The sequence below is a fragment of the Leptosomus discolor genome, chromosome 3, assembly GCF_034619465.1.
Source record: "Leptosomus discolor isolate bLepDis1 chromosome 3, bLepDis1.hap2, whole genome shotgun sequence".
In the NCBI taxonomy this organism is placed as follows: domain Eukaryota; kingdom Metazoa; phylum Chordata; class Aves; order Leptosomiformes; family Leptosomidae; genus Leptosomus; species Leptosomus discolor.
Genome location: NC_141393.1, coordinates 53,331,312 through 53,470,366, shown reverse-complemented (window position 1 = coordinate 53,470,366; position 139,055 = coordinate 53,331,312). Strand labels below are relative to the sequence as shown.

The window sequence follows — 139,055 nt, the reverse complement described above, 5'->3', positions numbered from 1 at the left end:
CCTCATTGCTACCCGGTGAATCCTATCACCTCGTTTCACCTGGTGGCAATCCTATGGTCTCTATCTAATCTCTGGATCCTGCCTACATCAGGGACAAACTCTGCATCTCGGAGTTGTCAAAGCCTCTGCTCAAGCTAATTTCCTCCTGTCCCAATGGTATGTCCTTAAGACACTTTTGGGATAGAAAATAAAGCCATCTAGTGAGATAAACTTTTAATAGGACCTTTGTTGCTGAGATACCCTGAAAATATAGCAGCCTTCTGCACGTGTGTCATGGCCTAAGTCTTCCTCCTTGGAGAGGTAAATTTGGGCATCTCAGGAGACAACTAAAAAGATGTAACTACATTTTTTCCTTCCATTGGATTGAAGAGAAGTTATGGCTACCTCAGCTCATCAGGTTAGCTTCCAGTTAGCTGGAAACTCTTGTTTCACTGCCTTACTGATGTCCCTAAAATAAGTCAGTTAATTTGGGAAACAGAGACCTATTCGGCAAAGCAATAAATGACCTGTTACACTCTGCTCCTAATTCTGCATGGTTGCAATTGCAGGTCCTCATACGAAAGTGGTTCGTCGCATTTTTACCAATAGCCGTGAGAGGTGGAGACAGCAGAATGTCAACGGAGCCTTTGCAGAGCTTCGCAAGCTCATCCCCACTCACCCACCAGACAAAAAGCTGAGCAAGAATGAGATTTTGCGCCTGGCTATGAAATACATCAACTTCCTGGCCAAGCTGCTCAATGATCAGGAGGAAGAAGGAAACCAAAGGGGCAAAGTGAACAAAGACTCTGGGATAGTCCAGGAAGACCTCCTGCAGGACATGTTGTCTCCTAACTCTAGCTGTGGAAGTTCTTTAGACGGAGCGGCAAGCCCGGACAGCTTCACGGAAGAGCATGAAACACTAGATTCGAAGCACACACGGAGCCTGCACCATGCCATTCTCCCTGTAGAAGGCAATGCGCAGCGGTGATGACCTTCCACATCGCTCCCAAAGCACCAAGGGGGGAGGCGAGACCTGAGTGTGCCAATGCTGGAACTTATGCCCGTGGTATTTGTGACTCTGCCTTTCTCCAGGGGCTCGGGCTCCCCATCCTCCCCAGCCTGGGACGGAGTGGCCAGCACATTGGCCAAGGACAAGACCAAACCAGATGGACATTCGGTATTTAGGTACGTGATCGTACAAAGAAGAAAAGCATTGAAGTCATCTTCATTGTACATACTGTTCGTGATGTGACTCTGCGGAGGGAAAGGAAACGCAGCCAGCACCTCTCCAGAGTTTAGAAGGTTTTCAGACCATTTGACAACCATTGCTTTTTAAACAGTCACCTGGTTGAGACAAAAAACTTGTATTTCGCTGCCAGCGGAGGCCACAGATGCTTTCCAGCTCCACATGGCGCTGGAGACTGCTGAAACCTTCCAGTGCTGCAGCATTTCTCCAGCCTGTGGCAAATACAACTGGTCTGAGCAGGAGCTGGGGCCATGTGTTCCTGTTGTCCGAGAGCTTTTGACTGTATCTTTTTAAAGAGGTGAAAAAATACCCTCAGCAAAAGAACTATTAAAAGGATTAAGACTATTTCTTTTTCTCTCCTTTTTTTTTTTTATTTTTTTTATTTTTCCCCTCCCTTTCTTCCTTTCCCTTCTACCTAACTTTGGATCGTTTGCAGTTGTATTTATGACATGGGATTACTTCTGTTTAACACTGTCATGCAGTATCCACTGAACAAAAAGGTACATAGGTGTTCTCTGCTGCCCTCCCAGTCCCTGATTCTTCTACTGGTAACGTTCAGTGGATGAGCTCCAAGCCTGTTGTGGTCTTCTAGAGTTTTCCCAGTGGTTTCTGTAGGGCCAGAGCTTCTCTCAAGGAAGATGAGTTTCAGAATTGGTAAGGGAAAAAAAGTATTTGCTAGTGATTTTTAAATTCAAAAAGCAACAAAAAGGCAAAAGGAGTCAATGATGCATCAACAGTGTGTGTGTACATAGGGTTATAAAAGAGTTTTAATGGTATGCTTTGAAGTTTTTGGTTTTATTGTGTGAAAATGGTTGTGGTTCAGCTCTGCCAGTGCCCACAGGCTGGACTACAGTGCTGGATTTAATTCGGCGTTAGGAGGGTCCTCGCCTGCCCAAGGCTGGTAGGAGCCCACAGCTTCTCCGAATCTTGGAGGGAAGCACTAAAAGCAGCGGTGGGATCAGCCTCCACTCCTGAGTGCTCAGATTGCTGCAAAATTGATGTCTGTGACTGAGCTGATCCTCTGATCCCTGCTGTCCCCCGCAGGAGGGCATTTGGGAAACAGAAGGACTGGGGAGCAGGAGGCTGCTGCTGTGAGGGCTGGGAGCTGAGGACTGCACTGTGCCATCACCGCTGCATCAGGCCCATCTCTCACTCATCGCCTGATGCCCAGTGGAGCAATTGCCCCAAGACCATCCTCTCCCTCTGCCGAGATGCAAGGCACAGAAATCTCTAACGTGCTACAGTAAAAAAAAAAACCACCCACAAATATGCTTTGGAAGGGAAAAAGTCCTCTAAGCAGGGACACCTTCCACTGCACTCGCTCATTTTCAAGGGTGCTGAGGTACAAGGAAACACAGAGGATTTGGGTGGGTGTCTGCAAGCCCCTCAAGGCTTAGTTCAGAGCCCATGGTTTCCACGCCCGCTTGGTTTTAATGTCTCGTTGTAAATAATAGGTGGGAGGCTGGCATGTGGGTTGGGACATTAGGTGGAATTAGTTGCCTGGAGAGAGGTCCTGGCCCAAGCAAGGGTTTCTAGCATAGACCCCAAATCCTCTGAAACCACCAACCTCCCCCATCTTAAATTGGGGAAAAGGAGGAAAACTCCTTTCTGGGTCTAGATTGCCTGTTCCATGGGGGTTTTTACCAAAGGGGGTTGGCTGCAAAGCTGGGACAGGGGAGAGGTGTCAGCAGGTGATGGGGTGATGCTGAGGAAGAGGTTTGGGCTGCTCCTGGAGTCAGGGGTAAGAGAGGCAGGTGGTGGGGGCTGGCAGGCAGAGGCCCTCTGGGAAGGGAGGGGGATGCTGTCACACAGATAAAGCCGTTCTTGGTTTTCAACATTTGAAATAACATGGGGAGGTGTGGGGGTGGGCTTCACACCCTTTTCATTAAACTATTGCAAGAAAAACTCACCGACACTCAGAAGTTCCTTATTCCTCATAATTTCATTGTTATTTGTTTTTATCTTTTCGGTAGCTAAATAGTTGGCAAAATGGTACAACCTTGGCGGCACCTCCCCTAGCGCCCCCATGCACACACACGCCTGCTCGTAGCCCTTAGGAGAGCATGCCGTAGGCCTCCCGGGGTATGTACAGTTGTACTTTAATTGTGATTTGAATGGTACATTTCCTCTGCCCACCTCTCCTCCTGCCTGTTTCATCTCTTGCTGTGTGGACCATCGCCCCTGGTTTGTGTTGGAAACAGCGCTTCGGGGCAATGTCGTACTGTGTGAGTGAATTCCTGCCTTACAACTTTGGGTTTTTCAGCCTCATCCCTTTCTCTGCCACCCTGCCTTTGGATTTCTGCATTTTTTCTGCAGAAACAAAGTAACCAGACCTGGTACCCTGAGTCTCAACCCACTGTGGATGTGCTATTTAGAAAACACATTTGTTGTAATGTGTGTGTATATATAAATATATATATATAATGAATATATCAAGAATATTTCTAAATAAAGTTTTACAAAGCAGCCTCCACTTGCTGTCTGCCTCTCTCCCACCTTGTCACTTGGATCCATCACTGCTTTGGTATTTCATTCCTGGGCATTGTGGGGCGAGGATGCCAGGATGGCCCATTCCCAGCCATCAAAAGTCATAAACAGGCAACAAAAACCTTGCAAAAAGATCTGCTGATTTTTTTCTTGCTTGACTCACCCTGTCCAGTCTGGGCTGGGCTTTTGCAGAGGCAGCAAGCAGGAGGAAGAGTGTGTGGGGCCAGCAGGAAGGAAGATGGGCGGTGAAGCAATCCTCCGCTGCAGGCGAGCGTTACCAGCCACTGCAGCGTTACCCCCAGCTCGTAATTTGCAGGTTCTCCAAAGGCTCTGATGGCCTTTTCCCCACTTTTAGGGAGAAGGACAGTGCGGGGGAAAGAGGGCTGCTGGGGGCAATGGGTAATACTGTTTCCCTTCACGCACCGGCAGTGTTCGTTCATTATTTAATAGGCAATGACAGTAATTCCTCTTTTTTTTTTTTTTTTTTTTTAAATTTATCACAGCCACGCGCACAAATACTTTAGAAACAGATTGAGCTGGTAACACTAGTGAGGGAGTGTTTACAGGCTAAGTTCTCACTTGAACATGTATGGGTATTTATGTACATATATAAACATGTAAATAACTGCAGCACCATGCTGCTGATGGTGGCCGGTACCATACCCATAGCATGGAGCAGGTGAACAGGAATGTCTTTAATTTCTATGATTTTCAGAGTCGTTACCTACTTAAACAGGGTCTTTTAGAGCATCCCTTGCTTTTTTTAAAGCATCCCCCCCAAAGCCTAGCTGCTAAACACCTGCCACCCAGCAGCCCATCAACCAACGCTTGTTTTTACAGTTTCTGGGTGACATTTCCCCCCGAGTGAAAGAGTGGGGCCCTTCTCAGACTCCAACCTGGGGGGTGTGGGGAGCCCTATCCAGGAACAGTCCCATGCTAGAGACATGGGAGACCTCCTCCCAGTCAGGCTAAGCAAAGCCCCTGCAGCTGGGGCTGGGCTGGTTTCCATACCAGGCACTGAGACAAGGCGTGGGGCAGCATGGGGCTGCTGGGTGTTTATCTGAGGTTGGGCGATCATGGCTGCACAGCTGGTTTAACCCCCATCCCCTGTCCTGGCGACAGCTGATAGCTCACCCACTGTTTATCTCTCCCTCCCACCCCCGGCCTTTTCCCTCCCCCCTTCCATCACCAGGACAATTCTTCTTTCACCACCTCTTCTGCTTTTTGTTCTTTCTTCAGTTAAAAGAAGTCTCTTCTTCAGTCTTTCACAGCCATGTGGCCTTTGCCACCAGCAAAGGGAAGAACATCCTCAAGGTGAAGGTTTCAAACCACTCCCTGCACATACATCTTTCATATATAGCTCCATAGTCTCTAGAAAGGGCTGGGAGGGTGCCAATGCCATCCACTCTGTGGTGGAATGGCCAACGTGCATCACTCCTCAAGGACCCCAGTGGTGGGGAGACCTTGGGAGCTGCTGCATGAGGACAGGCTCCAGAGATGTGTCCCCAGCTGGGTGGCTGGTGGCTCAATGTTGGCCATACTAGAAGGAGCATCCTCCTTTCAGCACCTTCCTTTCTGGAGCATCTGGACCTTGCTGCTGCTTGGTCACCAAGATGCAAATGTCACAGAAGGTCACAGACATCTTCTGCCTTTTTTTTTCCTTTTTTAAAGTTATTTTTGAAAGTCTTTTCCACTCTTGTCTTCTGATGAAGATTGCATTAATCTCCTATCAAATGGTAATTTTCTTCACAATCATGTTGCATTGCAAGTGGTGATGAGCACTGCTCTGTGAATTCAAATATATGGGGAAAAAAACTTCAACTTGTTTTTTTTCTCTGTTTATGCAAAACAGAGGAGAAAGTTGAGAAAAGCACTTTCGGGTCCTGGTCTTCACTGCACTGAAGTAACCAGTGCAGTAGGAGGGCAATAGCCTGGGTATCGTGAGTGGCATTGCCCTCAGCTGGGACAGGGCTGGGGTTCGTCTCTCACTTGGTGGCATCACGAGGTGATGGGGTTTCTGGTCTGCTTCCCACTGTGGGAAATTTTCTGGCAAGTAGTGCTTTACAAATTTGAAGCAGGTGCATTTAAAGGTATTTTATTCACTCACATTTCGACCTGGTGACATTCAGGCTCCCTGTGGCAGAAATTTCCCCTTACCATTGCACGGATGACACCAGGGAGCCAGAACAGAGCAGAAGTGGCATTGAGATAAAACTGAATTTAGAAAAAAAAAAGAAAAGGTGAGAGGGATGCATATGTCGGAGACAATGAAAAAAGAAACACAAACCCCCTAAAATCAGCAAAATTTGGGCAGCTTTTGTTTTCAAGCCCCATTATCTGGTTTTAATTACAGCCTTTCTGGCAAAGCCATGTTGAGGGCAGCCTGCACTGGCACCCCTGCCTGGGAACACCACCGAAGCCAAGAGCAAGGACCTGCTTCATTAGGGGCATTCCCACATTATTAAATTAAATATGCTCACAGAAAAGACAGGACTGAAACATTCCCACCTTGACAGATGATGAGAAAGCTTTGCCTATTCACTATGACAGACCAGCGACAACAGGAGAGAGTAATTTATGGCTCTCTGGGACTGCTCAATACACTCCTTGTCCCAGGGCTCATCCCCGATGTTCCCACCGCCACACAAAGGCTGCAGCCATGCCCAGGGGACACTGTGCTGTCACATGTAGCAAGGAGATGAGCAGCAAGTGGGATCCCCTTTCTCCTCCCATCTCTTTTTTTCCTCTCTGGTCCTCCTGCCTCTCCTTTTGCCTTATTTCTTATTCCTCATTTTTTTCAGTTTCCATTTGAAAATTGGTGCTGGTGTGATGGCGGAGCTGGGAGAGCTCCGTGGCTCATTGCGGCTGGGGTGGATGAGAGATGAGAATGCTCAGGAGGAGGAGACCTGCACCAGTGATGGGGATGCAGGAAACCTCTCTTGTGTATGGTCTGGCAGGCACTTCAAACTTGTCCCCCCGGTAGAGATTCCTTTTCCCCTGCTCTCAGAACTATTCTCAGCCATGCCGATGACCTTTCCGGGGAACAATTTACTATTGTGTTTTGGTGCAGCCCGGCCTCTATTTTTACACTCTGTTTTGCTGATGTGGGCACAGGGAGTGAGACGGGAATCCAGCAGGAAATGGGAGGGAGCGTCTGGAGTTCGGTTAAAACTGCCCCAGCACTTTGATGTGCTGGGGCTGAGCCCGGCTGGCAGCACGTGGTGGGGCTGGGGGCTTCGCTCCCTGCCCATCCCTCCAGTAAAGCCTGCATGGCACCAGCTTAACCTGGCCATGCCAAGGTGGGAATGGGACCTGCAGCAAAGGGCTGTTGGCAAAGAGGCCAGCACAGCTGCGGTGGTACTGTGTTCCTCGGTGCATGCGTGGTGCAAAATCATAGAATCATAGAATCGTTTAGGTTGGAAAAAACTCTTAAGATCATCGAGTCCAACTGCAAGCCTAGCAATGCCAAGTCCACTACTAAACCATGTCATTAGCACCACGTCTACACGTCTTTTAAACACCTCCAGGGATGGTGACTCCACCACCTCCCTGGGTAGTGTGTTCCAATGCTTTTGATGAAGAAATTTTTCCTACTATCCAATCTAAATGTCCCCTGGTGCAACTTGAGGCTGTTTCCTCTTGTCCTATCACTTGTTACCCGGGAGAAGAGAACGACACCCACCTCACTCTAACCTCCTTTCAGGCAGTAGTAGAGAGCCATCCCTGAGCCTCCTTTTCTCCAGGCTAAACAACCCCAGTTCCCTCAGCCGCTCCTCATAAGACCTGTTCTCCAGACCCTTCACCAGCTTCGTTGCCCTCCTCTGGACACGCTCCAGCACCTCAGTGTCTTTCTCGTAGTGAGGGGCCCAAAACCAGACGCAGTACTCGAGGTGTGGCCTCACCAGTGCCAAGTAGAAGGGCACCATCACTTCCCTACTCCTGCTGGCCACACTATTTCTGATATAGGCCAGGACGCTGTTGGCCTTCTAGGCCACCTGAGCACACTGCTGGCTCATGTTCAGCCGGCTGTTGACCAGCACCCACCAGGTCCTTTTCCCCCAGGCAGCTTTCCAGCCACTCATCTCCAAGCCTGTAGCACTGCATGGGGTTGTTGTGGCCCAAGTGCAGGACCTGGCACTTGGCCTTGTTGAAGCTCATAGCATTGGCCTCGGCCCATCAATCTGGCCTGTCCAGGTCCCTCTGCAGAGCCCTCCTACCCTCAAGCAGATCAACACATCAACACTCCTGTCCAACTCAGTGTCATCTGCAAACTTACTGAGGGAGCACTCACTGATAAAGATATTAAACGGAACTGGTCCCAATACTGAGCCCTGGGGAACACCACTTGTGACCAGCCACCAACTGGATTGAACTCCATTCACCACAACCGAAAGGCAGCTTTCTGCTGGCATTGTGTTGCTTGATGGGTGCTGGAAACAAGAGGAGGAGGTGACAAAGGTGATTAAGGGGGTGGAACATTTCCCTTATGATGAAAGACTGAGGGAGCTGGGTCTCTTTAGCTTGGAGAAGAGGAGAGTGAGGGGTGACCTCATCAATGTTTAGAAATACATAAAGGGTGAGTGTCAGGAGGATGGAGCCAGGCTCTTCTCAGTGATGTCCAATGACAGGACAAGGGGCAACGGGTGCAAACTGGAGCACAGGAGGTTCCATGTAAACATAAGGGAAAACTTTTTCACTGTGAGGGTGACAGAGCACTGGAACAGGCTGCCCAGGGAGGTTGTGGAGTCTCCTTCTCTGGAGACATTCAAGACCTGCCTGGACACGTTCCTGTGTGGCCTACTCTAGGTGGTCCTGCTCCGGCAGGAAGATCTAGATGATCTTTCGAGGTCCCTTCCAACCCCTAACATTCTGTGATTCTGTGATTCTGTGGTTCTGTGACTTTCTGACCAGGCTGGGAGAGGTTTTGGGACTTGTCCAAGGGCATCCAAGAAAGCATCCTGGGTTGCATCATGTGAAAGGAGCAGGTTGACAGCAGGCACAAGCGGCAGGTCTTCGTGTGAGGTGCTGTTGAGCCATGGTCTTTCCTGATGTGGGACCCTGAGCCAGGCTTGGGGGGAGTGAATAGCTCAAAAAAATGCCAAGCATCACAGCCTAGAGTGGCTAGGAGAGTGTGGCTGCCCATGTGCCACGTTCACCCTGTGTCTGTGACAGGGAACACCAGACTGTCTGACCTCAAAGGTATAGAGGGGAGATGGCAGAGCCCTGGGGAAGTAAGCAGGCCAGCTCTGCCCTGCAGCTGTGCTGCTTCTGCCATGCCACCGTCACCACCCGCAGCACAGCCCCTAGGGCAGCAGCAACACCCCACTGTCCCAGGGCTTGCCCAGAGCCCACCAAAACCAGAGGCAAGGTCCTGCTGCAGTCTGAAGGGTCCAGCCATGGTCTCACCCATTGCCCATCGAAGGCTGTCTGGGAGGGCATGTGAGCAAGGGGAAGCTTTACAGCAGTTGTCCCATCTCCAGAGCTCTTCACTTGCACCTCACTAGCTATACAACCCTTCACACGCTGCTGGAGCTGAAATAAAACACAATACCCTCCCAGTCGTGTGTCTTGCAACCATCCAGCAACGCAGTATCGCTCCTTTGAGCACCCAGTCTGCCCCATCCCTGGGAACGGTGTTGAAACGGGAGCTGAAGGCTGGCAGGAGTGGCCTGGGGGGTGGCTGGAGCTGGTTTAGCAGCGTGCCGCTGTGGGTACTGTGCATGGGAAGCTCCCGCTCATGGTCAGGAGGGCTCTGTTTGTGCAGTTGTTTTACCAGTGCCCTGCAGATGCTGGGAGAAGGAGCAGGTGAGGAACAAGCCTGGCTGCGGCTCCAGTGTGGGGCATCACAGGAGGTGTGTTAGAAATCATACATCGGCATAGATGCTTGTGTGCACAAACATACTCACAGACTGCAAATACCTGTCCACGTGTGAGCTCACGCACACAATGGGGAAGTGTGCACGACTTGCTCACAAAGGCATGGTCTATGTGCTCTTACACATGTGATGATGCACAAACAGGTTCACAAATGCATGCGCTCATTTTTGCACGTCCTGCACCTGAGGGCACATCCGTGGATGCACCTCTGAGGACATAGTCCTAAATACATGTATTTGGATGGATGTGAACATGCAGTACTGGATGTGTCTTCAAGCCACCCAAGCCCATGACATGCTCCCCTGCCTCTTGCACACTGCCCTGCTGGTTGTCCCCACCATATAAATCACCAGAGTGGTTTTGCTTTCGGTTGCGTCAGCAGAGGTCACTCCCAAGCTGCTCCCTGCCTCATCCCAGAAAACTCTGAGTTGGTTTTCCCCTTCTTCTAGGTCAGGTGGCACCAAACCATCCTAAGCAGGTAACAGCTGCTTTTCCCAGGGTGTTTTCTAGGGTGTCAGGAACGGCTGAGCTTGCCCAGTGTGCCAGAGGTGACAGCCGTTGCTCCTATCTCGGCAGGCGCTGGGTGGGTGGGCTGTCTGCTTGGTCCCCAGGGGGCACCCTCCAGACGGCTCCGCCCCTGCCCCGAGCTGCCCCTCTCTATCTCGCTGCGTGCAGGCGTGGGGGGGGCTGGGGATAGAGCCCCACAGCTGCACACCCCTCAACCCTCTGGACAGAGAGCACGAAGGGCGTGTGAGGAGGAGCATGTTTTGTCCCCTCAGATGGTGACACGGTCCTAAGGATGGTGGCGTTGTCCCAAGGATGGTGACATCCATCACCAACACCCTGCGTGCTTGGGTCTGCTCCCCAGCAGGAGCTCGCAGTTGCAGAATTGCCGTGCCACGGCCTGGCGGGGGTCCTGGCCGGCCTGTCCCACACGGGTGGCGCGGTGGTGCCGTCCTCGTCCCCTCACCGAGCCCACGCGGCCCAGACAGCCGCCGCCGGGCGAGCGCCTCCTTTGAGCAGGTCTCGGGGAACTCCTTGTCGCCGATAAACGGCAGATCAAAGCCGACCGCAGCGCGAGCGCTTCCTGCCAGCGCCGCGGAGCCGGAGCCGGAGCCGGAGCCGGCGGGGACGCTGCCCCGCGCCGCGTCCGCCCCCGCCGGCACCGCGCGCCCGGCCGCCGCCCCCGGCCGCCAGAGGGCGCCGCCGCGCGAGAGCGCAGCTCAGGGCGAGGGGAGCGCCGGGCTTGGGGGGTCTGAGGAAACTGGGTTTGTTGAGGGCGTTTAGTGTTTCCGTGGTGTTTTCCAAATACAGAGTGTTAAAGGCTGTCCTTCCCTTCCCTTCCCTTCCCTTCCCTTCCCTTCCCTTCCCTTCCCTTCCCTTCCCTTCCCTTCCCTTCCCTTCCCTTCCCTTCCCTTCCCTTCCCTTCCCTTCCCTTCCCTTCCCTTCCCTTCCCTTCCCTTCCCTTCCCTTCCCTTCCCTTCCCTTCCCTTCCCTTCCCTTCCCTTCCCTTCCCTTCCCTTCCCCTTCCCCTTCCCCTTCCCCTTCCCCTTCCCCTTCCCCTTCCCCTTCCCCTTCCCCTTCCCCTTCCCCTTCCCCTTCCCCTTCCCCTTCCCCTTCCCCTTCCCCTTCCCCTTCCCCTTCCCCTTCCCCTTCCCCTTCCCCTTCCCCTTCCCCTTCCCCTTCCCCTTCCCCTTCCCCTTCCCCTTCCCCTTCCCCTTCCCCTTCCCCTTCCCCTTCCCCTTCCCCTTCCCCTTCCCCTTCCCCTTCCCCTTCCCCTTCCCTTCTGCATCACCATCCCCATTCTCCCCTTCTCCTCTTCTCCTCTTCTCCCACTCTCCTTCCCCCTCTTCCACCCACACCAATCAGCTCTCTGGTCTTCATGAGGTTACCATAGACTGACAATCGTTGTGTTATAACAACTATATTTAAACACTACAGCTGTTTTCCTGCAGATTCTGCCATTTTGGGGTAGGAAAGCATGGGACAGCTGGTGTTCCACCCATCTCAGCCAGGCCCTGGAGGTCTCGGTGCTGCCCTGCAGGTCCCTGCTCCCCAAAATGAGGGGGCAACGGGCTCTGTTCCTGTGGTCACTGGCTCCCCATTGACTCTGCCAGGGGAGCACAGGCTGCCAAGCCCCCCGGGATTTCGGCAGGGGCAAGGCAACCCTGTGAAGGCTCACGCTTCCAGGTGGGAGCCCCGATGGCTGTGCCAATGCCCTGCTATTTATTGAGTTTTAATTAATAGCCTGCCCAGTCCTGGAAACAGCCTCTCTGCCTCAATCCCAGGCAAAGGCATCTCTCAGGGGTCTTCACCTTTTGTCCTCAAAACCTATTCAGGGCTGAATTTGAGGGCTGCCTGTCCTCAGCTGCCACAGCTTGGTATTCAGCCCTTTCCTATCCATCCTCTTCCTTCTGTGGGAGCACTGGCTCCCTGTCCCCGTCTCATGGTACTCATGTCCTGCCAGGACAAGCAGCCTCTGAGGCTTCAGGAATGGGGTAAGGCTCCTGAAAAGCTCCCCTGACTTCAGTGTGCCCTGAGAAAAGCCTCTTTTGCCACTTGGACTTACATTAAATCCCCCTGGCCTTTCCATATCCCTCCCACCCCCTTCCCCAGCAACAGAAGTCACTGCTCAGAGCAGAAGATGACGTGATTTTTCCCATCTCCTCCACTACCTGCATCTGCTTGCTTGGGTGGAAGCCAGAAAAGTGACTTCATACATCCAATTTTTCCCCCCCTCTTTATTTTTCAACCAGCCCAACACTCTTGCCTGTTGCAGAATCAAGGGTGAAGCATTCAGGCCAAATCCTGCCCCTGTGTTATGGTAATCGCGGCTGTCATCCAGCAGATGCAGCTCACTGAAATAATAAGGCTGTTTAACAGGCACAGAGGAGGAGAGGGGAGCTTTTGTTTGGCACTTGCTGGGGTTGGAGTACACTTGTAAAGCAACAACTGGAGCTCATTGAGAAGTAGAGGTTATTAGAAGCGTTTTGCTCGCTGCTGATGGCCCTGTTATTTTATTCCCTTCAGATGCCATGCAAAAGCTCTGATGCTGAGAAGGAAGAGGAGAGAGATGGCACCTGAAAAACATGCTGCTTTTGCTGATGAGTGTGGAAATAAATAGGGCTGGTGCTTGCAGGCAGGGCTCTGAAAGGTTGACCCCCATGGTTCAAGGATGCTCAGGTTGATCTCCTGTATTGGAATGCTTCTCCTTCTGCTCAGGGCCTTTTCTTTGCCCTGGTAAGCTACAGGAGCTGGAGGAAAGAAAGTGCTTTCCTCAGAATGTGCTGAGCGAGGCTGTCCTACTGAAATCAGGCTCTTTACCTGTTGAGGACCCAGAGGGTTATGCAGGGTTGTCCCCCTCATGGGCCATGGGCTTCCCTTATGCTCCTCTGCTTTCCATAAGTCTGGGACCTGTCTGTTGTGAGACAGCAAATCCAAGCAGGACTGAAGGGTGCACATAATTGCACTCGGAGCTGTGAAAACACAGGGCTTGTCACCAGCAAAGGTGGTCCAGAATTTGTCAGGGCTTGGAGGGCAACAGATTGCTGATGGGGTGAAAGAAATTCAAGTGACTGCAGGAGCTGGGGTGACAAAAAACCCTCATCCTTGGGGGTTATAATCGTATTTTGAAGTGTTGCAGTTCTGGATGGGAAGGTAACAGAGGGTAAGTCCGGGTGCCATAGCATTTTTATCTTCATTCAAGTAAGTGGGGACCAGAAAATGATTATGTGGATTGAGATTCTGTCCATCCATCCCTCTACCTACCTATTTACCCCTCTGTCTCAACACTTCTGTCTCCAGCCCTATCTTTGCTCTGAAAAAAACACTAAACCCCTTCAAAAGCCAGGAATAAAATCAATATATTCCCTCTCCAATTCAGGTAGTTCCCCATAAATCTTCCCAGCTTCAGTTTGGTCTCCTAGGACTCCCAGATCCGTTGGGAACCTATTTAATCAGCCGAGATGATCAGCCCTGTTTGTTGCCGAAAGGCCCTTTGAACTCTTTGTCTCTTCGTTGAATGATGCTTGCATCCTTGGAGGATTTAGCCAGACAGGCCCATTCTGCATGACAGCCTGCAGTTTAATGATGCCGGGTGCTGGCAGCACCCACCAAAGTCCGGCTGTGAGCCTAGGGCACAGGGAAGAGTCACAGCCCCTCTGCCAAACCCTTATCACTGCATCTTCCCGCGGCCCCTCACTTGGCTCACTGCTAAGCTCTATAAAACCACACCAAATTGCAAGCCCAGCATGAAGAGCATCCAACCTGGTGCCATGGGAAGAGAATTATAGCTCCTTTTGGGGAGGCTCATCAACGGCTGGAGAGGGTGTGTGAAATCACAGACACCCCTGTCATGGAAGTGCAGGCTTGGTTTTTAGCATATTTTGGTGCATTTTAGTTTTAGCTAGTTGGGAATCAGCCCCACACGGGTACCTTTGCTGAGGGATGGTGGCTTCTGGAAGAGGTTTCCCATGTTGGTTCAGCCCTTGGGAGTAGGGGGGTCAGCATCTCTCAGGATCCAGCCTCCAGGCAGCAGATCCAGAACTGCCTCAAACCAGCACAACACCTTCCGCTGGCTTGGACCAGTTTTGAACCAGGGAAACACTGAAGTGTCACTTTCAATAGCCAGATTTCTCTTCTAGGCTGTGTTGAAGTGGTACTGGAGGTGGCTGCTACCTGCCTCCCACACAGCCTCCAGCAACCCAACCTGGTGAGAAACAGACAGATCCCCACCTTGTCTCCATCCTGGTCTGGCCCAAGGGGTTGGTGTTTCTCCTTCCAAAGGCCGCTGCTCTTCATAAACCACAACTTAGCATGGACCACCATCAAGACAGGCAAAGCAACCTAATCTATGAGCACATTAGGGTGTTGGAAAACAATAATCCAAGAAGGAAACACATTATCTGGCCTTGTTACTTTACAAAGTAATTTAAATTAATTTTTCCCTAGAGTGGTTAGGGAGCACTGCAACTTGCCCTTGTCTATTCTCTCCAGCTAATGAAGCTTTACCAGAGACTGCTCGTGAATTCCTATTAAGACCTCATCTTAGAGGTTACAGGGCAAAGCAATTTCTGCTCCTGGGAAAGATGCCTATGAATTTGTAATTGTGAGTCCGTGTTTGACAGGGATTAGCATCTGAAAGGGGTAGAGTGGCGGGTAGCAGAGAAAACATTATTTCAATTAGCAGAAGAAAAGCAACTTAACATCTGATTATAGTTTACACTTTTTATTTTCTCCTATTCTGGTATCTGGGATAATTATTTCCTGAAATTAACCACCCCCAAGCCAGCCAACTCTTTCCTTCTCCTCCTCTTGGCCGTCTTGGTTGAGATTCACATGAAAATGGCGTACGAGTTGGGTTTTTTCCTTTCCCTTCTCCCAGGCAATAGCCAGACTCACAGAATTTGGGGCTGGAGAGGAGGATACTGTACCAAGCCAGACTGAAATGATGTTTCTCTTCACACCAAAGAGATGCAGGACAAGGAGGACGGGCCTTTGCTCCACAGCCAGGCTCATGGTCAAGCTTGTGACCAGCAGCTTGGCATGGTGCTGGTGCCTGACTCTCCCAGGCAAAGCCCCAATGCCTAGAGATTTGCTCTGTGTTCAGAAATCACTTCCAATCCCCCTTTTCCTTCCACCCCATAAAGGCAGGTGCCATTTGCTCTACAGGGCCTTGGCCCTTGAGCTAACCTGTCCTCCAGCTATTTTTTTCTGGCTTCTTGGCCTACTATTTCCTAATGACGATGCAATCAGTTTTTGGGTGGGAGATTCCTCGTGAGAAGGCTTGTTGTTATTTAAGGAAGATCATGAAATCCATCCTTAATGAAAGGACAGGAGAAAACCCTTCCACCAAGTTACACTGAAGCCTGAGATTATCATTTTTATGGGCTTACAATCTTTCCTGCCTCATGTCTTATCAGTGAATGCAGCTGGAGGCTTCAAAAACCCTCCCAGCTTGCTGCTGATTTTGTGGGATGAAGATTAGAGATGATCGGATAGTAAATTATTCATTCAATTCGATATTGCTGGGCAGGAGGGAATATCCAGAGTGAAGTCAGCTCCCTTCTCCCTTTCTGAGGATCACGTGTTGGGATCCCAGCTATTTACCACTCCAGCAATGCAGCAGCACTTTCCCCTGCACTCAGAGATGATTAGGGGTGCAATATGACCTCTGAACAGATGGGAAAGCCGAAGGGAAACCACAGATGCAGGCTCATCCCCTAGAAATAAGGCAGACCAGAGACAGGTGGATTTTTTTCTTATTTCAGGGATTTTTAGTTTGATTCATTCCAGCCCAGGACAAGGTGGGACAGATCAGGTAGCTGTTTTCTCAGCTTAATTTTCCAAGGTTGCAGGGCCTGAGGCTGATCTGAATGTGCTGTCAGACCCCTGGCAGCTATTGACTCCAGGGACAGAGGAGCAGGGAGCTGAGAGAGGTCAAATCCTGGCAGCTGTGTGCAAACGGACAGCTGGATAGAGGAGAGAGCCTATTGCTGCTCTTAGATGTACGGAGCAGCAGCATCAGGCCCCAGCACAGATGGTGGCCAGAGTGAATGCTGCCCAGCATCCAGAGGGTCTCATGAAATACACATGGGCCACGGTGATGCTACTGAGCAGACCTTGAGGGAAAATGAAGGGCATACCTGGTGCTCGACGCTGATGCCATGTCTGGGCCCCATCTCAGATGGCTGCTGGGTACCAGCTCTCAGTGAGTGTCCTGCCAGGAACGGTCCTGGCTGACCCCACCAGCACATGCAGGCTGCCTGGGAGGAGAAGGGGAAAACCCACGTCCTCCCCAAACAAGGGTCCAAGAGGGGTCACAGCCACCACCATGACACCTCCCTCTCCCTGCTGCTTATTCAATACTTGCAATTAGCATCAGCACTCAGGGACTCATGAATGGTTTAATAAAATGCTGAGAGATGTTCTTTTTCTTGGCCCTGTGTGTGCACAGGAGGAGAGCAAATGGTCCAGCTGAACCCTGGGGCGGGGAGGGGGGGGGATGGACGGGGACGGGGCTGGGGTAGGGCAATATCCCATTGCCACACCATTGACACCAGGGTTTTCATCAGAACATAAATAAGAAAATATTTTGCTGTTTAAACACGTTTTTAAAGAGGGGAGGTGGGGTACAGAGCTGTGACGGATGAAAAGCCTAGGACTGCCTTTTTCTACTGCTGTTTATCCACACTGGCACACTGGGCCAAGAAAATGCCCTTTTCATAGGAGCTATAGCTCCTGGCTCTTCCCTGGCAACATCCGTCCCAGGCAGGATTTGAAAGACAGTATCTCTGGGAAATGAGAGAATTCTGAGGCAAGCAAGGAGTATTTGGTTTTGATGGCAAATGACAAAAGAAACAAGAGATTAAAAATTCGGTTTGGTTTTGGCGTTTTGTTGTTGGTTGTGGTTTTTTTTTTTTTTTGAGCAGCTATTGAAATGTAACAAATTCATAATTACTTTTTTTTTCCTATGAATTATACAATCTCTTCTTTAGATGATGTTCAGGCTTGCTCTTATATATTTATTTTTGTGTCTTTCTGAGACAGGGGGAGGAGATGGAGAGAATGAAGGAGAGAAGGAAGGAGGAAGGAAGGAAGGAAGTGAAGGAGAAAGAAAAATAACCTCCATTAAAACACAGAGCCCCACGATGTTTTTCGAAGAGGAACTGGCATCTGTACTCTGAGCTGTATCACCCAGGAACACATTTTAGGCTCAGGAATGTTGCTTTGAGTAAATGTTAATTTTGGCTAAAACCAACATATTTCTTAGGGGAAAAACCTGCCAATTTTTGGAGGATATCAGCATAAATCCTGAAATTCCAAGACCTGCTTTGTGCAAGACCTGTTGTACAGGCAACTGCTCACATGGGTCCCTGGGAGGGAACTGAGCTGGGTCTGGCTCCACTTGGGTTTGACTAAATGCTGCCAACATGGTTTGCCCTTCTGTGTCTCAGTTTCCCTCACCTGTAAAATGGACCTGTAGGGCTTTGGCTCACCATAGTTGAGTGATGCTGAAGGTTTGGGTGAGAGAGCCAGCAAGATTCCAGTGTGCTGCAGCAGGAACGCTTAGCTTCTCATCTCTGCAGGTCCCAAGCCAGAATGACAAAAGGAGAAGCTGGATGGCAAATTATTTGCTGAAATTTTGGACTTTGACCTTGCTGTTTCTCATCCCCCCAGGCCAGACCCATCGATATGCAACCAAGCTGGTGCCACAGGAGCTTTTAGCCACAAGAGCACATACCTTCCTAATAGCTGCTGTGGGCTAAAGAAGAGGCCTTAGAGCACAGGGGAACTTTGAGATAAGCAAACAGCAATTCCCTGGCCTCATCAGCAAGCCCAGAACAATTAAACAATTACATTTCCTTAAATTTCATATATGTGTGGGAATGTGCAACACTAAAGTGTTATTTGCTCCTCAGGACAGCAAGACCCTTGCCTGGAAGGCACAGCAGCCCTGCCTACATCTTGGGGTCTGGTCTGTCATGTACTGTCACCCAAACACACTGTAGGATGCAGGTGGATTCTTGAGACATCCTTATCCTTGGAAAATCAGCCCAGGGCCCCTGGAGCTGGGCTGGGCAGAGCCCTGGGGGGAGAAGATAACCAGGACTACGTGTGGAGAAGGACCAGAAGGAACACAGTGAGCAACCTGCCACAGCCCCAGGCATGATTGGGGGGGATAACAGTAGCAGAGAGATGTCTCAGACCTTGAATTTTCCAAGAACAGCAGCAGGACTGGCTTCTCTAGGACTTCTGATCTGCTGATAAAGCCTTCTGCTCTAAACAGCTAACATCTGTGCTGGGCTTTTGCTAAGAGACAGGGAGCAAAGATTGCAAGATCTGCATGCTTTCCTGAATAGATAATGTGGAAGCAAATCACGGGGAACCCAAAGTTCACTCTCGTTTTTATTTCTTAGCAAGCCATTCCTTTTTCTGTGTGACAGAATTAGATTGCTTTTATAGGGATTTATTACAGGCAGGTTCCTGTCGTGCCGCTTCCTTGCCAGGTGCAGTGGGAGAGTCCCTGACCCAGGAGTTCTTAAGCAAAGCCTAGCAGGGTTGGGAATGGGATTATCCCACGTTGCAGGTGAGGATTTGGCCATGGAAAGGAATTTGGGAGATAGCCAGGAACTGGTCTGCAGTCTTGTATAGCTCAAGCCAGATTCGACTTGTTCTCAGGGTAAACGACGTTATTCTAGATAAAGGGGAAAGAGGAAGGATGAAGGAGGGCAATCTTGCACCTGTGGGTGTGTATTCCTGAGGGTGCTGCATGTTCCCGAGCATGGATCCCTTATGGGTGCCCGTGTGGGGACCCGGTACCCAGGCAGGGTCCCTGGGGGGACCACAAGACCCAGAGGCCGGGAGCTCAGATGCTGCACAGGGGGATGCTCAGCAGCCCTGCGGGTGTTATGACACACTGCGAGAAGACTGACGACAAACCCCTGGCTCACAGCTTTAAAATTTCCTTCAGGAGTAACTGAAGTTGCACAGCTGGAAAGCCAAATAGGTTTTATTCGTCCTGCGGGGTGGATTTGTCAGCCATCCGAACCTGGCAGTGGCTGGGAAGTTGCTTAACTTGGGACCTGCAACCTTCCCTGTCCTGCAGCATCTGCTTAGCTGATGTGAAGGGGCCAGCCTTGCTACCTGCTGCATGTCTTTGGGTGTTTCTACCTCTTCTGATGTTGAAGAAATTTTGGAAACAGCCTTGAAGACTCAATAAAATGAATGCTCTGTTTAACAGTCTCTCCATTATACAAGGTGTGGGAGGTGGGAGGCAGTACTTGACATCAAGTCTGTTTCGTTAAATGGATGTTTTTAAGCCACAGATCTGTTTTGCTGAGTTGTTAATGACACTTGCTGAAAAGAAAAGAGCAAGGAAGAGAGTAGGGGCCATGCCAGGCAGCTCCCCACATCCCCAGGACCTGGGGTCCCACAGGGTGGGAAGGGATGTCAGAGCTGGAACCCCCAGGTCTCCTGCTTCAGGGAGGGGAACTTGAGGGGCACCAAGGTCCTCTTCAGCCACATTCCCCAGGTGCCACAGCAGTGCTGGGGAAGAGATTTACCCATCTGGGTGTCATTTCTTCCTCCTGGGCAGCAGCAAATATTTTGTGGCTGAGTCCTCTTCCACGCCCTAAGGGGACTGTCAGGTTCAAGTCACCGTGCCCCAAATTTCCCGTCAGTCTCCTCAGAAGAAAGAAAAAGGCACCTCCTTCCAACCCTTCCCGCAGCAGGATTTGAATAACCAGGTGTGAGCATCAGCCTCCCTCGTTAATGTGTTTGATAATTGACCAAGTGCTCATTCCTGTGGGAGGGTGGCGTTCCCAAGCACAGCGTCCTGTGAGGAGGGGCTGTGCTCGGCTGCTCCTCTGCGCCCCAAGAGCCTGTGGCTCTGCCTGCCACCATGCCTGCCCGCTGCCTCCTCCTCCTCTTCTTCTTCCTCCTGGGGTTGGAGCTTGCCTGCTGCCAGGAAGGTAAGTTCAGGCAGCTGCCTGACCTCCCCGGGAAAACTAAGGTGGGGGAAGGCAGGAAGGTGTGCTGAGCCTCGGGCAGGAGGGAGCTGCTTGGTGAAGTGGCTCTGGGGGCAAGGGACAACTGTGAAAGAGCCTCTTAAGAAGAGAAAAAGCATTCTGGCTTCACATCAGGGGGCAATGAGGATGGGTGGATGTCTGGTGGGTTGGGAGCTGTTGCCAGAGCTGGGGCATGGAGACTTTCTACCTGTTTTGCTGAAGACTGCTGTCTGGGGTTTATCTTACCTGCTTATACAAAGATAAAGCAGCTCTGATTTACCTCTGGCAGGACTGTGCACTGGGATGAGCAATCTGTTTTCTTAAGGCTTTTTTTCTTTCTTTCCTTCTTCTTGTTCTAGTCCCTTGGCAAGCATGCTGGGTTGTTCCCTGAGCTCGCAGATTTTCCTGTTAATCTGTAATTTTGATCATTGCTGAGGTGAGGGAGCAAACATTTTCTTCTGCAAATTGCCCTCCCATTCCCTTCCCAAAGACTTAATAGAGAAACTTCATATGGCTACGGTATTATTTTCAGGAAATTTGTGGAAGGACTTGTCTAACACTAGAAATAATGAGGAGCAAAGTCCTGGAAAATTCCCTCCCCCTTTCTCCTTCTGATGCTCCAGCCCTGACTGCTCTTCCTGTATTTGTTTACCAACTCACAGAGGATTTAACAGTCTGGGGTCTCTGCTGTTAGCAGGATTGAAAGTTTTGCTGTTGCCTAGAAAGAGAAAAGAAAAAAAAAAAAACCTTTTAATGAGAATTCAGAGCCTGGCACAAATTCCTTGGAGAGGGGAAAAGACAGGGGGCTAAAAATGCTTTCCAAACACTGAGGGAAGATGTATCAAAAAGCAGATCAGTGTCTTAAAACCAGCCATTGAGTATGGAAACAGAGTTACAACACGTGCAAAGGCTTGTATTGCCATCGTCACTTCCCTTGAAGTGGACCCACAGACTCATGGACCCACATCTACTGGGGGTGCAGATTCCAGCTTGCTTAGTTTGGCTTAAAAAATCTTGTTTAGGAGGGGAAAAACCCATTATTGTCATGGAGTGAAACAGCAGGGTGGTGACAGAGCCAGAGGGACAGGTTGTCCCAGGAAGGACATCCCTGGTAGAGCATTTTTCCAGGAGCACAGTCCTGTTTCCACAGGCAAGACTCATCCTTTCAGCCATCCCTCCTGGTGGGGCAGTGAGGTGTGCTCTGGCGGGGCTCCAGCCAGGCGGTGCCCCCCAAGGCTGCCATACACATACTCAGTCCCTATCAAGCTCTTGCCTCTGCCTAGTTCCCATTCCTCCTTTCTTATGCCCATGCAAGTTCCCTGTGCCCATGGGGGTATTTAAGTCCGATGCAGAGGCATTTGCTGTTCTCCCTGTCATCCCCATCTCCCTTTGCAGCTGCGCTCTACATGGTCTATCAAAGTCAGAGTCGCTGGATTTTGATTTGGGATTTTTCCTTTTGGCCTGGGATGCTCTGAAAGCTGGTGGAAACAGTCATCTGAATGAGGTTTTGCTTGCAAAACCATACACTACCTCCTGATCACAGCTGCTTGGAGGATGTTTCTTACCACTTATCTTCTCGCCTCCTTTGCATGAAGATCATGAGATGAAAATCTGGTGATTTCAGTCATCGCTGACTTCGTTTCCCTGTTGACCTTGAACTCCCTTAACCCCAGCAGAAACCTCACCAAGGGCTGGACCTGATCATCACCTCCTAGGCTTAAGCAGGAAAAATAAACCACAACTAATAAATAACTGTAGCTGAGATTAACAGCCAAGGGCAGAGAGAAGGAGGAAGCAAAGCGGGCCAAAGAGGGTGGTGTGCAGCAAGGGCAGGAGCATCTCCTGCCCATCGGGTAGGGCAGGAAGGGACTACGCTCTGCTCTCCCTTGCTATCCTGGTACCCCCACTTGCAGCTTGCTGATACAATGGGATTTCAGCCAAAATACATTGATATAAGAGGGAATTTCCGCCTGAATTCCTCCCACTTGAGTTTTGGCCCCGGGACCTTGTGGTAAACATGGCAATTGTCTCTGTGGGGAGGCGGTGGGGCTGAAGGCCGTTGTTCAGGGCTGCTTTCCCGGCCCCTTGCCCCGGGGGTGCCACCACTTTCTGGATTGGTATAGGTGGTGAATCAGTCAGCCAGGCTGATTTCACTTCTAAGAGGGGGGAAAAAAGAGCTTTGGTTTAGGTTTTTATTTGTTTTATTTATTTATTTTTAAATAAAAGCCTCTTGCAGTAAGGATTCAAGGAGCTGAAGGTCTTACCGAAGGACAGTCCCCCTCCCCAAAATCAGAGAAGGAGATGAGGACTGTCAGCAGCAGAGTCAGAGTGGAGCTGGCTGTGAATGAGGAGTTTGTACACATGGAGCATACAGCCCACCTTTATTGCCGCTAGTAATGATTATCTGCTGTTTATAGCAGAAATTTGTCTCCCGTGAGACAGATGAAGTGTTCAGCCAGTGTAAAGCTCCCAAGTCAGATTGAAGTCCCAAGGCATGCATCCTGGGGTAGCTCCACTCTGTGAGTGGCAGGGGCTGGGTTTGAGTGGTCCTAGGCTGGCAGGGATCACCTTCTACCTGCCCCATCTGCCCACACAGAGTGCCCTCATCTATGTGCAAGGACTGGTGTTTCAATTGGCAGAAAGAGGAAGAGCCATGGTTGAATAAATAGTAATTAAATCCCAACAGGATGTATCTGCATAGACAAGGTCTCCTTTTGGTGCTGATGTGACAACACTTAAGGACGGGTTTGACTACCTCTGAGTGATCTGTTGCTTAAAAGCCAGTGGGAGGTGGGGAGCAGCTGCCCCAGCAAGGATTGGGACAAGGTTTTCTCTTCTCATCACCCTGCCCTTGAGTGCCTCCTGGGCTTTCACCTGTCGCTTTGGGCAACATCCTCCCTCCCTCCCTGTCCCCCAGCCATTTGTCCTCCCATCCCAGAGTCATCTGCACCCCACTGCATATGTATATATATGGGGCCCCAAGGCTGCAAGGTGCCACGCTCCACATGCAAATGCCAGTGAAACTGCCACTATTTGCACTTTATTTCACTGCTATCACTCAGGTAAGCCTGTCTGGATTAACAGCAACCTACTCTGCTTGGCTTTGCAGGACTGATCTCTTGAGTGGATGTTGCTGAACCTGGATGGGAGAAGCTTGGCAAATAAAGCCTGAGGATGTATTTCTAACATGTCCTCTTTATTTTTTTTTTTTTTTCTGCAGCCCGGGGCAGTCTCCAGCCATGGTCGCAGGGTGTCATCGCAGTGGTTGTGTTTCTAGTCCTGGTGGCCATTGCTTTTGTGGTCAATAGATTCTGGTGTAAGGAGAAAGTGTAAGTGTGAGAGTCCTGAGCGTTGCTTCAGATTGGGCTTAGCTGCCTCTGCATGGGTTACTTCCAGCCACCTCTGTCCTGTGCCAGAGCTGGGAACACTGTGATCACTGTGCAGGGAGACAGGTGGGGAGAGCAAAGGCTCCCTGTCCTGGTCTCCCTGTCCTCTTCTCCCTGTCCTGGTCTCTGCTCCCTGTTACTTATTGCCAGGTGCAAAGTTGCACCATCCAGATACTGCCGTGAGAAAGTGCTGTGCTGTGGAAAGAAGAGTTGCAGCATTGTGGCTGGTTTACTTGGGTAGGTGTCTCAGGGGTCTGGCCTGAACCTGATTTCCTGTGGATTTGGAGATGCAGTCCCCAGATGCCTTATATCCATGAGAAAACAGACTGACCCAAGTCAACAGAAGGCACTGAGAGGAGCTGGGAGAAGAGGGAGGTAGCTGAGTTGTGGCAGTGCCCTCCACCTGGACCCCACAACACAGGCAAAGAGGGTGGCCTTATTCATCAGAAAAAAACTCTGCAGGACCCATTACCTCTTGCCCACTGCCAGCCAAGCAAAACCCCAGGCTGCTGCTCCTGCTCAGCTGCTCCTGCTTAGCTGACTGGCTAAGTTGCAGTAACTTGATCTTGAATCTGAGCCCAAAGTCAACAGGGGATGAAGATCGAATGTGCTCTATATCCTGATTCCGAGTTCCTTCTCACTGGCATGGGCGCTTTGGGCTTTGCCCCCAAGGTGCTGGACTCTTCTTGTACCTGCATATCCCTGCAGCCTCTCCAGACCCAGGAGGTGGGAACTTGGTGTGTACCCTGATGCTCAGCAGGTCAGCTTCTGTCCCAGATGCATTTAAAGGGGGGCCTTTGGGATGCACTCAGGGCCAATGCATAATGCCATGTATGTGTGTATATCTATCTATCTATATTTGTATGGTCTGATTTGCAACTGCAGTCTTTGGGAAATAAAGAGGAACATTTGTCCTCAAACTGGAGGAGCCCCCCAGCCCATAGAGTGGGAGGCAGGGATGGTGTTTCCCACCTCTGCCCATGCCCGGCTGCTTCTTCCCAGCCGGGAGGCAGAGGATGCTGAGGAGGGCTTGAGGAGGGATGGCAGCTTGTTTTAATTAATCTGGTCTCTCTTCAGCAGAGCGGGCAGCGAGGCTCGGCAGCCTGGCACACTGCCATCTCCGTGCTCTCACTGTGACAGCAGCTATCAGCTCAAGCTGATGCCTGATGCCTGTATATACCATGCTGTTCCTTGAAAAAGCCTCTGAAATTGCCCTTGGGTGAGCGCTGGAGGGGGCAGGGGTGTGCACAAAGGGTGGACCTGCATCTACCCTCCTCAGCTAAACCTCCCCTGGCACTGTTCTGGCCATGGCCTCACTCCAGAGCAGAGATTTTAGGCTCCAAGTGAGGTTGAAATCATGGTCCCTGACGCATGGTTCCCTCTACCTGCATCTGAGAAAGCAGCTCAGCTTTGCAGGCATGGACGTGCATGCATGCACCCCTCCTGCTCCAGGGCTGCGGCACTAGCAGAGCCTCGGCGTTTCTTCCGGTGTCAGTTGGGACCCATAAGGGACTATTTTGCAACAGATTACATAGAAGATGACTGGAAAAACCAGTTAGTGGGAGAAAACAATCCCACGTATTGACAAATGAGTCTTGCTGGCTGCCAGCCTGGCACTGGGAGTACCAGCTCCAGAGACAAGGGTTGGCACTCGGCATCTGGGCATGGCCCCTGCAAATCTGCTGTGAGGGCATCCCTCCTCTCCCATGTCCTGCTGGGAAGGGGGCTGAGCAGGGTGTCCAAGGCCAGGATTGCACATCCAGGTACCTTATTGTCCCTGTAGTGTTGGAGCAGTCCATTCCTCTCTGCCATCACCATTGTGAGCTTCTTCCAAGCACGGCCCCTCTGTTGATCTGTCTCAGCTTCTGTCTTCTCCCCTCCAGGGAAAATGTTGAGACGGTGGTGAGTGTCGAGGACAAGCGGGAGGCTGTCACATCCAATGGCCATGAAGGGAGATACCTAACTGCTGCAGCTGACTTCAGGTGAAGGACTTGCTCAGACCTCCTCCCCACGTCTCCCAGGCTCTGTTCGATTCCCCCGGGGACAGCTCAGGCATGCAGAGCTGCAGTCTCCCACTCGGGGTCTTGCATGTTCTGTGCACCTGGTTTTGGGGCTTTTAGCATCTCCATGGCTAAGGAGAAGGCAGTGAGAGAGTATCCCCTTCTCCCTGTTCTCTCCCCATTCCTGCAGTTGAGGCTCATGGTCCATGTACCACCTTGCAACAGGCTGCACCACATTTTTCTCACACCACATCACACCTTTCAAACAAGGGAAACCACCAAAAGTGGCCACTGGTCACTACGCAGATGTTGACTGTCAAAACAACACTTGCTAGAAACTAGAGCAATTCCCACTCCGCACTTAGGTCTCCTTCTGGCAGAAGGACCCCTTCCACCCTCCCCACTTCATCCCTTACTCAATATATGGCCAGCACCAGCAAGGTCAGGGCCTTGGTAGTAGCTGGTCTTGGTAGGGGCAAGCTCACTGCTGTGCTTTGCCTTCCTGATGCAGGTCCAAAGAGAGCCAGCATGCCTACGAGAACACCATAGAGCCTGAGGAGAGTGTGATGACCACCGCCATGTAGCAGACACACTAGACAGTCACCCTTCTTCCTCCTCTCACTTGTTTCCTGCTGTCACAATGGCATTTTTGCAGGGACCTTCTGCACTGGCATCCCGTGTGTGCAGCAGTGCTCTGACCTCTGCACAGCACCACCATCTCCTGATCTTTTCCCTTTCCACCTGTGGGACATGATCTTCTGCCTTGGGGGCTGGTGTCCATGCAGGCATTGGTCCCCCAGAGAGGTCCAGAGGTGCACATCTCCTGCCTGGCAGTCACCCCACCTGGTTGGTGAGGCTGATGTCCACAGTCCCAGGGAGGTGCTGACCTGCTCCAGACATGTTGGGGTCCCTTCTGGTTGCCTGAGACCTCACTGCACCCCCAGCCACAACCTGGGGAGCTGCTGATGGAAAACGTTTCTCTTCTCCCAATTTTACCCTCCTTTTTATGTCCTACACCATGCATTTTAATGACAGAACAAACTTCCTCCCCTGTATATATCTTCCTTGTGAACAATAAAGAGAATTGTTGCCCATACAACAGCAAAGAGAGTTGTTTTGCTAATCACCCAAAGGACTTTCTGGCATCTCGCAGTGCTCCCTGCCTTCGGGCAGTTTGGGAAGGGAAGGACAGGACGAGAGGGGAAAGTGGCATGGGGTGAGAGGGGAGCTTAGACAGAGGTAAGCACCCTCATCTGCCCCGTGATCCCTCCTGGGTAGGATCTGTACTTTATTTCCTCACTTGGATGAAGCCAAGAGCGCTTTTGCATGTGTCTGTGTGTCAACAGGGGAGAGAAAAAGGTGGAGCATTTTTTTGCTCAGCATTTGGACTGCCCCAGAGCTGTGAAGGGCTGTATGGGTAGGTGAGCATCATTCCCCTCCATTTGCCAGATGGGGAAACTGAGGCACTACACCAACCCAGCACTTCCCAGTACAGCTTAAAGCATGAAAGGTGGCACGTTCTGAATTCCACTGGCCACAGAGTGCAGACCTACAGCCAACTGGAGATCATTCCCAGGGCTGGAGGCTGCAAGTGGCAATCACTTACTGGTATTGCCAGGATGTGGCTGGGGGCTGCTCTAGGCAGTGTTGAGGCTCCTTAGGGTAGCAGGCCATGGTGCAACCTGCGCCTGCCAGGCTGTTTATTAACCAAGGTCTGTTTTCTGCTGTGCTGGGGCCACCGCGGGAGCAACAAGCCCTCCCAAGCCGTGGCATTTGCAGATTGAAACAAGAAACTTGTAACACCTTGGCTTCCTCTGGGACATCAGTTGCCCAAGTGGCATGCAGGGTCCTCCTCTTGATCAGTGAGGAAAGGGTTAAGGGGTTCTGCCATCAAGGGCAGCCCAGGAGCTGCAGGTGGAGAAGATTGGGAGGGATAGGATGGGGTGGGTGGGTTTATGAGGGGCATTTTTGGCAGTTCCTGAGTTTGGGGGGAGCAAGGTGGTTTTGGGGTTCTGCTGCACTTAGGGCTGTGCAAGGGGGAGGAGGAGGACATCAGGTGCCTGAGCCACCTCTTGCTCTCACTTTCTGTTGAGCATTGAGGCAAGGGGAAATGTGAAACAGTAGCTGTGATGGGTTTGGATCTTGGAGGAGCCCTGGCATCTGCTCAGGAGGTGCTTTGGAGGCCATTTCCAGGCAGCCATGCCAGGAACAGGCAGGGGGTGTTGGGGTTGAAGGCACTGCTTTGCCACTCCCCAGCAGAGCTCCTGCTCTGTGTGTTTCAACCCTGAACAGGCTTTCCTGCTGCAAGGGCTGTCCCCTGCTCCTCTGCCCTTGCCAGTGACCTTAAAAGCCCTGAGCTTCTCCTGCAGGAGGTGCTGTCCAGGCTTCTTCCCCAGGCAGGGGCTTGCAAAACACTGTTTTCCTAAACTACCAAAACCTGCTGGATATTCTCCAAAGCGAAGCTGTGACAGTCCTGATGAGGAGCTCAGCCCAAAATAGGCTACTTCCCACTGCCAGAAGCCCTCCAGCATGGAGCTGGGGGCTGGAGCTGGACCCTGGTGCTGCTGTGAGCTGCTGTCATGCTTCCTGCAGGTGAAGCTGTCAATGTCCCTAGTGGATGGTGACTCAAAAATTCAGACTTGGCAGTAAAAGAGGAGCCTTCCAGTAACAGACCCACTCTGAAACACATCCTCCTGAAGAGGCTCGCGTTGGCAGGTGTTTTGAAACTACCCTCAAGACTTGGTGTTGAGAAATTACAGCTCCAGTTGAGAAATTGCATGGGGGTAGAAGAAAACACAGAAGTGTTGAAGGGGTCAAGCCTTTGGGTGCAGAGGCTCAATGGCTGTCGTCCCCAGCATCGTGAGAGAGCTTTTCCCTTCTACCACCTTCCCTTGAGCACTGGGAGGCTGAGCCAGCCCCAGGCTGGGTCTTGAGCCTCCCCATTCATGCCCCTGGTGGATGCTGCTCCCTTGACTTTTCTCTCAAAGGTGCCAAACATCACGCGGGTTTGGAAAAAACAAGCTCCCTGGAGTTCAGCAGTAATGCTTTGCTCAGCAGGGTTTAAGAAGGATTAGTCACTGTGTGTTCCCGCTGAGTCAGCACTCAGACTGGGGCTGGGGGTGTGGTGAGGGGAGGGGAACTCATTAATTTTTACCTCTCAGTTGCAAAAGGAGTTAGAAGCGGCATCGTTATAATGAGTAACAGCGGGAGTTTATTCGCTGCCCTGTGCACACCCTGAATATGTGATGAATGCCCAAGTTGCTCCCCCAGCAGTGCCTGGGTGCGGGTTTGGAGCGGAGGTGCGCTGGGGGCTCCATGAGTCCCTTTCTCCATGGATCCCTCCCGGTTGTAGGTCCAAGCAAGCAGCTGGATGGGTCTTTACTGCTGCACCTTTTGGGTTAGCCCAGGAACCTTGATGCTTGGTCTTATCCCAGCTAGTGCCCCTTCAGAGTTCACTGTCCTGGGCAAAACATCTTTTGCAAGAGCCACTGTGTCACCTCCCTGGTGGGACCTCAGCTCCTCGCAGTCTGTGATGCTGTCCTGCCTCAGTCCCCCTTGTCCATCAAGCACGACCCAAGTCCCCCTTGTCCATCAAGCACGACCCAAGGCTGGCTGTGTGAAGCAGGCTGCCTTCCTGCAAGCCATGCAGTCGGCTCGTGGCTGCTTCTTGGTGTGATCCTAAAAAGAACAAAAGGGAGCAAGCATAAATGAAGTTTATTGTTGGAAAATCTTAATTAGATTTTAAACCCCAAAGGGAGAAAAGTGAGGTATTAGCTGACACAGCTAATGAGTGTTAAGGGTCCATTGTTACATTTCTTGTTTACCTTTCTGTGCTGGCTGATAGGCCCTGGATCCTCGCCTGTACTGCCATAATTAGGATATCTCATCTCTCACTGATAGTGTTGGGGATGCTCTTTAAGGCACAATGCTGTCTCATCCCTCTCTGGCAGGATGAGCGTGATCAAGAAGGCAAATTCTGGTGTCCTGGCACTCGTGCCCGCTGCATTGACCTTGTGAGCTGGGGGATGCCCTCCAGCACCAGGGCTGTACCTAATAGCCACCAGGTAATGGGCACCTCCAATGGCCCTGGTGAACTCTGAAGGGCCCTGAAGCCAACGTGCCTGGGGGCCAAATCCTTCCCAGCACCTCTCTCTGTACAGCACAGGGAGTGACTGTGTCCTCCACAAGTCAACCCACACCCACCGATGAAAGGGAAGGACACCCATGGGTACCCCAACCTACCCCTCACTCCGTAATGGCAGTATCCCTGAAGCTTGGACTTGAGGAAGATGTTCAGTGTTGGGATCCGCTGTGGACTGGATAGTCCCCTTTTGGGTAGAACATATTCAGGATGGTCTTTTTGTGTTACAAAGATGATACAAGAGGTATCACAGCTTTCCTTTGTGGCCTAGGAGGGTGCAACTCATCCCTTGGACCCCCAGATAACAGGGCATCTTGTTGAAAGCCACCTTTACTCTGAGGCTTCTCTGATCTCCCTGAGGTTAGAGAGGCTCTTAGGTCATGGAGGTTTAAGAAGTTTCTGATCCAGCTGTGACCACAACCCTGGAGCAGCTTGGGCAAGTGGGCACCTACCTCATTCCTTGGATGTCCATGCACAGCCTGATGGGTGTAGTTGCATTAAACCACCGGCAAAGGTGGATTAGCACTGCCTGGCCCTGAAGATATGTGAATTATTCCAAGGTGGGTTTAATTAAAGACTTGCCGTACACAGGTAAACCGTTGCTGGAAGGACCGCCAGCTCCAGCTCCTGGCCCTGAGCAATGTAGCCTGGGGTTTATGGCCTGGCATTGGGCATCTTGACACCCAAGCAATGTGATCTGGACCTCCAGAAGCAAAAAGGGAGCCTGTCCCGCCATCGCAGTCCTCCAGGCCGGGCAAGGAGCCCAGACACCCAGGTGGGAGCCAGGAGTGCAGTGTGTAGGGGTGGCTGTGTGTGGGCAAGGGGGCTCCAAAGTTTTTGGTCTCAATTCAAGCCACTGAAAGCCAGAAGTAAAATACCGTCCATTGTTGGTTTATATACCCATAGTAGCCAAACAAACATCCCCAGAGCCTGTCCTTATCGCTTTATTACACCTGCTAGAGTGAATAGATTAAAGAGGACGGGGGAGGGGGGAGAAAGCAGAAGAATCCAGCAGAAAAACTGGGTTTTGGGATTGTTAATTATTCTCTGGGGTCTCTAATCTTTAACTGGCAAACAGCATCACTAACTGTCTTAAAGCCCCTCCTGGAACATCCTGATAATAAGCCATCTGCATGAAGGCACCCCGTTATCTGCCCTCCTCCAGCCGCCTGTGACATGGCTGGAGTGGGAGATAATGAATGTGTGGTGTGTAATAACGACACGTCATTCATGATTATCGGCCCGATACCCAACCTTTTAGCTCCATTGTTTGTGCTTCAAAAAAAGAAGAAATAAAAAGAAAAAGGAGGAGGGAAAGAAGAAAAAGGGGAATTTTTGGTGCTATGGGCTCTCCCAGGGTCCCCGAAGTGTCTCTCTGCCAAAGGGGCTGGCTCTTGTAGCATCTCCCAGAGGATTTGGTGGTACCCTGGAAGGATTTGTCTGTGGATTGGTGGCTGCTGTAGCCATGGTGATGGAGGGAGAGAGCCGAGACAGCACAGAAATGTCACCGCTTGGCAGGGAGACATTTGGGGCAAATGCTCAGGCGATTAGATCTGTGTCACCAAGTGCTGCCCGGCTCCTCACGTTGCTTTTTGCTGTGCTCAAAGCCGTTTAGTGATGGCTTGGCAGAGGAGGTTATCTTGTACACGCTGCTGTCCAGAAACTGCCAGCGTTTGAAGGCGGAGGGGGGGGGGGATGTTTGCGTTGCCCAGTTTGACCTGGATAAGCTGAAAAGCAGAAGAATTTTCTCCTGGTTGCTGCTGTGTTACAGCTCCATGATGCGTTACTGCTGTGAAACCTTCCCCCAAAAGATTTGGTCCTTCAAACTGCAAACCTGGGTTAAATATGATTCTTAATGGGGAGAGACTTTAAAGTGTTTGGCTCAGGTTACCTCAATTATTGTCAGAACTGCCTGGAATAATGATCCTTTTTTGGCATAAAAAATGGCAGTAGTTTCTCATCGCTTTCCTGAGCAGATTTCCCATAGCAGTTTCCTCTGGGAAGGTCTCTGCTGGAAGTGGTTGGGGTTTGGCTGTTTGTAACAATCAGGAGGGATCTTGGAAACACAACGAGCAACCTCTCTCATGGCAGAGAATAGGGTGACGGCCTCAAAACACAGGGCTGGGAGGCCAAGCAGGGCACCATACAGACACAGGGGTGGGCAGCAGCTGTGGGTCCTCAGCAGATCTAACTTTTCCTGCACTATCCCCCCCATGCTCAAACCAGAAGGTGCAGTAGCGACATCTTCAAGTGTCATCTAGTTTCCTTTACAACCCACCACCAAGGAGACTGGGCTGGATCTTTGTGGCCAAGCACTCCCCAAGCTCATTGCTTGGACCACAAGCTGGAGAGTGGACGAGCAGAGCTGCAAGGTGGCTTGCTTGTTCCTGGATGGGTGGCTGAAACATCTGACAAATAGGGCCTGCAATGAAAAGCTGTATCAAACTCTTGTCCTCCAATGGACTTGCTGTGCTGGAGCTGAGGAGTAGGAGAGCTGGGGGTCTGACCTTTGAGACCAACCCGAGTCCACCAGTGGTGCAAGGGTGGTGGCATAGGCACCTAGGAAACCTGTACCCAGTCTCTTCCTGGGAGTGAGCAGGGGAGGGTTGGGAGAAGAGGAACTCAGTCTCTAGCTGCCTGGTGAAATAAATACAAGCTGCACCCTGTTGGTTATTCACAGCATCCCTATCCCGTTAGGTACGGAAAGAGCCAAAAAGAAGGTCTGGATCCAGCCCTAGAGAAGTTTTGCTTCTCAATCTGGGGATGCAGCAGCAGCAGAGGTGGGGAGCAGAGGGCTGCAGGTGTTTATTTAGATGTGGAGACGCTCAGATTTGGCTGTCCTGGTCTGGCCATCAGCAGAGGTGAGCTGCCCAAACAGATGGACATGGTTTGGCTATGTTAGTGCCTGCAGTGATGCTGGTGACGCTATTGACACGGATGAAAGCTGGACAACCAACCTTGTCTCTCACCATGGCATGGCATGTGTGCATCTCTCCATGCCTCTGTTTCACCTGATGCCTGCTGAGTGCCTGGACGCTCGCAGTGGCAATCTTTCCCTGTGCTGGGGGTAACACCACCATCATGCTGGGGACTGCGACAGAATGGTGCTTGCTCTGCTGCCCCGCACACCTGAGGGTGGGGATGGGATGGGGACTGGGATGACACCAGGGACGGGGGGACGGGGCCCATGCACTGCTCTGCTGGGCCTGACCATGCTCTCTGTCAAGACCAGTGGGTTTTACCAGAGACCAGAGAGGACTTTAGGTTTTTTTTGGGTGTCTCACTGCCACCTAGTGATCCATTTCCCACCCTAGACCTGCAGCTCACCGACATGCTCCCCCTTGGCCTGGGAGCCCACCTATGGCCGGTGATGGGGCTAGAGCCTGTAATGAGACCCTGCACCACCAAAACAAGCCTGGCCCCAGGGCCAGCACCCACCTGCACCCCCTTGGGCAGCTCACTCGTGTACTGAGTGGTCAGTTCTCAGCCTCTGCAGAAAAGGGCTTGAGAGAGAACTGAGCCCCCTCTTGGGACTTTTTTTTTGCAAGATGATTTGGTTTTGCCACCAGCATTGGGGGGGGGGGGTGGGGGGGGGGTGGGAGTGGGGTGGATGGGGGGGTGGATGGTGGTCGTGGTGATTTCTGTTCTGCTTTGTATGACCCCAGATTATTTCAGTTGTTTCCTTACCATGGAAACTCACAGAGGCAGAGATGAGGGCTGGGTGACCCATGTCATGGGAGGGGTGGAAACAGGCTTTTCAGGCTCAGCAGGAGGGGGGGGGGCAGGGGGGGCAAACCTGCTGAAACGGCCCTTGCAGCTTGAGAAAACACTCACAGGGCTGCACCCTTGGGCACGGCCTTGCCTCTGGGCTGCTGGAACTCATCCTGTACCTACCTGGCCCCCGAAACGCAAAGGAAGCCAAGCTCGGGGAGCATCTCCACGAGGCTTTATTCTCATTTCAGAGAGGAAGACAAGGCTGATTACACCTTTTCAGAGTGGTGAGTGCATTCTCCAGATTAGCTGGTGACATGTCTCTTTGCTGGCTCTTGAGCACCCTCGGCTCAAGGATGTTCAGTGTTGGGACAAAAAAGCCTGCTGGCCTTTGTCTCCATAATGGCAGGCACAGCGCCAGCCCCAGAATGGATTAGGGGGAATGATTTGATTTGGAGAGTGGTGTGTGGGGATGTAGTGTGGCTGCAGGAAGGAGCTCTCCTGCCCCAGCACACCCAGACAAGAGGCAAAGGAGGGGCATTGTGCTCAGGCAGTGTCCAGGCCTTAGACACCGGTGCAAACCACGGCAGCATTGCTTACCACCATGCCTGAGCAGGGAACTGGCAATGCTGCAAATACACAGGCAGGTGGCAGAAGTCCTGCCAGGCAGAGTGCAAGGGCAGGCTGGAGGTAAGGAGACTAGTAAGACACGGGGAATGCCCGAGGAGATGAAGGCTGAGCCACAGCTTTGCTGCAAAACTCCCTTGGCAGTGCTGTTCTACATGCAAAGATGGGATCTGGACCTGCTGGTTTTGGTGTGTGTGTGAGGGGGCTCCTTGGATGGCCATAGGGAGAGAGTTTAATGTAGGAGAGGTCCGAGGTGGCCAAAGTGGGTCTGTTTGGTGTCTCCTTCTTAAAATTCTGGGTGGAGGCTGGTCCTTGGGAAAGCGCTTGCCCCCCACTGTGGTACCCCATGGGGTCAGTGAACCTTCTTCAAAAGCAGGTGGATCCCATTGTTGGACCTGAGGATCATCTGCGGTATCAGTGTGGGAGGCTTGGATGGGTCAGGGCGGACCTCGAAGCGGTGCAGGATCAGGGCCAGAGCCACCTTCATCTCGTTCATGGCAAACTGCTGCCCGATGCAGTTCCTGGGGAGAGAATGACAAATGCTCTGATTGCTGCCTTCATCCCTGATTACCTCTGAGCTGGGCTCAGGCCATGTGTGAGCTAGGAGACTCCCAGCTGCTGTGAGGATGATGCCATAGCTTATCTAGGAATCCCCTGATACCACACCAAAATGTATTCAGTTCTGTGATGGATTATTGCTGGTTTTTATTAATAAGCATTGAAAAAAGATACAAGATTGAGAGAACAGGGGATTACTTCACTAGAAACTGCTGCATGCATCCAGCTAAAAACCCAGATACCTCATAAAGCTTCTTTTTGGCTCTGTGTGGACTATCTCCTCCTGCAAGTTTCTGGGATCTCAGTATCCTGCATCTGTCTATTTATACAGCATGGGAACCACAGACACGTGGACCCAGCTTGGCTTTGAGGTGTACTAGGTATTCATCCTGAAACAAGAGAGGCTGTGTTTCCATTGCGGGCAATAGAAAATGTAAACATCTCCAGAAATCCACAAGGAGAGCATGTGAAACCCTACAGCAACCACAGAGCTTGGGGTGTTGGAAACACTCTGGATCTGATGGAGCATAGTGGAGATCCTGTTACAGAAAGTCTGGTTGAGTTGGCCAAACCAACTTGGCTTGTGGGCAGTGAGGGAGGATTAGCTTCAGGAGCTCAGTTCTGAGCTAGGTCTCCCGTGCAAGGCAGCGTACAGGGAAGGAGAGGGATGATGGGATCTCCCACCTGGATCCAGCGGAGAAAGGCAGGAAAGCATGGGAGTGCCTCTGTGCTGAGTTCTCTGGAGAAAACCTCAGGGGATCGTAAATCTGTGGGAGCAACAAAGGCTGTTTGGTCAATGTTTGGTTTGATACGAGTAGCACCAGGTTCTTCCCCGGTCCCCAGGGTAGGGCTGGATATGGCCTTTGCTTTCCTGGGGGAGCCGCATCTGACAGGCATCTCTCTACAAAACCACTGGGTGGATGAGAGGAGGGCACTGGTGGCTATGCTGATCTTCCCCTTGGAGGTATCCAGATCACTCACTACAGCACCCAAGATGCCTGCAGGTGTTCTCTCATCTATGGCAGCAATGACCAAGTCAGACTCCCTCCAGTCCAGAGAATCCCGCTCCTGGCTTTCCAGACAGTCACTGGAGAGAGACAGCTGTGGACTCTCCTTCAAGTTTCTCAGATATATCTTTCTTCAAAGCCTCAATGGCACACTGCCTGGAGGGCTTGGGACTTCGCATGCCATGCTGGAACCTAAGTCTATCCAGGGCAGCTGGAAGCAGTCACAGTATCTGTGTCACCATTCATGAAGATAGACTATTCAACACCCTCTCCCAGCACTTTTGTCATGTTCAAAACCTTTGGGGTGTTTGGTAACTTAATTGAACTTTGCATTTAGTTACAGACAGTTGGAATAAGAGGAAAAAAAAAAAGCATGGCAAAGGGGTACAGGCTGCATTGTTCAAGGGGAGTGGCTGTCTGGGCTCTCAGAGACCATCTTCCCCTTCTTGTTATAAAAGTGAAATACCTCGGGGTCCTTCCACACATCCCGGTTCCTGTGAATAGCGAATATGTTCAGTCCAACCTGGCAGCCTGTAAAAGAAAAGAAAAAGCTCATGACATCTCAGAGTGAAGACCCAAGAGAGGTGTTTGTGGGATGCTGTCCCTCCCTGGGCTCTGCAGGGGCTGTTGCAGGAGATCTGGCAGGGACAATGTCCAGCCTGTCCAGGCAGGTTACCTCCTGAAATCCTCATATGGAAGAAACAATGGCCTTAGAGCTGGGCCCCAATTTGGTACCAGTGTATGAACTTCTAGTCTTGGCCAGGATTGACACTCTGCAAGTCCCTTTTGAGCCATGTGAACACTGTAATGCCCTGGATCATGTCCCTGGACTCTCTCCAGCCACGCTTCCAGGAAAGCTGTGATGGCTCTGTACAGCCCTTCGGAGAGAGAAGAGAGGCTGGAAGCCTCACCAGCCCCTCCACACAGCAGTTCTAGCAAGGATGCCCTGCTTGTTATAGACAACAGCGTGAAAGATGAACAAACCCAACAGACCTGCTGGCAAGCTGCGTCCATCGAAAAATGTGACAGATTTAGAGAGATATCGGGACACAAAAGGAGCTGGTGGGAAGAGGCGCAAGCTCTCTTTGATGCACATTGTCGTGTAAGTCATCTTCCCAAGGTCCTCCCTGAAAGCAAACCAGGGGGGTCAGGCTGTGTTTGAGTGGCAGCAATGAGGTCACCAGCAATGGGGACTGGGTGGGCCGGATCACTGTGTATCCCACCTCCTGTTGGGCCTCAAGTTGCACCAGGGGAGGTTTAGATTAGACATTAGGAAAAATTTCTTTACTGAAAGTGTGATCAAACATTGGAACAGGCTGCCCAGGGAAGTGGTGGAGTCACCACCCCTGGAAGTGTTCAAAAAACATTTGGATGTAGTGGGGGATGTGGATGTACTTTGGGACATGGTTTAGTGGACATGGTGGTGTTAGGTTGATGGCTGGACTTGATGATCTTAGAGGTCTCTGCCAACCTAATGATTCTATGATTCTATGATTCTGTGATTCCATGATTCTACTTCTCCTAGTCCTCGCTTTGCTGCCAGCATTGCTACGTGAAAAGCAGAATGCCCCAGTGCAGATGCAGTATAAGGTGAATGAAGTTTCCTTCTCAGAATGAGTAAAAAGAGTTCAAAGTAAAGGAATAAGAAATCCTAGCTCACCACTCAATGGTATCTCGGTCTCCCAAGATCCCCTGGATCTCCTCCCTGCACCGTTGCTGGTACTCAGGATGTAATGACAGGCAGTACAAGAGCCAGGAGATCCCACTGGCTGTGGTATCATGACCTGCAAACATGAACGTGTCCACTTCGGCACGCAGGTCCTCATCGGATAGCCCAACTCCATTTGAATCCTAACAAAGAGGAGAGTATATAATTCTCAAGCATACATTAATTGGACTTGCTCCTTTGGGTGTAAAAACAAGCCCAGATGCTGATGAAGAAGGGCCTGATTTGATGTCTTTGTATCTCCCTGTGCATCAGGAAGTAAGCCAGTAGAAAATATATCCAGTACATGTGAGAACAGTCAGACCTGCTGATTGCTGACTCTGCAGTAAATAGAACTACAGAGTTGGGCTTTGGTATGATACCAGACCCCCGCCCTTCAGAAAGACACCCTATTTGAATCCCTACCAAGGGTCCCTCTTACATTTTTCAGGAATTTGGTTTGGACAACTTTTGTTTCAGATTGAGACACAAAAGAAAGCAATGGCTCCAGAAAGACAGAGTGAGCACAGAGTGCATCTCCTTCCCGAATACCAAATGGCAGATTCTTTCCAGAGTATCTGAAGATGTCTGTGAAGGTAAAGCTACAGAAGATAAGAAACAAAATCTCTTGATAGCCAAGGTGGCCCACTTGTAACTTTTCCAAAGATCTCACTCTTCTCTGGTTTCTGACAGCTCATATTTTAAACTACTAAACTATTTAAACTATTGATCAATGAAAATTAACAAGGAAGATGAAAGTGTGCCCGAGTTAGTTATGTTTAGTCACTGCATCTCATGCCTTTGTTTTTCCTTCCCTTTCAATCCACCTTTCCCAGGGCTAGGAAATCTGGAGTGGGGAAGCTGTTGCCAGCAACTCCAGCCAGGGGTGGTGAAGTCTCTACTGATGGATCCTTGGTTCCATACAGGTATGTTCTTTGGCATTTGATATGGTTATTTCAAACGTTCACCTTGGTACAAAGAAGAATGTCCAGAAAATCCAGGTGTCTCTTCTTCTGGATCTTGTCAAGTTCCTTCTCACTGGAGAGCAACATCTTTCTTTCCTTTATTACTTTATCTGCATAGAAGAATAATCAGTTATATGCATCCCATCCCTCTAGAGAACTGATGTGCTTGTCTGCTCTGTTAGCAGCTTGGACTCTGTTTAAGTTGTAACCCTCTGGCCAGTGCATGCTGAACTCCCCTCTGAGCTGCTCCAGATGCAAGTGGGGGAGAGGTTCAGCTGGGAGAAAGGTCAGAGGAGAAAGGGGGAGAAATACCTGTGTGGGTATGGGCCAGCTTGCAGGCATCCCGAAACTCACGGCCTTTGCGAGTCAAGTCATAGAAGATATCCATGTAAGAAAACGTCTGGACTCTATTGCTCACAAGGTAGCTTAGTTCATAAACAGCTCTGATGTAATAGTCTGAGTTGCTGTAAGGAGATCAAGGTTAAAGCTGATGTTAGCAACATGAGCAGGGAAACAGGAGCACCTGCTTTCCCAGAATTTGAAAATTCAGGCACTGACCTCTGAGTCTGACAGTTGGTATTATAACTGAAAGCGCATTTCATGATGCTGTCTAGCGTCATCAAGCTGATATCTTGAAAGACCTCTACTGACTTCCTCTCTGTGTTCTTCTTTTCCCACTTATCCTAGTAGTGGAAGCATGGGCAAGAAAGGACAGACTAACATCTATGATCAGGGCGTATTTTCCTGTCCCTCTTCCCAGATGCACACTATTTTCTTCTCTGCAAGCAGAAGCCCTAGTTCGCTATATATTCTGTGAATCTAACCAAACTCTTCTACGCCTTTTTTTTTTTTTTTTCAGGTTTACCTTTGCTGGCCTGGGAAAGGATATTCCAGCAGTGGTTGATTTTATTGGCAAGCAGATGAAAGAGAGAATAAGTGGAATGGCCAGAGGAAGGTGAGGGGAGCAATTTCAGAACTTCAAAACTACCCAAAAAGTTCAGTGAAACTCTAGGAATCATCTAAGTCCTGTCTCTTTCCCTCAGTCATTCCCAGACCTGGTTATTTTCTCTGGTGAACAGCTGAAAGGTAAAAGTAACAGGAGTGGTGATTCTTACCAGCATCACTTTGACAGAGTCTGACATCAGGGGCACATAAGATTTCAGCACATCATAATGAAAGGCTGGGGTGAGCAGCTTCCGATGCTGGAACCATTTTGTTCCACCCAAGATCAACAGCCCCTGCCCTGGAGACACAAATAGCAAAGGTGCAATCAACTCTCCAGACTCTGATCATGGCTCTGACAGCCTTGCTACAGCTTTTGGCCAAGTACAGGCTAATATGCAGGGTTTGGGAGGAGGAGGAACTGGTGGTGGAGCCTTTTCTCTACCCTCTCTGAGGCTGTTCACAGCAGCACTTTTTGGATGGAGGACATGCATGCCCAAGTGTCCTTCACTGCAACCAGCTGTGCACACAAACCAAACCTGTGACAGCAGAGGCACAGGACTTGCTCTCTCAGATGAGTTTTTCTGCCCTAAATGGGTGCCTTTTGCAGCACACCGACAGTTGTTAGCAGGACCCTGGGGGACTACTCCAAAGTTGTGTGCAAGCCGTGAACCTCCCTGTCCTTAGTGTATCTAACCCCGGTTTTTCACCGTAGCATTCAGTCCCTGAGCAAACTGAAGGTTGCTTTGTGCAGGCCAGGGTGTGTGATCCAAGGCAAAGCCACCTGATGTACTCCATGACTAGGTGGGCACTGCTGGTACTAATGTTCTCGCTCAAACAAATTCTCTAATTTTCAAACTCTGGTTTTAGAATGGAAGAAAGCAAATAAAAAAGGAAGGCACGAGAGAAGATGCTGAAATATGCAATACAGCTGAAAGTGATAATGGAAGAGAATGACTTACCAATCCAAGGAACTATGAATTTGTAGGGTATATTTGGCTTGCGATCTGTAAAACAAAATAGATAGCAGAACAGTATGAATGGCTAATGAATTCAACATAACAAAAAAGAAAATTCAGGATAAATTTACGTTAGAGTTCATCCTCTAAATCTCAGTGTAGAATTAGTCTTATTTCAATATGCAAAATACTCTAACACTAGAGGTAGAGTTTAAAAGTGGTCTTCTACAAATATGACCTTAATGTACTTGAGAAAACTGGAGAAAGGTGTAACAAAAATTGTTTGTGGAAAAAAATTGGCCATGGCAAATCTCAGAGTTGAGAACAATGGAAATTGCTGGAGATGCCCATGTATGTACCACTCACAGGCATCATGCTCCACAGAAAGGAGCAGAGGAGAAGGCTTGAGATGCCTTCTGAGAGTCATTGCTATGCCAGGTCACCCACAATACTGGGTGTACTGGGAAACACAGATATTGTGGTGGTAGATGCCACAGAAGACAGTGGACTGGGAGGAACAGGCATGTGGTCACTGTTTTGCATGAGAATACAAACTGCTCCATGAAACCTGGGACAGGCTGGGAGTTTGCCAATGGGAACAAAGGAGGAATTGCAATAGCTGTGAAGGAAGCCAGCAGAGGGGATGACTCCAGGCAAGTTTCCCATAATTTTCTTTTTAGGGAAGTGTCAAGGACATGATTTCCCAAAACCAAATGTACTGACTTACCCGTTTGGCCAAGTATGCTTTTGGCATATTCAGGATGGTGGATTATTAGAGAAGGCAGGACTGGTCCAAACCATCTGGAAAAGGCATAGGGGTATTCTTCTCCCCATGACACAATCTGATTTAACATTTTATCAGCAGTTATCTGCAATGACAGTTAAGCAGGGACTGAATTCAGGGAGGGACGTGCTGGGGAGAACAGAGGCTAAACTTGCCCTCTGGTGGAAAGCACGTGCAAGGTACCCTCTCTTGGGAAACGGGGAGAGAGTGGGCGGACTTGTCACAGGGGGGCTTTCCATGCTGCAGATGGAGGAGATGCTGGGCATGGCAAAGGGACCGTGCACAAGTGACAAAGCTGCCCCAGCCACCAGGTCCCTGCAGCACAAGGCAGCTCCATGGAGAGTCCCTAGCCATGGTCCAGCTGCAGTTGAGCTGTGTCAGGAGAGCCGAGGCTCAGAGTGGCTTGGTGTCACACTTGGGAGCTATGGCTGGCATGGGCAGTGCCAGGATATCTGATGAACAGGGCAGGGGAACCAGGCCATTACAACCCTGTTCTCTAAATTCAGCAATGGGTGAAAACATCTGCGCTACAGAATGATGAAAATGCCTGCAATAAAATTTCCTGGTTTTGTGGTGATGTCTTCTTAAGTGGGTGTAGGGGGAGAGATCCTTATTGGTAGAAGGTTTAACGCAGAAGAAAGACATTTTATGGTTGTTTATATTTAAATAACTTCATGAACAGCCCAGAAATCACCTAACTCCGTGTTTAAGCAAGTGATCCCAAAAAGCGTGGCTCTGTTTTTTACCAAAATGATGCCCATCTCATATCCAGGCATCCTTTCTGCCTAACCTGCAAAAGTCTTGGCATTCGCTGCACAAAGAGATCCTCTCCTGTAGGAAGCAACATGAGCAGGGGACATGCACACCCTACCTGGTGCCCCCTCACATCTTGTCTGATACCTTCCACGCTTGTTGGGATAAACCCACCCTGATTGAGCCCAGCTCCCTCCTTACCAGGTGATTGTGGCCATAGAGCCAGTGTTTCGGGGGACCAGGGAATGCCTCCAGAGCTTTGATGAGTTTCTTCCTCTCCCAGTAGAACTGGGCCACCTTCAGCAGCACAAAGATGATACCAAGCACCACAGACAGCTGCAAAACGACAGCAGAAGGTCTGGCTATGTTGTCCAGCACAGACATCGTGCTGGCCCTGAGCCTGGGGTGCCTGACACTGCCTTCTCCTGCTTCCTCCTCTTCTGCTCGTCCTGTGCCTGTGCCTGATGGGGAGCTAGGTGGAGGTAAAAATCCTCTCCCCTCTGCTCTACTGGAGTTGAGCCTGGTGAAGTGCTGCTGGCAGCAATTTATAGCAGAGGAATGTCATGGTAAACAATGCGTCAGTTTGGCTGGCAGCCCAATTGCCTGCTGCTCCCACTCACCCTTTGACCTGCCTCTAGCAACCTGCGGATTTAGGCGGCTTGTTAAAAATCAACCTGTACATAGTTCCTACTGTGTGTTTTTGGCTGAGGTAGAGTTAATTTTTGTCATAGTAGCCAGTATGGGGCTGTGTTTTGGATTTGGGCTGGAAACAGTGTTGATAATACAGAGATGTTTTCAGTATTGCTGAGCAGTGATTACACAGAGTCAAGGCCTTTTCTCGTTCTCACACCACCTTGCCAGCAAGGATGCTGGGCATGCACAAGAAGTTGGGAGGGGACACAGCTGGGACAGCTGACCCCAACCAACCAAAGGGATATTCCATGTCATATGATGTCATGCTCAGCATATAAAGCTGGGGGAAGAAGGAGGAAAGGGAACATTCAGAGTTATGGCGTTCGTCTTCCCAAGTAACCATTATGCATGACGGAGCCCTGTTTTCCTGGAGATGGTTAAACACCTCCCTGTCAATGGGAAGTGGTGAATGAATTCCTTGGTTTGCTTTGCCTGCATGCACCACTTCTGCTTTACTTATTAAACTGTCTTTATCTCAATCCATGAGTTTTCTCACTTTTACACTTCTGATTCTCTCCCCCATCCCATCAGGGAGGCGTGAGTGAGTGGCTGTGTGGTGGTTAAACCACGCCAGCAAGCCAGGAGACAAAACCGCTGCCCGAAAGAATTACCATGGTCAATAGATAAGACAAGGAGAGGCAGAGCAGCAGAGGAGTAAAATGAGCTGCAGCAAGATTGAGGACATGTCTAACCTGATATGGAGGTGTGATGGTCATGTTCCCTTTACAGTCCTGGTGAGTCCTCCTTCCCCTGTCTACATGGCAGCTCATCGTCCTCTAAAAAGGGGTTGACATCATCGCATTTACCTCTCCAACACAGTGCTTTGTTGGGCACCAGGTAGAACTCCTTCTAGTAATCCCTGAGCAGATCCTGCTTGTTACCTGGCCTCACATCCCGTAGGCACAGAAGCCTGTAATGGCTTGGAGGGAATTGTGGGGTTGGTGGAGGACTTGGGCTGGAAGTCTGCCACGTGTGTGTGACTTCCAGGCATATTGTGAAAAAGAGGATCCCCAGATGTGCTGATATCATTTCTCATTTGGGTGTGGGGATATTATGAGGATGAAAAGGGTTATCAGCTGCTGAATCTAGTAGTCTGATGGGCTGCTACACAGGGGATGCTGAATTTTGTGTGTTTCTCTTCAACTTAGCACATCTCTAAGACAAAGGTCTTCTGATGTTTGTGCACTTTAGTTTTTAGTCTAAATTATGACATGGCTAATTGAAACCCATATTTTCTGCTTGTAGAGTAATTTTATTGAAAAAATTACTGTTTATCTGGTATTCACTGTCCATATCTATCCCTTTTATGGTGACAAAGACATGGAGATTTTTGGCTGAAGTGAATCTGCACAGCCCCAATGAAAATATATAAACTTTTTAGACAGAAGGAATATATGAAAAACTCTTGCAAAACCTACTCTCTGGGAATTACCTGACTCCGCAAAAATCTTTGAAAGTTAGTGAAGAGAGTAACTGTACCCTCAACTGGCTTGTGGCTTATTCGTTAATTAATGATCGCAAAGATGAAGCTGTAGGTACAGACAGTACCATTTATATTTCCGTCTCAGGGAGATTTAAAGTGTCTGGCTACTACGAACTCATGCAAGGGATTGTTGATATTTTGCTATCTGTTGTGATACGTTGCTCATGGCAAATAGGCTGAAGGTCACAGTGTGTGCCAGTTTGGGTGTAGCACGGGAAGGTGCTCAGCTGTGAAAGCTGGACTCATCTTGGGGTCTTTCAGAGAAAAACCAACAGACTGGAAAAATGCTTAGGTGTGGTGCACAGCCCTCCTCAGGAAGAACTGTTGTTAAATCAACTCAATTTCACATGCAACTTCTCCAAGCAGGTTCCCAGTGTGGCTGTCTCCTGAATTGGACCCCTGCAAATTACATTAAGATGGTGTCTCTCGTTCTTCAGCCTGGGAAAAAAGGGAAGAAGGAGTTACATTCTCTGGCTGGCATTTGTCATCATGCTTTCTCCCCATCAGTTGCTGACATGCTGCAACCTTTGGGCCAGAGCCTGGTAAGTCATTACAGCCACATTCATCAACAGTTTCAAAATTCAAAGAACACTCTGACTCTCCTTGTGTTGCCTTGGAAAACACCCCTGGCAGGCACTGAACAGTGCTAGCTTTTCACACATTTGACCATCTTCATGGAACCAAGTGTATCTTGTTATGCCAAGCCAGCTGGATCTGTGTGAAAGTTCAGAGGAGAGTTAAAGTTTGTTCTTTAGGAGGCAGAAGGCTGAAGTCTGTCAGGTTAAGCATTTCTTAGGGAAGGCTTTGGCTGTAGCCAGAGCAAGAGGCACCCAATCTGCCATGACAACTTCACACTCCTGAGCAGTAGCACCTGACTCCAGGGACCTCATGGCCATAGAAGGTGTAGGAGACACACCTAGTACCTCTACCTCTTCCTATGATCCTCCACCTGTCCTGGAGCACTGTGATTAACAGGCTTCCCATCAGTAGAGGAGGCAGTGCAGGCTGGTTGGCTGGCTGGCCAGTTGGCTGATTGGCTGGCTGACTAGGAAGTATGTGGGTTGCAGTTGGTCGAAAGGACCCTGCTGTTGCTTTTCAGCTACCTGAGAAGTAGAAGGATGAATATGCAGCACAAGGAGCCATTTTTGGGCTATCTGAGCTAGATCTATGGCTCTGCAAACTGCCTACAAGATGTGGGGCTGACCTAAATAGACTGGGCAGGTGAAGGGTGTGAGAACAGCAATGTTACCATGCGCTTTCTCTTGTTATCAGATGAGGTCACAGAGACAGTTTGGACAGGTCTGCCATGATACTTGGGATTAACCTTGAAGTTAGGTTGAAGTGGTGTGTGTTACAAGAGACCCCATTCCTCATCTCCAATGCATCACGGACTCTGCCCTGGATCTCTCCCTCCTCCAGGCTTTTTTTCCTCTCAACCAGACCTAAAATGGCCATTAGGCTCTTTCAGAGACCCCCCTCTAGGAAACAGTCCATAAACAGATTCTTGTCTGGCCTTGCCCATGACTATGGAGGGAGGAGAAGGGAAACTCCGTGGGACTGAGGACATTGGAAGGTGGGATTGCTACTGTGAATCCCTCATGTGAAGACCTGCAGCACACTTGTGATTCAGCAATGTCATGTAGTTGGGTGCCTTACAAGGTCCATATAAGATAAAACCAGGAGAGTTGGGGGTTGAGCCTTTGTTCAGGGCCAATGGAGCTGTTTTGGGATGCCCTGTGGCACTTACCCAATTACCAGACTGTCCTGGTTTGGCTGGAATAGAATCATAGGCCAGCCATTGACAGGCTCAAGCCAGCCAGGGCAGCTGACCTAAGTTAGCTACAACTGTAGCCAATACCATAATGTCACGCTCATTATAAAGGGACAAGGTTTACTGAGGAGATGAATCTCATGTGAGGTTATTCCTGCTGGGGTTCCTTATGCTTCTCCTCCTTTTCTGCTGAGGACTACTCTGATGACAGCATATTCATTCAGCTAAGTATTTTCTGTTTGTACTGGTGGGGGTTTCATTAAATCTGTTGTACTTCCACCTATGGGTCCTCTCCCCTTTTTCCTGGTTCACCTCCCTGACTGGTGAGGGTTCCTCAGGTGATAGAGCAACTGTTATGTTTAGCCCCAGGTGCAAGCTAAATGTAGGCACAGACTATCCGATCTGGATCCCGCTGGCACCTTTTGGCAATCACATACAAAATAACTGAGAAATCCCACAACAGCCACAGGTGGAGGGGCTAGGCCAGCAGAGTTGCTGGCATGGCAGCAGATGAAACTTTTATAACAGCACAGAAATTCTGACTAGTGACAAAGTCCCTGGACAATGAGTTTGACCATGGGTTACTGATCAGGGTGGATTTTTAGCAATCTGGCTCCCTGGCAGTTATTTAATAACTGGTAATGACTGTTGAACATGGAGACAAGGGGATACGGCTAGTCTTGAAGGTCAAGTGAGATGTCAGGTGTTGAGCTGATAGGGAGGGGACATAAGGGACAGAGTGGCTAAACCCACATTTATGGGGATTTGGAACAAGAATCTGAGCCTGGGTGATAGCAAAACTGGGTGCCTAATCCAGCCTCCAGCCTCTGCATTTTCTGTTTCACTGGTGGAGGGGAGAGAAATGGCTTTCTCATGTATTTCAGAGATTTCATGGTAAGAGGGGCCATGAACATTTGGTCTGATGCTCTTTAGCACAGCCTGGGGAAGATAAGTCAAGGATTTTTGCAGGGGATGAAATTGTGTAAGTCAAAAGGGAACGTGAAGTGGCCACAGAGCTGCAAGTGGCGAAAATGAAAGGGGACTGCACTGGTCTGATTGTCGTAAGGGGTTGGGACAAGGCCAGAACCCACCTGCTTAGCACTAGGAGAACCTATAGCCCTGTTGCTCCCAGGTGTCCTGACTGAAGTACAGAACCTCCAAAAGAAGATCCCAGCATGACAAAGCAGCTACAAGAATCTCCTGAATGCCCGAGAGGTCTGAGGAGGTTGGCAGGGTGAATAGAGACTTGGCTTGACCTTCTGGACATCTGAGGCTGGCAAAACTGCAGTTGGGTGTTAAAGGACACATGGAAGGTCAAGTATTTACCAGGAGCCTCTGCACGGTTGGCTCGATGCTGTGGATATCCACATGATGGCAGTGTATGCCATGACAGGTCAGGCCATAAACATTAAAAAACCCCAACAAACAAAAAACCCCAACAAACAAAAAAAACCAAACCCAACGTTACACGGAAGAATTCCCTTCCTGTACCACAACCAGAGACACATCAGGCTTTGGGAATTACTTTCAGGGTCTTGGGAGTTACTTCACCTAATTTAGACACCTGCACAGAAGGTGGAGAGAATCTTCCTCATGGATTTAACTCTCACTGTTGGCATTCATTGCAGAAGAACTAGTTTAATGAGCAGGTGCAATTTAGGCAGTAAATCAGTACTCTGCACCAGAGTGTGACCTTGCAGCAGCTGCTTCCTTTGTGGTTGTGCCTGTATTTATTTGGATAGGAAGAAGAGTCCAGGCCCATTTGTCCCTGTGTGTTCCTGCAGTGCTTCGTGCTGACAGATGAAATGTAACTGTAATACCAAAAAGGAATAATAACATTTCAAGCTTCTGAACGCATGATATAAGAGGAAATCACAGCAAGAGTAATGTGAGCTGCCTGGATCGCATCTGACCACACATCTCAAGGATGAATTTGTGTCTGGAAGCATTTAATACAGCTGTCTTACAAATATTATTTAATTTACAGGCTGCTTCCACTGTAAATCCTAGTGGGGTTTAGATGGAAATTGCTGGTACCATCTGATGATGGGTTTGCCTGGAGAGTGGTGTGGGTCCTGCATCCCCCGGGAGTACAAGCAAGCTGCTCTTGCCACTGGTTCTGCTGCTCATCTTCATGCTTGGCAGCATGCAAGAAAGTACCACCACTGGACTGTGGTGGATGGGTACCCATCGCATGACCGGGATGTGGCTGTAGAGCTATTGCGACAATTTCTGTGGGGAAAGGAATAACTGCATGAGTAGATGGAGTCTTTTTTCTGCTGTTATTGAAAGAACCAGCTGTAGCAATGACAAAAATCCAAGATCTTCTAACCGAAACAAAGACTTACCCTGTTGCGCCCTGCATAGCCCCTCCCATGAGCTCTTATTAAATTAGTTATTTGAAGGTCTGAATCAGGCAGTCCAAGGTCAGCTCATCATCTTTGCAATTACCCTTTCTGTCGAAAGTAGGGAAGGATTAAAGAATGAGGTAACCTCTCTGCATCTGGTCCTTGACTGTGTTTATTGCTCCGAGTTATATATCCCATGTGATCAGGACTTTTTATTACTGCCAAGACTCTGCTGTCTAGGAGGGGAAAGGTAACTGGGGGAGAGGTGCTTTCAGAAACTATGTTCTGGAAAGACCTGTCTCTCGCTGGTACTGGAACGCAGTTGCCCCGCAAGCCCTGTTGCAGCCTCAGCCCAGGTCTCCAGTTCAAATGCAGAGCATCCATGGAAGATGTGGGATGCAGGATACAAGATGTGGGATGATGCAGGATGCAAGACATGAGATATGGGATGCAGGACGCAGGCTGGCTAGCCTGGCATGCTGTGCTGGCCCACATGGCTCAGAGAGACTGGGAGCTGGGCTGCCATGCGTGGCATTATCCAGAAGAGTGTGACTCCAGCTCCTGGCCTTGGAGGGTGTTAGCACCAAGAAGAGATTTGTGTGCAGGTCTGATGTTTGGCTTGAGTATGTAACTGCAGGTGGAAGTGGGCTCCGCTCCCTTCCTGTGCCAAGAAGCCACAGGCACAATGCAGAGAGGAGGATGGGAATGCTGCGCATCACCTTCCCTTTTCCTCTTCATATATGGAGAGGCAGATTTTTAGTGAATTCTAAATGTCACAAGGAGGCCAGTGGCCTAGCAGGGTGAAGGTAGAAGCAGCCTGGCTGTTCAGTCCCAGGGCCAAGACCATTCACATAACAGACAAGCCAGTTGGGAAAGCAGCAGTGCAGTTTTTCCTCTACCCCTGATTCTGTCTACTCCCAAAAACCAGACCAGAAGTACCCTGCTGTAGCCTCATACCACATTCATTGCCTTCTTTAGGCTTTTGGATTATGCAGCAAAAATGGTGACCTGCTCTTAAAACCTCTGAAAACGCAGATACCCCTACAGTATCTGCATACCTATGATCATGGCTTAAGAAACCTTGGGAAGCACTGTCATCTATATCTACCCAAATGCAATTTAGCAGCTGCCATTTATTTACATGAGGACTGTTATTCCAAGTTCCATTAGTTTGATCCCCTTTTACCTACTCCCTTTCAGTGGCTACACCATGATTTCAGTTTTGTGCTTTGTTCATCACATGTTCTTGCTTTAGTCTTTCACATTTGCCTGCCAAAGTTCATCCACCCCTTTTTTAGATATTTTTTTCAGATCTTATCTTAAAAGAAAATTGAATCTAATAGAGATGCATGTCATTTGCTTCCAGTGATTTCAGCTATTTTGATTAAAAATGTTCTCATTTTACACTTTAGGCAAGGTACATTTTGGAGTAGATGTAGTTGCCTTTATACTGAAATTCCCAAACAGAGTTGAAGGACACTGTCTCATTTCACCTAGTGAAAGGAGATGCAAGAGAAAAAGTTTTGAGAAATATTTGTACTTATGTATCAAAGTATGATGTTTGCTTTGCTTACAACAGCAGCATATTATTGATTCGTACGACCTTGATCAGCCTCTCTGTATCTGCAAAATACCTTTTAGAGAGATTGCTGCCTACCAGTTGTTTCTGCTCTTGGTTTTGTGCAATGGCTGTGCCTGCTCTTGCTCTTTGTGCTTGTGCTTATGGACTCACAGCTCATTTACTTCTGCATTTTTTCATATTATCAAGATAATTTTGTATCCTAATACTGTCCTCCAAAGAGCTTGTGGCACCTCATAGTTTTCTAACATTTTACATTTAATAAGCATACTCTGTCTCTCTCTATTGTAGGCCTATCTCCAATTTCAGCTCGAGAGCTGTACCTCGCGTCTGAAGAGCGGACAAGCAACTGGAGCGCATGGGCATTTGCCTGGGCTGCGCTGGCGCAGAGGCTGCAGCTGCAGTGAGCATCCCCTGCAGAGAAGGTGCCATACCATCGTGCTGACATTCCTGCTTCTTTGAGAGGAGCTGGCTCAGGCTGAAATGGATTAACTCAGAAGCGAAAATAAGTTGAAGTGGGATTCAGTTTTCCTGGCATAGGTGGAAAGCAAATACTGCTGAAGGGCAGGGAATAGACAAAAAAGCATGTGGAAAAGCTAAGAAACCTTATTTTCATTTTAGTTTCTAGAGTCCTGATTCTTATGTAGATAAATGAGGGCAACCACTAATACTGTATGCTGATTGAGCTGCTATATGACAAGGACTGCCTTTACACATAAGCTTAAGTGTATTTTCAAAATATCTCTCATTATTCAAATTTGTTCTTTTGGTGGCATTCATTACCAAGGAAGGGAGTAGCATCATCTTTCAGATTATAATATGAGGTTCAAAAGTTCCTGATTTTTTTTCTTAAGAAAATATTTTTCTTCCTGGGACACTTTGCATCCAAAAAGTCCTGGTTTTCAAAGGAACAAGAAGTATTAAAAGAGAACTGGCCTTTTGAATGCCTTCTGCTTTTGAGCTTAGGAAATAGTAAGTGGACTAGCCTGAAGTCTGGCCTGGCATTTTGGTTTTTTAATGTACTTTTTTGCCAGACAGTATGGCATATAAAATAATCTCCTATATTCTGAAATCCCTGCTGACCCTCCCTGACCAGATAAGGGAAGTGGGGTAACCCCAATGGCTCAAGCTGGCCCCTGAGCTCCCCACTTTTCCAAGCTTCATTCATGCTCTTCCATGAGAAGCTGCTGTAAGCTTTATTTTTTAAATTATTATTATTTAGTTATTATTTATTTTTAATTATTCTTTTTTTTTTAAAAAAAAAAACAGTTCAATATCACAGATTTTCAAGACTTTTGCTTAGAAAATAGCAGGTCTTCCTGCAACCCCTTTCCAGGCAGCCGTAGTGCTCTCAATAAGCAGGATGGACTTGTGAAGGTGCATGGAGGAGGGATGAAGCTGGGGGATGTTTCCAGCTCTGCTGACAGCTCCTGCTGCTTTCTCAAAGTGATGATAACAGTGAAGGGTTGTCCTCTCACCTAGTCGGCTTGTGCTCTGCACAGCCCTGCACATCAAACTCAGGTGCTGAATCCAGGTACTTGGTGCCACTAAGCCTCTCTTTAGCTTTAAATCCTCTGTCCTTGGCAAACTCTAAATGTGAATTTTGAATTGCATTTGTAATTTGCTCCTGTTCCCACTGGTGGGATGTCTGTGCATTTCCATGGCCCTGCAAAATAGTTCCCATGGGTACATTTTCTGTGGGCATAAGAAGCAAAGAAGTTTGTGGTGGGTCACGGCCCAGGGTTGGCTTCATTTGAGGCCAGTTTTGTTCATTCAGTCTCTGGCTGTAGTAGTCTGATGACAAACTGCTTCAGGTCTCAGCATAGGAGGAGAGAGGAAAGGGGCTTGAGTAACACCTCATCTTTCCCAGAGGTTCTGTACTGTCTCAGCTCACTGGGTGACAATCTATAGCTCCGGCCTCACTTGAAATGGTAAGTTAAGGGGTTACAGTTCATTAAAGGCAGGGAGAGGAATGGCAGGTACAAGGTAATGCAACCTTGCTCCACCCTCCTGCCATCAGAGTACAGGTCTTCTGCTGGTGAGTCAACTGCACTGTTGCCTTCTTGGCACAAGGGCCACCTGCCTTGACATAAACAATGCTTTCCTCAGCATTCGCCAGTTTTACCACTGTCACTTGTGTCCTTGGTCATTGAGAAGGGCTATCTTTGCAATCTTTGCTTTATGTCATTCCTTCTGGTGCTTTCATACACAGCCATTTCCATTTGTGCTTCATGCACACCACTCCTGCTGCGGCTGTGACAGGTCTCTGCATGGCTCTGCTATGCTGACCTCCACCACACGGGGTCTGTTCAGTGTGCAAGGACAACTGTGGGTTTGCATGGGAGTATTGGCATCACTGCTGATATGTAGCTCCTCAGCTGCTGTAGCTGGAACAGTCCTAGTTTCATAACTGAGGTGAGGTGAGTTTGCAGCTGTTACCCAATGAGCTTTTACCCAGTGACCTTGAAACACAATTGAACATAACAGAGGAAATTGGCTTTTAATCAGCTTATTACTTGCTGTATCACTAGAGGCTCTGACTGAGCAACTTTGAGCCAGGTGCGTTTACTGCTTTCCTCCTGGACCAAAGCCTCATCATGAGGAGATAAATCATTGCTTTCCTTTAACTTATTCCAGGATATGGAGTGACCCAAGTTTTTCTCCTTGTGACCTATGGATGTAAATCCATTGCACAGTGGGAAACTTTTGGTATTTTTTTGTGTACTCAAAGTTGTAACTGAATTCAGGGTGAAGCTGGATGATGCAATTTTGTCCTTCATGTTACCAGTGCAGACAGGTGATTTCTCTTACCATTTCTTCTGAAATGGGATATTACGGAATCATAGCAGTTGCTTTAGGGCAAGCCAGGGGTTTTGCTCATAGGAGGAACTAATCTGTGGCTTGGGTGCCTGGTGCACCGTGAGGTATGGAGATGGAAGGCGAAGCTGGCTGATAGATGTGTCTTCTTGAGGTTGCTTGGCTAAGTGAAGACACCATGGCAGGCAGGTTTTATCGATGGTGACTGGATGTGCTGGCACAGAGGTAAGTGGAAAGGACAGAGGAGGGGTTTTGGGGGGGCTTGGTGGTAGCTGCGGATACAGCTGTGGTTAGAGGAGATACAGGTGATGTGGCAGAGGAAGTGCATGGGCAACCCTATTGGTACAATATGCTGGCCTGGTTTTCACAGCTTCTCAATTGTAGCTGTTCTGAGGACACCTTTGGTGTGATGTTTGCAGTGGGTTGGTAATATGCTCAGAGTGAAATATGGCACAAGTTATTTGTATTATCTCTATTATTTATTATGGGCACCTTTTGTGTAATTAAAATTGAAATTGGACAAAACCTTACGTTTGATATAACCTTCCACTACTGGAGCTCACCAGAGACCGAGCTCACAGTGTTGATAGTGTAACACAGTGCATCCCACAAAAAGGTCCTCCTGTTTCTCTCACTGCTTTCTATCTGCCTTATCTCTGCAGATAAGAATGTATGAAGTCAGCTGCCGCCTTACTGCACAGCGGCCTGCTCACAATGCTGGAACTACAGTCGACATCACCGCGACACTAACTGCAACAGCAGCATTTGGGATTTCCCAATTTGACACTTTCTACCCCAATAAGGTAGAGGACAGGTTGCTAATATCCTCTAGTATACCTTAAGCATACAACTCTCATAACTTTACCAGCTCAGGAAAATTAAAAAAAAAAAAAAAGGAAAAAATGCTTTCTAGCTATTAGAACTCCTCCCTTGCAGCTTTAAATGAAGATTGCATGTTGGACCCCTGTTAAGGGGTTGTCCATGGAAGGAGATGCTGTATTGGCAGGGGCCCAGCCAGATGACCCTAGTGTTGTCTTGTGCTGCTTATGGGTTTCCTCTCCATGTCCCATTGCTAAAGGGGTTTTACACCATATTTGTGACGAAGCAGGCAAGCATCAGCAATAAAAACGATGCAGCTGCTGTTACAGGAATAATTATTGGTTTATTAACACAAAAATTACAGACTGTTTTGCAGTTTAGGCAGAATTTCAGAGCCCAAACTGGAATCAGTGCTTTCAACAAAACAGAGACACATTGAGTGTGAGACAAGAGACAGAGGTCTGCCATGGGCTGTCCCTGCTGCAGGAGGGGAGGGCTGACCTCTAGGCACTGAGGAAGGCGTGAAGGATTGTGCAGGGCTGGGAATGGTCATGAATTGGGCCAGGACATGACTGCGAAGGCAGGATTTGCTAAGGAGGAAGCTGGTGGGACCTGCAGATGTTCCTAGGCCAGGCCAGCACTTGGCAGGGCAAGGGGACAGCCAGCAAAGAGGCATGGCCATGCCCGGCTGCTCAGAGATCAATGCTCATGAAGCAGATGGCAAAGGGTCTGTGCAATGCCATCCAGGCTACCTGGGCCCAGGCTGAAAAGGGCTTTCAGCTGGTGGAAGAAGCACAGAAACCAGGAATCCTCGTTCCCAAATCCTGCCCTGCACCTTTTGCCCTGTCATCTGCTTGGTCCCTCCCTTTGGCAAAGGTAGGACATTTTCCAGCATCAGTGGATTTTTTTTACATACAGGTGAATCCCATTCATGGAGCGAAGGATGATCTGAGGTATCTTGCTGGGAGGCTTGGCAGGGTCAGGCAAGAGCTCAAAGCGGAGCAGGGTCAGGGCCAGCGCCACCTTCATCTCATTCATGGCAAACTGCTGCCCGATGCAGTTCCTGGGGTAAAACAGAGCAGCTCAGCCACTTCGTCTCAGTGCTGTGCACAGCAAACCCTGTGGCTGGATCCCAGCCCTCTCACACAACCCTTCCCCTCTGCAGCTCTGGGCGGCCGAGGCAGCATTTTGGGTAGCAAAAGCAGGGGCACGGGCTGAGCAGGAGGAATCTGAGGGAGCTTTGGGAGCTCCTGGATGTGTGTTCAATGAGTACAGAGAGGAAGGGTAGATGGGGAAGCCAAAGGAGAGGCCAGCAGAGCTGAGGTGGTAGGTGTCCAAGCAGAAGGGTCTGCAATGTGTTTGCATTGGTGGGGTAAGCACAGGGCAAAGGGAAATATTGGGAGCAGGGGAGAAGGTGGAACCAAAGGGCAGGGGGGTGGGGTGGGGTCTCTGCATCAAAGACAGGAGGGAAGCAGGTGAGCCCAGGATGCTGCAGGCTCCCCTGCATGATGCTGGAAGGATGCTCCACAGTGTTGGGGCCCAGTTTCCTGTACCCAGGAGGGGCCCAGTGATGTTTCCTTCCCATTTTGCCTGCTGGTATCAGAACCCCGCTGTGGCACAAACACTTGTTATGCACTTGTGAACTGTTTAACGCTGCAGGGCCAAGACTTCAGGCAGCAGTCTCTGAAAGCACTTTGTGAGTGCTTCCCCCATAGCAATTATAACAGCAGTGCACACTTCTCGGGCTGAGCAGTTTCCAGGGATGCATGTTTTCTCTCCCCACTACTCCTTCAGCGTTCAGTACACTTTACCTCATTCCAGCAGAAAAAGGCAGAAAGGCATGAGAGTGCCTGCCAGAGAGGTTCTCTGGGGAAAACCGCAAAGGGTCAAACACCTGGAAACAAAGAATATGCAGCAAGAAAAAGTGATTATTTAAGGAACACAGTACTGACCAGCATCTTCAAAAACATGACACCCCATAGTTTCTGAATAACCCCATTGGAGAGAGAATTCATTTTGAGATGGACTGAAACTCATACACCAGACTCCCTTGCTTTCTCCACTGAGCTTGGCAGTGGTGTTTCCCAGATAAACCAGACATAGACATCATGAAAACCAGGGAGTTGGGATTCAATTCTCCACCTTTAGGTCTGAGTAAAAATCACCTTTTTGCCTGTTAATACACCAAGCTCTTTGGAGCGCTTTGTCTTGCTGTTTGGGCAGCACCCAGTCCCAACACTGCTGTCTGACCACCCTGTGCTGCAGCTGGCCGAGACTAACGGAAGGCGGTCACTTCTCAGCACAATTCCCACAGGCAAAGGTGTTCAGGAGCAAGTGGGGGCTCTGCTCTCCTGCTAACAGGTGAAGGGGACATCGGAAGAGGCACAGTACAAAGGGAAAAAATTATCAGAAGGGCAAAAGGAAACTCACCGAAGGGTCTTTCCATACTGCAGGGTTTCTGTGAATGAGATAAATGCTTATCGCAGCGATGCTGCCTGTAATGCAATTGAGGAGGAGAAAAAGGCTCAGTGACAAAGAAACTAAAGGGAAGGTTGCAGTGTGGTCACACAAAGGTCTGTCTAAATCATCACGGTCTTATCTGTCAACTGGAAACCAATGAGGTTCTGCCACTGGCTTCAGAGAAAACTAAACATTTTCCACCTGTTTAGTTGTAAGCAGGCAAAAGGTGGAAATGAGGAAGGCACTGGCACTGTAGGCACATCGTTCCCACCCTGACACTGCTTGCTTGTGTGCCAAATCAGAGAAGGAATAGAGCAGTGCACAGCAATTCCCATGCCACAAGTCAGGACGGGACCAGTCCCCACCCCCCTGCACCTGTAGCTTGACAAAATGGGTGAACCATGAGCTTGTGCTTGGCCAGGATGACAAGGGGCTTTTGGCAAAGGCACGGCTGCCCTATAGTAATGGTGGCAGGAAGGATGTCACAGGGATGCCACTATCCAGTCCAGACCTCAGTCTATCAATGGGATACCAACACAGTCCTTTCTGAATGTCTGTGCTGGCGAGGAGCAGGTCACAGACATAAGGCTGCCTCCTTTGCTCTATGGCAGGCAGCAAGACGTCCAAAAGCACAGTTTTGTGAAGCGGGAATGGGATTTACAGACCTTCTGGCAAGGTGCGTCCATCGTGGAAGGTGATGGGTTTGCTGAGCTGCCGAGACACACCAGGCACTGGTGGGTAAAGGCGAAGGCTCTCCTTAATACACATGGTGCTGTAAGTCATCTTGCCCAGGTCCTCCCTGCCAGGACAGAGGCAGGCTGAGCCCCATGCTCCCCCTACTGCCCTGTGCCAGGAGGCCCCTTGCTCCACGGCCATCAGTCCCCTTGGCAGACCCACTTGCAAAAGATGGGGTGTATGGAGGGACCCACAGTGTCCAACCATGTGCTGCTGCAAGCTGGGGACCCCAGAACACCTCTGAACAACCTTAACAACTTCTGAACAAGTTCAAGCGCAAAGTGACAGTGAAGGATGAAAAGCTGTGACTACCAATGTCCTGAGGCGAGAAAACAGGAGAGAGCAAAGGGAAATGTCAGTGGCCCAGGCCTTGCCATGGCCTCCAGCATGTCCCTCCCAGTCTGGGATGGTTTTTTCTTGTGTCTGCCCTGGCAATTGGAGCCCTGAAGCCCTGAAGGGCAGAGAGGCAGGTTTAGCTGAAGGATGCAGTATCTGCTCCATCCTGTGTAGTCCCTGTGCATGCAGCAATCGTACAAACTAGTCCTTTAGCCCTCCAGCTTTTGAGCCTTGAAGACATTGCTCACTCAGAAATACCAGCCATGGGAAAAAAATTTACCAGCTGAGGAAATGTGCAACCTTACCACTGAAGTGTCTCCCTGTCCCCCAGGATCCCCTGGATCTCCTCCCGGCACCGTGCCTGGTGCTCCGGCTGTGATGCCAGGCAGTACAAGAGCCAGGAAATACCACTGGCTGTTGTGTCGTGGCCCTCAAACATGAACGTGTCCACCTCGGCACGCAGGTCCTCATCGGACAGTCCAGCTCCGTTCTCGTCCTAACAGCCCAGAGACACTTTCAGTAGCCCTTATATACATATATATATACACGTATACACACCCACATATATAAAAATAAAAAGTATTTATTATAGTGGCCCATATATATATATATGTATAAATAAAAATATATAATATCCCAAGAAAGGATGTTCTATTCCTTCAGCTATTGCAAAGGGAAGTGGTGATGCCCCTGGGATACATATAAACAAAATCACTCTCTGTTTAGACTTAATTCAGGGCTACTTCCCCTTTCCTTATAAATCCCTTTTTTCCCCCCCAGCAAGACTATGAAATCCCTCTGCATGTTGTTTTCCCCAACAGAGACCACCAACATCATTCCTCACTTCTCACTTTGGCACACAGCAGAATGTCCAGGAAGTCCAAATGTCTCTTCTTCTGGATCTTTTCAAATTCCCGTTCATCTTTAAGAGACTCTTTTCGCTCATGGATCACTTTGTCTGAGGAAGAAAAAGTTAAGGGTTCAGCAAGGGCAGGAGACACTGAGCCGCAAAATTGTCCTGCTAGTGCAAAGCTCACTGATGGAGACTGACCACCTCTCAGTTCATGATGCATTTCATGTGTGCTTCTGCATCCCAGGCAGTTTGGCTTTTTCGGCAGCACGGCAACAAATGCCATGTACATTGCCATTCTTTTCTGCAAACTTCTTTGTCCACCACAGACTCCTCAGCCTATTTTACCCACCCCTCCTGCACAAAAATCACGCCAGGGCTGAAAAGGAAAATCACCCCTTGTGTTGGTGTTGCCTGCAGCACCCATCCCTTGTCTCACCAGTCTCTCATCATTTAACAGGAGTGTTTCCAGAGGGGAACTCCTCTGTTAGTCCAGTTTAATAATCCAGGAGCTTGGATTATTAACCCCCTTGCTTCATGCCTAGATCAGACCACGCGGCAAGCTGATGCTCTGCCTGGATCCTGACTCCAAGAGTCTGGGCAGGATCACTGCACGGGCAAGGAGGTAACTCAACCGCCTCTGGTCACCCATCACCCAACCTGCTTGAAAGCTTTGGGACAGGATGAAGGCAGGGAATACCTGTGTGGTCATGAGCGAGCTGGCAGACTTTCCTGAACCGATACCCATGGGGGCTGAGCCAGTAAATGATGTCATTGTGGTAGGGGAAGATGCGAAGGCGCTGGTGCACCATGTGGCATAGGTCATAGACAGCCTGGATGTAGGTGTTTTTCCTGGTTAGAGAGGAATGGTAAAGGTTGTAAATTTGGGAGCATCATGACAAGCAATTTGTCCACTTCCCTTCAGAGCTGCAAACTTTCTGCCAGAGTTTGGGGCAGCCAGCACTGACCTGTTGGTCTGGCAGTTGCTGTGACAACCAAAGGCACATTTCATGATGCTATCGAGAGTCATCAAGCTGACATGCTCAAAGAGCTCCACTGATTTCCCATCTGTGATCAGCTGCTCCCATTTATCCTGGGGCACAAAGGATACAGAAATGAGAAGGCAAGGGACAGTTCTGTATGATCTGAATTCACCTTCTGGTTAATGAGTGCTCAGCTAGGGATACGTCCCAGAGAAATGGCAAAAAGAAGAGGATCTCTTAGTTGCTGTCAAAACCCCAGAGGAGGGAAGCCAAGAGCAGGACAATTAATACAAGATTTCCCTCAGGCAGCTGCTACTCTCGAATCCTGGCAGTGGTGAGCCCTGGTACACCCTACCCTGGGGGAAAGACGCCCTGGAGAAGCCCAGGGTGTGTGTACTGCTGGGTGAGGGGGCATGTTACCAAAGTATTTTTTAGGGTGCAGTGTGTTTCCCTCACAATAGCAGCATATGTTGGCATTGGGCTCCACAGAGTCTGTGCTTTTTGCCTGTGTCTCACAAGCACATATGACTTCGGTGCCTTTGATGTCTAAGATGCAAGCTTCCATCTCACGATCTCTCTCACACTGTTTTACCAGCATATAGGAGCTTTGTCTCAACTGTTCCCATAGGGGATCCCTAAAGAAACTACAAATAGTGTCTCTCTTGCCTGGAAGCCATGAAAGGATGTTGAACCCTTTGTCCTTTCATGGCTGTAAGGAACCAGCAGACTCAAAAGCTGAGAAAGGGAGGAGATGGAGGAGCACAGTCACGTCTGAGCTCCCACAGCATGAAACCAGTCTGAGGAAGAGGGCTTATAAGGACAGACTTGTGTCCTTAGCACATACAACGATTGCCACCTGGTGGCATAGGCTCCCACAATAGGCACTTTGCACTACCTGCAAGGAATTATAAACTGCCAGGCCCTATTATGCATTGCAAAAGCTCTCCTGGCTCTCCAGCCCCCAGCTCCTGCCTGCTCCCTCAGCCATTGGGAGGAAGGACAGCCAGGATCCATGTGGAGCTGCTGGGGAGGCTGGATGGAAGGAGGCAAAGGAGAAGGAATAGATCTGGCACCCAGACTCCTGCCGGTCCATGTGCACAAAGCCTGGTGCTCTTCAGCTGTAATTCACACTGGTTTCCAGCATGCCCAGCACCGATGGATGGAAAGACAGTGCAGTTTCACTGTGTATTAGGCAAGACAGTGATTGCAATCCAGTCCTGGGTATGTTGGCAGCAAATGCTACCCTTTAACCTTAGGTCACAGTACAGCTCTGGTCCAATCTTTGTATTTTTGGGATTTATTATGAACCTTTATTTACTTCAATTCTTCATTAAAAAAACACCCTATAAGAAATTGCAGTTGGGATTGAGATTATGCACAATTTGGGGATGGCAGTAACACTAATCCTCAAGTCAGCCACAAAGCCCAAAGCAGTACCAGAGGCAAAGTCCCCACAGGAAGGCTCAACCTGCTCGTTTCTTCCAGCCCACGCGCAGGGATTTGTGGTGGCTCAGAAACCTTGACCACTACAGCCTGTCCTTACAATTACCAGGTTGTGAGTAAGGGCACTGCAAGAAAACCCTGCTCCAGCATTTACCTACTACACAGTGAGGATAAGGGAAAAGAAAACAGGGCAGAGAGAGGAGCATCAGATATGAGTCCTACCAGCATCACGTTAGTAGACTCTGCCATCAGGGTGACGTACGGTTTCAAGACATCATAATGAAACCCTGGAGTCAGGAGTTTTCGATGTTGATGCCATTTTGGCCCATGTAAGATCAGCAACCCGTTCCCTGGGGAAACACAGTCAAGGCATGTTTTGCTAGTCACAAGCAGGCGGCTTTCACCTGCCTGCAGACATAGCCTCCACCTGCAAGAAGCATGATTAAATCTGCTGTCTGAACTGCTACAAGAGAGTTTTTCCAAATGTTGCTGTCAGCTCCAGTGGTTCCAGGGCTGAGATGAGTCCTGCTCACCAAAACAGCATGGAGCTGCCTCCAAAAAGAAACAGCAACACTGCTGGAGCTGAGAAGTTCAGATCAGCAGATGCATTTTTTACCAGTCCTTCACTGAATCTGAGCTTCTCCCATCACCACCCTTTGCTATCTATGGATGTGTACGTGGTTATCATTTCTACATTTGACTATGTCTGAACTTTCCTTGAATCACAAAAAATAGCATTATTTAGTACCTTTTTCAATAAATGTAATAATTTCAGGAAGCTTTTAGCTATAACTGCATCAAGGAACATGCACAATGCTGTTTATTTATAGCATGTTCTTGGCTAACTTCAGTATCATTCCTGGTAGGCAAAGCCCTGGCAATACATACCAATCCATGGGACAAGGTGTTTATAGCTCATGTTATCCTTGGGATCTGTAAAAAAATCATCAAGAAAGAAAAAATAAAATTATAAATGTTTCAGTAGCATCAACCCACCAGTTTGCACCTGAAAACTCCCTCTGGGCTCTCTCTTTTGGCTGGGTATGAAGTAGAATCAGTGGCATCCCTGCACAATTCATCAGTATTTCACAACAAAACAACACCGTTTGGCCCAGCTGCAAGACACGTATAAAAGTAGATGCCCAGACTGGAATAAACAAGAATACTGGCAGTCTAAAATCTGTGCTGTGACAAATGATTAACCCTCCCAGAGAGCACTGTTTAGCACCTTTCTCTCTGCATGCACTAGAGATACAGCTCCACAGCAGGAGACAGGGGTCTGAGCTGAGAAAGAAGCTTCCAGCTGTCTTCTTGCTGGGGTCAGCACTGAGAAGATAACTTTTCAAGGAGCACTTGAGGAAGTTTGATTTGCCAGATTTGGAGGGGCCCATGTCACCCCTGCAGCCCTGTGCCTGAAGCACTGAGTGCATGGCACGAATGAGAGGTATCTCTCCATGCCTTTAGATAGTTTCTGCAAGACAACCTCTCTACAAAACCCTGCCTTGCTGTGAATTTTTAGGCTGGCATGGGAAATCTGCAGGCTATGGTTGCTGATGTACAGCTGAAGGCATCATATTCTCACCTCCTCTGGCCAACAGAGCCTTGGCATAGTCAGGATCGGTGACAACCAGGAATGCTGAGAAACTCCCGAACCAGAAAGGGTGAGCGCATGGGTACTTCCGGGCCCAGATTTCCACCTTGTCCAGCACCTCTTCCTCCTTGTGAAACTGTAGTTGTGGGGAAGTAAAAAGACAAAGAATACTTAGATTCAGAAGAAAAAATAATCTCCCAAACCACTGTCTTAAAAAGCTCAAGGTCTTTCTGTATCACAAAACCAGGTAATGGCAAACAAAGTGTCCCTCCAGGTTTGCAGAACATCCCTAAGGACAGTGGTGGTGCCTATCAGTGCACATAAGTTATCTGGGGTTTTTTCCATGGCTACCCCAAAGAAAACTCAGATTTGCTCCAGACAGCATCTGCATTTTGTGGAGTGCAAATATGTTCTCACTTGTGCATGGCTGAGGAATTAGCACCCTGTATTTGCTAGAAAATACAGCAGCACTTTTAGGGCAGTCAACAGCATCGCTGCTGCCTCTGCCCTGCTGCAACAATGCCTCCTGACCGGGAAACCTGGGCCACAGCTTCCTCCAGCCATTTAGGTGGAGAAGGCCAGTGTCCAGGTAAAATTCAACAGAATGAGTCCACAGTCACCATGGAGTATACAGAGGAGGGGACACTGGTCAATAATGTTAGATTAAGATTTCATTGATTTCCAGAAATTGAATTTAATAGGCAATGAAGAGCTGATGCTCCCAGAAAGGTTCATCTCTGGTCCTTGGAAGCTGCATGCTGAGGAGTAACGTGAGCACCAGTGTACATACTGGCAGCACTTGTGGGTTCACTCTTCAAAAGTGATCAGTGGTTTACTGCTTTTACGGACAGTGCTGTTGTATATTAAACAGGCAATAGCCAAAGAATAAGTGGCAAGATTGGTGGAAAGATCCAAAGTCACAAACAGAAAAAAAAAAGACAAAACTGTGTAAGAATTCTCTTTTCTTTGAACAGAAGTGACTCTCTCACAATAGGCAGGAGGAAGGACTTTGGTGAGCTAGGGCTGACATAGCTGCTGCTGCTTTTGACTTGAAGCTTGAAGTTTAATTACAGCTGCATACTGGTGCAGAAATCAGCCACAAAGTCACCCTATTGACTGAGTCAAGTGAATATTTGTGCAATCGCTTTGGTGCTCAGTTAGCTCAGCTCAGCTTTTAGTTCAGCTAGTGTTTCTCAACCCAGGAGACGGCTTATACTCAAATAATCATGCACTCAAACAATCAGGCTTGTCTTGGAGAGGATGCTCGGGAGCTGCGGAGCTTCTGCCAGGGGACTGTGCAGGCTGTGTGGGCGCATGGCCAGGCTCCAAGCGCCAAGGCTGACCCCCCTTCCTTGTGAGCTGGAGGTGTCCCTCCAGCACATCCTGTGTGTCTCTCGCGTTCAGCTGAAACATGAACTACATCCAGTTATCATTTATGAGAGAAAGTTATCATTCCATTTCTTTTGCTCAAGTCCAAGATTTTGGACTTATCAAAAAGAACTGTCAGTTTCTCTGGTTACAGGGATCAAGTTTTGGGGTAAAAGGAGGCAGCCTTCCCTAGCACCCACCCCTTCAGCAATGCCAGCAGAAGTGGGGCTTGGCACAGTGCCTTTGGCTGAGTAGCACTTGAACACATGAAAGTCCCTTTGATATGTCTGCTTGTGCTTCCTTCCATCATGAAACCACAAAAAGCATAAATGGAAGTAATTGGGAGATGCTCAGCAGGCCTCGCTGGCGGAAGTCGTAATGCTAGAAGCCTCTGCATCCAACCTTGCACCAGCCTCAGTTTGTGCTATCAAGAACCATCCCTGAGCTGGCAGAAGGTGGGATAGGTTTATGTGAGAGGAGAGGTTACACCCAAGGTGAGTAAAGCCTACTTGCTGTGCCGAGCACTCCCTAGGCAAAGGGTGTAAAATCCCATGGGCTGGGGAGGAACAGGAACAGAAAGCTCCTGCTTCTTAACCAGGGCTCCAGCTTCCAGGCTTTGCATGAAAGACCATCACTTCTACTTCTTTCTCCCCTGGGGGCTTGAAAAGAAAAGTATAACCTCCACTTGGGTCTAAGGAAGAAAGGTAATAGCTTACTCTCATGCTGAAATGCAAGTTTTGAAATGGATCCAACACTAAAAGCATCTGGGAAGAGGCTCTTAAAGGTGCTTTTAATGACTATGCACCGATAGCAAATGAAACAGAAAACGCAGGAGTTGAAATCTGAGCATGAAGCTGCGCCATGCTCAGTCAGAACCAGGCTGGCTCCCCTTCACCAGCTGCCTGCACAGCACAGATGCAGGCAAAGGGCTGCCGAGGGACTGCCAGCCCCACTGTGCCTGTGGGGCAGCAACCCTGCTCTCCTCTGCTTCCCGCTAACCGTGGCCATGTGAATTGAGTTTGGCCAGCTCGGGGCTGGTACTCTGGGTTTTAACTAAGTTGTGCTGCTGCAGTGAGACTGAATAGCTCTACACAACCTGTCCTGATACTTTAGTGTAATTTCTACTGAGTGATTTGGATAAGCAGACTAACACCTAAGAATGCTTTAAAACAGAGTGATGTATTCCCAGGAGACCCACCCAAAGCATGACAAATATATTTGAGACACTAAACTGACTTGTATCAAAACCGGCAATTAATTACAGAATAGGAAATGTCTCCCTGAATACAGCTCTCAGGTCCTTCTCCAAGGTGCATGTAAACTTGTATTCAGCATGTGCCCACAGCATTGCCAGTTTCCTCACTGGCTCAATGAACTGTTGGGCTCTGGGGAATTCAATCAGCAAATGATTGAATTTGAAAAACTGGGATTCTTCAAAAAATGCTGTCAGAGGAAAAAGTCAAGTTGTGAACAACCTAACCATGATGGGGGCGAGCGACTGGCACAAATGGTTAAATTCTGTTCCAGGATAAATAGTCACAACTGACAAACAGGCAAACACACTTTAATTGCGGTTTTAAAGTCTAACTGGCAGCACAACAAAGCCCGGAACTGGCCCATCTTCACGCTTACATTGCCAAAAGACTGCCTGTCCCATCCAGTGCAGCAAAACTGGGGCTGCCACAGCACAGAGACAAGCCCTAAGAGGTCCCCTGCAGATTTCACAGCTACTTTTCAGGCTGTCAGTTATTTAATGTGCCACAGATTTGGCCAGGGCATCAGCAAAGCCCAGGAGAGGTCAGGGCCATCTGAAGCAGCCTTTAGCACGTATGGAAATGCCTTTCACAACAGGCAGCTCAGTTACTCCTTTGCGAAGCTGCCGACCAGTTTTGGAAATCTGTTTGCCAAGGCAGCCAGGCTGAGCTGTGTGGGCAAGTGCATACCTCAAGGAATATTCATCCACTGCCCAGAACAAGGCTTGCTTATGTGCACGGGTTTAGTCAATCATGGTTTTAATGCAGCCTCAAAAAAGATCTGTGGCCCCTGTGCCGGATGCTATAGCTGAGATGTGTTTTGTGGCTTAAACATGACTCGGAATGATCAATGCCCTGTCAGGCTCACCCAGCTGTGAAGCCGATGCAAGCTGGCAAGGGAAAGAAGGTGCTTCCAGACATTGGGAGCAGCATGCACCTGCTTAGCATTGCAGGGACTGCTGCAGCAGCCATGCCCTGACTTTCACAGGAGCAGCGCGGTGACAGCAGAGCCTGCCCCAGGACAGAGCAGTGTGGCTCTGCTGCCTCCAGCACCAACGCCGGGTTACACCCCGGGATGACCTTGCCTACGCCACGTTATATTACTGTTTTCTTTACTTGTGATCCAGCTACCACCTCTTTCCAGTGTGCAATTCTGCAGCAGCCTACGTGTGCAGTCCTCTAGGCACCGCGAGCAAGAGAAAGCGGTTTGTATGGCTGAGAAGAATTATGCTCACCTTTCCCTTCCCCCGGGGACTGGGAGAAGCAATTCTCCTGGACCACAAGGACAAGTCCCACTAGCAGCATTCCCCCCACCCCCCTCCGCCCCCGCTGCTCGAGGAAACCTCTCCCCGCACTCCCTCATTCTCCCCCGGCAGTGCAGACCGGGCTCTCACCCTACCTCATGGATGTGGCCGAGGAACCAGTGGGTCGGGTGGCCGGGGAAGTCGGCCAGCGCCCTGAGCAGCTCCCGCCGCCGGTGGTACAGCTGGATGGCCTTCAGCAGCACGCAGGTCAGGCAGAAGACGGCAGCCAAGTGCAGCACCCGGGACACGTCCACGCCCAGCCAGGAGAGCTTCATCCCCACCGGCGAAAGCAGCAGCCGTCAGCCCGCCGCTGCCGCCCGGCTCAGTGTCCCCTGCGGGGCGGCCCAGCCGGCACCCGCCGCGCCCAGCCAATGCAGGGCGGAGAGAGGCAGGTTCAGAGTCCGAGCGGCTGCCAAATCACGGCAGCGCTTGTTGGCAGGGCAGCATCCTGTGGGAAAGGCACCGTTTCGCCCGCAAAATGGGCTCAGAGCTGTTGCCCGCCCTTCTTCCCTGCTGCCGGCAGCGGTTTGCAGCTCGCCGAGAGCCGCGGGCGCCGGCAGCGATGGGGACCGAGGAGGGAGGAAAAGAGCTGCCGGCGGCAGAGCGCCACGGCGAGCATCGCCGGCTGAGCGGGACCCGGCCGGGGCCTGCCCCGCCTTCCCCTGCCTCGGCCTGGTGGGCTGCGCCCGCTCACGTCCACCCCCCGCCTCCCCCTGCCCCGGCTGCTGGCCTGTGCGCTGCCACCGGGGAAAACTGCAAGGACCGAGTGTGATCGAGGCTTTTAGAGAAAAAAAAAAAAAAGCCTGGCTGAGTGAGGGTGTGTGTAAGAAGCCAGCATTTGGGAATGTCGCTCCTTTATAAGCAGTTCTTTAGGCTTTTAGGGCACACGAGCCTGAAGGAGAAAATAGACTATATATAGAAAATACCCTAGGCTTCCTTGCCTTGAGGTCTTCATCACATATTCCTGCCTCCCACGGGTTCACCCCCCATCTCCACCCGTTCGCACCCCGGCTGACAGCTCCCCCGCGCCGCCTCCTGCCCTCCCCACTGACGGCACCCCGAGAGAGCGATCGTTTCAAGCCGCATCTTAAAAACGGCCGGGACAACATCTCCTCCACAGTGAGCGCGGTGAAACCCGCACCGGGATGGTTTTGGTAAGCCGAGCGGCTGGGTAACGCTGCAGCTTTGGCCCAGCGTTAGGGCAGGCAGCTGCCAGGCAACCCCGCTTCCCTGCCGCCGTTATCTTTGGGAGCAAGGGGCCTCACCGAGCCTGCTGGGCGAGGGGATGGAGTATAACCGCGGAGGGAGGTACCAGCCGGGCCGTGTGCCTCATCTCGGCTGCTTCCAGCAGCCCCCTTCACCGCTGGTCCCACCCGCCGGGGACGGGACTCGAACTCGTGGTTCCTCCGCGCGTTTCCAGGCCTCCTTGGCGGGTGCGCCTGGGCCTTTAAGCCCCAGCCGGGACGGTCCCGCACTGCCCAATGGGAACGCGGCTTGCTGGCAGGTGGAGGGGGCGGGACGCGGCGGGGCCGGGAGCAGCCATGGCGCGGGCGGGGCGGGCGGAGGTAGCGGGGCCGGGCGTGCCGCCGCGGGGCCGGCGGGGGAGCAGTGGCCGCGGCCCCGCGGAGCGCCTGTAGCCGCGGCCGGGCCGCAGGCTGGCGAGTCGGGGTGCGCTGGCGGCGGCCGCCGCGGCGGCGGCGGAGGAAAAAGAGGGAGGCGGGAGCCAGCCGCCGGCCGCGCCGCCGCCCCACAAGAGGATGAAGAAGCGGAAGGAACTGAACGCCCTCATCGGCCTGGCCGCCGACGGCCGCAGGAAGAAGCCTGCCAAGAAGGGCTCGGGCCACCGGTTGCTGCGCACTGAGCCGCCCGCCTCCGACTCCGAGTCCAGCTCCGAGGAGGACGAGTTCGCGGGGGCGCGGGGCCGCTGCGGCAAGTGAGTTCTCCGCGGCTGCTGCCGAGTCCCCGGCCCGGTCCTGCCCGCTTGGAGCTCTGTCCTCGGCTCCGGGCCCCGGGCACACCGCGGCGGGGGCCCTTCGCCTCAGCACCGGTCTCTGGGGCGGAGCTGGAGGCGGCCGCGTTGCTTTCAGCGGGTCAGCTTCGCGGTTGTGGGGGTTTGTGGGGCGCTGGGGACCTCCAGGGGAGAGCTGGAGCTGCACTGAGAGTGCACCGAGAGCCCAGCAGGTCACCTGGATGGGGGTAGAAGGAGATCCGAACCGTCCTCTGGCTTTTCTCTTCTTGTTTTTTTCTGTTTTACAATCACCGCAACTGAAGTCCTTAGAGCAGCTCGGGGTCAGTTGCTTGAAATGTTGAGCACACTTATCCCTGTGTTTAGCGTGGCCTAATCCTGTGTCTGCGAGCTGATGCAGTGCTGGTTTTCTCGTGGACATGACGTGCTTTTGCCAATAAATAAACTTTTCAGTTAAATAACAGCATCATTTATGGGCCTCTAAGAAAAATTGAAAGTAGGCATGTTGCAGGGAAGCTTAGGCTGTTACAGTTTAGGATAATCTAGAAATATTTGTCATAATGACATGGTAGTACCCTTTCTTGAAGCCTTCTTTCTAAGCTATCGAGCAGATGTTCCTAATGTAAGTTTATGTGAGCAGAGCAGGAAACTTTAGTATGAGAAACCTGACAGCTGCTCTTAAATAGGCTAGATGTACCTCCTGAGGATAAATTGAACAGAGAGTAATAGCCCTGAGCTCGCTGGATAGTCTTATTTGTTCTGGAAAAGCTCTTCATTAGCTCTTGTAAGCCAAAACATGTGCTGTTCCAGCACTGTCTCTTACTTCCATAGCATAGCATTTAAAGTAAAACTTTTCTAGGTATTGTTGAATGTTCACAATCTGTTGTTTTTGTTTTATCCAGGGGAGACTATCTACGATGCTGCAAGTTCTGTTACCCATTATGTGCTTTTGTCATTCTTGCTGCTTGTGTGGTAGCGTGCGTTGGCTTAGTCTGGATGCAGGTAGCTCTCAAGGAGGATCTGGATGCTATAAAGGAAAAGTTTCGAACTAGTAAGTATAAATGTAACTACACTATTTCACATTTGCTTTGGGCAGTATGAAGAGCTTTAGTTGCCTACCTGCTTATTCAAGGTCTGAAAGTACTGAGTAGATAGACTGCCCCTGAACTGAGGAGTCCTCTGAACCAAAAACACTTGGAGGCTGGGTGAATCTTGGGCAAATGTTAGATAGTCTCACCTGCTCTGTATCTTCTGAGGAGCAGGGACACTGGACTAGGTGGGCCTGTAGTTGCTTGTACATACGTTTCTAAAATTCCTGACTTTGGTCTGGGGAGTGCTGTCTTCCAAGGGAAGCCACTATTTAGAAATAAAAAGTTCTGATCAGACCTGTAAAAGCAGTCTAGGGGATTTTGATGCAACCCTTAAAAAATTAATGGAAAACAGTGTTCTTGTCTTGAGCTGTTTTAAAAACCTCTAGTACTTGCTATGATATTACTGCAGTTTGAATGTTGCTTTGGTGTTATGTTTTTTTCTTTGTATTCTCTGCATGTTTATCTTGCTTGCATTGACCTGTTCTTGTTCAGCTTTTGTATCATGTTGCATATGGTGTCGAGTCATATCATGTTTAATACTTTGTAATGTGGAGTTAAGGTGAAGCATTTTGCTGTGTTTTCACTGTCCATGTAAGATTTCAATATTGCAAGTTCTGTAGTGCTGAGGTATAATAAATGGTGAGGTTTGCATGTAACATATGCTCTTGGTTCTCTGTGCCTCACCTCTGGACACAATATATGTTTTGGTGCCTTCCTTTAGTAGTGTTTAAAATCCTATATATTGAAAAAGGCAAGGATAAATTGAGGAGCTGTGTGAATGGAGCAGAAGAGAATGAAGCTTAAGCATTCAGATGGTCTCTATTTGCTTCAGGAAAGCTAGCTGGTTCCATTTTGCCTGAGGAGCGCCGCTGTTGACTGCGGGTTCTGACCCATAGCTTTGGTCTTCATCTTGTGATTTTTGTGCCCAGGACTTGGAAGATGACCTTAAGAATAGGCCTGGTGAAATCAATTACAAAAATTAGGAGGCTGCTAGGGCTGGAGGTAGGCAGAAGGCTTGATTTGCTTGTGGTAAAAGAGGTATTGAGGAAATGTGTATGGAAATTCTTTGCTGTTGGTGTTCAGGGCTTTGTGTTCAGATGTGCAACTCTGCTATGAGGTAGGAAGTTGTCTGCCAGTGTAGAACCTGCTGGCTGGCTGGGAGTGAGAGAAAGTGTTGCTGATAGATGTGCTTTTATATTAACTCATACAGAACTCTGAAAGTTAGCAGTAACTGGTGTCCACCAGTTATGGAGGATACCTGCAGTTACAGGCGCTGCTTTGTGGCTGTGAGTATACTGAACAGCTCTGCAGTAGCTGTTTCTGTGTTCTGGGTAAGCTGACTGCCATCCTTCATGGACCGGTCTGCTTTAAGTGTGTACTGGCAGTAAAACCTTGCATGATGACACCATTTGTTGGCTTTGGTGTAGTTGAGTTTCATCATTCCTGTTCTACATAGACCTCTCTGTCAAAGCAGTTGTTCTCTCTGAGCTTACTGTGTGGCAGATGTGCTTGTCTTCTCCTTAATAACTGTGATAGGAAAGCTGTGTGTTTAATACTTCGTCTAGTGATAAGTCTCAGATTTCCTTGCTACTGTAATAGCATGCCTAGAAGCTGGATGGGAGTCCCATAGTGAGGCACAACATTAAAAACGACAACAAAAAAGCAGACAGCAAGAATAACTTGGTTCCAAAAGGTATAATTGTGCATTGGTGAGATGCATGAGTGGATGGAGAAACAAAGGCATGGGATCTGTCTGTCCTAGAGCAAGCTTGGAAAAAGAACCTTTCTTCTCTGAATCTTTATCCAGATTTTTTCCCCCATAAGAGCATATTCCCGTGGCGGTATTTGTTCGTGTTCTGCCATCCTTCGAACAAACAGTATGGTACGAGTGCTTTTTAAATATAAGACGTCTTTGCATCTAGTATGTTTGGGTAGGGGAAAGTCATTTCAGGGTTTCCCTTCAGTTGTTAGTAATGGTGCTAAGAATGCATACAGTACTTAACCTTCCTAGCACTGCAAAATATTCTTGAGTGGAGTCTCCCTGTACACAATGAGAGTGGCAAACCAGAAAATACTTTGTCTACAAGAGCTTCTGAAACATCAGATTCAGTGTGAAACACTTGTGTCAAATGCACAATTAGCTTTCAGTCTGTTTTGGCTAAAATACATCTTTCAAGATCTTAAAGTGTTACTTAGATCTTGGGTGATCAATGCATTTTACTCTCTAGCTAGAGATGACTTTTGGGACTTGCTTCAAGAAAAGTGAAGTGGGGTTTTTGAAGGTGTGCGGCTCTCCAGTTGTGTGCATTTGGGCATCCGCTCCGTGGGCATAAAGCACTCCTGAAGGCTTCCCCTTTTGACTGGGTGGGTCACACATGGAAATTTGTTCTGGAAGCTGCCAGCTATGTACCACTCAGGTCCCACTGCTCTTGGCATTCTGGTCTGAACAGTGGCGGTTTGTTGTGGAGCATTCCAGTGCTTCAATACAGGGTGGAGGTGCAGGTTTTGGAGAACTGTCATCTCTGTTTCAAAACCTTTGCTTATTTGTTTCCCAGACCTAGGGATTTAGGATTGCCTAATAGCGCTTGCAGCTAAACAGCTTAGTCACTGCAGACCTGGAAGAGCTGCATTTCTGAGGCTGGTTTGAATTGGTTTGAGCTGCATGTTTCCCCCTTCCTGTAGTATTAACTGCAGTAACAACTGACTTTATTTTCAAGATCCTTATTTACCAACAGATGTTGGTGTATAAGCTTGTACTTTTTTTTTTTTCAATTGTCTTTCTGTCACACAGAACAACTGTAATTACGTTAATCTCTTTGGAATTCACTTCATCACCAGCAGCCTCTTTGCAGGCTTGAAAAGGGCCCTGAGGTTCATTTCATGTGCCTCCTTTGCCCTGGTTCTGTTGGCAATTCTTACTCACAGTTCCATTGCTATTTTGTGTTCCTCTGTGAAAGTAATGCAAAATAACTGCACCAAATAAAGACCTGCTGAGGCTTGCCAGAATGACAGTATCATTGCAAAACATTAAATTTAGTATGATCTCTCTGCAGACATTAGTACTCTTAAAACCAAAGAGAGCTGTCATTCTGAACAAACACTTAGTGCTGAATTGGCAATAAAACCATATGTAGAAACTGTTACTGCCGCCTTTTGCTGCTGTAGATGTTGCTGCTTTTAATTTGTTTTCTGCCTTTCAATGTTGTCTACCTGGACTTTGTTGTTTTTTTTTAAAACAAATGTAATTTTTTTTTTTGGGTTTTTCTAGTGGAATCTAATCAAAAAACATCGTTCCAAGAGATTCCTAAACTGAATGAAGATTTGGTGCAGACGCAAAAGCAGCTAGAACAAATTGAGACGGGAGAACTGGGGCTAAATAAAATTTGGATAAATATCACAGAGATCAATAAACAGGTGAGAGGGATCAGTGCTGGGTTTTGAAAAATAATAAAATATTCTATTCAAATGTATTTTTACAGAAATTAATTTCAAGTACAATGCTGAGCTTTTATCTAAGGACTTCTGTGACCATATGCTAAACTTCTTTTTTTAAAGATAAAATGGAGCATAAGCCTCGTTATTAAACAAGCAAAAGAATTTTGAGCATCCAGTTGGATGCCGAAGACTGGTCGTAAAGAGGAGAAATCACATAACTGGTGGAAAGACTTCAGGCAGAATTTAAAAGAACCTGAGAACTGGGCAGTTCTTAATTTTCCTGCCAAATAATTCTTATGTTTATGATGAGAGGTTTGACATTTCAGATTACTGAGAGTGTCTTCAAACGTTTCATAAGCATGGAAAAGTTACCTGAATCCATGCAACTTTATGCTGCTACAAATGAAACACTGGTGTCTTGCGAATATAATATCTGCTAATACATGCTCGGAATCTGAGCTGGTGTAAATCTTTGCTCTGTTTACGTGGCTAGAACTAAGCCACTTAACAGAAAGCTGTTTCCTCAGCTGCTGTATTAAGTCATGCTTCAAACAAAGCATCCAGCAAGGCTCTTACTGAAATTCTTGCCTTGGAGGGTAAAAGTTCAGAGCTGCTCACAGTTAGTGTTATCAAGTAATGCGTGTGGGGAATCCTCCCTGACACTGGTGCTTTGGGTTTAATTTTTAAGAGTGCTAAGATGCCTGCTCAAATTGGTTTTTCTTCAGTCCCATGCAGTGGTTAGGTGCTTAGTGGAGCACATAAATACATGTGAAAATTTGACTGACTTTCTTTGGCATCTGACTGTGCATTGTCCACACGTATTTAGATGCTTCATTGGACTCTTAAAATGCTATCATCTGCACCTGGATATTGAAGATACTTGCACATGGTTCTTGCAGGCCCTGGAGTTCAGGTCTATTTACAGTCTGAGCCAGTTCTTCTGGGGATCAAAACTTAGTTACTGGTTTTTTGTTTCCATGAATTGTTGGGATGTGCTGCTGGGAATTATTTCAGCCAATACTCACAGCTGTGGAACCAGAGACTCTGTACGCCAGCTGATAAACATTGGCCTAATGCAAAATTAGGAACTTGCCCATTTCCTTAGCTTGCGAAGCAACTTATTTTTTTTTTTTTAGCCAGAAGGAAGTGGGTTTTATCCGCTCTACATTTGTTCTCAAATGTCAGAATAAATTATTTTTCTTTGTTTTGACTACTGATGGCTTCAAATTGATCTTCAAGTGATAGTGTTGGCGATTAATAACTGGCATGTACTTGGTTTTAATTTATTTGACAGCCTCTCAATTGGAATGAATAAGTAATCTTGAAGACCCATTGAATAACTTGCTCTCTGGGTAAAACAGTTGACAGAAATTGAGTTAACCTGCTCTACCTGGATTGTCATTGTTCCAGTTCTGTAGCAGAAGGTTTGGGTGATATGTGCAACTCTTTGCCCGTCGCTCAGCTAGAGAAGTTGCATGGCTTTGCTGGGTTTTGCTAGGCAGGTTTGATTGCTAAATGCAGAAGTGGATGACTGTTCCTCCACGTAAGGGCTTCTTGTGCAATTTTTTAACTTTCTCTTGGGCAACAGCCTCTCTCTAAGGGATGAGTGTAAAATGGGCAGAGGGTACCTTGTTGAAAAGAAGGGGCTTCTATGGCTTTCATTCAGTTCAAAAAAAAAAAAAAAAAAAAAAGAAATCTTGCTTCTTTTGCAAGAGGCAGAATATTTTAAATGTAGCCTAGGCAGGACTTCTAACCTAGACACAGGGGTGTTTTGTGTGAGTCTACATATATAATTTTGTCTTTCCTAATGTTTTAGTGTTACAGATTAAGTCATTAGTATTGAAGAAGGTCAGAATCAGACTAGTTCTAAATATTCCTTTTTGTTTTTTAGATATCACTATTGACCTCAGCAGTAAATCATCTCAAAACCAGCATGAAGTCTGCTTCTGATCTGATTTCTCTTCCTCTCACAGTAGAGAAACTTCAGAAGGCAAGTACTGTAAATATGGCTATTGATGAATGTGTTCTGTGCTGCTAAGCTGCAGCTGGGCTCTTGGGGACAGCCATGACAGCAGGAGTTACCCGACTTGCCTGTGAGGAATAATTGCTTCTCTTGTTTTTAAACTGGACTTTCTGTGCTTAATATTGTATGGTCCTATGATAATGTGTAGCAGGTAAAAAAGTTGAAGGCCTTGTTTTCCCCTTTCTGGAAGTGTGTTTGTTTGTATTATGTTGTCACATCTTTACCTTGGAGCTGATCTTTCTGGTTGCTTTCTTTCAGGTTGCTAATCTTAATATCAGTTAAGATACTTGCAAAAAGTCTGCGCGCAGTTTTACAATCTGCTTGCAAATAGGTGTTTGTTTAGCTTTTTCAATTGGAAAAGAAAATGGATTGCTTTCTGGAAAGCTTCCTCATCTCGCTCTTCATTTACAGACTTGAGGCAGGTAGGGGTCTACTTGAGAGTGGTGGGCCTGGTGTTCAGTACATGCGCAGCAAAACATGAATTGTACTGGGATGGTTTTCTGACAATCCCTTGAAAAGTGGGCCCTACTGGATAACACAAGGTTACTTTTAAAGTGAGTTCTGTTCATACGATGTCTTACCGTGTGTCTTAGCTGAGCATTCTTTACCAAAGAACTGTGCCGTTTATTTTGGTAAAAAGAATGGCTTGTTGAAACTTCCCTAGCTCTTCCATGGCAGTTCTGTTTATTTAGCAATAAACGTTTATATTGGGGTAACACGTAATGTCAGTCCAGTCTTGTGGCTTTTATGGATTTCCACTTCTAATTTCCTGTCACTACAAAATTAATGTATAATCAACAAGTTAGTCATCTGCAAGCAGTTAGTGTGGTTTGGCTGTTCACGCTGCTAGAATTTCTTTTTCTGGGAGGACTACAAAGCTATTATGAGTGTGCTGGGTTTTCACTGTGTCTTATCAGAAGGAAGTCTTCAGGCAGTAAGTAGTCTGGAACCTGCGCCTACTTTATATATAGGTAAATATAAAATACATAAAAACCTTGTTGTCATCTTGCTGCCTTCAGTACTGTCAGGACAAAGTGTTAGGGTCAGCAGGTTTCAGCTTGCAGTGATCAGCTGAACAGGAAGGCTTTTTCATGTTGAAGTAAGTCCATCCTTGGTCACACTTCATGAAAATCGGAGATCTTGGAAAGTTTAGAGTTTTTTCTAGTCTCTGCTGTTGAGTCTAAGTAAGGTGTTAGATGTGGCATCTGTTTCCCCTGCTCGCTTGATGCTATCTTACTTGCATTTATGTTTTGGAAGGTTGATGCAATAAAAATGAGAGAAACTATTCAGAGGTTTAAATACAATGGTTTTAATGGTTTGTAAGTGTCATGTTGATAAAAAGTGATAGGTTTCCAGACTTGGGCTTCTTTTTGACCTCTGTGTGCATGCTGCACTACCTCCTGTCACACAGGAGAACTTCGGTATCTGTGGGTAGCCCGGCTTTTGATAGCCCTGGTGAAAAATCTGCTGCTCAACTGTCCATTGCATCTAGCTGTCTTTGGAATTACCTGCCTTTCTTGGAAGAAATTATCTATCAGCAGTCCTGACTAACCAGAAAGTCCCAGCTGCCTGGTGGTTAGCAAATGTGACACCCATCTACAAGAAGGGCTGGAAGGAGGATCTGGGGAACTGCAGGCCTGTCAGCCTGACCTTGGTGCCACAGAAGGTTATGGAGCGGTTCATCTTGAGTGCCATCACATTGCACATACTGGACAATGAGGTGATCAGGCCCAGTCACATGGGTTTATGAAAGGCAGGTCCTGCTTGACTAACCAGATGTCCTTCTGTGACAAGGTGACCTGCTTAGATGAGGGAAAGGCTGTGGATGTTGTCTACCCGGACTTTAGTAAAGCCTTTGACACCATTTCCCACAGCATTCTGCTGGAGAAACTGGCTGCTCTTGGCTTGGACAGGCTTATGCTTCGCTGGGTAAAAAAACCGGCTGCATGGCTGGGCCCAAAGAGTGGTGGTGAATGGAGTTCAATCCAGTTGGTGGCCAGTCACAAGTGGTTTTCCCCAGGGCTCAGTACTGGGACCAGTTCTGTTTAGTATCTTTATCAATGATCTGGACGAGGAGATCAAGTGCACCCTCAGTAAGTTCACAGATGACACTGAGTTGGGCAGGAGTGTTGATCTGCTTGAGGGTAGGAGGGCTCTGCAGAGGGACATGGACAGGCTGGATCGATGGGCCGAGGCCAATGCTATGAGGTTCAACAAGGCCAATTGCTGGTTCTTGCACTTGTGCCACAACAACCCCACGCAACGCTACAGGCTTGGGGATGAGTGGCTGGAAAGCTGCCTGAGGGAAAAGGACCTGGGGGTGCTGGTCAACAGCCGGCTGAACATGAGCCAGCAGTGTGCCCAGGTGGCCTAGAAGGCCAACAGCGTCCTGGCCTGTATCAGAAATAGTGTGGCCAGCAGGAGTAGGTGTCCTGGTTTAAGCTAGAACAGAACCAATTCTCAGTTCAGTCATTTTACGTTTCAGCCAAGTGACTAAGTGACTTTCTGAAGTTAATGGTGTATTTTTTTCCAGGCAGTGTCTGCTTCTAGAAGTGATAGTAATTGATGTTTATAGTTAACTACTAAGGAATGGTATGCAGAAAGGCTCTTTCTTACACTTGCTTCTATAAAAACAAAGGTGACTGCTAAATCTTGTGTGCCGTGTTGAAGTGCTGTAAGTAAAAATGTCATATCTGCAGGGAGGAGCAGACAGAACAGATGATCCAAACCTGACCAGCAAAGTGTTCCAGTCCATATACATCATATTCGGTATAGAGCTGAGGGATCACAAGGGTCAAACCCTCTTCTTCTGTGGGCGGTGTCCGTGGAGGACGCTGTCCGTTCTTCTGCCTTCGATCCCAATCCATGCATAACTGAATCCAGTTCCTGAATGCAGTTCTTGTCTGCTGCTGAGTCCAGTCTGGGACTTCCCAGTGCCTGCCCTGCAGCATCCGCGGTGACGTGATTGTCATCGGGGAGGTCAATACTGGTTTTGTATATATTGTATTGTTATTAATCTTTTCTTTTTATTGTTATTGTTTCATTAAAGCAGTTTTAGAGGGGTTTTTTGAGTGTTTTTGCCTCATTTCCCTTCCCCTGCTGGGAAGGGAGAAGGGTTAATAGAGAGCATCTATCATTTGTTTAGTGACCTGCCCAGCCTTAACTGGTGACAGTAGGGAAGTGATTGTTCCTTTGTACTCGGCACCTCAAATGCTGTGTGCAGTTTTGGGCCCCTCCCTACAGGAAAGACATTGAGGTGCTGGAGTGCATCCAAAGAAGAGCAACAAAGCAGGTGAAGCATCTAGAGAACAAGTCCTGTGAGGAGTGGCTGAGTTTGGAGAAGAGGAGGCTGAGGGGAGACCTTATTGCTCTATATAGCTACTTGAAAGGAGGTTGGAGTGAGGTTGGAGTGGATCTCTTCTCCCAAGTAACAAGCAGCAGGACAAGAGGAAATGGTCTCAAGTTGCGCCAGTGGAGTTTTTAGATTTGCCATTAGGAAAAAGTTCTTCACACAAAGGGTTGTCAGGCACTGGGAACAGGCTGCCCATGGAAGCGGTGGAGTCACTATCCCTGGAGGTATTGAAAAGATGTGCAGATGTGGCACTTGGGGACATGGTTTTGATTCTATGAAAAGGCTGCTATTCTTAGAATAGGATTTTGGTTTTCTTAAGCCTTTTTCCCTCGAGGTACTGTTCCTGAAAGTGGGGAGCTGCTGGCTGGTGTTAGTCCTGAAAGATTACTGAGGGAGTTCCTCTTGAACAGTGACTTTTGTTCAGGCTGATGAAAGGTGCTAAAGGTGTCCTGAGCTCCTCCAGGGCAGGGAGATTGCTTACTGAACCTGTGTTCAGACTTGCAAAATGAAGAGCTGGAAGAAGAGTTGTGTGAATATTGTTTGAATATAGTCTGGGTAGCTAGAGGGTCACTTTAGTGCCTTGAGAGTTTGAGCATAACAGTGTTGTAGGAAAAGGGGATTTTTAGATGGGTTCTGTTTGTTTTAGTGATTGAAGAAAGTATTAAGAATGGAATGAGAAGCATAGGGGCATGCTCTGTCCCGGTACTGTAACTTCACTAGTGTTTGTGAATGTCCTAGCTGACAGTCTGACTCTGATAGGGGCTATGCTGTCAGCTGCTAGAACAGCAGTGCAGCTTTCAGAGTATGTACTTTTCTAAAGTTAGGGCTGGGATTAGGGGGAGTTCACATAGGGGAAGGCAAGGGAAGAATGAGAGCGGCCTAGTCAGAAGCAAATGTGGCTATCAGAGCACACTGACTGTACCTGCAGAATTCACAGAAGCTTTCCTGATGCTGCAGAGCTATTCTTTTGCTTTAAAAAAAAGGCAATACTTGCTTGAAAATCTAATCCGCAGACTAGTTTTGTAGTGTATGATGTGTCTGATGGGTAGCCCTGAAAGACAATTAAGGCAGGATAAATTGGTGATGTCAGCATCCTTGTATTCGGTACAAATACTCCATGTAGAGAAGAGGTAAGATGTCTTCTTATCAGGATTTTTTTTTTTTTTAATCGATACCAGAACACTTGTATTGTTTTGGGAGTGGGAGTAATTTTGGTTGTCTAATTTAAGCTCTCATGGTTTAGAGTGTCTTTGTTTTTTGGCCTGGAGATGCAGTGGGTATAATTTGCAGTTTTGTTGGCAAAGCAAGTTCTGAATACTTCAAATTCACATGCATATTTTTGTGGCAGTGTGCCTGCAGTTTTACTAACAAAACATTATGTTGAGCAGATTGAAACTTTGGGACAGTGCAGTCTGAGGAAGGCTGAAGTTTTTGTCATCTTCTTTATTCCAGACTGTAGCAAACATAGGTAGCATGCTTACCAGTGTTTCTCATGATGTTGAAAATGTACAAACAGCTATTGAAGAATACAAGAAATCCATAGAAATACTCCAGAATGATGTGGTAAGAAAATGAACTGATTTAACACTGTTTTGATGGTTACCTGTCTAATAGGAAATAAGTTCGAGAACTGTGTGGATTTCTGCCTTAGGCCTTCGAAATACTTTTGAAATCTCTGTAGGTGCTGGCTGATACATTAATAAACTAGCCTTCTGATCCCTCTGTGGCGTATCCTATATGGTACCAAGCATGTATTTCTCTGGAGCCAGAATTGTTGGTCCCTACTACACTTACCCTGCAGATTTTTTGCTTCCTGCTATGCAGATGTGGAGCCTTGGGAATCTCTGCTTCTATATGATGCAGGGTACTGGTTATGGTAACTCTGTGCTGTTTTAGAACTGGGGATGGTGGAAACATTGAGATAGTTGATTGGTTGAATTAAGGATTCATATAAGGATGAAATTACTGACCATCTTTACCAGAAACTACTCACTGTATTCTACTGACCTCTCACTTGGGGTTAACAAAGTGAGCCAATAATTAAAGTTTTTCAGCTAAACTGCAATACAGCATTACTTTAATAAGAATACTTGCAGGTAAAGTCTAAATTAGATGCGTTATAAAACTTGATTCATTCAGTCAGTGCTATGAAAACATTGCAGATATGACAGTGTGTATGGTAGCAGTGAAATGTGTATCGACTACTTTATTAAAGGGAGAAGAGCTAATTAGGAGGGTTTAATTAAAATAAATTTGGACATGATATGTTTGAAGGAGAAAACTGTATTAGCCGAGTTAAAATACTGCATGCACAACAGACCTGAGTGTAGCAAAACATTCTTAGCTACAGGCTGCCAGTTATTAAAAGCTTAATATTTTTTTACAGGCATTTGGTAATGTAATTTTCTACCTTTTTTTTCCTTAGAAGGAATTGAAACAGATACCTTCACTTCCCTCCACTGTTGTGCCAAGGACTGAGAGAAATCAGACAGAAAATTGCAGAAAGGTATTTTTCTCCTTTAGAAGAAATATTGGTACAAGTGTCACTGATGTGTAGTGCTTTTGTGTGTTTTGCAGTGTTGTAGTGTACAAAACAGGATGGTTCTTATCAAGACAACAGATAGCATCCTTCAAAACAAAATGTAAGATAATTTTGCTGTAGTTCATTCCTGAGTATGAGCAAACAGGAAAGTACCCTAGTCTGAGAGTATTTTTTGCATTCAAACTGGTCTTTTTACTAAAAGACTGAAACTAATATCCAACAAGTTATAGGTGTACTTTGCTCATGTAAATGGAATTGAGTTAAAGGCTTTTTATAGAATGGATTTTGTGGCAGGTACTTGGCAATCTGAGCAAATTTGGAGGCGTCATGTATTGAGTCACCTTCAATGTAATGAGGTGTGGAAAGCAGGGATTCGGCAACAAGGAAAAAGTATAATATGTGGGTGTTTAGCTGAATGGGTTGGAATGGAATGACTGCATTTATTTACATTTAATACAGTCGATATCATCTTCAAAAATGAATCTTGTGTATAAATATGCCTAGTACATTATATCTTGGGGAAAATAGTTGTTGTGGTTACTAAGCTTGCCCTGGAAAATTAGATGAATAGGCTTTCTGTGTTTGCTGGCACAGCTGAAGTGATTACGTTAGCAACAAAGAGGTTAGCTCTGAGGAAGAATCTCAGTTTCAAACTTTGAAAGCCAGAATACATTTCTGGAAGCTTCCAGTCAGATGTTTTCAGCAGTGTTGGCGAGAGCCAGTCTGAAGTCTGCGCAGTTAAACTGGGTCAGTCACCATGTTCTTATTAGCAAAAGCACTGCAGGGGTTGAGTAAACTGACCTGTGCTGGTTTTATATTTCAGGAAAGCCAATTGCTGCACGCAGCTTTGGAAGAGCTGAATAATACTGTAGTGCCGTACCAAAAGTTGAATGACATCAAGCTTCTAAATGTGGATTTGGCCATTGGTAACCTCAGCCGGAGGGTGATGCTCTTGGAAAACTCTCCCCTTGCTGTGAATAATCTGGACAAAAGAGAGAACTTGTCTACTAATGTGGTAAGTATTTGATGAGTAAGGGTGTCTACTCAGTCTAGTAGTTTCAATACTTTCTATACACTACAGATACCGCTTCTCAAACCTAACTAAAGAAAATGTCAGAATGAGACTTGAGACACTTAAGATTTCATTTTAAAAGGTTGGAAATTGTTCCATATTTCTAAACAGGAATGTTAAGAGCATCTCTGAAGTAGTCTTTTCTTCCCTGTAGTATCTACAGAAAAATGTCCAAAACACCATGACATTTAAGACTTGGGTGGCTGCTTAATGGGATGGGATTCACAAACCTCTAACTATGTTTTAGGAAGGCAGTCTGGCACTGTTAAGACCACTGAGGAGCTACGTGGGCCTCTGGATTGTTCAGCGGTGCTTAAATCCTAAAAAAACCCACCCCAAAACCCAACTAAATATGTTAGTAAATCCTTTCAGTGCTTTCTGTAGGCCATACTGGGGCCATCTCCAAGAACATGTTCTGTATGTTTAGCAATAAGGAACATGCTGACATTGCTGTGGTAAATGATGTAACCCACTGCCTTTGTGTTTGTTCTAGCATGTATTTGTTCTGTTTTATTTTCTTGCTTCATGCTTGCCATATTTGAAGGAAATAAACTCTGTTGTAGAAAATAATAAGCATATGAGTAAACTTGTCTCTCCTCCATTTTTTTCTGTAGGGGAATGCTGCAACTACCTCTCTAAAAGTGGAAAATGAAGATCGACTAGATAATGAAACTCATTCAAGCAGAGAACTGAAGGTAAAGTAAGGAAACACAAATTACACTGAATTAGTAGAGCATGTCATTGTCTTTATAATCATGTTTTAAGTGAGACTTAATTGAGGAAAGATCGGCAAGCAGGCTAATCTGATCAAGTTTCTTTTAAAAGTCCAGAGCAGGGCGACAGCTTATCCACCCCATTTTGGGACAAGAAGTCAATTAGGATGGAAGAGAAGTTGTAATAGTTTAAAGTCTCACCATTCTGACTACACATGGGTAACATAGCAGAGCTGCTGTAGTATCCTTCCACGCAGCTGAAAGAATCTTGGGAGGTTCAGACCATGGTCCAGTGGAACAGGGGACTCTGGCAGCCAGCTCATGAGTAGCCATTGCCACACTCCCAGCAAAGCTAGCCCAGCTATCGTAGGCTCACACCACAAACAGAGTTACAGCATTTATCAAGGTTTAAAAACTTTCTCGGATTGACTTAGAGAAACATTGTGATAATGGAGTCTAGGAATTGATGAAAGCCGTCTCTCAGTAATGGTCTGATGACTGGCTGTGAGCGAGTTTAACAGACTAACTGGCCAAATTGTGGGCTGGGGATAAGAGGCAGTGTTGCTGAGGTTAGTTTCCATCTTCTGGAAAGAAGGCAGATGAGTGAACTGGCTGCACTGTCAGTTCTAGGCTTGGATTGATGTGAACTCAACCTATCCTCTGGAACCTACTCATAAAAAGAGCAAAGGACCTCCCAGTTAAAAAATGTGGTGTTTTTCCTTTGTCAGAAATACAGTGATTCCTGCACTACGGTAATCTGTACTGCAGACAAACATTTGAAACAATTATGCAGTTGAAAGAGTGTATAAATGTTCACTCCAAGTATGTTTGACTGTTAGGATTTTTCAGAATCTTGTTCATTTAGATAAGAAGTACAGAAAGTAAATCAGTGTCTGCAAAATAATTGCCTACTTTTCAGATTGAGGTACTGATGATTCTGTTGTTTTCTTACAGACCATGTGAATGTATTCCTTACAGCTTTCCATAGGTTGCTTTTTTTTAAAGTTTGTTTATTTTTAAATCTTATTTATAATTTAAAACTTGATCAGCCTGGAGACGTCCAAGTCACTCAAAAGTACTTATGTATTTTAAATTACTACTTTTCCTGATCTCCATCTACTGAAGGGGTGCTCTTTAAGAATTTTTTTTTTACATATGCAGGAAACAGGAACTAGAGATTCTCAGGTATCAAAACTAAGAGAGAAGCTTCAGCTGATCAGTGCTCTCACAGGCAAGCCAGAAAATGACAGACCCGTTGAGACAACAAAGGATGGTAAGGATGTCATATAATAGTAATCCGTAAACCTGAGGGTTCCCTGTATAATTCAAAGAATAGCTAATACTTCAGATTTTGGTGAAGGTTATTTCAGCTAAAGTAGTAGGAAACTGATGGCTCTAAACCAGAAACTGTAAATGACTACAGAAGTTTGAAGATGACTTTCAATGTGTCTAGCAGGATTCATGTGCATCAACAGGTTGTATGTGAAGGCATACAGTGATTAACTTGTAGAAGTTTATACCCAGTAACATCTATTTTTGGTTTGTCCAAATCTTAAGTGTAACATAGAGGAAAGGTCTGCGTCTCTGCTGACTTGTCTCACTTCTGCCCTTTAGCTGTATATATTCAGATATATATATATGCTGAAGATAAGATTTGAAATACTTCATTACAAGAGAACTTTACTTGTTAATTTGCTAAGTAGCAACTTGGAAGTTTAGTCCTTGCTGTTGGGCTGATGGCTTGTTCAGTGCTTTCAGGTTGGGAAGTCATTCTTTGTATGGGATTTACAAATATACATCTAGTACAGCATGAAAGGTTAAAGCTTTATAACTGTAAAAAACCCAAGTTTCCTTCCTTGTGCTTTTCTAGTGACTGGTGAAAGGGGACAACACTGCTGTATTCTGAAGCAATTTTGCAGTATTCTTGTCCCATACAGTATCTGTGATGGAAAAAAAAAAAAAGAGAAATAAAAAACCAAAACAAAACCTAATTAGTTCTATCAGATTTTTTTTTTTGTTTCTGCTACCTATAGTTCTGTGGAATTAGTAAGACTAATAGAAATTGTTTTGTAACAGTTGAAAGTAGTCTAAGTACTACAGCAAAGCCCACAGACCTTTCAAGGCTGACTTCAAGGTCAGCTGATGACAACACAGAGGCTAACGGACAGCTGAGGTATCTGTCCTTACCAGGAATTTCCAGCATTGAAGGTACGTCCTTTCTAAACTTTTCTTGTTCTGAATATGTCATGTAAATGTTTAGGGACGATAAGCATAACTGGAATTATGGTAGTGTGGGCATTGTGGGAGAAGTGAGGTGAATTTTAAAAGCTTGAGAACTACAGACTTTAAAAAAAAACAAACAAAAAAAAAAACCCAACAAACACAACTAAAAAAAAAAACCACCACCAACCCAAACCCTGAAAGGAAAGAGTAGCATGTAAAAGAAAATAAATTGGGATTTAAACAGGAGTGTGTGTTATAAGTGAATTGCAATTGTTTTCAGTGACAAAGTGTTATATCAAGTGCCCCAGAGATTGGGAGAGAAGTCAAGGGCAGAATTAGGGTGCTGAAGGAAAATGATGTGAGTGTATATGTTTTGGGTTTTTTTGTCCTTCCTCCCCCCCCCCCCCCCAAGAGAGGGCTGCCTGGTCAAATGAATGTTTTCTGGATCTCGCTGTTTAGTCTCTTTGGCTAGTGAAAAGGGCAGTGCTTTCCACAGGAAATGAACAGACACTTTTCCCTTTATATCGTCTGTGCTGTTGGTATAGCAACAGTCAGAGCTTGCTTTTGTGGAGGGTAACAGCCTCTGTACGCTGTTAGGGGTTGTAGAGCGGGCTATTAGTTGTGACCAGAAAGAGGGATTGCTTTTTTTCAGATTTAATGTAATTTAATGCAGAAATGTTTGTGCTTTTTTTTTTCCTCCTAAACTGTTACTGACAGCTTGTGATGGCACAGAAGGCAAAATACATACTTGGGGATGTTTTGTTTAATTACTGGGTAGTCAGATATAGCACAGTAAAACTAAAAGACCAGCTTATAGGATATGTCTATATACTTAAAGGAGCTGCTTTTCAATCCTTGTTGTCTTTGCAGATCTTCAGAATTTGTTTGAAAAAGCAACTAAAGATGCTGATGGAAAACTATCATATGAAGATCTTCAAAAGCTGCTTGGCTCTACAGCCCAAGAGTCACAGAGCTTGAAGAAATTTGATACAGATGGAGATGAGAGATACTCATTACAAGAACTGAGATTAGCATTAGGTGTATAGGATATATTTAGAAATGTGATATTGATGGATGCTACTGTAGCTACAGAAACTATGGGACAAAAAACTACGTCTGCACTTTCCCAGTGTTTTACTGATCTTTGGAGCTAAATTACTGTACGCGTTACCACCTCTTTTTTCATTTGTGTTTATTGAAAAGAAATTTACAAATTGATATGTCAATAGGACATGATATTGGGACTGCGTTTAAAATCCAGGAAATTCCCAAACTTGGAAACATTTTCCTCTCATTCTTTCCTTTTCAAGGGAGTTCTTGTTTTTAATTTAAAATGTGTACATACTGAAATAAAACTATGGTTTTATATTTCACTGAAATTTGCCTTAAATTAGAGAGCTGCACTTTATGTAGAGCAGAAGGAAATCTGTCTTGTAAAGATAGGCTGCTTCTGCTTGTAAATATTTGAGATAGAGTAAATTATGCATATTTAAGGGGAAGTTTGTCAGGGCTGTGTTGTTAGCTGTTTATAATGAGGGATTGAGCCTAAAAGGGGCGATTAAGACCTTCAGCTAAATTTCTAGTTTTGACTAAGTGTATCCATGAATGAGTTTGGACTCAAGTCAGAGGAAAGCAGGAGTGGTAAATCATGCCCATCTATAGCAGGATTTATTTTTCAAGGGAAGAGTTAAAAGTGTTTTTCATGAGCCTCCAGGAGCAATTACCTGCCAAGTGCTTGGGTTTTCACTTAAGCATTGTTTTAGCTTTGCTGTATTGTGTCCAGATTATATTTTGTGACATGAGCCTATCTGGGTTTTTTGTTTGTTTGGTTGGTTGGTTTTTTTTAAAAAAGAAAACATTGAATAACTGTAACAGATGCTTAAGAGGTAAAAGTCTACAATGCAGCCTGCTGAGTGGCACCTGAATAATTCATGTCTCCGGTACGGTCAGCGATGTGCTAATGGTCACACTGACCGGTCACTGGAGATCTTTTGAACAGTGTTGGTGATGCCGCCAGTTTCTTCCATTCGCTGTTGTTTGGGTCATTCTGATAAAGTGTCCCCAGTAAAGCTCCTGGTCACTAGGAGTGTGAGCGGGTGGGGAATGCCCCACCAAAGTAGACTTATGGGCTATTTCCTGACTAATGCGAACGTGATCACTTCTCGGTACCTTTACCTTTTGTGTTCTCACCAACAGGATGTAAAAAGCAGGACAGGAGTGTGCAGTCGCATTGGCGTTCTCTACTGACACATGTTTTGTTAGTGAGGTTTCGTTTATACTAGTGGATCTGAACGCAGGGTGTGTTTATAACCTTCTGGAGCATAGAAAATGACTTTTGCAGAAGGGATTATCTTGCAGGCTAGATCAGGGCCGAGACAGATGATTTTGCTTACAAATATCACTGGTCTTGTTGGGAGTTTTTTGCATGGCTAGTGAACTGAAGTTGCTCACATTGCTGAAACACCAGTTTATGTGGAAGTTGGTTCATAATTGTTGACTTTTATATAACAGACTGGATGTTTTTATGAATAATTGTATTCTGGAAGTATGAATCAGTGCAGGAATATACAAAATGGAACTGTGTTACCCATTGCCTAGGCTTCTTTCACTGTTGCTCTTCGATCCTGTTTGGGTAATGCAGACGTGACCCAATATGGAAATGCTTTTGATGCGACATTTGAAAACACAGTATTTAAAAACAAAACCAAACCAACCAACCTTGGCTTTTGAGAGGACAAGAAGCCAACACATGCTTCTTGCCACTTCCCACACCATTTTATACACTACTGTATAATTCCTTAACCAAATAAAAAAACCCCGGAGCAATAAAATGTAACCCTTCTGGTATTTTATTTGTACATACTGTATCATAGTCATATGCCAGAGTTTGCAAAATATTTTTGGAAGTTTGATTTGTATGGAATTTAACTTACCATAAAATTTAAAGGATTATTGTATCGCTGTATGAATCTATTGTTTTGTTGCAGTCTGCTTTACTTTTAGAAGGCTTTTCAACAGTAGTAGTGAAACTGTCAGCTAGAGACAGGGTGTGCTGCTCCAGCTGCGCGTGTCCTCTGCCTGTGGCCAGGGAGCCAAGCTTGTCAGTAACTGGCACTGGCACACAGCCGTTCAGTGGTGCTGCTTAATTTGCATGTCAAGAGCATACATGATTGCTAATTGCTCTGGTCACTGCTGTTGTAGGATGGACTTGCACTATCAATTTGACAAAATCCTATCATCCCCAGTACAGCGGTCACTTTTGTTTGGCCTAGGGTAGCCGGCAGCAGTGAGTTTTCTGCTACACCGCTTGTCTCCATCCGGTGTGCTGTCCAAAGCCCCAATGCTGGGTGTTGGCAGCCTCCCTCCCTCGTGTTTTATTCACGCCACAGATGGTAGAGGGCATGAAAGTCACGGGTGCAGTGCATACACTTGTCTGGATCTGCTCTTTTCTGTAGTTCGTGCCAACAGAGGGGCGGTTGAAGGCCCACCCCAGGGGGCTGCGTGTCACTTCGGGTGGCGAGGCCTAAAGAGAAAAGCGATGTCTGAACTCGAAAGCGGCAAAGCGGTGAGAGTGATGGGTCTGGGCTGTAGCAGGAACAAAGCAATGCGCTGCTGAGACTCGCTGTTACCCTGCAATTCTTGTGTTTGTTTTCAGGCTGTATTTGTGGGGGTTTCTTTGGGTGACCCCTGCGTAGAGACCCCTGTGTATCTCTCAGTTCAGTTACTGACTTTACAGGGAACAAAGGCGCCCCGTGCTGGGCGTGCATTGTGCTTCTCTGCTCCGTTGGGTCTGAGCTATGGCACTTCACCCTTTTTCTCATGTAACTCGACTTTTAATTTCCCTAAATAAAGGTTGATTTTCAGTGTGCGTCTCCGGCCCTTTCGTTGCGGGGGCGGAACGGCAGGGCGGGGCGGGCGGCGGGCGGAGCGCTGCGGCGGGCGGACCGGGCGCCATGGCGGGCCCGCTGCTGCAGGCTTGGGGGCTGGGGGCGGCCCTGCGGAGCCGTGCCGCTCTCCGCCCGCTGGGGCTGCTGGCCCCGCCGTGCCGGGGGGCGGCGGGGCCGGGTTCGGGAGAGGCGGCGCTGGAGGAGAACCCCTTCTACGGGAAGTACCGGCACAAGATCCAGGAGCTGCGGAGGTGCAGGGCGGGCTCTGAGGGGAAGGAAGGGGGGTGGGGGTGGGCGCCGCTTTTTTGGGAAGAGGGGCTGCTGGGGGAGCTGGGTTTTTTTTGGGAGGAGGGGGGTAATTTTCAGCTTTGTTCCCTTATGAGAAAAGTAATTCGTTTGGGCGGAATGCTGCGTTGAGCTTCACATGTAGTTGGCAGCGAGTCAATGAGGGAGTTGTCTCCCGACATGCTCGGCTTGATAAGAGAGATTTTTGCCAACAAGAAAGGAAATTTTTAAGAACATGAATGAATACAACAGTAAACATTTTAAAAGGCCAAATTATGTTAATCACCAGTACTGTTAATAGTCCCTTTTCTAATTCAGATCCAGTCCAGATGTGTTTGAATCCCGTATGGAAAAAAGAAATGAAGTGAAAAAGCAGCCACTGGGATATTCCAATCAAGGAGAATTTATCAGATGCATGGAGGAAAAGGCAAGGCCAATTTTCTTTGTAATTTACATGTATTAAAGCTACAATGTCATTTATATAGGATCAGCATAATGCTACAAATATACAGTGTTCCTGCTAGTGAGGAGCCCCTGAATTTCACTCTCTGGTGGCTAAAAGTGTTGTTCTGTATTCCAGTGTATTATTTTGCTATTTTTTAAACTGTAAATTCTGTGCTAGAGGCCTTGTTTAATTAGTTCCAGATAAGTTTGTCTAGATGGAGTGACATGATCTTGCATTTACCATTTTTTTAGTCAATGCAAGAAAACCAGTCGATAACACTGAATCCAAACTGAGTAATAGTTTGCTTCTAAGTAATCCTTTCTAACCTTGAAATGCATAATTCACATTAGGTTATTTATCTTTTTTTACTTCTCCTAATCAATTGTTTACTTTATTAAAAATGCACTGCAGCAGTCTTCAAGTGTCTTAAACTTGAGCTCCTACTCGGGAGATTTTTGTCAGTAGGCATGTTATGCGTGGCAGGGAAGGCAAATAAATGGTATTAAAACATCAGCTATAAACAATAAAGAAAAATATTTTCTTCTAGGCAGAAGGCTTGGGCACAAAGACATCAAAGGGAGGATTCACAAAGGATAAGGTAAGGGAAATGAACCTGTGTTAGGAGAGGACATGCTAGCAAACTGAGGATGTAGATTAACTTGTATTGCTACCATCAGCGCTTCAGCCAAGAGCTTCTTGAAACAAAACTAATGTTGCTTATGCTGCACTTGAATACAAGATCTTAATTTACTATTGGGATCGTGTTCAATCTTAAAACTCTTGGCACTCTGGCTTTTTATTATCCTGTCCTTTCTGATGCTATAGAAGTTCCTACTAGTTAGGGGATCTGTCCTGAATGCTCGTAGTAATAACTGGAAAGGGTTATACTGCCTTTACAGCGTGTAAAGGTTTTTCCAAAGAACAGCCAGCAGAGGGACAAGAGAATGGTTTTATTCTCATAGTTTGGAAAACTTTTCTCTGTAGATCTGCCAGCAGAGCATGTGACTGAAACAGCTGAAGGCAAAAGGCTGCAGCTTCTCTTGCAGCTTCAGTAGATACCTGTGCAACTGGAGCAAGTGTGTTCTGTGTCCTGACAGAATCTCTTCTATTCTGCCTCAGTGTGTGAATCCACACTGTGTTGCTACTTATGATTTACTACTTTCTTTGGCAATTAAGAGGACCAAGTCACACTGCAAATTGAATTAAGTTCCTCTAGCTTGATTTTGTTCTTTGTAATTGCATCCATTCATTCTGGATTCTCACTTGAATTGGAGAACTGTCATCATGCCAAATTCCTTATGCTCTCTCTTGCAGACGCTTGATTCAGTTCTTAATGTTGAGATGGTGAAAGAAAAATCAGCGGAGGACATAAAACAGGTGATGGTTTTAAATGGGATAAAGTTTGCTCAGCATCCGTGCTTAATAGTAATCTACATGTGAGGATGGAAATTTTACTTCAACTGAAAAATAAAACATGGCTACAGATGTGTATTTATAAAAAGCACATTCTTATGCATATCAATAGTAGAACATAAGTGTTCTCCATATAGGTAAATCCACCCAAGCTGTGTGGGAGTATTGATCTGCTTGAGGGTAGGGAAGCTCTACAGAGGGATCTAGATAGGCTGGATCGCTGGGTCAAGGTCAATTCCATGAGTTTTCGTAAGGCCAAGTGCTGGGTGCTGCACTTGGAAGGAGTGGCTGGAGAGCTGCCAGGCAGAGAGGGACCTGGGAGTGTTGATTGACAGCCGGCTGAACGTGAGCCAGCAGTGTGCTCATGTGGCCAAGAAGGCCAATGGCATCCTGGCCTGTGTCAGGAATAGTGTGGCCAGCAGGAGTAGGGAGGTGATGGTGCCCCTGTACTCGGCTTTGGTGAGGCCGCACCTCGAGTAGTGTGTCCAGTTTTGGGCCCTTCTCTACAAGAAGGACATTGAGGTGCTGGAGAGGGTACAGAGGGGGGCTACCAAGCTAGTAAAGGATTTGGGGCGTGTCTCCTATGAGGAACGGCTGAGGGATCTGGGGCTGTTTAGCCTGGAGAAGAGAAGGCTGAGGGGAGACCTTATCGCTCTCTACAGCTACCTGAAAGGAAGTTGTAGTGAGGCGGGGATCAGTCTGTTCTCCCTAGTAACAAGCGCTAGAACAAGGGGAAATGGCCTCAAGCTGCACCAGGGGAGGTTCAGGCTGGATATTAGGAAGAATTTCTTTACTGAAAGGGTTGTCAGGCATTAGAAGAGCCTGCCCAGGAAGGTGGTGGAGTCACCATCCCAGGAGGTGTTTAAGAGACGGGTAAATGTTGTACTTAGGGACGGGGTTTAGTGGTGTTGGTAGAGCTAGGACAAAGGTTGGACTCGATGATCTTAGAGGTCTCTTCCAACCAAAACTATTCTATGATTCTGTAATTGATAAATAATACATCTGGACTTGATCACTCAAAACCTTCTCTGCTGTAATTCTTATTGTTGCCTTTTAATGTGTAGCAAGCTCCTGTCAGGTTTGAAGCCAGGTAAAGGGAAATCCTAGCAGTAGCTCAGATGGATTATGCTACATTTATTGCAGGAATAAAAACAAAGCTTTTGCCAAGTTGTACCTTTGTTTGCATTATCTGTCATTCAGGAGCCTGTGTGTTCATACTAATGTTGGTCAGGGTAAGAAGGAGGTGGGTAGGTCTGTTTGTTTGAAGAACAGTGTGAATCAAGTTGTTTTCCCTAATATCTGCTTGGCTTTGCACTGTATTCCCTTTTATCTAGTTATAAGTCACTTCTGTGCACGTTTGTGATGCAGCTTGAGTTGGATCTGGTATGTTTTTACCTTATCAGACTATAGGCATGATCATTTTAAGGGGAGCGGCACATATGAAGGAGCCTTCTGGCATGACTTGGAGAGCAGAAACCTAGCTGCTTTCCTGATATCTTGAGAACATTATAGAAGTGGTTATGTGCTCTGCAGGGGATGGTATGCAACCAGTTAAAGCAGGGAGTAGATTTGATAACTCATGAGTTTCGTTCGAGTTCCATTGATTAAACATCTTACAATTCTCATTAGTTATATAGGACTGGGGAACAGCAACTGAAAAAGTCCTGAACTCTGGACTTTTACCTGTACTTGTCCATTTATTAAGGACTTTGAGCTTCTTGTAGGTATTGCCATCCTGCTGTGGTGAAGAAAAAGATTGTGAACACAGAGGAGCATTATGTAAAGTCTTGTCTTCTGTTGAAACGTTCTGTGTGTTCTTTATTAAAAAAACACCAAAAACTCAAACCCTCTAGAAGTATTAGCGTGGTTGTTGGTAAAAATGGAAAAAGCGCTTCTGATGGCTAGTAAATCTTGAGCCGCCTCTGAGCCCACTGCTTATTTCTGTTCTCTAGTTGAAATCTGTCGTTTGATACAAATATTCTGGAACCTTAGGAGAAGTGTATTGCATTAGCAGGAAAGTCAGGCTTGATTGAAAAATGACTTCTCAGAGTGCTTACAAAGGTTAGTTGACAAATTGAATTATTTTTAAAGCATTTATTGTTACTGCTAGATGCTTGATTTTTAACTGTATCTCATCTCCTTTGTTTCCTACAGATTTGGAACCAGTATTTTTCTGCAAAAGATACAGTTTATGCTGTTATTCCTGTAAGTAGTTCCCCTGTAGTTAATGTGCTTGAAAGGCCAGTGTGCAAAGCTTTCCTTTCTGACTGTGATTCTGCTGCTTTTAACAGCAATCATTGAAGGAAAATGAGGTTTCAAGAGCAAAATTTCTTTCCAGATAGAGTGACTTTATTGCCCCAGATAAAGGCTTTTGTTTCCAAAAATGTGTATCCCGTTTTTTCTCACATCAGTCTCTGTAAAGCTAGTACCTTTTTCTGCACACCTGGCTTGGATTTCCAGGCATTTTTAAATTACGAGTATCCAATAGTCTTCACAGGACCCTAGTATCTGTTAAGATAGCATTTGTACTTTCACATAATTTTTTCTCAGAGTGCTTGTTTCTCTCCCCCCTTCCCTGCAGCATGGACAGCTAACTCAAGTTTAATATGGCAGTACTAGAGTATTTGGCTAATAACTTGCACGTGGCTAATCACTTATGACTTTCATACATTTAAAATTATTGGCAGCACTGTCTTTCATTGAGGTTGTGCGGTGCTTCCTGTGATAAGATCATATTTCTTATTCCTGATAACTTTACCAGATGTTAATTGTTCCTAATCTGCATTAGGCTGAAGGAGGTTTTTTGCTTTTGGGATTTCTTTGCTTCAGAGTCTTTATGTGACTGTGATCTCTTAAATCTGTCTTTTCACAGCTGGGCATGAACTGTCTGTTCCTTGAGTTCTTGAAACCTCATTTAGATCTGGGGTCTGATTTGCAATTGTACTTGGCCCTTTGAGCTGCGACTGAGTTCAGTGGGAGGCTCTGTTTTAAAAGTATGAAGTGCTGTATGCTCTGAAAATGGCAACGCGGGATTTGAAGTCAAGTAGCTTTGTGCTTCAGTTTTCACAACACATGGATCTTGTGAAATATTTTGAATTGCACATTTACTGCAGCAGAGGGTCAAAGCCAGGGACTGCAATTAAGACAGTGTAGATCTTTCATTAGTGGGGCTGGCACCGTTCTTTGGTGCTCTGTTTTAGAGGAGCTTTGGACGCTTTTAAAGCTTTAATGCAAACCAGAGCCTAGGCATGTTAGGAAGTAGTTCATGGAGTCATTGAGGGGGGAAAAAAACCCCTGTCTTTTGCCAGAAGCTTTTTGTTGGCTGGAAGAAAGGCCTCGCATAATTCTCAGGTGCTCAAAAGCACACGTGGAGGAATTCCGTGTTGATGAATGGCATATGTTTTCTTTCCTGAACACCTTGGAGTAGGTATTAATATGTGGTGCTGAGAAGAGAAGAGCAGGCGAAAGATTTGGGCAAACGCAGAGAACACATGAATGAGATTGCCAGATTTCATCAGGGGTGACCAAATAGGTTTGTGGTTTTAATATAAACCTAAGTATGTTATTTGAGTAAATATCTAGGCTGCTTTTTAATACTGCAGAACAGATGACTATGATGTAAATCCACAATTTGGGGCCAGGGTTGTATCATCTTGCTCAACTGTTGACACCACGTGATGCAGTGGAGCTATTACTGAAAGAGGATGTAATGTAAGCCTGAGGCATGGGCCCCCCACCTGCAAGGAATAAAGCTTTGGGTCCAAGGAGTTTACTGCTGGATCTTAGAGACAGCATTGTTAAAACAGGATACCATTGACCTTTAGGTAACTAAGAACTAAATACAGTTTTCCATGCGCTCATTGTTAGCTGTTCCCACAGTGAGACCTTCTGTAGATAGAAATCATACCCTATAAAGGTTAAGGCAATGATTCTGAATAACTGTGCATCCACATTTGTGTTATGAAAATTTAATTTCTCTTTCTCCTTCCCCAAAGGCAGCGAAGTTTGATGTAATGTGGAAGAGAGCCCAGAAATGTCCATCGGTACGTATAGCAGAGACTTGCCATGCATGGTTGTAAGGCTGTAATGCCTTTCTCCTCTCTAAAGCCTAATTCATAAACTTTTGATCCCTCTGTATTCAGACTCATTGCATCAGCTCGATTAGTAAAATCCAGATGTTCAAATGCTTGTCTTAGTGTCCAAATAAAAGCAGTGTCTATTCATATGTATTGAACAGTTAGATTTAGCTATCAGATATCTAGATATAAGAGATGTAGTGCTCAGAAACCAGAGCACAGAATCTCCCAGGGAATGGATTTAGCTACACGCTTCTTATTTCCATTAATTGATGCCTTGTGGTTAAGTCTCTTCCGTGCAGTGCTGTGAAGGGCCAGGCTGTTTAGGCCAGATTCACTGATGTTCCCACGAATCTTTCCTTATTGCTAAAGCGTCTGTGCTTTAACCTGGAGGAACTGTTGTTAGCTGTAGCTATGTGTGTCCATGGCATTGTGTTGCATGTATTTGGAGAAGTGAGTTCTCTTGTCTTAAAGGTTGGTGTGAGTTGCTGCTCTTTATGTTTCTTTACTGGCAGTCAAGATAGGCAGAAGTATCTGAAAGGGAAAAAGACAAGAAATCAGTATTTTTGGGTTCTGTCCACCAAAAGAGCTGAACCTGTTGTCTGTTAGCCTGCTTTTCTTCACCATAAATGTGTGTAGCCACACTTCCTTCACCATGCTGGTGATCTGTGATAGGTAAATGTTGGTAAGCTAGTATGAGCCGTTTGCATGGAAGCCATACTGGGCAGGCACTATGCTGTGTCAGTAATGGATCTCTGTCTGTAAGGGAGTGTGAGGTGTCAAAAAGGACTGTATGGCATGCACTGCAGTTTTGGTGGTGTAAGTTCCGTTGCAGAGCATTGTAATTCAACAGCTGTGATGGGAAGGAAGTGGGGAATTGGGTGTAGTTGAATGGTTTGTTACAGATACAGAGTAAATACTCTGTGGGTTGTGTCTTAGGCGCGTGCCAGCACGGCAAAGCATAAAATACTGAAAATGCGTAATATGGTTGTTTCAGAAATTAGTAGATTCCCAGGATTTGGGTTCACTGTTTCTCACATGGATTGGTAGATATCTTGTAAGCTTCAATTAGAAGATTCCTGTGTAAATGAGCATGTTGTTGCCTTGAAGAAGTTAAACTACAAAAGAGCAGAACAGCTAACAAGCTAAAGGATATCTTTCTCCAGTTTCGTACCGTATGCTGCTGGATTAGTATTGTTTTCTGTTGAAAGTAATGGTTTTTTACAGTAGTTTGTGTGCTGAAGCATGGACTCTGTGCAAATTTCACTGTGCTGAGACAGAAGTGGAATGCTTCATTCCTGTATGAAAACAAAGTAGCTGCACTGAGAGGAGTGCTTTTGTAGCATGAAGTGAGAGACTACTGAATTGATGGATCGGTCCTGTGTATTTCACTTGCCGAGAGCAAGATCAAATATGTCTGGCTTCCTGAGCGACCTGGAGCTTGGAAAGTTATAGCTTTAAGTGCATTTCTGTACAATGCATTGGCATTTAGTCAGGTATCCTGCATCTTTTTCTTCTCCCATGTTCTTTCCTTTGGTGCGGGAAAATGAGCAAGTCCCTAGCCTATGGAGGAGAATAGACTGTAAATCTCTAGAGAGAAAATGCTTGCTGCCTGTTCTGGAACAGTTGGTGTAATTACAGGATTAAATACTCTGAATGCTCCTTATCCTATATTTGACCATTTCTGCTGTTAATTTTCTAGAAGTGAACAAAAAGGTCAGCGTCTGAATGTTCTCCACTGTCCTTTCCTTTCCCTGTCTCCTATAATACTGATAAAAATAGGTGCTCACATATTTGCTAATGAAATAATACTGATAAGGTAATGCTGGTTTATTGTATGCTTTGAAGTCTCGTTTCTGCTGTCCTGTTACTCCTGGTGGGGAAAATAAACCCTTTTTTCTGTTGTGATTCTAAAACATTTATGCTGGCAGTCAGTATGACATGAGCATCATTTTGTTCTATGAAAGGGAAGATGGGGTGTTTTTATCATTTCTCTGCAGTTTCTGTATGCTTTACCAAGAAAAGAAGGCTATGAGTTCTTTGTGGGGCAGTGGTCAGGAACAGAATTGCACTTCACTTCTCTAATAAACATTCAGGTGAGTGGTTGAAATAAGAAGACGAAAAATGACTTAGGATCCAGAAATATATGATATCAGAATACTACAATATATAATATTTGCTAAATAGTTTAATGAACAGATTGTCTAGGTTAACTTGAAAAGAATTATCAGGGGGAAACTGCCAATAATTATGGGTAAATTAGTAAATTAATGGGTATGAAGTGTCTCTGTCATCTAAAGGAGAATGAGGTAGAAGTCAAATAGTCTCAAAACAGAAGAAAGAGCCAAACTTTTTAAACTGTTTGTGCAAGCTGTTTAAAATACCAGTAGATGCTCTAAGATGAAATGCCTTTCTGGAAGTTGTGGGTTCTTTTAAATGCGAAATGGTCTTTAGTAAAGAAAAAAAACAACCTAATTTTGCAAATCCCTCGTTTTCTGTAAATACCAGGAATAATTAACTTTTAATTAGAACTGACCCTTAAGCCCTGAAAAGTACCTCCATAGCAGTTAATACTCTTAAGTTTTGTAATCAAGCTTCCAAATCTGTAGTAGTGCTGAAGTTCTTTATGGCACACTGACAGGATTCTTTATTTCTTTCAGACCCAAGGTGAAGCTGCTCCTAGTCAGTTGGTCCTGTACCATTATCCTGAGCTGCAGAAGGAAAAAGGGATAGTACTAATGACAGCTGAAAGGGACTCCAAGTTCTTGGTAAGAGAAATAGGCTCATTGGCTTCCTTCATTCTGTGCTGCAACTCCTCCTACAGTTTTGAATTAAAACTGAATTAAAGTGAAGCCTTTAAAAGACCCTTGCCCAAATAGTGGTCTTACTAGGTTTCTTTAATATAATCTACTTAGTACTAGGGGAGGCTAGAAGGCAATCATCAGTCTTTGTCTATCTGGTGACTTCGGCTCATGCATTCTTTTTTTTTTTTTTTTTTTTCCCTTTGGGGATTATAGTTTATTGTTGTAAACAAAAGAAAAAGACAAAACCAGAAATGCATCTGTTTTTCTTATTAATGAAAGCTGTTGCTACCTGCCAACAAGTTAAAACAGTGTTTCAAAGCTTAATACTACTTGTCAAATGAGGAGACCTCCAAAGCTTTGTGTTAGGTTTTTGCATGCCTTTGGTCTTTTCTCTATGTGTGGGTGTACTGTTTGCATCTGTAATAGTACAGTGCTAGGACTAATAGCACTAGGGATTATCCTGGTGGAACAAGAAAACTAAAGCATCCCACCTCTGACCTACTTATACCAGTTCTGAAATGACGTGCAGAGGAGTCATTGGTAATGCATTTGCCCTGTTGTATCTCAGAGTAAACAATCAATTTTTGCAAATAGGTCAACCGTAAGAAGGGAAAGACGAGACTTTGGTGCATCTCCAGTGCCTTAGAGTGGGCAGAGATCATGAAAGACATATTTGACCTCCGAGGTCTATGCTTATCAGGAGAGTAGTTTAAAGACACAGTGCTGAAGTGTGTAAGTAGGTCAGGAACAAGAGGGAGGTGGTTTGTTAAGAGATTTGCTGAACTAAGGTGACTTGAAATGGAGTCACTCAATGAGGACTGCAGCCTTTCAGCTGCTGAAGAGTCTTTTTTGATGGGAGACTCAAACACAGCAACACTCGATGTTAATACGTTCTTTGTTTTAACTCACAGGTGGTCCATGAAGCCCAGTGCTTGGCGAATCAGGTGCAGCTTTTCTATGCGACGGATCGTTCAGAGACCTATGAATTGGTGGAGACCTTCAACCACAGATCTAGTGAATTTAAATATATGTCAGTTATAGCAGAGCTTGAGCAAAGCGGACTTGGGCGAGAACTGAGACCTGGTCAGGTTTCTGACAAGTCGTAGAGCCTGACCTGCAGGTGAAGCAAGCCAGCAGTAGGCAGGGGGTCTCCTGGATAGAGTGGCCTGTCTCTTGTTTTACAAATTCGATTTGGCTACAGGAAGGATCTAGAGACATCCTAGGGTGATAGTCAAGGCTGTCTGGCACTGATGCAAGATGAGGACTTGGGCCATCTGAACAACTGTAACTAATAGCCATATTGGAGGCCTGTACTTCAGTGCAACTTCATCAGAAGGAGCCGGTTTCCTGTCTTGTAACTTACTGCTGCGTGCTGTATTTTTGAAAGCAAATCAGGTGACAGAAGGGGAGCTATATTGACATCAGAAGAGCGGTAACAACCAATGTTTCTTTTCAGTTAAATGCATTTTAAATGCCCTCCACCATTATAATTGCACAGTCCCGTGATTTTTAATCTGTGTGGAATTTATCCAGGCTTGTCCATCAAGAAGAAAGAATAGGACTGGTGGTCTAAACCAGACTCCTCTTTGTTACTTTGTGTGTGAGGTTCCTTTCACAGATGTGTACAGTGGCCTGTGTTTTTCTCAGGATTAAAAACTAGAGTGACTAGATTAATTTTGGGAATTTTGTGCTGCTTAATTGATATATTAACTTTATCTTTTTGCTGGGTTTCTGTCTTACAGAAGGAGTAGGATATTCCTAGAAGGAGTACTTCTTGAGGAGTAGGATATCTTGAATGCGGTTTTATTTTTTTGTATTTCTAAATAGTGTAGAGGAGTAATTTCCTGCTGATTTTTCTCAGTCTGGCATCTAGTCAGCCAACTCTACAAATGGTATTTGAAGGGACAGAGAAAATAGCTCTTGTTCCCATTTCAGGAAAGGCATACTATCCATGATAAAAGCAGGATGGACTGGCATAGTAACAGAGAGAGAGCCACCAACTGGCTTCTCCATTGTTAAGTGACAGTTCATGGAAAAAAAAGTATTGGTGTGAATATGCATAGCTGCTTTAACATGGCAGTGCTGGTAAGCTTCTGACTTTACAGACTGCAGCAGGTTTGGTTTTTTAAACCTGCCTTCAACAAAAGCTCCAAAGCAATCGTGCTTTAAGCTTCTCTTGTTTTCGTTTCCAGCAGAGGCAGCCAGTGCATCTGTGACAAGGGCATATGCAGCAGTGCGGTGTGCAGCCTGTGCATGGATTACCAGTATACCACCGCTGCACAGGTCAATAAGTGAACCAAGGACAGCCAGGAGCTTCCCAGCTGAAATATTTCCCAGATCCACACCAAATCCCTGGCACTTACTTGCCCTTGGCACTAATTATCCGTTATGTCCAGGCCACATTGTGTCTTCCCATCAGACTGCTGACGCTGGCAAGCGTTCCCTCCTTTGCCAAAGAAATGGAGGCACGAAGAGTGTGCATCTCTCTTCTCTGCCAGAGGAAGACCAGTTCTTTGGGCTAGTGCCAGATTTTCTGTACTGCCCTTAACCATGACCTGATATGGAGGCTTGATTAGTTATAAAGGGCTCTTACACAATCTGTTTGCTAGTGTAGTTGTCGGGCCCTGTTGCTGTAGTACTCACTGTCAGTCTGTACTTTCTCAGCCCATTCTTTGGACATGAACAGTGTTCAGCTAAACAGTAATGGTAGATAGTAAGGTGTTACTGTTGGGGTCTATTTTAGCAGCAACTTTTACATGTTGCATGTGAACTCCTGTCCGTTCAGGGAGTTGGGAGATGTTTTTAGAAGAGGCATGCCTTCTGTCGCTTTGCTGCAAGGAGATGGTCTCGCTCCCTGGTAACGTCTTTTTGTTTCTGATTGCGTTGGGTCAGTGAGTGTGTGCATAGCAGGGGAATAACAGAGGAGGTGTGGATAGGGCTGTTACAATCTGAACAGCAAATTACCTTTAATAAAGAGCCTTTCTACTTCTATTTTATAGCATTTGTGCTCTGTTATCATTTTCCCTTAGCTGAAATAAGGGCAGTTTTGATTAATTATTCACTTCCTCCTTTGAAGAAGTCAAAGTTGCTGAATTAATTTTTAATATAGCTATAATATAACATCCCTGGATGAGTATTGGGCACCAGGAGTAAAATTTAAGGCTTCCAAATCTGAGCCTCTTTCTGAGCTTAAAAGACCAAAGTCTCTAGAAAAGGCTGTAGCAGTCACTACCTGTAAGTTTGAGTGTTTTGATTTTTTTTTTTCAACCCATCCTGTGATTAATCCCAAGCTAAGAACTTCTCCAAGGGTTTAAGACAGGCAGAAATGGCCCAGGCAAAAAAAGCAAACATCCACATTGTATGCGTTGGAACAGTTGTAAATAAGACCCAAACTGAAAAGGCCAAGTTGATCATACAGCCTGCAGGCATTTTGCAAGGGACTGCACTTTCTGGCCCTGGCAGAAGTGGAATCGACTGACGGAGGGAGCAAGGGCTTCTTTCTGCAGGTGTATTTATGTGCCTTGCAGTGCATGCAGTAACGCGTTAACCCTTGTGCCAGGGTGAGACCACTTGGCACAGAAATGGCTGACTTGGTGTCAACGATCTGGTGCTGTATGGCGTCTCCCCGAGGAGCAGAGGAGTGAAGAGCTGGCTAGACTTGCATGTGCTTGTGTGTGCAATGGCAGGGAGATAGCTGAGGGCTTACAAAACTGAAAGTTGCACACCCTACTGGGAGATATTCCCAGATCTGCTGCTGGGGACAGGGCTTGCTGCAGCCCCAGAAAGTGTTACCACTGTGTTTTTTCCAGGACGTCAGACTGATGGACTGTGCCACTGAAATGCTGTTGTGAGTGGGGAAGCTTCAGATAGTATCCCTGTATGATCTGTATACAGATTATAAACTGTATTTCTATAGATTATAACGTCATGTAGGAATACAGATTATAAGAGCAGATGGCCCAGTAGTCTGAGATGCTGCATCATCAAACCAGAGCATCTTGGTCATGGAAAACCAAGTTGTTTCAACATTCAGTGGCCCACTTGTAGGGTGCAATTCTGACACTTTGTGAATAAGCTCCCTAATTTGTAAACGGATAAGTGGAAACTTTCAGTAGTTTTGGAAATATATATGCTAAAGTATGTGCTTGTTGCTACAGTTAGGACTTGAACAGTACACTCAGATCTGTGCTGACTGCTGCTGTGGTGGTGATAAGGCTGAAACTGGGACAAAGACCCATAATAAAAAGGTCCAAGAGAAACTCGAGGTGTGATCCAAGGTCCTACTGAATGCTTGCTGTAAAGGAGCATAACTCAGCTGAAGAATTGGCCCCACAAACCATCCTTGCTGCAGAAATAGGCCAACGGTGTTTTGTGGCTGTGTGGCTTTGGTGCCCAGGATGCACTTGTGCATGACCTGTGCTGCCGGCTGGCCATGGGGATGGGTGCCTGAAAGCCGCAGCGTGGTCACAGACCCCCAGGTCTATCTGCAGCTTTGTGCAAACTGGCAGCTGTGCTAGTTTCAAGCCACTAAAAACTCTTGTAGGGTTTGTAAGATTTGATGTGCTTAGGATGTGTGGTGAGCCTAAGGGCTGGTCAAAATAATGCTGTAGGTCTTGATGTGGGGAGAGAAGGTAACTGTGAGACTTCTGTGCTATGCAGCCGCTAGAGGGAAGGTTTGTCTCCTTATTCTGGGCTACCAGCACACACACAGCTTGCATGAGCCGGTCTGCTCAACTTTATGAGCTTGGTGTGAGTTTTGTGCTAAAAAACATTTAGATGCCGAGGCTGCTCTTACATGGTCGGTAACATGCTGAGCTGCACTGAGTTAGACCAACAGTTCCCTTAGCCCGGTGTCCTAGATCTGAGGTGAGCTGCCCTGGGGAGGGCAAACAGCCTGCAATAGTATTCCAGGTCCCTTCGCTGATTTCCAGCCATTTTGTGAGCCAGCATCTTCCTGAGCTGGATGTGTCTGTCTTCAGTAGCCCTCAAGCGGGCTGGATGTGTCTGTCTTCAGTAGCCCTTAAGCGGGCATGTTCACAGAAAAGCCTGAGTCTCCCTAGGCTGCAGCATCCTGGCTGAACCAGGTGCTGTAAGAGCCACCTCCTTCCCTCCATGCTGTCTGTGACCTGCTCCGGCTGGAGGAGAGCCCAGGGCTGGGGATGTGGCAGCAGTTCGTGCTAGGAGCAGTGGAACAAGTTTTGCAGCCAGAGGCTCTTCACTATCAGCATCTCAAACCTCTGGCTTGCCCACCCACCCCTGTCGCCCTGGGGAGATGTACCCCCACGTCAGCAGCAAACCCAGAGCCCGTCCTGCTCCCCAGGAGACACCCTGGCTTGTGAAAGGCAGCTTTCGCAGCAATCAAGGAAGTGCAGATTGAAGGATGATCTTACCCTCACCTAAAATGCTGACTCCAATGCTTTTTCATCTGTGCCTGTTTTTTTCTCTGTATCTTAGAAAATGGCAAGACTCCAGTGCCCTCTGATCTGTGGCTGATGAAGTTCTCACTCCCTATCTCTGAGCTTGTGCAGGACTCGATGGAGCAGAGAGGGGGAACTGGCTGTTCCTGATGCTGCATAGCTGAGGCAAACTTTTCTGGGCATGTCCTTTACCAGACGAGCAAATTCACTGCTCCCTTTGCTGCGTCTTGTGGTCTGCATAGGCACGCAGAGCCTTCAGACCCTGCCTGGGAACAAACATCTCCCTGGCCGGCAGGTTGCTGCGCCGACCGGGCGTACTCTGGGCACTGGAGAGCCCGGCCCAGTGCTGCAGCTGGTGGGGGGCTTGCAGGGGGCCACTGCAGCCACCCCCTCAACGCAGCTGTGTCCTGCCAAGCCGTGCGAAGCTGCATTGCAGTGTTGGGCCTCTTCCCATGACTGCCCATGAGGTCTGTTGGAGCCATCCAGCACTCGCAGGCTTGCTTCCTTCCCCTTGATAAATTCAGCCATGCACCTGCCTTCAGGAGCAGGGCCAACACCCCCTTGCTTCCTTCCTCCAGGGCAGACAATATCACATCCCTCCTGCCCCAAACCTGCCCCTCAGCCCTTTTCCTCTCTCTCAAGTGACTCCTGCCTTCCCTGCCTGCAGCTGGGACTCTGGGTGGCTCCAGGAACTGCGGGATCTCTGCTCTGCAAGCTTTTCAAAGCCTTGTGTGAGGGGGTAACTCCCTGACCAGGAGGTGCTGCTCATCTGTGTGGATTTCTGGGGCTGCAGCTGATGCAACTTCAGCCCTTGTGCTATTTTCCTGGCTCCAGACTGCTGAGGGTGGGAGGACCCTATCTCGCCTCTAAGTAGTTTGGCTCCCATCTTGCCTGGATGTAAATCCTGGCCATGAGTTACTTTCAGGATCTTTGCTATACAGCCAAGCCCCCTCAGCTTTGGATTTGTGCCCATTTTTTGCTGGGGTTTTAGCTGAAAGTTTCCTCCTGGCTTGGCATTAGCTGTCGGGAGTTACATCTGCTCTGCAGACCTCTGCTTCCCGCTCACGAGGTCCGAGGACATTTTGTGGTTTCCGGCATCCCTTGGGGAGAAGCGCAGACACTGGTGCCCGCTGGGTCACCCAGGTGGAGGACAGCAGCGTTGCTTGGCCCTTGCTGGGACTTGGGGCGGCTATGATGTGCGAGCAGGAACCATCCACAATTGGGGACACTCCCACAGATGCCAAAAAAAAAGACTTTGCGGAGCTGCTGTTGCTGCCTGAACCTGCCGGAGCCAGGCATAGGGCTGGTTTGTCAGTGGCCAGGAAGAGTCTGCTGGGCTGCTTGAGCCAGATCCTGATTTTAGGGATGTTACTTCAACCTGAGACTATCTGCAATGACTGCGAGAGATTTTGCTTGGGAGCAGGGCAAGGTTGATGTGAAAAGACTGCCTTCGTAAACCAGCTCGTGGGTCCTGGGGTGGGTGTACACACAGAGCCAAGTTTTTGGGGTTATGGCTGTTGTACTGAATCAGGTGATGATGGTGGTGGGAAGCAGCTGGACAGGTGAATTTGACAGCTCATGCTGCCCTCCTGCCCCACGAGCTGAGCGTGAAGGGCGCTTCGCCTCCAGGTTATATCTTTTCTGCAGAAACATGCTGCGGGTGTGGGACATCTGAACCATCTCATGTTGCCAAGCACGGGTGAATCCTGCATGTCTTCAGTGTGTCCTTCTCCTGTCACCTGGACCACAGCCTGCCTGCCCTTCAGCCACATGAGGACAGGCAGGAAAGCAAGCGGCTATTGGGGTGTGCAAGCCCCGGTTCCCTCTGTCTCCAGCTGAAAACAATCTGCTAGCGACTGCTGCCTGGTGCTATGGGTCCTTCAATGTCTTCTTTGCTCCTAATAAGATGCTGCTGCAGGTGACAGTTTCTATTGCACCCGCACAAAACCAGCTCTGTGCTGGGCCTTGCACCAGCACAGAGAGAGGGAGGAAAGGAGAGCAGATGCCTTACAGGGCCTGGGCTGAGCTCCCTGATGGCCATCTGCTCTGGGAGGCTGCTGGATAATCGAGGGCATTTGCCATTGCTGGACCCATAACTTTATTTTTAAAGACTGTCTCTGAACATTGTGCCTCAAGGGCAAACCTGGCCATCACCTGTAGCTGAGAAGCCCTGTTAATGGGGGAAGGAGTCCAGATCCTGCAGAGATGTGTCCTAGTGGGTGCACAGTCTGCATGGGGTCAGAAGGTAAATCCATGGCTGCAGCAGCAGGGGAAGCCAGGTGGGGTTCAGGGAGGTAAACTCTCATCCTAAACCCTCCCGCTTCATATAAATGTACCCAGCGGCCGGATCCTCCCCCTGTCTCAGGCTGCTGGGTTTGTGGTTTCCTTTCTCACACTCCTGCTGCTCCTTACCCCCACCTTGCCCTGCGCCCTGGTCCCCAGCTCGCCTCATCACCTGCAAATGCTTGGCTGAACCTGAGTTTAACACGCATTTAAGCAAAGCCTAGAAAAGTTTCCCTCACTAGAACTGTCCTGGTGCCAAACAATTTGCAGACCTTTCCAGCAACATTAGCATCTCATCTTGCCGCGGCTGAGCCTGGCTGCTCCCCCCGGGAAAGACACACCGCTGTGCCAGGAACGGGACTGTGAGCGCTGGGGCTGTGCTGCTGCCTCCCACCCTGCTGCAACACCTGTAAGCATCGCACGTGGGGTGCACCACCAGTTTTACATCTCCACCCAGGAGTCTGACCCTGAAGAAGAGTCCCGACCCACACCTAGGTGTCCCACGCTGGCTGGCTGCTCCTTGGCACTGAGCGTGGTGGTGCAGGCTTGCTTTCACCGAGTGGTACTTAAATATAACACACTTTGGAACTCACCACACCTTCGAGACCAACAGAAAGTAAGTCTGCTCTGCGTGATGAAAGTTTTTCTGTTTTTTTTTTTCTTTCCCTTCTCTCTGGCTTTTCTGTTTTGGATGGTGTCCGTCTTGGCGTGGCACTGAAAACTCCGGCTGATTTTTGTGTGCATGCAGAGGGAGGAAGGATGAAAGGAGAGGGACTGTGCAAAAGAAGCGGGGGGGGGGGAATACTGCAGGATTTTATCTGCTTTCCCCCAGCATGCTGCTGTCCCGTGAAAGCTTGGAGCCAGCCAGCGGCATGGGACCGCATGCCAAAAAGGACCTCAGCACCCAGGAATGGTGTGTAGGTGTGGGTGCCCGCCCGTGAGCGTGGGTGCCCACCGCAGTGGCTGGCGGGGTCCGGCAGGCCGGCTTCCCAGCGGGTTTTCCAGGGCCAGCTGGAGCTGCCGGTGGGGTCAGGATGTGACATCACTGGACAGAGAAAAACCCTCAGCCCCGGATTTCTCTAACAAAACCCCGGCGAGCGCTGGAGTGCAGTGGCTCTGCCTGCCGCTGTGATCCCCGAACCACTGACAGTCCCGACAGGCAGCTTGGCTTGGACTTTTTTCTTCCTAATATATTTGTTTTCCTTCAGTAAGACCAGAAAGTGCAGCGGAGGGATTTGTGGCTGGAAGCCAGGCGTGCCGGGAGATGAGGTGAGTCCTGGGGGTGGAAAAAGCTAGTGCTGCACCCCTGAGGATGCTTCTGGGTGCTTTTAAGCATGGGTTGGGCAAGACCTGGTTGGGATTAGCCTAGGAAGGAGCAATCCTTTACCCAGCCGGGGCACAGCCGACTGCAGAAGGCTCTTCCCCTTCCTCCACTGTGTCTCGGCTCAGCTGCCAGTGTGTAAATACCAAAGGAGCCTGTTTCAGGGATGCGGGAGAGTCTGGGAGCCGCCGGTGGCAGGGCAGGGATTAGTGCAGATGGCCGGCGGTGCACAGGGGAAGGGGGAACAGGCAGGGGAAGGCAGCACATGGCGTGGGCAGATGCTCCTTTCCCGGGTGGGACAGCCTTGGCAGCGGCTTTGCTGGTGTCGGAGGGAGGGCTGAAAGTTGTGGGCGGGGGAAACTGGGTGAGAGCGAGTGGTGGAGATGGGTTTTCAGCAGCTGGCTTATCTCCTCTTGTCTTCTTCCCTGAGCTCACAGGCCTGGAGCTCCCAGTGTTTGGGATTACGGCTCTGACGGTGGAGTAATCACCCTTGGGACTGAACCAGAGCAGTCGGGTGCTGCGGAGGCCATTGGACGTCTCTTTGCAGGGCTCCCAGCAAGTCACTGGTGGCAGCAGCGAGATCTCAGCCCCTAGGAATGAGGTACCCCCAAAAAGCCCTCAGCCCCACTGGGTATCATGCCCAAAATGAACTGGCTGTGCTGCCTCTAGCCTCAACAGATGGGGCTTTGCTTTTCTGCTTGGAGGCATCTTGGGTGACTCAGGAAAAACTTTTTTGGTGCCTTTGGGCCAGGCCACAGTCCCCAGGCTGTGGTCACCAGGGAGCTGCTGCTTTGCTGGTGGCATGGCAGGGAGGCAGGGCAAGGAACAGGACAGAGCGGGGGGCCATCCGGGGGACAAGCCAAGGTGCATGCGATTCTGTTCCTGGAAGCTGTGCTGGGTCTGTTTTGCATGAGCTGGGGATTTCCAAGCACCAGGACAGCCAGGGGAAGCACCAGCACAGCTTCCCGCTGGCAGCTGACCCCAGCCAGGGCGCGGGGGCCTGAGTCCTGCTGCTGCTCTGGAGGTGGCTGCTCTGGAGATGGGTGCTCGGGGCCTGCCTTGGAGGATGCTCGCACCTCTTGTGGGTCTCCACGGCACTAGGAGGGTTTGCACAAGGAGGATTTGGCAGCAGGGAGATGCTGCTGAAAACCCAGGGCTTCTCTGCAGCTCTCCCAGCCCGCATGCTGGGCCTTGATCCCCCTCCCGACATCTTGTCTTGGCTTGTTTCCTGGAATTTTCCATCGTTTGGGTTATATTTGGGATAGGCAGCCAATAACCCAGTTTCTCACGGACAGCCCAGCTGGGGCTTGGCTCCAGCAGGAAGCACAGAGGGAATGGGGCCAGCACCCCAAGACTGTGTTCCCCAGCATCCTTCTTCTCCAGTCCCCCCTTCCTTAGATCATTAAAACCAGACGTGGCTATTGCAAAGGCTGGAAAAGAGAAGATACATTCCCTTCCCTTGGAGCACTGTGCATCCACAGCCCCTGCCTGGATTGGGGCTGGTGTAGCTGCAGTTCCAGGTTTGCTCGGGAGAAGCAACCTTGGTCTTTGGTGTGCAAGTCCACTAAGAAGAAGCTTTGGTTGCAAAGATGCTCTAGGACAGGTTGAAGACCAAACTTTGCAACAGGACTTCTCTGGGGCATGAAGGGAAGCTCAGAGACATGGCTGTTGAGTCAGCAGCCAGACAGTAACGCTTCCTAGAGCAGAGAAAAGCCAGCCGAGCCCCAGGGCCAGCTGGTTTCTGGTCAGACTGTCCATCTGGAGGCTGGCTGGCTGTTTTGGGGCTCTGGCAGACAGAGGCTGAGCTGATGCCTGCCCTGCTCCTCAGCCAGAGACGGGGCAGGATGGGACTTTTACACTGCTTGTGGTGGGGAGAAGGGAATCCCCTAAAGAAGAGAAGCAGAAGTAGACATCTGGGCAGCCAAAGGCAAGATCCCCCAAGGGGGATGTGCAGAGCTGGTAGTATTTAACCTACACTTTTACAGTGCCTGGAGCCACGGAGATCTGTTCTTTCCCTCTGCAGCCTCTTCCCAAAGCAGGAGTCTCCCTGCAGCGTTGGACTCCTTGTTGTGCTCCCTGGCTGTTGTACCGCCAGCAAAGGTTGGAGCGTGCTCTTAAAGCGGCTGCCTGTTGTTTCCAGTCAGATGCCTGTGTGAGTGTGTAACTGTCTCGGGTCGGATCCAGAGAGGATTTGCTTGGCACCCGAGCTGTGGGAGCTGCAGGTGTCAGAGCCTTCCTTTCTCCTTACCCTCCATGGTCATTAAGACTTCCCAGGGGCACTTGCAAAACACTTTTCTCCCTGAAGCCTTTGCTTTTGCAGCCCTTAATATAAAGGCAGCCTGGGGAAACTGAGGCAGGGAGCATGGGACTGTCCCCAGTGCCCACAACCCTGGTGACTGGCAGTGTGTCTGACTGATCCTTCCTGCTGGGTTTCTGACTAAAGCTTATTTGGGGTCAAAACGGGAGGTTTCCTTTTGTGATCTTGCCTCGCGCCCGCAGGATTGAGGGAGAGGAAGCCCCCCTCCTGCTGCTCTGCCTGCTTTTCCCTTTTGTTTTGCCAGTTTCTAAACGGACCTTTCAGAGTTGTTTTTAATTTACAACAAAGCCTTTGCCTTGCCGTGTTCCTCTGTGGTTTTCAAATGATAAAAAAAGAAAAAGGAAAAAAAAAGCTTAAGTAAGAAAACAAACCAACCTTCAAATCTGAAATTAGTGACTTAGTTTGACCCTGAACTTATATCCCTTCCATCCAGTTAATTTCCTTTCATCTCTGGACCTGCCAGCAATCTAGGAAATCAGTTTTTCACATGTCTCTGCCTGCTGCCTCCTCGGCAGCAGCTCTGCCTTGCCCTTGCAGAACTTAACTCTGCACTCATTTGGTCCTTGCTAAGCGCGATTGGGTTTTGCTTCTGCTGACTCTGGTAAAAAAAAAGGGCAGGACTGAAGCCAGCAGCCTTCACAGCCATGGACAGGGTTTTGCAGCCGCTCAGCTGGGTTTGCAGCCAGCCCTCTGCAAAACCAAGGCTATTTTGGGAGCATGGATGGGGGTGAGCATGCCGTGGCGTGGATGTCCCATGGGAAACTGCGGCCTCTTTCCACCCAGCAGCTTTGCTCATCCTCCTCCGACCGTCCTTGGCAGGGACACGGGGTGACCGTGGGGAAAGTCTCGGCCTGCTTCACTCCCTGTCTGCTCCCGGGAGTGGGACAAGGTTTGATTTGGGGGCTTGCAGATGCTTCAAAAAGGGATGCGTGAGACCCGGGGTGCCGGCACCACCCTGTGATGGGAACTGCGGTGCGGTGAAGTGAGTTGCAGCCTTTGCCAAGGCTCCTCAGGGAAGCTTTGATTTTGCATGTGGGAACCAAAGGCAGAGACCTGCAGGCTGCCACCATGGCACCAGTCCAGGCCCCACCAGCACGGGCTGGCAGCAGGATGTGTACAGTCATGTCATAGGAAGCTGCTGTCTAAGCTTGTTGAATGGCAGCTTGCCCTTCGAATTTCCCAAAACAGGCAGTGCGAGCGGTGATTTGGACTTGGAGGTCTCCTGTCCCACCCCAGGCCCCAGCGGACCACAGCCTGATTTCCAGGAACACAACAGTCCTGAACCTTAGGCTTAGCTGAACTCCATGCCACAGGTAAACCTTGGAAGATCTCCCATTTTCCATCTCTTCACGTGGATCTGTCCCAAATACTTGGCCTGTGATGGAAGATCACCAGCCGAGTTGGATGTGTAAAGGTGGACACCAGGAAAATCTGGTCTTGCATTTGCTGCTGATGCCCTTTTCCACTAGATAGACTTGGACTGTCCCCAAAGGACTTTGCTTATCTTCCCAGAAAGCAGGGATTGGTGCTGGGTCCCTGCCTGAGGGGAAACTGAGGCATTGGTGACTTTGCAGAGACTGTTTGCTCTGAGCTGGTACATCCCATCTCAGCACCCTAGCTGCAAGGGCCATAGCTGGTATTTCAAGCCCTGGTCCTGGCTTCCATGCAGCTCTCTTCCCCACGCTGCTCACATCCTTCCCTGCACATCGGTCTCTCTGGGCAGTGAAAGCTTTGGAGTGAGGTGGAGAATAAATCTGTTCTTTGGCCCAGTTCCTCTTTCTGCTTCTTTGGGTCATAAATCCCAGGATGTGTTTTTTGTTTTCTGTTAAATTTAATTTCTGGAGAACATTTTCCTCCAGTAAAGACTGACAGGGCCTTTTAATGACTTGGTAATTTCGTAGCAATGCTGGCGAGGATCCTGAAAGCAAAACCAGTTGCATTAACTGCGGTGTGCACTGCCACCCAGGGAGAAGAGAGGCTGCAGTGCCATGCTGGCATCCTGTGGGCTTGGGGGACAGGTCTGCTCCGAGCACTTGGGCAGTGATGGGTTTTGCTCCCCCATTCCTAGGAATCTCTAACAGATGCATGGTAGGAAAACACCTGGCAGATGTTTAGCAGGTTGGTTGCTCTTTTCTTTTGGGTTTTTTTGTTTGTTTCTTTGTTTGTTTTTTTAAACTGTTTTTTTTTTTTATTCAAATGATACTGAAGCATGAAGCACATTCACACCTGCCTGACGAGTGAGAGCAGCTGGCAGGGTAACACAGAGATCCAGTTGTGGATGATGCAGAGATGCAGTTGTGGGATAATTTACGGCTTCAGGAGATGAGATGAAGAGTTTATTTCCCAGTTACTGGCTCAATATTTTCAGAGGACTTGTAGTGTGAAGCACAGGAACAAGGGACCCCCTCCCGTATTCATGGAGAACTGATTTCACTGCTGATGGCTCCTGCAAGTGATATATTTGATGGGATATCATCTGCCAGGGTGGCTTCTCATCACCCTAGAACAAACCAGTCTCTACATGGAAGAGTCTGCAAACACCAATAGCTCCTGGAACAGAACAAATGGAGCCAAAGCCAGCAGAAATGGCCACGTGGAGAAATGTCTGTTGGCATGACATGCCTTGGTGAAATCCTAGGTTAGATCCCAGTCCCTGTCTATACTGATATTAACCTGGAGGGACTGTGTGACCTGGTGAGATCAGTCCAGTCTAACGCGGAGATAACCAAGTTGTTCATCTTCCATCTACCTTGCAAAGAGACCAAGGACACAGGCTTGGCATGGTGCTGTGTGATACCCATCCAGCCCTGCAGGGTGGCAGTCACTGGACTTTATTTGGGTGCTGGACAAAGGGGCTGCTCAGCTTTGTAGGGGGTTGTGGACTGGCTGGGGATGGGGATGAGGGAGCTGCAGGGTGGATTAGTGGGTGCTGCATCATCCCTGTCCTGGGAAGCTGCCAAGTGTCATATGGGGAAATCTCATTACAGCCACGATTGTTTATTTTTGCTTATTTTAATGGCCTTTATGTTTCATCCAGAGCCCTCTACTGCTGGCTGGTGACAGGAGAGAGAGGAGGAAAAATAATCCATGTATGAGGGTATGGACAGCAGCAAGGCAGGGACAGCCCCATGTCCTGGTTCAGTGATGGCAGCCCAATGTCCTGGCTTGGTGGCAGAGCCAGTTAGTGACAAGTGCTTTGAGGGGGGGCCAAAGCACCAGAGGCACTGCTGCCCCCCTCCCTCCCATGCTGGCTGCAGGGCCAGGCACTGCTCAGCCCCATCACGCCTACCTCCATATGGGCAGATCTTGATGGTTGCCTCATCCTGAAGGGAAGCCCAGCACTTCCTGCGTTACTAGATTAGGATCCCCATTGCAGTAGTTACATATAAATATATGTATGTATATGTATGTATTTTAGAAAATGTTATGCATTAGAAAACTCCCTGGGAGGCTTTTTTTAGAGGTGTTATCAACAGGATGTGCCTTGAATATGTGACAGCCAAGTGGGAAGCCCCAAATATGGACTTTTCTTTACAGCCTCGTTGTGCCCAGAGTCTGCTGGCCTCTGTTGGGCTCGCTCAGGGCTGTCATACCAGAGACCCTTCCCCTTGGGACAGGTAGGAGTCAGGAAACCATGCCAGCTCCCTCTATCAGTTGGTATTTTGGAGAGCTTGTGCTCTTTTTTTGAAGTGGAAAACAAGCTCTTTGACATGGTTGGAGCCAGCTGCTTGAGGCAGGGGAGGAAAAAGCATCCAAGAAACATCCACCAGTCATTGCCCTTTGGCAATAAATGAGGACAACCAGGCTGGAGCTGTTAAAATCCCACCCAGCCACATAAGCAAGGGAAGGTTTGCAGATACCCTGGCATTAAAGTCATACTGCATAACATTGCGTGATGGCTGTGACCCCCTCCATGGGGCAAAAAACACCTAAGAGCATATAGTTTCAGGTCTGGTTGTACCTGGGTACAGTAAAGCATGGTGGGGTTTGGTACCACCATGCTGTGACCTACATAACGGTGGCAAAGCAATGCTCTAGCCTGAGGGAAAGGTCGTGGTTAGAGCACTAACGGTGCTCATGCTGGGGTTTCCACCCATGCCAGGGATTTCCCCTCACAGCCATGTGCCGGCTGTGGTGTAGAAATCCCTGCTATAGATCCTGCCAGTGTTTGGGATGATCACTAGGTCCTGCTGTTTCCCAGTCATTCCCCCATGGGTGGTCTTTGAGGGGAGCACAGGGTCTCTCTTGCAAGATGTTTAATTGGTCTCTGCTGGGCAAAATAGGATCTGCCTGTGGCTCAGGAATAAGTTAGGAAAACAGAATTTATATAGCAAGCTTTTGGCTAAAAGCTGTCTTTTTAATGATGAATGTGCATCCAAGTTTTGCTTGGGCACCATTCCCTCCTGCTCGTGATTTTGGGTAAGTCACTTCCCCTTTCCGTGAATCTTTTTCTTCCTTTTTTTAAACTTTTTCTTCATCTCCTCCCATCAGGGGGACACTGTTGGAGGACTTTCTTTTCCTTAAGCCTCAGCAAAGCATTTAGCACAAGGGGACCTTGATCTCATGTTACCACCACTGGTGATAAGTGCAGGTAACGAAATGCACAATTTCAGCCTGTCCGGGACAGCCTGGGGTTTCTGCTGGAGATGGGGGAGGAAAAGGGAAAAAAAAAGGGAAATACCGCAGCCCTCGTCTGTGCTGCTAAACTCGGGCAGGAAGGAGTGAGCTCAGCACTTTGCAGAGCTGTGACTTCCAGAACGGGTCACCCAGAGCATCAGCTCACCACCTTCATAGCTCCTGTGTGTATTGTGTGCATGCCTGGAGGCTGGCCGCATCCTGGCACTCATGTGGCTGTGTCGGGCTGCTGTTTCCCTTCTTTGGATGCGGGTTTTGTTCTTTTGGACAAACAGACAGGGCAGAACAACAAAAATAATCCCCCCGTTTTCCCATTGATCTCTGTGCTGGGGCTGTGTGAACAAGCAGCCAGCTGTGGTCGCAGCATGGTCCCTGGGGCATTGCTCACCAGCCGCCATGGCAGGGTCAGGGGTTATTTGTATTGAGAAATCCCTGGGAAAGAGATGCTTCCCCGTTGCCACAAGAGGAAACGGCCACCAGGTGGGGACTGCCCAGGCTGGTGAACTCTCCTGATATCACAGCTCTTGCTTTATTGCAGCAATTATTGATAAAAGCCCTGCAGGCAAGAGGCTGCTGAAGCCCAGTGAGCTCCTGGTGTGCTCAGTAGGGAGGAAGGGCTCTGCCACCGAGCCTTCGATGGGGCACACGTGGCAGCGCTCACCCTCTCTGGTGCTGGAAGCTGCTGTATGAGGTGGCAGCAGCTGTTCCAGGTCACCCTGGCGGGTGTGGAGAGGCAAGGAGTTCACCCCAAACCTTCATCCCCATGTGCTGTCAGAGCAGCGGGGCCAGCCAGCATCCTGGTGCGAACTTGTTCCTGCGAGCATGCCCAATAGTGCAGCTGGCTTCATATGTGATCAAAATTTGGCTCTTTCTTCTGCCAGAAACCTCCACCCCTGAAGACCCCAGCCTTGGGTTTCACGTTGTGCCAAGCCTCTGCCCTCACCTTGGCTGGCCCTGCCCACGATGGCATTGTGTCTCAAGCAAGTCTTCAACAAAGACAAAACGTTTCGTCCCCGAAAGAAGTTTGAGCCGGGCACCCAGCGCTTTGAGCTATACAAGAAAGCCCAGGCCTCCCTCAAGTCCGGGCTGGACCTGAGAGCGGTGGTGCAGCTGCCTCCTGACGAAAGCATCAATGACTGGATCGCCGTGCATGTGGTGGACTTCTTCAACCGTATCAACCTCATCTATGGCACCATGTCGGAGTACTGCACGGAAAAGAGCTGCCCCATCATGTCCGGTGGACTCAAGTACGAGTACAGGTGGCAGGACGACAGCAAATACAAGAAGCCAACCAAGCTGTCAGCTCCGCAGTACATGTGTATGCTGATGGACTGGATCGAAATGCTCATTAACAACGAGGACATCTTTCCCACCAGGATAGGTGAGTATGCTCTGGTTCTTCATGAGAAGGCTGGGGTTGTAACTGGTGCAGGTTCCTAAGCCATTGGTGCAACTCTGGGTTGGTATTGCTGAACTTTGCAGTCCCAAGGATCGTGGCCTTTCCTGTTCCGGATTTTTGTCAGTATCTGTCCCACACCCCTTAGCTGCAAATTGAGCTTGGGATTCCGTGTCCTGCGTCTAGGGGATGTGGAAAACAATGTTCTCCTTTTCTGTGCTTGAACTTTTTTAAAGAATTCTATGCTTGTGAGAAGTGAGAGCTGGTAGGTCATCAGCTCCCTTGCCCTTCCTCAAGGAGATGAGCTACAGGGCTGGTTAAAGGTGGTCATCACATCCCTGCAGTGCACTCTTCCCTTGACTAACCAACTCAATTTCTTTCTGGTTTTCCAGGTAGGTTCATGGTCCTAAGGTCTAACCCTCATCCTACCTTGCTACTTCACTTCTCAGCTCCTTTCTATCTCTGCTAATTCATCTCAGCCCTAATTATACATCACATCTTGCTATTTAGCTGAGGCATCGCCTGAGCAGCTGTGCCTGTCGCCACGATCTGGTCTTTGCAGCTGCCAACTCCCAGGGAGTACGATGCACCCCTTCAAAAAGTATGGCCTTAGAAGCTTGCAGCAGCTGCCAAAGGGAACACAGCTTGCAAACTAACCCCTCCGCTGCTGACCTGCAGCACTTGGCAGCTGCCAGGGCTGACATTAGCCCTGCTACTTAGCTGCTTTCTTGTTGTTTGGGGAGATGGGTTCAAGGGTTGGAGCTGACGCGTTGGGTGGTGGGGCTGCCTGAGCCTCATGTTGTGCCTCAGAGTGATTGCTTTTCGGGTGAAACACAAAGATACTTGAATGTAAAAGAAGGTTTAAGGAGCTTCTGGGGGAAAGGCATGGCTTTGCAAGTCTGCTTGACATTTTTTGTTTTCCCAAGCAGCACAGCTGATGGAGACATATGAAATCAGTGCAGCTTAGGCTCAGGATTTTCATTAATATGCTGGGAAACATTTAAGAGAATGGTTTACGTGGGATTACTGTCAGCCAGTAACTGTTGTAGCCCCATTTGGCTGTGCTGTAGCATCTAGTTGTGTGTCTTTTTTGGAAATGTCTCTGTCCCTCGGAGGGGTTGCGTCTCTCTGCAAGCAAGAGGGGAAGCAGTGCCTGCAGGCTGGTTTTTCCAAACTATTCATTTCAGCCACTGGGATGGGGTGACCCCCAGACCCCTGGCCTGACCTGGCTACACTGGCTTTGCCTGGGGTTAGGATGGTACAACTCCCCTTCTGGGAGTTTCTTTCTCCCTCCATCACCTGAAGCCAAGATCTGCAGGCAATCACTGCCTTCTTCCCCTTGCCAGTGATCTGGGGCAGGTCAGGAAGCACAGTGCCAGATCCTCATGCCAGAGGACAGGCAGATAGGCTGCCTTTGGGGCATGTGGGGGAAATCGGCCCCTGAGGTTAACCAGGGGCATTCACTGTGCCATGGAGGCATCCTTCCCTCCTGGGCTCACTGGGCTCCACACATCCCAGCAGACAGAGGAGGCTCGAAGTGTGGCTGGCTGGCAGCGGTGGTGCAGGATTCTTTGCGCCAGCAGCCCCAGCTCTGCTGGGGACAACAAAGTCCCTGTTGATTCTGGCTGCAGCTGGGCACGTGCTCGCTGCTGCCAAGGGGTGAAACAGCAGCCACAGGGTACAGGCTGGGTCTTCCTCTTCGCAAGGCAGCTTGTTCCCAAGAAGAAGCTCTGTGCGCCATTGAAAGCGGTGGATTTACTCCATTTCCCCTCTGGCCAGAAAGGAGAGTGTCCTGGTCCAACTTCATGCCTTTCAGGTGGGATTTGGGATGTGATGCTGCTTGAAAGCTGCTCTGGGGAGTCAGGGCTATGGGGAGTCTGAATGTCACAAACAGCAGGGAGCCACGGAGGGATAGTGGCATCGCAGCACCCTCCGCTATCCCACGTCTCCGAGGCACAAAAGCCAAGTACAGTTGTGGCCCTGCTGGTTTTCACCCCATTTCTGCCACTCCTCCCTCTGAACTGTAACATATTCCAACGTGGAGAGGGACAGCTGGTGCCTCTGATTTCCACTTCTCCTTTCATTTTGGTATGGAGGTGGTTCTGGGTGTGATCTGGGCTGGCTGCAGCCATGGGGCAAACCCATTTTTTTTGTCTTCCAAAGCCATTCCTGAGATCCCTGTTCCAAGCCACTTTTTTGTGGAGACCTTCATGTTCCCAAGTGACTTCAGTCCCCTTGATGGTGTGTCTTGGTGGTTCTGGCCTCGCACATGCAAAAGGGTACTTAACCTGAGATCGAACTTTAAAATGCATGAAAGGCTGTTGTGGGAGGCAGGAGGAGGTGGGAGCTGGTGGCACTTTGTCATTAGTGTGTCCCTAATTAACTGCCTTTCACTGGTCTGCCTTGTGTGCTGGGTAATTGCTGGCAGCTCTGGCATTTCAGAAGATGGAGTTGTTTGGCTGAAGGGAAATGTCACATCCCCCCATTCCTGGTGGGCTGCTCCTTGTCTCTGCACCAGATGACAGGGGAGGCTGGGGGATGCACAGCAGGGAGGGACATGGGGCTTGGGGACTGCAGCAGGGTGAGCAAATAGAGATGCTTAGTTTTCTTCCTAAAGAGCCAGCCCCCTAGGAAAAGACCCAGGACAATGGGAATAAGGCACCGAGAGGACACAGGGGAGATGCAAGCCGCTTTAAGGAGCAGAAAGGACTCTGATGAGATGATGGGGAAAATTATAAATGTCATGCTCTGGAGTTGTGTTAAGGCTCTTCAATATTAGCAGCAGAGATGGGATTTAGCATGAAGGTTTGTTCCACTCCTGCTTCTACCAGAGAGACCCACTGGCACAGCTGACCACCATCTCATGTTAAGCTGTGTACACATCACATATGCTGAGCTGTGTGCATCTCACCTTTCCCTCCTGGCTTCTCTTTGCCATGTGCAATAAAACTATCTCAGCACAAAGATTTCCCTGTAAGGCCACCTGACCACAAACAAAACAGACTTTTTTTTTTTTTTTCTTTTTTTTTGAAACAGCAAGTGTTCCCCAGACTTTCTAGCTTGAGGCTAGCTGCTTCATCCTTCTCCATCCAAAAGCTACAAACCCTGAAGCAGCACGTGATTCAGCAGGGCTCGCTCATGGCTGTCCTGACAGTTAAGGGAGGGATATCTTATGGGTCAGAGGGGGGAAATCCTTCACCCTGGGGTGAGTGGCTCAGCTGGAAATAAGCAGAGATGGTTCACTGGCTTGTGGGCTCATAGGGTCCTTTGGCATCACGGGGGAGACCTTGGCTGGGGTAAATGGGCACAACTTCAGTGACTGGAGCAGAGCTGGGCTGATTTGCACCACTAAAGCATCTGGTCCTTCAGCACATGTCAGAGGTAGAAGGGGAGCAGAGCGACCCAGGTGACAAACACCTTTGTTTTAGCCAAGCTGCATGTTGCAGAGATTGTGCCAGCTCTGCAGTGAGGCCAGAGGGGCAGCTGACATCCGAAACAGCAGCAAGGGAGCCCAAGGCCAGCAGACAGCTTGTGACCTGGCAGAGTTAACCAGCAGGACTGCAGCCTTTGGATGGCACACTTGCACCAGTAGAAAATCCCTGTGGTAGTTTAATGGGGCTGGGGGGGCTGCCAAGCCCTCTGCGTACCACAGCAAGGATTGGGGGGAGATACTGCATCTTCCCCATCCCCAGGGAAATCCACCTGCAGGGCCTGGTCCCACTTAAAGGTTTTGCTGTATAATCCTCCCTCTGGAGTGGAAACCTGTTTGTCTGCTGGTCAAGATGAGACAAATCTCTGCAGCAGCAGCAGCTTTCCCAGATGACCTGTATCAGTTAGCATGTGCTGGCGCTCTGCTTCCACTCTTCCAATCAATGTAGCTGTCCTGAAAAATACATTTAAATGGAGAATAAGCATTGTTCCCAGGCAGGGAGAATAATAAATGATTCTATGGGTGTATTTTTACCAGCTGGTAAAACTATATCAGTAGATTTCTTCAGTGAGTGACCACATGAACAAATTACCACCTGGAAAATATTAGCTGTTCCTGGTAATCGTTCTGCCCCGTGGTGCCTGGTTTTAGGGAGCTGCTGCTGGGCGGTAGCACGCTGGGGAGGAGGGTTGGGTAGATGCAGTTCACAGGGCCCATGGCAGTCAGCTGTGTCTGGACCAGTCAGCCCAGCATCAGGCTGCCGGTTGCACAAGGCCAGGTGTCCTACATCAGCACCATCACGACTGCTGAAACCTCTCCGTTATTAAATCAGTATGGACGTAGGGTTTGGACCAGACTCAGCGCCGGAAACACCCCGTGCTCTCTGCCAACTGTGCCTGTGGCTCTAAAAAGCATCAGTCACAGGTGATTTTTGGAATTGTTCTTGGAAAGCTTTTCAAAACTCAATCCCTGCCATTCAACTGTGGTCTCAAAACAATTACAAAAAAACAGAGAGAACGTGATGCGAAATTATCTGATACTTTCTCCCCGTAACAGCAGGAGAAAAATGTTCAGAATTCAGCTAATTATTGGTGTTCTTTCAGCTGGCTATTTTTTACATGATTTGTCTGTTTTATTCTGCCTATTTTCTTTCAAAATTAACACCACACCAGCTTGCAGCTGCCATCATGCCATTAGTTTTAAAATGCAGCTTTAAAGACTTATTTTTAGGAAAAAATGAATCACCGAACACCACGGCGGCCAAAATGGAATTGAGAAATAGTAATAGCAACTATAATTGATCACATAGTTCATTGAATTACTGCTTTTCCAGAGGAAAAAAATACAATTGCCAAGAAGCAAAATAGCTTCCCAGTACTGATTCATCCTGAAAAAATTAAATTGACTGGAGCATGAGGGTTAGGGATGGGAGAGATAGCAGGACTGATCCAAGAACCATTTGCAGTCCCTTACCGTAAGTGTGGGCACTTTGTTACCTCTCATTTTCATTCCTTTTACAAATGGTCCCACATGGTTTCCTTACATTTTGAAGCAATTGGCACAGAGTGGAGAAACCAGATTTCTCAGAGCATTAAATCACATCTTGGGATTTTCAAGCAAAACATCCAAGATAAACTGAAGGTGCTAATTAATTTCAGGGCTGTGAGTCATGCTGCTCGCCAGCACCCTGGCTGAATGGCAGTGAATGAAATTGTACCTGCTGTACTCACCGCTTTTGCCCTGGCTTGGAGCGTGGGTAAGGCTCTTCCTTTTCTCCTGCCACGGATGGCTGCTCTATTCACTCCTTCTGGGACTGGGCTGTGTTTCTACCCTGGGACAGGCGATGCTCCCAGCTGCCAGCTGTCTGGTCTGTGTGCAGCATCTGGGTAGCACACATCTGTGATCACGGGTGGAGGAGAAGAGCTGACATTGTGTGTAAATCTCTTTCCCGGCATCTGAGCAAGCTCACATTGCATCTTGTGGTCTCCTCATCACTCATTGTGCAAGAGGAGTCAGAGGGGGCCTACTGCCTGCCAGATTGTGTGTTTGCTGCTGCTTTCTCCAAGGTTGCTGGAAGGTGAGCACCAGTGAATTAAATGTAAAGGTAATTTCAATGCCTTTAAATCAGCCCAGGGAGGCTGATTTAAACCCACATGGGTTTTGTGGTGTTCTGCTGTCCCTTGGGGCAGCTGGGACCAGCATCAGTGGGATGCACTGGGACGGAGTTGCTGGGTCCCCATATGTGTATAGGGCTGGGGAGGGTGAAGCAAACCCAAGCAGCATCACCCTGCCAGGGTGATTTGTCAAAACCTGGGGCTCCATCCTGACTTTACCCTGGCCTGCTATACTTATGCTAACAGGTCATCTCAGCCATGCAGAGTCAGTCCCACCAGCCTCATCCCTTCATCTCACCAAGCTGCTACTCCTGCTGGTTTGTGCCACTATGTACCACCTCCGAGATGGAGGAAGCAAGGGCCACCACTGCCCCGCTCCTAAGTGCCACTTATTGGTGCATTGACCACTACTGGGGTCTCTCTGCCACTCGCTGTAATGCTGATCTGCCTGGCCCAGCCTGGCAGGGAGGTGGGAGCCATGAGGGGAGCAGGCTGCCACCCTCCATGCTTGGGGAATGGGCCCCATTGCTCCCCACTTGCTGTCATGGTGACCCTCCTAGCAGCAAGGGTGGCTCCAGCATGAACATACAGGGGCCTGGCTGCTTGGTTCAAGGCTAAACACCTGCAAGGGCAGGACAGGTGCATGGCCAGTGCCAAGATCCCTGTCCCAGGGCTTTCCCCTTGCTGGGATGTGCTGGCTGCAATGTGCGACTGGCTGCAGGAAGGAGACTCAGCCTGCTCTTGCTGTGTCCCCTCATGTGCTGGAGAGGATGTCACATGTGTTGTCTGCTGGACATCCGCTGTGCCAGCAGCCGTGACCCAGGGCAAGCTGTATTTATGCCAGATCTTTCTGCTGCTCCCCCTGGGTTGGTCAGATGCAGCCTTTACTGGAGAGCACTTTCCTTTCAGCCCTCGGTGAGGGGACAGGGAATTTCTCCAGCTCTTCTCCAGGTGGCCAGTGCTTGCTGGGGCTGCTGTGGGTTGCTTTCCAAGTCACTGGAGATCAGCAGCAAGGCACGACTGCTGCTGGCGGAGGCAAGCTGCTTATCAGATATCTGCCTCGCTTCCTTCCTGTGGGGAAGCGCTTTGATCAACTGACATAGGACCCTGTGCCGGACACAGGGCCCAGTCAAGCATCTGTAGCCTGTATTGAGGGTCCTGGCAAGGAGGCGCAGATATGGCTGCAGCACGGGGAGGGAAAGCAGGACCTGATGGCCCGGGGTTGGGCCGTGTGCTGCTGGGACTGCCCATGCCTCCCTGGGCATGGGCGTGAATGAGAGGAGTGATGCGGGGAGAAAGAGTCCGAGCTGGACCCCAGTGATCCCTGGACCCAAAGGACCGTTAGTGGTGGTGTCATGACATGGTAGCGTGAGGGGTGACCTGTAGAAGCCCGTTAGTGACATCTAGCCACCACTGCAGCCTGGCCATGTCTGGAGGGGATGGCCACACGCTGACACCTTGTGATAGACACAAAGAAGAGCAGCCCAGCTTCACCCCCTGGAAGCTGCTGCTGCATTCATGTGAAAGCACAGTGGTGGGGTAGCCCAGAAGGGTACTTGTAGGTCCTGGTAGCTTGATGGCATCTTTCCAGGCATCATTAGGTACAGGATAGCTTAGCAGCCCCATAGTTGCCGATGGCCATGAGATTTGGACTAGGTGACCTTTAAAGTTCCCTTCCAACCCAAACTATTCTACGATTCTATGATTTATGCTAAATCTCTGTTCCCTGATGCAAGAGTTGCTTTTGGAGAACCCAGGACGTAGCTGGAGGTGTCTCCTCTCTAAGTCTCTCAGCTGCCAACATGTCCATGAAGAATTGCTGGTAACTGATTTATAGGACAAGATGGTTCCTGGCTAACCTCAAAAGTACTTGTCACCATCTGCCAGCTCTAGAGGTGGCTCATCTAAGAGCAGTATCTGGACCAGAGATGCTATCAGCCCTGGGAGTCTGAGATCCTTTTGATCTGCTGTTCACTGTCTGATCTTCTTTCTTTCTCAGCTCAGGATTGGGTTGAGGTTTGCTGCTTTCCTTCGTTATCACTCTTTGCAGTTTGATGATAAACTCCCAGTGGCTGGTGAGGTCTGATTTCTTCCTCGCTGCCTGCTCTGACTGGAGGAGGCACTAGACAAGTGGGACGGGTGACAACCTGGAGGCAACCAATAGGTTGCTGTCTGCCTGCTGGCACCTTGCTGAGTTCCCGGCAGTGACTGCTTGCCTCTGGTCCCAGGGAGTCATGCTGTTCAGAACAGCATGTATTCCCCAGACAGGGCCTGGCAATGTGCACTCATCAGAAATCACTTGATGTGATGAATTTTTCTTTATTAATAAGAACGTTTCTTGACTGGTTCTTCAAAGCTGGTCTGCAGGGGCCACCCTAACAGCATGTCTGAGTCCCCAGATAGGTGATTATGGCTTTTATTTGCTCAGCAAATTCTCACTCAGTGCAAAAACCTTAAATGAAGCTGTTAATAAAGCACCGTGTCCCTCCTGACTGCAGAGAAACCCAGAGATCTCTCTCTGATCCCTGCCCTTATCAGACTGGCAGGCAAAAAGAGCTCTACAGTCAAGGGTGCAGGGCACAAGCAGATCTCCAGTACCATCTCTAAGGTGCTGGCACCGAGAGAGCCTGCTTGTACTTTGCCAGATGTGAACACCTCTCCCAGAAAGTCCTAACAGGGTCCGCTAGAGCTGGCAGTGAAACAGGTCATGCTGAGGTCCCTGCTGTGGGAACAGCCCTGGGGCTGCAGCGTGCTTGTGGTTATGCAGAGCAGTGGCCATGAATCAGTCTCAAACCCACCCCTCTGTGTTCATGTGGCACTGAGCCGAGATATGTGTCCTCCTCCAAGTGGTGGCTGGGACATCCACCTGTGGCACGAGCACACACGCTTCTGCCCTGCCTGCTGCACCCACGCTGTGCATGAAGCAAAGGGAGACTGAGCTGGGCTAAGGGTGACTGTTTTAGATCAAAGATTATTTTCTGTTACAAGCGCCATGATACCGAACCCAGCAGCTACTGAACCCTGGCCATTGAAAACACAGGCTCCATGGATGATGTTGGAGGGACAGATCCTTTGCGTTTGCCATCTGTGGAGGAGAGGGGCATGGCACTGCTGCTGCAAAACAAAACTGCCAGGAGCCTTTGGGAAAAATAGTTTAATTGCCTAGCAAGGCTGATGAGAAAGATTCAAAGATAAAATTACCATTTTTAATTTTTTTAGCAAAGAGATTTGCTGATGCTTTCCACAGAGCTGGCCATGGTTGAGCGGAGATTATTTGGAAAGATTTTTAAGAGGTTATGTACTGCATTAATAAGAAGCTAAGGGAGGAGGCTGGTACAACCGTGGGAAGGGAGGTTTTTATTTTGTTCTTTGCAAATTTGCATCAAATTGCTTAGGGGAGAGGAATAAGCTTCAGAAAAACAAATTCCAGTTGTTTCATTTTCCTTCTCCCAGAAAACATGTTTGGGGTTTCAAAGCCATGTTTCCTTTAGAGATTTGCCCCAAGCTTGCTGACACTGACGGTATCACACCTCTGAGATCTTCACTGCGATAGCAGTGCATTTAGACAAGGATGGAAATATAGGGTATGAAATTGTGTCCTTGTGTGAGACAAGGCCAAAAGTATACAGCAATGTGTGGTGGGTCCTATTCTTGAACAACCTGGGGGGACATCTCAAGACAGAGCATAATGCAGGTACAATGAAATTACAACCTAAACATCATTAAGATGAGCAGTTTTCTTCCTGCTTTAATGAGACGCTTTGTTGGCAGGAAAAAAAGTAGAAACCCCACCTGTTTCTGTTGATGCATCAGAAGTGGCATTTGAGGGTGTGTGGAGGAAGAAAAACAGTATGAACCATGTTGTTGATTCAGAGGACCAGGGAAGGTATATTTTCTGCTGGGAGGAGGTTTAGTTTTGTTCATGGACCTGGGTAAATACAATTTGACTTATGCTGTCCCTGCACAGGCTTGTAGGGGAAAGGCAGGGAGAAACAGCAGAAGGATCCTCTGCCAGATTGCTCTGGATAGAGCCAGGTGTGGAGAGATGTGACCTCCTCCACTGGATGAGAAATTTTCTCTTCTAGGGCAACTCCCCAAATCCTGTGCGAAATTGCTAGTTGAACAATGAGGAATTATGTGGGGAGAGCACCTTGCCCTGGTGTGACTGTCACTCTTGACATTAGCCAAGGGAGTCCTTCCTCATCATCCATGACTGCCCGCTAAACATGATGGTGACATTTAAACACTAGCTGGGTTTTTTTGGAAATGGTCAAATGGCTTCCAATTTGCTTCTGCTTTGCAGGTGTTCCCTTCCCCAAGCAGTTCCAGCAAGTTTGCACTAAGATCCTCACCCGCCTCTTCCGTGTCTTTGTCCATGTCTACATCCACCACTTTGACAGCATCATCAACATGGGTGCTGAGGCTCACGTCAACACTTGCTACAAGCACTTTTACTACTTCATCAGGGAGTTCAGCCTTGTTGACCATCGGGAGCTGGAGCCTTTGGTAAGGATGCCCCAGGGATGGGGAGGTGGAGGGAGTGAGATTGGTGCAGGCTGAACATAGCACTGCAGTCATTCTCTCTGGACTCTTTCAGCCACCCTACCTCAGAAGCACACCCATGTTTTCTGTCCTGTAACCATCAGCCTTAGTGCTCTGAGAGAGAACTACTCAGCAACACTGAGGAAAACCTTTACCCTTTGAAAACCCTTAAACTTTGCCTCTGCTGCCATGTCTATGAATCACTCTTGAGGATCCTCAGGACCACCGTAACATAGTGTTCCTCTATACTGTCTTGGTAGCTCTAATGCAGTTGCCACATTGAAGTGTTTCCAGCCAGTTGTGTCCACATGGCTTTCAGGGGTCAGGTTTGAGTCTCTTCTCCACAGTCTTGAGTTTTGCTATTAGCGGACTAAGGTCCCTGCTTGAGATCCTAGTGTGAATTACAATGAGGCTTCAGGCCTCAACAAGCCCCAACAGGACATGCAGCTCCAGACAACAGCTACAGAAGCCAAGCTGGAGAGGTCTTGCTGGAGCTCCAGTTTCTCTTCAGCCTCCCTTGGGAAGCAATTAGCCAGGCAGAGAGTAAAAGTCCTTGAAAACAGCAGGACTAGTGGGAAGCAGAGGTGATTCAGCCCGGGCACATAAACTAGAAAATGCACAGTTAGTTTTGTAAGAAAGAGAAGCAAGTGTGTCACAGGCAAGGTTGAGTGTGGTCTGACCTAGGGTGGACACATTGCAATGGGAGAAGAATTAATAGGGAACCCAGTGGTTAGCACACTGTGATAAGGGCTGGGTTGCAGAAAAGGCCATATCTAGCAGCAAAAAGCCAGGGAAGACCAAAAGGATCTAATTCCAGAGAGAGAAAGAGTTGAGAAAAGTCCCAGCATGAGCTGCCTGTTTAGGAGCATCTGGGGGGCAGGATACCCCTGCCCCTAAGTGCTAAGTTCTTTACTCCTTTTCTGCTTTCATTTGTCTCAGTCAATTTGCTGCCTCTCTGCTCTGATTGTGATTTGGGGGGATGGAGAGACGATGATCTAATCAGGGGAGACTTGAATGACAATAGCATCTACATTAATTATTTTGCAGAATTTGATTGTGACCTGTATTATCATAATGGCCCTCAGCTCCAGAAAATGGCAGCTCAGCGTCACTCTGTCCTCTGTTAGTCTTCCTCACCACTGCTCTTCATGACGAACTTCTTTAGCATTGATATACAGCCCATAATGGTGTAATCTCCTTTGACTGATGCTTGCTAATGTAAATAATTAGCACTTAATAGCCAGAGCAGAGGCTGACATTGCTAAATAGGCTTTCAATGTGACTCACAGGCAACATGAGATGATTTATGGGTCTGGATGAATCTAAGGTGAACAGCTTTTCCCGTGTGATGCAACCAGGGTTAAACTACAAGGAAATGAAACACATTTACCTCTCTTCTATCTGTGTCTCATTTCTTGGTGTGCCCATTTCCTGGCATCCAAGCCCCAAGCAGACCCAACCACATGTGAGACCTCCTTCTCTCAGGCAATGACTTGCTGTAGGTGTGTATGAGTGTCCTGCAACCAGAGGACGCCTGTGTCCAGGATGCAACACTGAGTTGAGCAGGGAGGTACAAATTGCTGTGCTGCAGCTTATGAACAACTTTCAAAAACTGAAAGTGGTCTTTCTGGCCATGCTGTCACCCTAGGGACGCTGCAGCTTGACACTGCCATCAGTCCCAAAGTCTGCATGGGTTACTATTGTCAGTAGCTTCCAACAGCGTTTCTTTCTGCTGCAGGCAGGGAAAGCAATAATGGGAAGTTTCTTCATGTGCATCCCAGGGTTTTTCCAATGAGCCCCCAGAAGCCTGGTGTGGCTCTGGTTCATTGTGCTGTGGAGTGCGTGGGGAGCCTAGCATTCATGCTCTTCTGGCTTTGCTTCAGCTGCAGTTGTGAAGGTGCACAAATAGTAACATCCAACCTCTGCAGCACTTTCCATTTGACCTCAGTCCGCTTTCCTCTGACTAATTACTCTCCCCAGCCCAGGGCAGCGCACCCCTGACTTGCTTTGCTCATTCTCCTTCTCACTGGGCTGCACCATAGCTGTTGCCCTGCTCCTAAGTGTTTCTGAATCCTGAAGGATTCAACAGCTGGTTTGACGCTTAAGCAAGGACAGATAGTGTATTGCATCTGCCTTCATTTTAGGCTGCGACTGCAGGGTTTAGTTTTTCCAGCTTCTCAAAGTTTGTGGAAAGGTGATACTTTCTCAGGAGGGATGAGATGAACTGTCCTTGAGAAGTTCAGTCTCTCTTGACTGCCTCATGAGCCCAGACAACTGTCCTATCCTTCTATTTAGATGGCCAGAGTTAGTCCACATGAATCCCATGATAGAGGAGACTCCTACATGCAGAAGGCCTATTCCCTGCATGTGATTATGGAAGGTCACCAAGCATGTGGAGGGAGTACATCTGGAGCAGTTCAGCAGATCTGAGTGCTGTATTATGGTTAGAGCTTTCCAGATGTGGGCTTTCTACTGAAGAGCCCCAGTTTTCAGATTTAGGAGTAAGAAGAAGGAAAAAACCAGCACCTCCCCAGCCAGAAAATTTCCTGTTAGGCCCAAATAGCTTAGAAAAATTACAGGCATTGTGGGATGCAGGAGTTCTCTGTTTCTAAGCCTGCCTCTGGCTGAATCTCCCTTTGCTGCTTCAGTTTCCCTTTTGTCAAGCTTCTCTGGGACATGATTTCTTAGCAGCAAATCCTGGGAGACAAGAATGAGATAGATCCTTTGTACAGGCAGAACTAGTGAAAGGCAGTGATTCACTCTCTTAACAAATCAAGAAATATGGGGGCAGAGAGAAACCGTGCACTTGCTTCCTTGACAAGGGCAGGTCATGGTGCTGGGCAGCAGCACTGGCAGAGGTCCAGCTGATTACGTACAAAGGCAGAGCTGTGGGGATTTCCAGAGTGTGCTGAATGCCTTGGACATTTGGGGCCAGCCTGAGGAGCTCGTAGGCAGCTTGGCAGTCCACTGGCTGCCCCAACCCATCCTGTTCAAGGCTGCTTTTGTGCGTGGTGCCGTGCTAGTGCAGTAGGCTGGATGCTGTTGCAAGAGGATGTTCACTGTCTTCTCACCCCCCCCCCCCCTTCTCCCCCCCTTCTTTCTCCTTCCGAGATGTTTGCAAACACTTCCCGTTTGCAATGTCACTTTGTGGCAGATCAGCTTTTCATTTGATAACAGGGTTCTGCGCTCTAGTGATTTTGTATGTTACTTCTACAGAGAAGCCTTCTCTTTGCCACTCTCCCCCAATGGATTTTAAAAACAAAGCTCTCAGCACTGGAGAGCTGACACTGCAGCTTCTGTCCCCCTTGGTTATATCACTAAAAGGACTTTTGTAAGGTTAGTCAAGGGTCATCCTACTTTCCTAGTTCTCCTTTTTTCAGAGCTGCATCCTTCCTGCAGACCAATCCCACTTCAGATCTATTTTGGAGTACATTTTAATGTGCATACCTTTCTCTGGGGTGTGTGAGGGGGTCTGTGTGCACATGCAGATTCACAAGCCATGAACCTGATGAGCCAGAGAAAATCACAGACTTTCCTCGCTGCAACAATGAACATGATTTGCAAGCTATTAGTTGAGCTTCTTAAGGCAAGGACAAACACAGCTTAAAGTTGGGCAACTTCCTAATGCAGCTGGTATGATGCCATCCTGGCTAAAGAAAACAATCTGTTAGCCTAAACAGAGCTCGATCTCACAGGAGGTTTCCTGTGGTCCTCTGTTATTAGTGCTCTTTTGTATTGCAGTGTGACTGTGCGATCCCTTGCCAAAACCACATGTCCTTTGGGTGAGCTGTTGTCACCTCCTGGAGCGAGAACTGGGAGCAGCTCCATGTCCATCTCTCTAGGCAGTTGCAAAAGGAGGCTCTCAGAGCAGCACCGCTTTGGCTGGCTGCTCCACAGCTGAGTCAGGAGTGGGACCTGCATCTTTCAACATCTCAGCCAATGCTCTTTCCTTGGACTGCTCCCACAGCTAGGGCATGGCAAAAATAACCTTGTGCCACAGAGACGGACAAGGATGCCAGGAAGGAGTTGCTGAGGCAGAGCAGTTCCCAGGCAGGCTGGCATGGGAAATAGCGAAACGCTCCCCAAGACTCCCATGGTTGCTTCCTTGGGTTGTTTTTGGACACCAAACTGCCTGACACGTCACTCTACTAAAACTTGTCTTTTGCACTTACTGCTTCTTTCTCTTCTCTCCCCCTTCAATGCAGAAGGAAATGACAGAACGAATTTGCCACTGAGGCATTTTGGCAGGTGAACTCAGCTGGCTCATTCAGAGTCTGATGGGACAAGACACCCTGTGGTGGGAGACCTCTTCCCAAGGACTTGCTCTGGGCATTTCAACTCAATGAACTATGAACACGGCAGAAGAGCCTCTTCAGGCCAGGGCCGAATCCTAAGCTTGCCAAGCATCTCTGGACAGGGTTGGTTTTTTGTTTTTTTTTTTTTAATAGATCCTAGTCTCTGTTGCATGGGCCCTGTCTTAGAAAGCCACTGATTTACTGGAGAACGAGGCAAGTTTAGTTGACTTTTACACACTCTGGTTTCTAAGACTCAATCCCATGTCTGATAACATCCCTTCAGCTCCCTATTCTCTTCTTTTGTCCTCAGCTACGTTGATCTCCAAATGTTTTATTACTGATCCCTGCCCTATGAGCAAGTGTGACCTTGGCTACCACGTAATAGCAATGCCTGTTACCTTTTCCACATACAGTGGGTTTGTGATAACATCTGAGATCAGCTCTGCAAAGCTAGGTAACATTTGATCCCAGCTGCCTTCATGTGGTTAGTTGCTGATGAACCATTTTTAACCACAAGCTATGAATGTCTCTCCTTCTGCCCTAATTCATGCTTTACCAAAGGGACCATTTTTCCCCACAAAGGATTTTTCACACTTGGCAAAAGGGACTTCATGATGTTCTAAGATGCAACCAACACACTTGGACTAATGGCAAGGTGGCGCCATGACAGAGGAGGTGAACTACGCCACTTTTCAGTAGGACCAGCACAGTCTACCTGAGAAAGACTCAGAAATGGTGGAAGGAAACTATTGCCAGAAAACAACATTTTCAACATGTCAGCATTTCCTGACATGTTGTCCTGGCTAAAGATCAGCAGATGCTGGCTGTAGAAATGGTTGGTTTTCCATTATTCAACCCTACAGTATAGTAAATCAGGTGGAGAAGGACTTTAAGAGACATCTAATCTATCCTGTTCATCCAAAAAGGCAAGATCAGTCCTTCTTAAACTTTTTTGACCTTTTGAAAGCATACTATTGCTACCTGGTCTGTGCCATTATTCCCCTGAAAGGTATCACATCTCAACATTTCTTCCCCTTCAGTTTGCGATGCCTGATAACTAGTGTTGTGTTCCCTGACAAGCTGAAGTCCTTTTCTTTTTTACTGCTTTTGGGAGTTAAAATCAAATTGTCTGAGCCACAGCATTATGTTTGCGTTTCATGTCCTTTTTCTGGGAAAGTTTTGTATACCAGACAGCTGATATTTATAATCTGGGTTTGCCCATTTTTGGGGTAGGGAGGGGATGTGGCTAGAAAATGTAAACATTTAGACCAATATTAAAGTGCACAAGTGAATTTTCAGAGCTCAAAGAACTTATTTTGTTGTGAAAAATCTATTTTTTTTTAATCTTGTGAACCAGATATATATTTTTACATGGAAATAACACAGAGCAAAATGGACATAAAACCACCTGATACATCATTCCAACATTTTCTGTGTAAAATAATCAGTAAAAGTCCAAACATTTTTGTTCTGTTACTAATTAAAGAAATGTTAATAAGCCTGGTGTACTTCATTCTTCCCTGATTCATCTGTAGTAAGACAGGCATAATGAAAAAGCACCCAGGATAACCTGAAGAGTGGATTTCCGCTGAGAGTTGCAACACTGATGGATCTCAATGCCATGTTGAGAAAAGAAAGTGGCTTGACATAGAGTAATGTTGCTTGTCTGCACCCTCCCCTTGCAGACTTTTCACCAGTATCCCACCTGAAGGTATTTTTCCAGCGATACACAGTGCTGAGTTTTACTCACTACTTTTTGCAAAGGTGTGTGGTTCCTGGGTCCTGGCATCCATGTTCCAGCCTCTTCATATGAATCAGAACTGCAGGCACAAATTGCTGTGTGGTGCAGAGGCAGGAGATGACAACAGCTCTATTGGGAACCTTCTGCCTTCCTGAGGCCTGGCTGGACTCAATGCACAGGACCCTCTGGGAGCTGGTAAGGTTGGGACTTATGGAGAAGCTGTCTCAACAGTGGGGTCTAAGGGATGAACTGTTAGGAGCTTACAGCTACTTCAAGGTGAGAAATGAAGATGACAGTCAACCTTTTCTCAACAGTGGAAGATGATAAGACAGTGACAAACAGCCACAATTTGTGGCTTGGGATGTTCAGACAACAGAAAAAGAAATCCAAGAGGGTGGTGCGCTCAGTCAACAGATACCCAGAGAGGAAGCATTAACCATCCTCAGTTTAACAAGACTCTGTGTAAATAATGCCCGTGCACAGAAGCCTGCTTGTATTTTTGTCCTCCACATTGTCCTGCGGCAATGAGTTCCAACAGATAATTATGCACTATGTGTTACAAAAGAGAAGTGTATTTTGTTTATTTTTTAAACCCATGCCTGAGGATTTCAGCCCTCCTGCTTCGGGAGTGTCTCCTGTTTACCTCCTCCACACCATGGAGCTCCTATAGATTCCCGTGGAACAGAAAGCACTATTTCTGAAAGATCAACCTACAGGCTCATCTCAAGCAGCAATTTAAAAAAGTATTTCAAAGGTTTGGGGTTTTCCTTTCCTTTTTTCACTTTTTATTTTTTTCACTTTTTCTTTTTAATCTGGTCTGCCCATGGAAACAAAGCTCATGATTGCACTGTCACAACTGCATCTTTAGTAACTCTGGAAGCAGTATAGGAAGGGGAGACAGGGAGATCATTCACTGCCAGAAAGGTCTTTTTGTCTGTCTCCAAGAAACTAAGATATTCCCCTGGTCCTCATCTATCTGAGTGCCTCCCAGCCCAGAGAGTTTAATGCCTGAGCACAGCAGAGATGTTTATGAAGCAGAAAGCACCGACATAAGTATCTAAATCAAACTTCTCCTCCTTTCAGGAGGCTGAAGTCTGCCTATAAGGCTTCAACATCCCCAGAGCTTCAACAAACATAATCTGAAAGCAGGCAGGAACCCTGGGATGCATTAAATATGAACATAGCTCTTGTTAACCCCAGCTCCCCAAATGACTCATCTGCTTAGCTGCCAGGTGCCTGGGACTCATTTGTGTCCGCAAAATCCCTGCGTTCTTCTGATGAAGGGGAGATGTGCTACTGCCAGCATTTTATTTTCCTTCTCTGCGGCCACCATGTCCTTCAGGACCAAACAAAAGGCTTTGGTGCCAATCACCAAGGTTAGATAGAGGCTGGCAGGGGAGAGATGCTATGCAAAGACACTGGAGAATTTAGGAATAGCCTTGGACAGGGGAAAAAATAGCTTTGTGGAGCATAATGGCTCCCGTCCCAGTGCCACAGGGATGGGACATGGACAGGGCTTGGGCTCAGCCAGTGAAGCATACTGCCTTCAACCGGGCATAGGCAGGGGTCAAGGCTGACCTACCCTTGCAGCAGTCCCACTGGCAGCCTAGTGGGGTTGGGCCATGGGGTGGTGGTGGGCGTTTGCTGGTCTGCCTGCCCATGCTAAGGCTTGACAGTCCTGGGTGACTGCTCACAACAACTATGACATGATCTGGTCTGAGATATTCCTCATCTCTTGGTGAAAGCTTGTAAAATGTAGGAGAAGACTTGGGAAGAGTGAAAATGGAGCCAAAGAGAAGCTGTTGTTTCCAAGGGCTAAAAAACTGTCTGTGCCAGGAGATGACAATGAATCCACTTGGGATCAGAAAGGGATAAGATGGGTTAATAACCCTAGATCCATTCATTGATCACTTTCTTGGAGGTGGGCTAAGATGCTGATTCTAGCAGAGTTTCACAGTTAGAGGCAAGAGTGTTTCTCTTGAACATGTTCAGCTTTTACTTTCTGGAGGCTGATGGCTTTACTAGAGCAGCCCGGTCAGCCAGATTCCTTCATGCAGGTCAGGGAAGGACAAATGATTCATAAGTGTCGATAAAACCTCGAAGTGTGGCACTCAGCTCCCTGCTGAAAACAGACCCTGAGTCAGAGGTGAAATGCCAGTGCTGCATGGGGGACTACTGCACATCTGCATGGATGTAGAACATAGCAACAGCAAATGAGGTTTCTTACATGAGAGAGTCTCCTTCTGCAGAGGTGGCTGTGGGCGGAAACAAAAGCATGGTCTGCCTGCAAATTTCTTAAAGGCCTCAGTGGAACACAATCCCTTCAGCTCCAATGAGGCACCTTACTTTCATGCTTTGAGATACCGGGTGATGATGACAACCACAGAGCAGGACTCACTATCTGTGTTGTCACTCAATGCTGGCCACACTTTGACTGCTCCAGGGTCTCCAGTCTTGTCCAATGTCTGAGCTTGCCCAACCTTTCCCCCATCCCAGATGGCTCACCACAGGTTACTTGGCAGCAACAAGGATAATTAGGATAGCTGTGTTCAGATGATACTTATTGGATCCTAAGTGAGTCCAGCTGCTCCACGACTGCTGCTTCTTAAAAGTATCTGGCACTTGTCCTTCCAAATCAGATGTTTTGGTGGAAAACTTGAAGGAAGTTTGGGACTTTGCAGGAACCCTGGATTGTAGGGCTTCTCTTGCAGAACAGTTGGGTCCAGGTGCTGGCTGCTGGTGTAAAGGGTTGCTCGATACTCAGCAAGTGGTTGTACACACTTAACATCCTCCTGCTAGGAACAATAATCATGAGGGGGAGCAAGAGGATTCATATTTTCAGGATTCTTCAACTTGTATGACTCTTCAGCCTGTGTTAGAAGGAGAAGTTTCACCGCGATTTAGGTAAGCCTCCAGCAGCTCTTTTACTATGAACTTTAATGAAGCTGTACCACCTGGGAGTTGCCATACTGGAACATACTGGAACAGTATGGCAACTTTGTCATCACCTCCAGGTCATGGAGGACAGGAGAGGTGCCTGAGGACTGGAGGAGAGCCAATGTCACTTCAGTCTTCAAAAAGGCCAAGAAAGAGGATCCAGGTAACTACAGACCAGTCAGCCTCACCTCCATCCCTGGAAAGGTGATGGAACAACTCATCCTGGCTGCTATCTCTAAACAGGTGGAGGAAAAGAAGATTCAGGAGTAGTCAGCATGGATTCACCCAGGGGAAATCATGCCTGACCAACCTGATAGCCTTCTGTGATGGCATGACTGGCTGGGTGGACGAGGGGAAAAGCAGTGGATGTTGTCTACCTCGACTTTAGCAAGGCTTTTTGACACTGTCTCCCACCACACCCTCATAGGCAAGCTTAGGAAGTGTGGGATAGACGAGTGGACAGCGAGGGGGATTGACAACTGGCTGAAGGACAGAGCTCAGAGAGTTGTGATCAGTGGTGCCGAGTCTGGTTGGAGGCCTGTGACTGGCAGTGTTCCCCAGGGGTCAGTACTGGGTCCCATCTTATTCAACATATTCATCAATGACCTGGATGAAGGGACAGAGTGCACCCTCAGCAAGTTTGCTGATGATGCAAGACTGGGAGGAGTGGCTGACACACCAGAAGGCTATGCTGCCATTCAGCAAGACCTGGACAGGCTGGAGAGCTGGGCGGAGACGAACCTGATGAGGTTCAATAAGGGCAAGCGTAGGGTCCTGCACTTGGGGAGGAATAATTCCACGCACCAGTACAGGCTGGGGGTCAACCTGCTGGAGAGCAGCTCTGTGGAGAAGGACCTGGGAGTTCTGGTAGACAACAAATTGACCATGAGCCAGCAATGTGCCCTTGTGGCAAAGAAGGCCAATGGTGTCCTGGGGTGCATTAAGAAGAGTGTGGCCAGCAGGTCGAGGGAGGTTATTCTCCCCCTCTACTCTGCCCTGGTGAGGTTGCATCTGGAGTGCTGTGTCCAGTTCTGGGGCCCCCAGTTCAAGAGAGACAGGGAACTAGTGGAGAGAGTCTAGTGGAGGGCTACAAAGATGATGAGGGGACTGGAGCATCTCTCCTACAAGGAAAGGCTGAGAGACCTGGGGCTCTATAGCCTGGAGAAGAGAAGACTGAGAGGGGACCTTATCAACACTTATAAATATCTAAAGGGTGGGTGTCAAGAGGATGGAGCCAGGCTCTTTTCAGCGGTGCCCAGCAACAGGACAAGGGGCAACGGGCACAAACTGGAGCACAGGAAGTTCCACCTGACCATGAGGAAAAACTTCTTTACATTGAGGGTGACAGAGCACTGGAAGAGGCTGCCCAGGGAGGTTGTGGAGTCTCCTTCCCTGGAGATATTCAAAACCCGTCTGGATACAGTCCTCTGTGACCTACTCTAGGTGAACCTGCTCTGGCAGGGGGGTTGGACTAGATGATCTCCAGAGGTCCCTTCCAATTCCTACCATTCCGTGATTCTGTGATTTAATATTTTATATCCAGTGGGCCAGTTACCACTTGCTTTGGGCTATGCCTTAATGACAGAGTGGGGTAAGCATTTTGCCATCCGTTCATGTGGCTGTTGTATGTAAGAAGAGCTGGCAGTCTTGGGGCAACTTGCTGTAGGCACCCTGGGCTGGAAGCCAGGACCAGCACTGCACTGATGGTCTCCCTCCCTTGGGTCTTACTCATCTTGCAGTTTTCCAGTAGTGCCAGGATTCTCCACACTTATGTGCACTGGGGGAATTAGAGCTGAGATGTGCACAAGGTCTCAGTCCCAGCCTAACCTTGCAGGGTGGATGTGCTGGCGCCGATAATGTTATGGAAGGCCTTGATTTCTAACGCTGTGGCAAAATGTTCTGCTGTTTTGGTGACTGTGCTCATTTCTGAGGACTTGTTTTCTTTCAGTCCTTGGATGGCTTCTGTAACTCATAACTGGCCTTGTTAGGAACTCAGCTAACATCTCCTAGAAGATGCAGCAGCTCCAGCATCTTTTCTAAGTCATTCTTGCTTGACTGTGCAATCTGTTCAATATTACTGCTCTCTGATACAAAAATAAATATCTAAGTAGAACAGGAATGCAGTGAAATGAAGCTGGGATGCTGATTTGAAAATGTTGCCACACAGAAGGAAAATCATCTTCCCACTTCTGTTCCTGGACAATTACAATTTCCTCCTCAAGACACCCTTTTTGTGCTATGATTTCCACATTCATTAAAACTCACAGACATTCTTACATTATACTATCTTGTAACCAGCCCATAGCAATAGGAAGATTAAAAAAGCCCCTTCTCCTGCACAAGCATGTAACAGAAAACTCTGAGACTCCCTCTTTGCTGCTGATCACTTGTACAGTGAGAGCAGCACCTCTCATGTCTGAGGAACCCAGTTGGGCACAATGAGGATATCAACCCTCGCTTGCCAAATGGACTTTCTGAGAGTTTTGCTCATCCCTGGCCCAAGACTTTTGTTTTATCCACGTACAAATACTGTTTAAACCTCTAGACCGCACAGATAGATGTAGCATGCACAGTGTCATAGGATGAAACTGCAGCATCCAAAACTTTGGCCAAAGAGGCTGTTACTCATCTGGGTAATATCCCATGGAATCCTAGGGGACGAGACAGCTCAGTCCTGTTCATATTAAGAATATATTAACAAAACACCATGTGTAACATCACCAGATCTAACCCCTCTTGTCCATGGGGTGGGCATAGGCACCACCGAAATAATCGATACCAAGATGTCAAGTAGTCATTGACTACTTGGACACAGCCCCATATGTCACCGGTGGCTGTTCAGGGGCCTAGCATTTGGGACAGCACACAGTCTGTATTTCCCCTTGCTCTCCTAAGCAGGACACCATAGGAAATGGACTGGAAGGATTTGTAATGGGTCCTGCTAAGTCTGGCAGAAAAGTGAGGAGCTGTTGAGGGTGAAAAGCAATCTGGACTGCTAGAAGTCACTTTGCTGCTGCTGCATAGCTGTTTGAGGTACATGTGGGAGTTCAGGGGTATGCAGTAACAGCTTCTAGTGATCAGCTTGTACAGTGACACAAGGATTTTTCTGCTTGTTTCCAGCAGGTTTGTTGGCCTCCAACAGACCACACATTTTCCAGGTCCCATGTTACTTAGTTTTCCATTAAATAGAGTCAGTACAGGATCTCTGTCCCAGTGGGCAGTGGAGTGACACTGTGTGAAGATGTGAGTACTCACGGGTCTCGCTACACGAGAAGCAGGTTTCAGCCTGGCATTCATTTACATCCATGCAGGCACTTTTAATGTCCATTTTGAGAACTTTTCCTTGTCACCTGCTGTGAACAGCTATGCCAGATGGGACACTGAAACATGGTCTCTAGGGGTAGGGATATCTCATGCTACCCAAAACACTGCACATGAATCATAAGGTTTCCTGAAAGAAACAGCACCTTCTCTTTCTTTTCTTTCTTTTCCTTCTTTTTTTTTTTTTTTGGGGGGGGTGAGGGGGGGGCGGGTGGTGGTGCGGGTAGATGTGTGTGTGGACATGGGACATTCACAACAGAAAACTGATACAGAAGCTTGATTCTGGAAAATGTGATTGCATAAGCCTGTCTCTGGGTTTAATCACCTAAATGAGAAGTACAATTTTCAGAGAAACTGAGCCTGTACAAATTCCTTGAAGAGCAGAAGGAACAGTACATGCTCTGTGTCCTGAAAATCAGACTAGACTAGATTGCAGGTGCTTAAATATAGATTTAGGTGCTTGGCTGTGGGCAGATAAGACAGGAATAATTCTAGTCAAGGTCTGAAATAATTTTAGTAGAAAAACATAGGCCAAAGTACTGTGATCCAATTGCAACACTGCGAAATCAAAACTAGCTTTGGTAATTACTTCTTATTTGCCTAACAGCCAGGATAGCTAGCTCCTTATCTTCTCTGCTGTGTGCTGCATGGGTAAAAAGCAGACATGTACTTGAAAAGCTATTAAAAAATAAAAGGAAAAGTCATGTGGTAGAACCACTTATTTTACTGTCATTAATAAACCAATTACACTGTTTGAGGAGGTGCTTTCTTCTTAACTTTTCATGGGACTTAGCCCTGAAATACTAGCATAATGATTTCCTAGAAATACCATGCCTATTCTATTAAAACCAACAAAATGAAAATCAAAATACATGAGATGATCTCCCCTGAACTGCTACAGTCCTAGATGTTGAGAGTCTGAACGCGCTTGCATGGATTTGAGCTACTCTTGCAGACTACCCTTTACTTCCATTCAAGTGGAGGTATACATGGGAAGATGTAAAGTCAGACATAAGTCCTGAACCCTTCAAGGATAAAAGGTTTCGATGTGTTGTGGAAATAGGTGAGCAGCTAGCGGAGAGTGAGGACTACTGATGCTCTCTCTGAGGCAAGAGGGAAACTGAAGCGTCCTCAGCCTGGATGGGCCACCAGAGTTTCATGTGAGGAAGAGCTGCCAGGAGTGGTTTTGCTATGGAGAAATCTTCACCTGGGCTTACACCTTGTTAGAAATCAGAGCAGTGCACAGACATGCACCCATGAGTGTACCCCTAAGAAATCAGGCTTCAATGCTTCTGCTGTTCATAGGACATGCTCTTCCACGACAGCTTGGTGGAAAGAACAAAGCATGCTTTCATCCTGGGAGAGGATACCACAAACATACCACTGATGTTCAGTAACCCCGTCCTGTCCCAGGAGCTGCAGGCTTCAGCTGTCTCAGGCAGTGCTCTGCTTCTGGGCTATTTCCTTTGAATCCAGGTGAGGTATTGGCAGCTTTCAAACTGTGGTGCACCTTCCTGGCCCCTTGGCAGAGAAGGCAGCAAGAGTAGGCAGTGTATGCTTTAACTTGCCTTAGATTTGCTGAGCTTGTGGCTTTGAGAGTTGTGGGTACCAAGCTGCATGTCCAGACTGAAACCGTACAGTGCTGGGATGCTCATAGGTTAAAGCTGTAATTCACTACCTAAGCTTAATTTTGTGTTTCTCTTAAGCCATTTCAACAATAGCCAACACTAGCAGAATTGAACAGCTTTGGGTAAAAAATACTGTTATCAACAGCAAGTTATTGACCCTATATGTGGCAGCAGAGCTCAAAGTTTTGGGCCAGTATAACTAAAAGAGGTTACTCTCCCTCCATGGCAACTTGGAGATGGTTTCTGGTGCTCTGGGGGTGGGAAGAGCTGTATCATTTTGCTTTCCACAGCCCTACAGGCTCTTTGCCATGTGGCAGTTACCACCTCCCAGTTGAAATGTGGTAACACTGTGTGCAAATTCACAGATCTTCAAAATGCAAAATAAAATTAATTAGAACATCTATACAGTGCCGTTAAAGTCCTGGTAATGTGGTAACTTGCAATTTGCATTGATTTTTCCAGGCATATTCAGGCTCCACTTCAAAGTTTCCCATTATCTATCTGATATCTGTAGCCACACATAGTGCAGCAAAGCTTGCAGTCTCTAAGTATGAACATCTCCCACTTCCCAGCAAGGCTAGTTATCTCCACTGACATTTGAAAGCCTTATGGAGAAGATACTATATCATAAATGAGCTAGGGAGCAGTATCTCACAGGAGTTATTGTTGGACTTGATTTCAATCTACTTTTTCAATATGAACTCTAAATTTACCAAATTTACATCTTTTCATTTAGTCCACTACCACAAGCGGAGAACTGAAGTGTCACCCAAACTGAGAATAATCTTATAAAATGTCAAACTGAGTTGATATGGAAAAGAGTTAGTTTTTGCCAGGGATACTTCTCTGCAAATGAATCCACCTCCCTGCTCAGCCTTACGGT

The 139,055-nt window shown here is 48.0% G+C and overlaps 7 protein-coding genes across 11 annotated transcripts in view; 5 read left to right on the top strand and 2 right to left on the bottom strand.

The window, feature by feature from the left end:
- The window catches only part of TAL1 (TAL bHLH transcription factor 1, erythroid differentiation factor), a 9,197-nt gene extending 7,627 nt beyond the window's left edge, over positions 1–1,570 (top strand). For all 3 annotated transcript variants that reach the window (XM_086463144.1, XM_086463142.1, XM_086463143.1), the window contains one exon: positions 549–1,570. In XM_086463144.1, coding sequence (XP_086319270.1) covers positions 549–967 — 419 coding nt within the window. In that variant the 3' untranslated portion in view covers positions 968–1,570. The remainder of the gene's footprint in view (positions 1–548) is intronic.
- Positions 1,571–19,991: 18,421 nt separating this feature from the next.
- On the top strand, positions 19,992–26,077 carry PDZK1IP1 (PDZK1 interacting protein 1). Its single transcript, XM_009957077.2, has 4 exons — positions 19,992–20,061; positions 23,318–23,426; positions 25,367–25,465; positions 25,995–26,077. Exons 1-4 carry the CDS (start codon positions 19,992–19,994, stop codon positions 26,065–26,067), a joined length of 351 nt encoding a protein of 116 aa, XP_009955379.1. The 3' UTR covers positions 26,068–26,077.
- Positions 26,078–34,314: 8,237 nt separating this feature from the next.
- Positions 34,315–42,019, bottom strand: LOC104348495 (cytochrome P450 4B1). Its single transcript, XM_009953796.2, has 12 exons — positions 41,837–42,019; positions 40,826–40,967; positions 40,102–40,146; positions 39,313–39,440; positions 38,756–38,880; positions 38,510–38,661; positions 38,201–38,307; positions 37,188–37,378; positions 36,521–36,654; positions 35,994–36,058; positions 35,205–35,287; positions 34,315–34,483 (listed from the first exon to the last, which is right to left on the bottom strand). Exons 1-12 carry the CDS (start codon positions 42,017–42,019, stop codon positions 34,315–34,317), a joined length of 1,524 nt encoding a protein of 507 aa, XP_009952098.2.
- Positions 42,020–53,474: 11,455 nt separating this feature from the next.
- Positions 53,475–65,743, bottom strand: LOC104348496 (cytochrome P450 4B1). The gene is made up of 12 exons (XM_009953797.2): positions 65,564–65,743; positions 61,535–61,679; positions 60,841–60,885; positions 60,175–60,302; positions 58,495–58,619; positions 58,227–58,378; positions 57,528–57,634; positions 56,982–57,172; positions 56,271–56,404; positions 55,576–55,640; positions 54,957–55,039; positions 53,475–54,208 (listed from the first exon to the last, which is right to left on the bottom strand). The coding sequence occupies exons 1-12, from the start codon at positions 65,741–65,743 to the stop codon at positions 54,040–54,042; spliced, it is 1,524 nt and encodes a 507-aa protein (XP_009952099.2). The 3' UTR covers positions 53,475–54,039.
- A 1,482-nt stretch (positions 65,744–67,225) lies between these two features.
- Positions 67,226–87,753, top strand: EFCAB14 (EF-hand calcium binding domain 14). 3 transcript variants are annotated; one of them, XM_086463134.1, is made up of 12 exons: positions 67,226–67,401; positions 68,337–68,485; positions 71,794–71,939; positions 73,852–73,950; positions 78,788–78,898; positions 79,761–79,841; positions 80,701–80,892; positions 81,564–81,649; positions 82,258–82,265; positions 82,831–82,935; positions 83,739–83,870; positions 84,756–87,753. In XM_086463134.1, the coding sequence occupies exons 1-12, from the start codon at positions 67,226–67,228 to the stop codon at positions 84,929–84,931; spliced, it is 1,461 nt and encodes a 486-aa protein (XP_086319260.1). In that variant the 3' UTR covers positions 84,932–87,753. The 3 variants fall into 3 exon arrangements, with proteins under 3 accessions (XP_086319260.1, XP_086319259.1, XP_086319261.1); XM_086463133.1 differs by lacking the exon at positions 82,258–82,265 and having other exon boundaries at positions 81,564–81,644; positions 82,824–82,935; XM_086463135.1 differs by lacking the exons at positions 82,258–82,265; positions 83,739–83,870 and having other exon boundaries at positions 81,564–81,644; positions 82,824–82,935.
- Positions 87,754–87,838: 85 nt separating this feature from the next.
- Positions 87,839–98,071, top strand: ATPAF1 (ATP synthase mitochondrial F1 complex assembly factor 1). The gene is made up of 9 exons (XM_086462931.1): positions 87,839–88,023; positions 88,376–88,484; positions 89,050–89,100; positions 89,817–89,879; positions 92,070–92,120; positions 93,911–93,958; positions 95,992–96,087; positions 96,652–96,759; positions 97,707–98,071. Exons 1-9 carry the CDS (start codon positions 87,839–87,841, stop codon positions 97,899–97,901), a joined length of 906 nt encoding a protein of 301 aa, XP_086319057.1. The 3' UTR covers positions 97,902–98,071.
- Positions 98,072–109,411: 11,340 nt separating this feature from the next.
- Positions 109,412–128,583, top strand: MOB3C (MOB kinase activator 3C). Its single transcript, XM_009948736.2, has 4 exons — positions 109,412–109,446; positions 113,650–114,149; positions 124,012–124,214; positions 128,456–128,583. Exons 2-4 carry the CDS (start codon positions 113,732–113,734, stop codon positions 128,483–128,485), a joined length of 651 nt encoding a protein of 216 aa, XP_009947038.1. The 5' UTR covers positions 109,412–109,446; positions 113,650–113,731; the 3' UTR covers positions 128,486–128,583.
- The last annotated feature ends 10,472 nt before the right edge of the window (positions 128,584–139,055 follow it).

Excerpts from the sequence above, each read along its gene's own strand:
- PDZK1IP1 (XM_009957077.2), top strand. The coding sequence starts at position 19,992 with ATGCCTGCCCGCTGCCTCCTCCTCCTCTTCTTCTTCCTCCTGGGGTTG. Across the intron at positions 23,427-25,366 it reads TTCTGGTGTAAGGAGAAAGT|GGAAAATGTTGAGACGGTGG; the intron begins GTAAGTGTGAGA and ends TCTCCCCTCCAG. Across the intron at positions 25,466-25,994 it reads ACTGCTGCAGCTGACTTCAG|GTCCAAAGAGAGCCAGCATG; the intron begins GTGAAGGACTTG and ends TTCCTGATGCAG.
- LOC104348495 (XM_009953796.2), bottom strand. The coding sequence starts at position 42,019 with ATGTCTGTGCTGGACAACATAGCCAGACCTTCTGCTGTCGTTTTGCAG. Across the intron at positions 37,379-38,200 it reads ACATTCTTCTTTGTACCAAG|GATTCAAATGGAGTTGGGCT; the intron begins GTGAACGTTTGA and ends CCTCTTTGTTAG. Across the intron at positions 35,288-35,993 it reads ATGTGTGGAAGGACCCCGAG|ATTTACGATCCCCTGAGGTT; the intron begins GTATTTCACTTT and ends TTGCTCCCACAG.
- LOC104348496 (XM_009953797.2), bottom strand. The coding sequence starts at position 65,743 with ATGAAGCTCTCCTGGCTGGGCGTGGACGTGTCCCGGGTGCTGCACTTG. Across the intron at positions 60,886-61,534 it reads GGCTCTGTTGGCCAGAGGAG|ATCCCAAGGATAACATGAGC; the intron begins GTGAGAATATGA and ends ATTTTTTTACAG. Across the intron at positions 55,040-55,575 it reads CAGTATGGAAAGACCCTTCG|GTGTTTGACCCTTTGCGGTT; the intron begins GTGAGTTTCCTT and ends CTTTGTTTCCAG.
- EFCAB14 (XM_086463134.1), top strand. The coding sequence starts at position 67,226 with ATGAAGAAGCGGAAGGAACTGAACGCCCTCATCGGCCTGGCCGCCGAC. Across the intron at positions 73,951-78,787 it reads CAGTAGAGAAACTTCAGAAG|ACTGTAGCAAACATAGGTAG; the intron begins GCAAGTACTGTA and ends TCTTTATTCCAG. Across the intron at positions 82,936-83,738 it reads CGTTGAGACAACAAAGGATG|TTGAAAGTAGTCTAAGTACT; the intron begins GTAAGGATGTCA and ends GTTTTGTAACAG.
- ATPAF1 (XM_086462931.1), top strand. The coding sequence starts at position 87,839 with ATGGCGGGCCCGCTGCTGCAGGCTTGGGGGCTGGGGGCGGCCCTGCGG. Across the intron at positions 89,880-92,069 it reads CAGCGGAGGACATAAAACAG|ATTTGGAACCAGTATTTTTC; the intron begins GTGATGGTTTTA and ends TGTTTCCTACAG. Across the intron at positions 96,760-97,706 it reads AAAGGGACTCCAAGTTCTTG|GTGGTCCATGAAGCCCAGTG; the intron begins GTAAGAGAAATA and ends TTTAACTCACAG.
- MOB3C (XM_009948736.2), top strand. The coding sequence starts at position 113,732 with ATGGCATTGTGTCTCAAGCAAGTCTTCAACAAAGACAAAACGTTTCGT. Across the intron at positions 114,150-124,011 it reads CATCTTTCCCACCAGGATAG|GTGTTCCCTTCCCCAAGCAG; the intron begins GTGAGTATGCTC and ends TCTGCTTTGCAG. Across the intron at positions 124,215-128,455 it reads ATCGGGAGCTGGAGCCTTTG|AAGGAAATGACAGAACGAAT; the intron begins GTAAGGATGCCC and ends CCTTCAATGCAG.